This window comes from Sphaerodactylus townsendi, linkage group LG11, assembly GCF_021028975.2.
Source record: "Sphaerodactylus townsendi isolate TG3544 linkage group LG11, MPM_Stown_v2.3, whole genome shotgun sequence".
In the NCBI taxonomy this organism is placed as follows: Eukaryota; Metazoa; Chordata; class Lepidosauria; order Squamata; family Sphaerodactylidae; genus Sphaerodactylus; species Sphaerodactylus townsendi.
In genome coordinates this window covers 50354020-50498198 of record NC_059435.1, presented here as the reverse complement: position 1 = coordinate 50498198, position 144179 = coordinate 50354020, and the positions used below count along the sequence as shown (strand labels likewise).

Genomic DNA, 144179 nt, shown 5'->3' with positions numbered 1-144179 from the left:
CATACAACCAGGAAGGAAGGTGTGTTGTGAATTTTAATAACTACAGCTTAGCTTTCTCGCTACAGAAAAGATCAGCTCACAGTTCTCACAGCAACTGAAACTGCATTTTCTCAGAAACAGGAAACCAATGAGATTCTGTGGCCAACTGACTATACACTGATGCACAGATGGTGTCTCTCTCTTTAACTATTAGCAGCTTGATTGAGTTACCTATAGCCCAGAACACAACTTGATTTAAGAGTGCTAGAGGAGGGAGGTGTTCCTTATACTATCACTGGAACACTTAAAGGAACAGACAGTTACATAGCCCCATTAACTGACCAGAATGGGGGAGGGTAGCCCTTAAAATGACAGTAATTCCCTTGCCAGGAGCTTCCTCTTGTCTGCCCATTACAGACTTTCTTCAAGCTTTTAAAGACATATTTGTTTCAGAAGGCATTCAAATAGATTTTGATGTTATCCCTGGGTTTAGGGAGCACTCCTAAGCAAGTTTACTTAGAAATCTCATTTTATTCAGTTACAAAAGTGTTATTTCTAGGAAAGCATTTTCTGTATTTCAGCCTTGTTTTGTCAATCTCTGTGTTTCACTGCCCGATGCAAGGGCTGAGGCAGACAGGGATGGTGTCATTGATGTGCCACCATGCTGCTTCCAGAGGGTTTCCTGGCAGTGCCAGGAGGCAGTGAACACCAATAACTCCCCAGTTGCTTGTAAGCCCTCCATAGACCGACATGAACTTATGCCCTCGGGCGTAAGTCCGAAGGCTACACCAAAGTATTCCCAGCTCCAAAAGCCGCTGGAAGCAGACTATAGTCAGCTCCATCCCTGGGAATGCTCCTGAAACACCCCCAGCCAGAGGTGGGATCCAACCAGTTCTCACCACTTCTCTAGAAGTGGTTACTAATTTTTTCTGAGTGCCGAGAAGGGGTTACTAAAGCAGCCTCCCTGCCCAATAGGGACTGGAGGTGCGTGTGTGCAGCGGCCTCACTGTTTGAATCCCACCACCATTGGAACCTGGTATTAAAATTTTTGGATCCCACCACTGCCCCCAGCATTCATCTGGATGCCAACACAGCTCAGGGGGCTGGGCTGCCTTCTCAGTCGGGCACCACCAAGGTCCACAGCACCCACCCACATCCCAGTTCGCCCTCACCACCAGCATAAATGCCACTTATGCCAAATTCCATCACTCTCATAGGATTGGGCTGCCCAGGTTTTTTAGATTACATTTTATTTTATGTGCTTTAACTTAATAAGCTGCTATTTTTGTACACAGGAAGGTGGAATGCATGTTAAACATATACATAAGAAATTAATCAGTTACATTATACTTGGAAAATCAAGACTGATTTTTTAAAAAATGACTGAATCAGAGGATCATTTGGAGGCACCATTTCAAATGGGGACAACATTTTTCAGGCCTTCTCTTTGGCATATTAAAGATCAAGGTTTTTTTAAAGCAGCAATATCGTAAGACCATTTATTCCGACTGCTTTCTGGGGCTTTGTAATTATCAAATATGTATCACTCTCGGCTTTTAGCATGCATATCTGGTACAGAGATTAATTCAATTGCTTAAAGTCCCTGGATGCATAGCATTAAAAATTTAATAAGAAATGTAGGAATTTTTGAATAGTAACCACTATGATATGAAACAACACACAATCCAAAGAGTTTATCCCAACATTTTGTTCTAGGCAAATCCTCCTTTCATTTGGCTATAATAGAGCCAAGCATTTCCTTTTGCCATGCACTCCAGTGAAATCCTTCTTAAACTGTAAATAGTAAATTAATGGATAGATAATTGTAGACATGAGAGTTCTAGTTGATGAGCAAAGAGTGGTCAGACAAATTCCCTCTTTAAAATGTATGATTAGTGTTTTGCTAGTAAAAGCATGGAGTTAAATTGAGGAATGTCAATTGCCACTAGAGTGTGCTATTCTTTCACTTGTGCCATGTAAAAATTCAGCTTTCAGGATCATTCCAGTTAACTTATTAGAAGGGTAGACTGGATTGCTGTGAACATAAGAACTAGCCTGCTGGATCAGACCAGGGTCCATCTAGTCCAGCACTCTGCTACTTGCAGTGGCCCACCAGGTGCCTTTGGGAGCTCACATGCAGGATGTGAAAGCAATGGCCTTCCGCTGCTGCTGCTCCTGAGCACCTGGTCTGCTAAGGCATTTGCAATCTGAGATCAAGGAGGATCAAGACTGGTAGCCATAGATCAACTTCTCCTCCATAAATCTGTCCAAGCCCTTTTTAAAACTATCCAGGTTAGTGGCCATCACCACCTCCTGTGGCAGCATATTCCTAACAGAAAAGGTTGTGCACTTTGAAACTGACCAGAAGTATTTAGCCTTCAAAAAGACAAGGGACAGGGAGAAAATTTGCACATTGCTGCAGGAATAATCTTGCTGGTGGTTGTCATGCTTCATAGTTAGCGTTGCCAGCTCCAGATTGGAAAATACCTGGAAATTTTGGGGGTGGCACCTGAAGAGGGCAGGTTTTAGTGAGGGGAAGAACTTCAGTGTGGTATCATCCCATAGAGTCATGCTTCCAAAACAGCCATTTTCTCCAAGTGAACTTATCTCTGTTGCTTGGAGATCAATTGTCACAGCAGGAAATCTCCAGTCATTATCTGGAGGTTGGCAAGCCTATTCATAATTCAGAAGACTACAGCAGGAAGTGTTCATATTCCATGCCCTCCTCTGAGACAACTGATATTTAAAAATAACATGAAGCAAAGGCATAGCGGAGGCAAATGGCGCCTGGGGCAAAATGGCTGCTGAAGGAGTGGCCTGGCGGGGCCAGGTCCAACTGAGGGGGCAGGGGCGTGATTTTCTACCCCCCATGTGATCAAACCGGAGCCCACTCGGGGCATTTTGTCCCTCCCCCTCCCCATGGTAGCTATGCCATTGACATGAAGTTTCTCTTAAATGGGGGCCCAAAGCAGTTCACATTGTTCTTCTATCCTCCATTTTACTTTCACAGCAATCTGTAAGGTAAGTTAGGCCAAGAGGGTGTGCACGGCACAAGGTCACCCAGCAAGCTGTCATGGTAGAGTGGAAATTCAAATCTTGTTCTCCCAGAGGTTATGCAAGAAACAAGAGATACGGGGGAATTCCTAACATTAAAAAATCAAGCACCGCCGTATCTACACTGCTAATAATATCACCAATTACCTATGAAGTGTCAGGTGCTTTGATAATACCGGTGGTCAAGTGAAAAAAGAGCAAAATGCAGTATATTAACAACAATTACAGGAGTGCCATCCGTCGGCTCTGCTTATGCCCAATCTGTGCTGCCCAGTACAGTACACAAATAATATCAATATACAGATAGCCGAACAGTATAGCCTTACAGATGCAAATGCGTCTTATTCAGACTTCATAATTGTCCCCATTGAATGACAGTGTATAAGTTCGAAAGACATACCTTAAAATCAGTAATGCCCAACGAATAGGTGGACAAAAGCCACTCTGTAGACAGGTAATTAATCACAATCTCTTGGTAAGCAAGTCAGGCATTATGTAATACCCGACTTGCTTACCAGGAGATTGTGATTCATCTCTTGCTCCTACCGTTTCCCCGAAAATAAGACAGTGTCTTATATTAATTTTTGCTTCCAAAGATGCGCTATGTCTTATTTTCAGGGGATGTCTTATTTTTCTGTGTTCTGTTCGTTGGGCATGCTTCCAAACAAAAACTTTGCAATGTCTTACTTTCGGAGGATGCCTTATATTTCGCACTTCAGCAAAAACTCTACTACGTCTTATTTTCAGGGGATGTCTTATATTCAGGGAAACAGGGTAATTAATGTGCCAACTGCCAACCAATTATTTTCCTGATAGGAAAATCACAAGTTACTAATATTAAGACTCTCCAGAGTCCAGACTGGATTCTCAAAGAGTAACATGGCTGTTTATCTTGGAGAGTCCATTTTAGCAAAATACTATTAAAGTGTTTCAAAATTGTTATATTTTCCTATAGTTCCCCTTGCCACTTTACTACTTAGTAACTACTATAACTTCTTCTTTTCTCTACTTCTTCAGCACTGTGATTGACAGCTGTCCTATTGTTCATATATCCTGCTTTGGGGCTAGGAGCTGAGCCATGTACATAACAATGTAAAATTGTTTAAAAAGTAAAGTAATATGCAAAAGAACTCACATGAAAAAATGTCAAAGAATAAAAAAGTCTCTAACGATTCTGTAGGAAGAGCTAATTTTACAGTGAGACTCCCTCACCCGTCATAATTCTCTTTGTGGAGAAATTCATACTTTTGCAAAATGGGGTATTCAGTTGCCAATGTCTGTGATATGCAAGAGACAGCACAAATAATTCATAGTTGCAACTTTTTTTTCTTAGTCACGCAAAGGAAGAGTGTCCCTGGAGGCAAAACAATGCAAGAAGGAAGAAAACTTCTTTTTCAGATATTCATGAACGTGAAAGCTGAACTTCTCACCGATCTTTTTGCACCACTAGACTAAATGTTTACGCATTAGTTTTCAGAAGGGTCATTAATGTTGTTCCAAGGATGAATATAATTAACTTGAAAATGTTTGGTAATGACATCCTCATCGGGATGAGATCTGAAGAACATTGTGTAGGAGCAACACTGGCAGTTTCCTCACAAGTCACCTAAAACATTTAAAAAACATTTTAGACCTCCCCAAATAACACAATTTTTGTTCAAACTCACCCAAGGGCGGAGCGAGGGGAAACTGCACTGGGGAATGCATGCGCCTTGTGCCCCTGCCGTGGCACTGCCCTTCTCCTGGGGTGTAGTGGAACACCCCACTTCACCCCAGAATGCCCTGACCATTCCCGCGAACATCCTCTCTGTCAGCAATACAGAATATGTATTATCTCTGACCTGTGCTTTATTGTTGCTGAATTGTGTATTTTTATTTTGTTGTTCTGGTCGTTGACCGTAAATAAATGATTTGGATTGGAATGCCCTGACCACACCCCCACAGCAGCGCATGCCCAGGGCATGCCCCCCCCCACCGGCCCTGTTGGCGCTATGCCACTGCACTCACCTCCTTGAAATGATTCCTGGCCACCATTTTCTGTTTTCCTCTAGTTTTTCCCAGGTCATTGACTACTTGGCGCATCTGTGCTTTGCAGTCTCGTGCTACGCTTCCCTGAGTCTTCTATAGTCGATGCTGTGAAGATTACCCCTTCCCCAAATCACAAAAATACTCTGAAATGCTCCAAAAACAGAGCAAGGTGCTTCTGCAGGCAAGGAATGAGCTCACAAAATGGCACCGATGAGGAAGTACAGGGAAGGTAGAAGGCATGGCTAGGCATTTGGTTAGCCTCCCTGGAAATCCCCCTCTATAGCTACTGGTCTAGAGTCGGGGATTGGGGGGTGGCATTATTTTAAGGCTATTTTTATTGTAGTCTTAATTGTTACATTTTACTTATGATGTTTTTATTGGGTTTTAATTTATGTAAGCCGCCTAGAAATACTAGTACGAGGCGGATTATAAATACTTCTAAATAAATAAAATAAATAAATTAGTCAGCTCTAATTCCCACTTTAGCCTATTTTTAATGGTGCAAGAGGTCTGTTACACATGTGTATTCTCAAACAGTCTAAGTGAGTTCTACTGTTCCTTGTTCTGTACCATTGTTTCAGTGGTTTCCCCACAAATGCCCATCCTAGTTGGAGGCAATGGCAAAGAGTGACATAAAATCCCCCTTTTGATAAAGCCTGGTTAAGATTTTTGCTCTTTCTTTTCTTTGACAATATAGACACCAAGTGGCCCATATGGTAACTGCAACATTATCCTACACTTGTATCAGGGTAAACACAGTGCTGTAAAACTGTGCAATGCATAATGTAAATACTATAATGAGACAAAGCCATTAAAATTGAACTATAGTTAGATACAGAAGGCAGCAACATTGTTTTTGCTTTGTCAAGACTCTGGAGAACTTTCAGCCCCCTGAGTTGCAACTCAGAATACTCGTGACATAGTGTTCTTTTACTATCTGGGGAAATGGAAGAGATTCTGCTTTATGAACAGTGCAGTCATTTGAAGAGTTACTCCAGTCCAAGCAAATTGAAATCAGTGGGTTTAGAGTAAAATACTTCTACCTAGAACTGCATTGTGAGGCATATAATCAGGGGCGTAGTGTTATAAAATGGTGCTTGGGACTTGCCCTGGGTGCTCCCACCCTGCCCCCAGTCCCCTGGCCCCAGTCTCCACATGGAGGTCAGGAGTAGCAATGGCCTGCCTAAACCAGGTTTGGCCCAGCTTTAAAATGCAGACTTCCAGCCTGCAGCTTAGAGCTCAATTCAAGTCTGACTAAGGCCAAGCTAAGACTGAGCCCTGGTGGGCAGCCAGTGACGTAGGTATAGATGATTTATAGGGAGGATTCAGTGATTGAGGGCTTTCCAGCTGTTACATTCCATGCATTGTTTCAAGGAAGCCAGAAATGTAATGGGAGGGGTTTGAACCCGAGAACCCCCACCCCCCTTATCTAAGTCCCTGGGTGGCTGTCACCTCCAGCTTTATACTGTTGTCTCCATAGAACTTGGCGGAAGAGCCAATAATATAAAGCTAGAGGCGACAGCCACCCAGACTCATTCTGATCCCAGCCTTAGCCAGGCTTGAAATGAACTCTAAGGTATAGGCTGGAAGCCTTCAGTTTAATACTGGACTCAAGCCTGGATGAGGTCAGGTTCAAAAGGGCCGATGCTGCTCCCAACTGCCATGTGGATGTCAGGGGTGGGGTGAGCCAGTTGGCCCCACTGTCAACCTCCATGCAGAGATGAGGGGCAATGGAGCAGGCTGGCCCCACTCCCTGTCTCCACATGGAAATTGGGGGCAGGGTGAGTCCCACTCACTGGTGCTGAACTGCACCCCTGCCCCAAACTACTTGGAGTTTAGATTAGGATGCTGTTGCTGGGGTGGGGGAGAGGCCCTGCAGTGATCACAATAAAGTGGCACCTGGGGCTCTAGCCCCCCCTGTCCCCATCTATACCACTGCATACAATGCCTGCCCAAGCCATGGCACTTTTCTCTTAGCATCAAGAAAGATAGGCTGTAGTAGCCTCATTGGCAGTGTGCCCTTACAGATGATTGACCACAGTAAAGGTGAGCTGTTGAGCATGTTCCTGAAGGCCTGATTCCTTTCCCACAGAACTTTCTCTGATCAACTTGTTTCCACTAATAGATCAGCTTCCACATAGCATCTTTGGGCATAAAATTGCACTGCCCATTTCAGTGAATGTCAGCCTTCTTAAAAGGCTATGAATCTCGACCATTGATTTGGTCACACAACCAAAATAACATGACCACACTGAAGTGGATACACATTCATTTTTCAGTGTGATATATAGCTGAGTCAGCTCATTTCAGTTTTTTAAGACACAGCTAAGCCCTTTTGGGTCCCCTTGACGTCTCATGTTCATTGCTCATCTCTCCCATTGAAAGGAAGGGGACTCAGGTTGATATCAGGATTATCATGCAACATACCTTCCTAGCACACAGCTGAGTGGCAGGTTTCTTCTGCAAGCAAAAGCAATATGCCCTGGAGATTTACTTATCTGCTGCTTCTGGTTTGACTGAGGCTGATTTAATTTTTTTCTCTTCTCACTGTCAGAAAGTTCCTGCATAAACTCCTGATAAAAGGAGAATATGACTGCTTTAGTAGGTAGATTCTATGGTACTTTACTGCATTGATGCTCCTCCCTTCCTCAAAACCCACCCTCAGACTCCACCACAAAATCTCCAGATATTTCCCAACACAGAAGGGACAACTCTTTTACCTAAAATCCTTTTAATTTAACTGGGGATGTCAGGAATTGTATCTGGGACCTTCTATGCACCAAACATGTGCTCTGCCTGAGCCACAAACTGTCCCAGATGATTCCAGAGATTCTTTCAGGCATAGTCTTCATATAGGCCCCTTCTGTACATGCAGAATAATGCACTTTCAATCCACTTTCAGAATTGTTTGCAAATGGATTTTGCTATTCCGCATAGTAAAATCCAGCTGCAAAGTGCATTGAAAGTGGATTGAAAGGGCATTATTCAGCATGTGCGGAAGGGGCCATATGGAAACTCACTGAGTTATAGGAAATTGAATATTAACTGTATTCTGACATCACAATAAATCTCTGCAACATGATGTCGTGCTACTCTTATGTGCCCCATCCCTCTTCCCTTTCATCATGAAGTGTGACTGTGGGGTTTTTTTTTTGTTTCAGAAGCTTCCAAAGTGCCACAGTCTGAATGCCCCATAATACCAAGGCTGGGGGTAGGTGCACTAAATGTAAGTAAACCAAACCACACTGCACCTCAGGCTATCAATATTTATGAAAAAACACACGTTTCCTTCCAGAAAATCAAATATAATATTGCTATCTTCAAACATACACAATTATTTCAAAATACAAAATACATCAAAGTATTCCCACAGTACAGATTCTCTAATCTTCAGTAATTTTCACAAAAAGAATACAGGTCAAGGTTTGCATATAAACTCAAAATTACAACAATCTGCTACTCCATAAATTGAGGTGACCACAGTGTCTCTCTAGAATACCTGAATGTTAAAGGTCCAGCAACAGTGCTTGTAAATCATATGAAAATGTCATGCATTTTGAAAGAATTGTGCATATTTGAAGATTGCAATATTATATTTGATTTTGTGGAATGAAACTTCTGTTTTCTCTTAAGTATGGATCGCCTGTGGTGCAGTGGGTTTGGTTTACTATAGTCTGAATGCCAGCACCTGGGCAAACTGGCATTTATTTCCTACTCAGCAACAATTCCAATTTGCGGGGAGAGAAAAAAACACTCTAATTTGTTCAGGTACCTACATTCAACTTGGACATTACAACAATTTGGAGTTTGGTTTAGGGCTTCCGCAACTAGTAAGGCCTCAATCATGCTGGCTGTATGACGGAGATGGAGGAGGTCACAGATGAGCGCAGTACATTTCTCAGTTATGTCTGACATAAACCAATAAATTTGTATGAGGCATGAGAATGCAGATATTTTGATTTGTTTGGGTTTTATGCCCAATATCAAACTTCTCCTTTCATGCAAAACTCTGCCAGAACACACACACCCTTCTGCTTGGGCCTGATTTATTCTCCTGAGCTCCTTCTGAGCTAACAATAGAGGTTTCATTTCCCAAACCTCATGCATCTTTTTTTTTACATGGAAAGTACAGTGCAGAGAACACTAGGTGGTCCCTGTGATTCAGTTTTTGATTTTTAGAAGCATTTTCCTCCAAGCACAATTATGGACGCTTCCACAAGAAAAAAAAAATTCCAATAGGAAGACACCACCCAGAACCACAAAACGAGCTGCAAAAGCAATGAGGGAAACTTTCTCGGCCTTTGAAACCAGAGATTGACGTGGCACTCGCAGCCTCTGAAGTAAAGCAATGTAGTCCTTTGGAAAATTGCTTTAAAAACAATTGGCTTATGGTTTCTCCCCATGTGGGATACACCCTGTAATACTGAGAGGCTGGATAACCAAACTGGAGCTATGAGATGAAAAAGAGAGCTACACATAGAACAGAGGGTTGGGATTTGATTGCTTTTCAAGAGTCAAAGCAGACAGACTTTCAGAAAAGGAATGCCCAGACAGATTAGCTTCTGTGGGCACAGCAACACGCAGTGCAAGGAGCAAAGAGCCAGCTGTAAGAGAATCTGTAAGCTATCTTCTGAGGGTCATCCCAGGGCTTCCAGTGCACAAGGCAACTCCTTGATTTATTTACATTGGCCAATCTTCCCTACCTGTGCAATGCTTTACACAGTGCAAGGGATCCAGGAGTTCAAGCTCACTGTCCCCAGCTCCTTGAAAGTGTTTTCCAGAGTGTACCTGGTTCCCAGGTGAGCAAGCTCAAGACACTACACTCAATTAAGAACCAAAAAGACTAAGGCAATATAAATGTATGGGCTGAATATGTATAAGTTAAAAGCATGAATATATATATATATGGATATTCATATCCTGGCCCAAATGATAGCTAGACATCATTTTATTCTTTGAACAGGAGAGAAAGGCCCATGACTGAATTACCATTTGGGATATGTGTACCTGACCATGGCAGCAAAATACTAAGCAAGAGGCTTTTGTTTTATATCTCTGCCTTTCACCTTGGCCTGTTTTAGAGACTGGGTATATTTTATTTTAATGTCTGGAACCTTTCTGTATGGTGGATTCTGTACAGCACAAATATAATGTCCTCAGGATGTTATAAGTAGCATTTGGGGGAAGAACTTCGCACAGATCTCTTTCCCCAAAATGATGTAGGCCTGTTATATTCTTTTCAACCCGGGTTTTCCAAACATCATTAAACTAGTGACCTTTTTGCAAAATCCTGGGTTGAAAGCGGATACAATAGACAGGAGTCGCTTCATTCGTTCCACCTGCCAGCTGATTCGTCCCTCTCTATTCTACCCTTCCCCTTTTGTGTTTGCCGCCATCCACCATGTCAGGAAGATTCTGTCTGCCCACCATTGTACAAGTTCCCCAAGCATGTTTTCTCCCCATGGCAGCTAGCATGACTGCCATTTCACTCATAGATCTACAGCAACACATGCCTTATTGCCTGGCCATTTTAATTTTGTGTGTTGATCATGTGAAACTACACAGGTGCAGCTAACTGGATTGCGGGACAATCAGCATGACTGCGAGGGTTCATTTCCATATGCCTTTGCAGCTTAGCATGCATTGAAAAAAATTAAAAAGAGAAGGGTTTCTGTGGGAAGGCATGAAAGCAACCTGAATTGTTTCCAGGGGCTCGAATCGCTTCCTGAATGTGTAAATGGCACACATGTGAATGGGAAAAAGGAAAACAGGTTCATTTATAACTACTGCAACTGCTTTTAATATGCTGTGCAGAATCACCTATGTTTAATAACTATATTATTTGACCACTGAAGAAGGCCAGTGGGCCAAAATGCATTTGGCCAGGGTCAGTAATGGTCCTTTGTATTATGTGAGACCATCATTTGGGCCAGGATATGTGTTTTTAAATATACATAAAACAATTGTCCTTACAAGTCCTTTCTAAAATATAATACATATATATTATTTGTTTGTATTTGCTTATATTTACTTATATTTTTCAGATTTATACTTTTAACTGATACATATTCAGCCCAAACATTTATACTGTCTCAACCTTTTTGTCTCTTAGTTCAGTTCATTTTGAGTTAAGTGATCTCCCTTTTCTTCTTTCGTCATGAGAATATACTCTTCACCAGCTCAGAGGCATTCTTTATTACTGATAGTGAAAACAAGTTTCAGAACTAAGTCACATTAGGCTCTGCCAGCTTCTTAGGCTGTGTCCAACTTTAGCAGTTGTCCCTCACTGAACAAACTGTCTTTCACAGGACAGCAACTAATGCCAAAGTATAGGCTGGGTCCAAATCTGTTCCTGAGATGTACTAGAATTCAGCACACAATTTCCCATTCAAGGCATTAGTAAGAAACTCAGGAAACAAATTGAAACCACTAAGAATGGAACATTTTTTGTAGAGGCCATTTTGAGTATTTATACACAAATGTACTTGGATTCCCATTTGAGCTTTTACAACAAGCAGACATGGAGAAATCTATTCACTTAAAGGGAAGCATGATGTAAGATGGCCGGGGGTGGGGCGGGGGACACACAAGACTGACCTTGAATTGCATGGCCTGCTTGGATCTTAATCAAGCAATTATGCCCTGGTGTGCAAAACTGACCGACAAGATAGCATGCACTGCAGGCTTAGAATTAAGGGGTTGGGGTAGAAGGTATCAGATATATACTGGTCCCCCTGATCAGCCTTCTGTAAAACATAATGGCAAATAATTTAGATAGAATTGCTTCTTTTCATTGTCACCAGCTTTTGAGAAGCGGTCTGTTTCTATCCTTGTTCCTGTCACTTTAAAAACTTTTTGCCCATTACACTAAAAAAAGGAGGTCTTAATTAAAACCTCATGGCAGTTCCTCGGCTGCTGGATTCTGACTGGCAAAACCAGAACTATGGTCTGTTAAAGCTATGTGGGTCAGTGGTAAGAGGGGGAGGCTGGAATGGGAGGAGTGAAAAACTGGTAAAAATGGGAATGCTTGGGTTTTTCAGATGCAAAGGAAAATGCTAGTGGCTAAAGTGTGGAGACAGTCAGAGGACTCTGCCAATAACAAATCCACGAGCTGGGAAAAAGACTTGGACAGGGGGATGGGGTGTATTTTTTTTTGTAATATACAAATCCAATGGCCGCTGTCTTAACATTCAGCAAATTCGCTTGCAGTATCTGTCATCCAGGCCTACACCCACTTTCTTTGCAAAAGTTGAAAAATGACACCCGCTCCCCCATCTCCTCAGAGTTCCAGCATTTCCTTTCCTTAAAAGGGATGTGAACTGTACTCCAGCCAACAGATCTGGCTGTAAATATTCTCCCCTCTTCAATGCAGTCTACGTGGCTGAGTCTTTTTCAATGTCAAGATGGCAATGAACTCTTTCCCTAGGATGAAAACTTGTGTGTGAAATATTCACAGCCTCCCCAAGAAAAAAAAGTAAGATAAAGGTGGTTACTCTAGATTGGGGCCACAGACTGACCACTTTTCCCTCGTTCAAGAAGATCTATGCTGCTCTGCACCAGGAGGCCAAGCTTCAAGCCCCTAGTACAGTGGTTCTCAACCTTCCTAATGCCACAACCGTTTAATACAGTTCCTCGTGTTGTGGTGACCCCCAACCCTAACATTTATCCATTTTACTGATGGAGATCACTGATGAAGAGAGTCTTAGGCGACTCCTGTGAAAGGGTTGTTTGATCACCAAAGGGGTCCCAACCCCCAGGTTGAGAACCACTGCCCTAGTAGCTGTGAAATTTTGTCCTTGGGCAAATCAACCCCTCTTAGCTTTCAAGAATAAAAAAAGAATATGTCGTCACTTTCTTTAAGAGTCCCCTACCAACAAAAATGATCCAAACAAATAATCTTTCCCAAAATCATACTGCCTCATATACATACTTAGCACAGTTCAGATTCTTATGTCTTCAGGGATGGTTTACAGCACTTGAAAATTACTTATTCAGATGTTGATGAAAACCTAAGTACGCTGCAGTGCTTGAATTGTGTGACCCATGTTACCTTGTTAGGGTTGCCAACTCCAGCTTGGGAAATTCCTGGAGAGTTGGGAGCAGTGCCAGGGGAGCACAGAGTTTGGAGCAGGGAAGCAGTTTGGCAATTATGTGATGCCACAGAGTAAGAGATTAAATGAGATTCCAGCTTAATAGCATCTGGGTAGGCTGGGATCACCGGCATCTACCCTGAATTCCTCCCTAGTTCCTCACCAAATAATCTATGGAACACCCAGCCTCATGGATTTTGAAAGCAGAAAGTCTAAATCCCAAAACCATGCTATTAGTTTTGAAATTGATAATCGCATTCTCCAGCCCAGGATCTTCACGTTGTTGAACAATTTTGAACTGTTTGTTCTGCACCATCTGCATTATTAAAATTGGTCTCTTTCGTGTATGTACTGGGCAGTGGTGGGATCCAAAATTTTTAGTAACAGGTTCCCATGGTGGTGGGATTCAAACTGTGGCGTAGCACCAATGGGGCTGGGTGGGGCACGACGGGAGCATGGCCAGGCATTCTGGGGGCGGGGCATTCCTGGGCGGGGCTGTGGCAAGGTCCTTGGGTGGGAAACGAATGCACGCAGGCGCAGGCTGCCACGCACACCAGTGCACCTCCTGCTAGACTGCTTCAAGTTCTGCGCACTACTGCTGAGAGAAAGGGCGTAACTAAGGCAAAAATCACCTGGCAAAATCACCAATTAGTAACCCCCTCTCGGCACACACAAATAATTAGTAACCTACTCTCAGGAACCTGTGAGAACCTGCTGGATCCCACCTCTGGTACTGGGATCCCTAACAGTTTAGTGGGAAGTTTCCAAGCAAGGAAGCGGATCTCTGCAGATGGTAGAGAGAGCCCCTGGTTTTGCAAGAAATAAGGGCTGGTAGTCAGAATGACCCTTGCCTCACTGCTGGATCCCAAAAATCACACTGATTTCAAGACTTGTGTATATTAGCAACAATAGTTTGGAGCACAGACAGGACAGAACCACATATAAGTAGAAATTGTCAGGCCATAGTGAACCTAAGAATTAGGCTACAAAGATCCTGCCTCCAGCCTCTGATTTTAAAGAATTATCAGGGGCAGGATTGACTAGACCCCTTCTCTGCTGCCGGTTGATCCACCACATTTTATCACAAGATTCCAAACGTCGATACTGGATTTTAAGAAATCCTTAAGAGACTGTGGACGATATGGAACTTTTGCCTGACTGTATATATCATCCAGTGAGACTGTTAAAAGGCAGCAAGCCTGCCTCTTTCTGAGCAGAGGTCCCACCTTCTCAGATACTTCAACATTTCCCCTTGTTGACAAAAACTAATTGGCAACGGTCATAATACATTTGTGGTGCACTGGCAATGATTTGCTGAAAGGCCTTAAAACTGAGGTGAAACTGTTTCAATATATAGAGGAGCTCTCCTTCCCCTATATAGGCCTCTCAGTTTCATTCCTTCCTTTTCTTTCCTCCCTCCCTCACAGTGAGTCTGTTTTCTCTATTACTTGCTTCCTTGGATTTTCTCACTTTCTTGTTTTTCCCCCCTTTGCATTTCATTCTCTGAGTCGTTTCCCTTATTCCTCTATTAATCTCTCTTCTCTCTCTCTTCTACAGTCTCCTTTAAATATTGTATCTAATTACCATATGAAAATATGAAAATATTACCTCTTACCACATGAAATATGTAGATTAATTGAATGACCTGCTGGCTCCCATAGCTTTTCCTTTCCAACTCATCCACATCTTTTTCTGGCAAGTAGTTGCTGTCAATGCACAGGGGAGTCAGCTTGAGGCCCTGAAGGAGACAACAAATTTGCATGGATTTCACAGAAACAATAATTCTTAAGAAAAACTCAGAATATAGGCAAACAGAGCAGAGGCAGTGGTAAGTTGCTGGCAGTTTAAAGTACTATCAAGTCACAGCCAACTTATGGCAACCTGGTAGGGCTTTCAAGACATTAGATACTCAGTGATGGTTTGCCTGGCTCTGCATTGTGACCCTGGACTTCCTTAATGGTCTTCCATCCAAATACTAACAGGGGCACTGCCAGATTTACCTATAGGCTTGGCAGACTGAAGCCTAGGGCCTCAAAATCTTGGATGTTTTATTTGTGGTGTGGAGAAAGGACCAGTGACTATTCCCAACATGTCACTATAGTGGTTGCTTGGTGACAGGGGAGAAGGAAGAGACTCCATTCTCTCATTGATGAGAAATGGAAAACAAATGCCTTTGTTATGATCAAGTGCAGACATGCTGCCTTTCACCTATGAATAGTAAATAAGGGATATCACTGAAGAGTTTGGGAATGACTTCTGCTGTTGATTGTTCAGAGCTGGACTTTCCCCCCTTCCTGATATGGTTAAGTCCAAAAAATGTGCTGACATCACCACACCGTTTACTATTAATCACTTGATTTCCACATGCTTTTATTCAGCAAATATTATATATCGATTACTGATTGTCAATTTTATTATATTCGTATTCCTGTACCTCAGCTACTACTAGATATATTACTTTTCAGTAGTTGCTGAACATATTTTTTTAATCATAAAGTAGTGAATGGAGTTCAGTACTAAGCAGCTTGAGGTATTCACTACATGCTCATATCTTTTTTCTCATACTATGAAAATGCATCTTTCCTCCAAACACTGAAGGACCTTAATATATTTTACAGGGATCACTGTGCAGCCGCTATTCCTGAATTATAAGAATACCCAGAGGAGAACATGTTAACTGTTTGTAGATATGAGTCTGGTATGACTCAGAATGAGTCCATGTGGCAGATTTTTCCCCTTCATTGTTTTTTGCTTTTTTTAGTCTACTTCAATTTGCCAAAGAAATATCTCTCTCTCTCTCTCTCTCTCTCTCTCTCTCTCTCTCTCATGCATGCACAAACATATCTCTGGTATAGTTTCTTAAGGAAATTGTAGATGGACTACAGCAGCAAATGCTATTCTGAAGGATTACCCACATATACGAATAATAGCTATAAGTGACAATATATTTGTTTGCTTTTTTAGTTAAAATGTTTAACTAGCCATTCAAATCACATTTTAAAATGTATGGACTACAGGTCTTTTCAGATGTTATAGTTAAAAGTACCAGATATTTGGGGCAAATGTGTGAACTGGGGCAATGCATCTATTAAACACTTGTGGAATTTCAGTCTGCATGAATTGTGTTCACCTATACTGAAGCTGTATGCACTTGGTACATACACACAATGCCCCTGTTCATACAACATGGCAACTTTGTATATTGGAAAAGTACACAGGCAGTGCACATTCCCCTTAAGAGCTCCTGGTTCATGTGACTGCAACATCTGAAAGGGTCTTAGGTTGCGGTAGTGGTTCTCTCTTCATTTCATGCTTCTCTAGTTCATACATCCACAGATCAGCCTCATGTGCCAATAGACCGGTGGAGCATAGTGTCTTAAAAATGGAGCAAAAACTGAGAAAGTCCCCAATTCATATCTCCCCTCTGCCACGAACTCACCTTATGACGATGATAGTCAACCAGTCTCAGTCCCCCATCTGCAAGATAAGGATAATAACACTGGCTTACTTCAAAGGGTTGTTATAAAGACTATACCAACCTAATGTATGCCATGTGCTTTGGACACTTGAAAGCACTGTTCAAGTTATTATCAAAACCTGGTCGAAACATTCCGTCCACACAGTGCTTTATCACTCCTCCCCATCTAGTTATTTTCTCTTCATCCCTCATTAAGTTCACAAAGTTTCTGACCTACAGCAGAATCAGAGTTTTTCCAAACTAACTAATGGTGCAGCTTTCCTTATGCTTCATTTCACACTCAACACTTTCTTGATGAACATGAGAAACCAACCATTGGACCAAAAGGTGAAATTTAATTGAACCCTTCCCCATTTAGTGAATGAGTTAAAAGGAACAGGCAAAATGATAGCCTCTTTACCTAAACATGTACTGTGACTATGGTATAGTGTACACTACAATTTAAAAAACTGTAACATTATCATTTTGGTAATTGCCATTTATAGCCTTGTGGGTCTGGTAGAAGTGGTCTGACAGTCTCCATGGGGATTCTGACAGTATCATTTAGTGGACCTTTATTTAGAAGGCAGAATTGACCATAGAGTTGTTCAGTGCAAATGACTGGTACTGTTAGCCATCTTAACTACCCCACCCAACTTTATGTCATTACCAGATGTTACTGAGCCCTTCTGACAACCAGTCAGAACCTTAGTGTAGCTTATTATGAACATGTTCCTTGTATGAATATGTGTATCAATAATTTTAACTTGAATTTAAAAGCAGGAGCTTCTTTGTAATTGGTCTGTTTTAGACTGCATTCCAGCGCCCTCAAAACATTGCTTTTCTATGAGTTAACATTGCTTTTCTATGATTTAGCATGGGAAACTTTACTACAAAAGGGTTCTAGTTTTCACACTTCTTTCCACAGTAGACCCCCCCTCACACACACACACACACGTACCAAATCACAAACTGCTTCTGCAGCTACTTAGAAGCAGTTTACTTTCTGGATTAGCCCAATAGTCAATTTCATCATTCATCCACAACCTGAGAGGATGTGTGCTCTTCTCCTTTCTTCAGGAAGATGTGGCTAAGGAATTATGCTCGAAAGCAGTCTTATGAACAGGAATGCTCCATCACCCATGAATATATTTAAGGCTGTAGGCCACTCTGAGTTCCCACTCGGTGCAGAAATGTGGGGCACAGGTATTCAAATAAATAAATAAACCATCCCACATCAGTCATCCAAAATACGCATCAGCTGCAAAGAGAGGCGGAAGTACAAATGATCCTTGACAAATAAGCAGATTGCATTCCTCAGTCATATTCATAAACCATGCAAATATTATAGTGGCTGCAAATTGCCACTTGTTTGTTGCTTATTACCAAGGCACAAACTGGTCCTTGTGCAAATGCAAAGCTGCTCAACACAGCGCTCAAGATGAATTTTGATAGAACAGATTGAGATGATCTGATCAAGAGACTGCCTTACACGGAAGTGAGCTGGTATAATGTTCCTGTTCATTGTTTTCTCTTTCTCACCATGGCATGTAGTTTCAAAACTTTCCAAATCTATGTAACCTGCATAACAAGATCAGAAACCCTGTTAGTGGGTTCAGACTGGGAGGAAGAACTCCAGGTGATTATGCACTAGCCCTCAGTTTAGTTTCATTTTCCATGCCAACGTTTCCACGCATGCATGAACAGTCCCATTTTTCCAATGTTCTGATTGGCTGCAACTGTGGGGCAGGGAGAGCAGGCAGAAAGGCGGGAAAAATAAACTGGTCTTTTCTCCTGCAGTGTTTGCATGGGAGCAGGATTGGCACAGGGTTTTTCAAAAGAACTGCCAAATCTCGCAGAACAGGCCCGATTTAGGACTGGAAGCCATGCGGAATTCATGGGCAGACCGGGATATTTCACCTCCTCATCCCAGGATACATGGTCTATGCGGAAAACCTCCAGGTTATCTGGAGTTATATTTTCTTGGTTTTAAGTGATGATTTAAATTGTGACTTGTAAGCTGCTGTGAGTCATGAAGAAATAAATAACTAAATAAATAACTAAATAAATAAATACATTGACAGGAGAAGGGGCTTTGACCATTCAATTCTTGCTTAGTTATACTGATTAAAACCAGGGGTAAAACGGGAGGAAAACAAGGAGGAAAAGTGATTAAATTTTTTTAAAATATATCATAATTCTTTTAGGGAAGTAATATTGATTTGTCTGGCTGAGAAAGGAAGACAAGGAGCTTCACTTTCATTGAACTATTTTGAGCAATTTTGCCTTTTCAACTTACTTTTTGTGGTTCTGGACAAATGAAGCAAGACTTTACATTTCAGTGTCTAATAACATGTTCGAAGGTAATGGTTGGTTCCTTGGAATGTGTGTGTGCTTCTACTTCAAACCATAATTAAAGGAACTGCAGAAACTTTGGAACAATCTTTGGAACTCTGAAAATGGAAGCTTAGTTAAAACAAATGGTAGGGTGGAAATTGGAAGAGGAAGTCAGAGAGTCCAAACTGGCAGGTTGTGGCGGTTGGAAACACTATTCTGAAGACACCTTTGTCTGCCCCCAAGAAATGAAATATGCTTCTCCTGAGATTTTAAAGGGCATAAGATACAACGTCAAACAAAAGTTCTGATTGACCGGAATAGTAGGAAAGAAGTTCTGGGCTCTAAATTTCAAAGGCAGTTAGGGAAGTGAATGCCCGAAATTAAAAAGGCATTTAAACTGAATGCCAGAAATTATAGTGTATTTAAATAAAATACCAGACATTGATGTGCATTTAGTATAGGCAATTGCTGCTGTTCAAGTTTCAGGAATTGTAGACACACAAATGTAAGATGTTGGTGATCTCAGTTATGGGAGGAGGAATTAGGTAGGAATTTTCTCAGGACATTTCACCAAGCAATTTATTGAGGATTGTCAGCTCCAGGTTGGGAAATATCTGCAGATTCGGGGGATGAATCCAAGGAGGGCAAGGTTTGGGGAGAGATTTCAGTGGGATATAATAGCATAGAGTCTACCTTGCAGAGTGGCCATTTTCTCCAGAGAAATGTATCTCTGTTGCTTGGTGATCAATTGTAATAGCAGGAGATCTCCAGCCCAATGTTCCCTATAAGCTGTGTAGTCACCATATTGATGCTGCATAGATAAAAATATTGTCACTCATTGAGCAGCCAATCTCTGGTGAGTGTGAAGGGCCACCTGGCTGGGAGAATTCTCACAGGCTGAGGCAACTCAATTCTGCTCAGTGGTTGGTATTGCTTCAGCCAATATCTGGAATTTGGCAACCCTAGATTTATCACAAATGTTCTCAAATGGGGTTGTATGGCAACCCCAGAGGCCTTTCAAGGCAAGATACGTCCAGAAGTTGTTTGCCATTGCCTGCCTCCACATGGGCTGAGAGAGATCTGAGAAAACGGTGTCTGGTCCTAGGTCACCCAGCAGTAGAGTTGTCATTTCTCTGCCAGACCCTTGGCAGGGAAGGAGTGGGTGAGTTGGATCTTACTAAGTTTAAAATGAGGTGTGGGCCTCAACATCTCCTGCATGGTGAAGTCAGTTTTGGAAGCAAGATTATCATGTTGATGGCAATGAGGAAGACACTCTGGTATTTGGCCAAACACTCTATTGTAGAAACTGCTTTTACTTTAGAGTTGTGCCCAAGTATACCAGAGCATCTCCCCTGCTGTCACTTGTGTGATGATATCCCTTCCAGAAGTGATGTCATCATGCAGGACACATTGAGGCCTAGACCTTATTTAAAGCTGGTAAGATGCCCATCAGCCAGCTGGGGGATGCTGGGGGGAAGGGGCCCAAAGTAGGGGATCCTGGCCCCTGGTTGGAGTCTAGCAACCCTACCAGTAGTGTTCATGTGGAGAAGTGGGGAATCAAAACCAGTTCCTCAGATTCAAGTCTGCTGCTCTTAACCACTACACCACACTGGATCTGAACATTTTCATAGTTACATTATTAAAATGCCCTAATAAAATAGTGGTTTTGCTAGTTTTGCAGCAAAAGTAACACTCATACATCATGTTCTAGCATCTATGGAGTCTGTTTTTAGTAATGGAGTATGGAGCTGCTGGACGCCATTTATATTTATATATATTTATATTTATGCTAGTATTTTTATTGTATTTATGAGATTTAGCTTTTACTGTTTTATCGCTGCTTTTAAAGATTTAGCCATTTTATGTTATGTTATGTTTATTGTTGTACACCGCCTGGAGCCCCTCGGGGATAGGGCAGTATAAAAATCTAATTGATGATGATGATGATGATGATGATGATGATGATGATGATGATGATGATGATGATGATGATGATGATGATGATGTGTGGTGTGGTTTTAGCAAAGTAGATCATGGTGGTGCAGAAACCTGACCTGTGGAGAAAGGGGTAACTGCCTAAATTACTTCATGGTTTATATATGAGTGCTATATAGAATCTGGATATTCCTCTGTGTAACTGTAAGCATTTCAAGCAAACTGGGTATCAAATGAATATGAGACAGATCCAGTTCTAAGCAAAGTAGAGTTGCTAACCTCTGATTGGGGTCTGAAATTCTTCTGGAATTATAACAGATTTTCAGACAACAGACATCATTCCCTGGAGAAAATAGCTGTGCTGTAGGGTGGACTGTATGGCATTCTTTCTATCCCACTGGGATCTCTCCTCTCCTCAGTTCCTGCTCTCCTCAGGCTATACCTCAAATCTCCAGGAATTTCCCAGCCTGGAGTTTGCAACTGTAAGTATTGTCACAAAGCAGGAGAAAATCTCAGCATTTAGCTCATTGTCAACAGCATCCTGTTTGCTAATTAACTGTCAGGGATTAGTAGCTTGCTGTCAGGAACTAGTGGCTTACAAAAAAGTCACTAGACCTCTTTTTTTAGCATAGATTCTCTTTTCAATGTTACTTCGCTAGCCTGTTATCTTTCTGTAACAACTAAACAGCAGCAAATGATTCATTTGTTTACCTAAGTAATAACATTACCCAATAGCAGCCAGAGAGAAAAGTTGGGATTCAAATAGTGTACGAGTGAGAGGGGTGGGATTTTTTTCTAAAGCAGTGGGAGGAAAGGAGATGCACAAATCACTGGGATTGGTGTGAGAAGCTACAAATCAGAGGAATTATTTTATTACTTGCATATTCATGTGATGAATCTTCTTTGCAAGGAAGCAGCATTTGATTGGGTCAGGGTTTTTTCTAAAAGGAGAAATTCCATCTTGCTTTAATCACTGTTCAGTGCTAGCCTTCCTTAATGGTTGCCAGCTGCATTCCTTTTATGCTGTTATTTTGGCTAAGGTTCCAGACAAATTTTGGATCTCTTGCACATTAAAAAAAAACCTTTCCTTCGTGCCCTCCTCTCTCTTCTAACAGAAAACAGACTTCACGTTGGTTATATAAGTATGTGATGAGTTGGAGGAATAAAATGGCTACTGTCTTTTTTTCCTCAGAGTTCATGAAGATTTTTTTTCCGTCACAAGAATAGCATGCAAATCCCCTCTAAAATAAAAGTGCAGCTAAATCTGAATTTACAAGCTAACAGTCTTTCTTCATATATCTTCAGTTTTTAATTCACAGTTTCAAAAATGTTAATTTTAATCTTATTTGGTTCTTCTGCACAGCGGAGGATTGCAACAGAGGCAGTTATTATATCTGTAGGTGAGATTCAACAATCCGAGAACAAGATGTGAGAGAATGAAAAAAATTGCTGCTGCAGAGTCTACCCACTTTTCTAGGCTTGATCACAACCTCATTCCCCATCACAGTTCTCCCAAATCCTGCCCTCAAGCCATTGACTGATTATGCACAAGATATTTGCTCCTTGAGGAAGGTGAATGTTTCCCATGGCAAGATTTCTTGTATGGACATATTTCCTCTAGCCCTGCTTTCACTTTCCACTCTCTCCACAGCAAGCAAATCCACTTATGGCATAATTTTAATTTTGTTTCACTGCCAGAGCAGGACAGATTTGCCAGTGGGCACAGCTTTGCCCCAGACCTCTTCCCTCTGCCCGCAGCCAGCCCACTTAGTCTTACCCCTCACTCCCTTGCACTGCTTTGTACAGTTTGCCCTAGCCCTCCTCCTTGTTGCCAACTACTTCCTGCTTCTTGTCCTGCCGTATCATTTCTATTGCCTGTAGCCTTCCCACACCTGCACACCTGCATATCTTTAGATTTTAAAAAAATTAAATAATCATATCAGTAAATCAATACAACAATACTAATACTTTAAACATTAAAAATAATAAGACTAGTTGATCAGTCCAAACTCCCAATTTGCCCCTGCATTTGATCAACAAATTGGGATGTCTCCAGCTTCGTAGTTTTATACACAAGCACTCAGTGATTTCAAACCACACCAGGAAAAGTCCATCGGTCTAGATGCTTGGGTTTACAGGAGATGAAAGATGATGAACCTGGGAAGGTTAGCAAACAGTTGTTCACACTGTCCTTTTGTGATTCTGCAGTTTACACACCACCATTACTTCCCAGCATAAAAGACAATCAGTGTTTGGGCAAAGTGTACAGATGCCGTTTTCAAGACTTTAATTTTTTTTTTGCCTTTTTAATGTTGATATATCTATCAATAGATTGGTAGATTGATATGTCAATTTACTGATAAGATTAAAGATAAAAATTAAATATTATTTTAAAAATTAAAGCATGCATGCACAATAGAGAACTCACAAAAACATCCCCACCCCACCCCCGGACACAAGCAAAAAGCCAGCTGATTGGTATTGTCTGCCCTGCTGCAAACAGGGGAGTGGGTAATAATGCTGAACATGCCCCAAAACAAAGGTAGTTTCTGCACGGGTCAAAAAAGCCGGTAAAAGGATGGTAAAAACAGCATTATAGACGGGGAGTTCACATGGCCGTCATTGCAGAAATGACATTGCAGCGATGCGGCAACACTCCAGTGGGCCCACAATGGTTTATTAGGAAATCACTCACTAAGCATGTCTTTTCAACAATGGCGTTCCGCAGTCGGCATCGTGCGAACAGCACACCAGGAATTGGTGCCACAGAGCTCTTGCACATTAAAAGAGTTCACACTGGCCAATCTTGGCACCGAACGCTTGTGACATCTACTCTGGGGAAAAAAGAATGCTGTTTGCATAGCGCAGCCATGCGAAGCGCCAGGGTTCAGCTGATGCACTACTTGTCTACGGAGCACCCGCCCATGCGAACGCTCCGTTGCTGCAGTGTTGCCAATAACACCAACGGCACAATGCTGTAATTGGCTGTGCAGAAATGGCCAAGGACTTCCTGGCCAAATCTCTTTGAAGTTGCGGGAACTTCGCCATGCACAATCAGCCACAGATTTACAATGGTGGCACAGGGCACAATTTCACTGCATTATACACTTTCCAGGATTCCACAAGCTCTATCCTGTTGCTGAACCATCTTCCCATTCTTTTGGCTACTAAAATTGACTGAGTGTTCATGCAGGTAGAGTGTAAGTATGTTTTAAATCATAGCAGGCTGCCTGGGTGGGAGATGCATTTTCTCAGTCTCCAACCATCATGATTTCCTCAGTGTGAACAGGAATCTTGCAACCCAGTAAAGGCAGATTAGCCAACAGTCTCAAGAGGGGGAAAATGGGAGATGGCCTTGTTTTCCTTGACTCCCGCTCTTTACCATGGTGTAAGAACTTAGAAGGAACCAATTGAAAGTGAAGGCAATTTGTCTTCAGCCTTCCCAACTCTAAGGTGGGAAATTCCTGGAGGTTTGGATGGAGCCTGGGGAGAGCAAAGTATGCAGGATGGGATGAAGCTCAGCAGGGAAGTGATGTCATAGAGCTGTGATGGTGAACCTTTTGGGCTTGGTGAGTCAAAAATTTGAAAAATGCCTGACTTGATTCTGCTGGCCTCTAACCCCCTCAAACAATAGAGACAAATTATTCTGGCGTAAAGTAGCTTCCTCCTTCTTTCTGGTGTAAAGTAGGAGCAGCAGTGGTGAAGTGGTTAATAGCAGGTGTACTCTAATCTGGAGGAACTGGGTTTGATTCCCTGCCGCCTGAGCTATGGAGTCTTATTTGGGGGAATCAGATTAGCCTGTACACTCCCACACATGCCAGCTGGGTGACCTTGTTCTTCTGAGCTCCCTCAGCCCCACCTACTTCACAGGGTGTTTGTTGTGAGGGAGGAAGGGAAATGAGTTTGTAAGCCCCTTTGAGTCTCCTTGCAGAAGAGGAAGGGGAGGGTATAAATCCAACTACTCTTATTTTTTCCCCTTCCTTCTGGCTGTTCTCGCTGAGATTTAACTCCTTCCTCACAGAATCTGAGAAGGAGACTAAAAAAAAATCTTAAATAGGCCTATTCAGACTCCTAAGGTCTATCCCATCTTTTGCCACCCTTTTCCTCTCCTTGACTTTTGCTGTCTAGCTGAGCAGATATATGGGTAGGACTGTTATGTAAATATTGTTTATATATTGATTTTAATGTTTCATAAAATGTTGGTAGATGCCCTGAGCCTGCAAGGGAAAGGGCAGCATATAATATTAATGAAACAAACAAATAAACGTTCAATGTGGCTTACTCCCAGGAAAAGTGTTCTTAGGATCACACAATAAACCTCTCAGTCTTTAGCCCAAAACACTGATGAAAGGGAATCATAGTTAACGGAGGAACATTTTCAGAAACACCAGAAACTTTTGTACTTCCCATAGAATTTCTGGATGAATTGAAGACACTTACTTCAGATATATTTTTGAATATTTCTAGTGCAGCTACAGATAAGATTGATCACAGGCACTTAATATAATTTGTTTACTCTATAGAGGGCCCTCTCTTTCCAGTTATAAGCTTTCATTAGGACAACTTCAGCCTATGAATGGGCAGTTTAGAAGGAAGATAATCAACTCCAGATGTGAGGATTCTGAGGAACTATTACCCTCAGATGTTGAAAAGGCATTCCAGCAGATTGGATTGGGATAGTCTGTAGTGAGCTCAGAGGAGAGCCGATTAGCCAAGCTGTGCTTGTTTCTGTGATCATTTCCCTCATGATGTGTTTCTTCATGAAGACTGCATGGCCCAAGCATGGGTAACCCACATCCCACTCAAATCAGTGTCAAAACTTGCATTGTTTTAATGGGCTCTAATCACAGACAAATGGGATTCCAGGAAACAACTGTTGCCAGAGGAATAAAATCAGTGATAAGGGTGACGAACAGTGAGTTTGCTATTTTAAATCTCATCCATTTTGTTGATCAAGAAAGTCTACTGCAGTCTCTCATCGGCTGCAGAAAACCACAGTTAATGAAAGTCCCGTATGCCTACTGCTAATTACGAGAAGGTTCAAGGTTCTCAAGAAACCCTTGCAAATACCAATTTGAAAAAGCTTAATTAAAGGGGCAGCCAAAATATGGTTCTTCATCTTTACTTACATTCACGGATGGACAAAATACCTGTTGCCATAGGTCTGGATGGAAGAGACCTACCTGAACTTGCCACATTTTTTCTGTAGATGAACTAGGACAGGATGCCATGACAACAGTGAAATCCTATGTGCTTTCCTCAGAATAAGCCCATTAAATACAGTAAGAAATACAATGATCTCATTAGTAATGTGTACAGATACTGACAGATGTAAACCCCCTGCATAGATTTACTGAAGGAATTGTGTGCAGCAAGCCAATAGATAGAGCTGAGGGAACAAGCCCTTAGGTTTTCTGTTCTCATTATTGCAATATGAATTAGCACCATCATTTAGTCCTTATATAACCTTCTAACGAGCTCAGGAGATTTTTAAAAAATGCTGGCACTCCCTGAGACTGGGTATTATTATCCATTTGTTCAAGAGCGCTCTCTCATAGGGTTGGCAACTCTGCGTTGGGAAAATCCTGAATATTTGCAATTACTATTCTCTGATTTCCATTGACAACAAAAATTCTACAAAATAGCTTTGCTGTAAAATATAATAGCCCTTTAAGAAATCACAGTATTATCAGATTGTTCCTTTTGAAGTCTTTCACATCTAGTTATTTTGTGTTTGTGTAAATATATGAAATTAAAAGATTTTCAGAAATTTCTTAGATACCGTTGCTTTGATATGTCTATAAATTGCATCCCTTTCAGAGATGTACTTTCTAAACATTTTAAAGGTTGCAGTTTATTGCACCATGGATCATATATGTAATCTAGTTTCCACAATATTGTCTTGTACTCTTGTGATCTATTTTCTGCATTTCTATGGAATGTCATATCTCACATTGATTTATCTTCACATCGTTTACTAATTCTATAATCCTAATCCTGTTTTATTGTTTATTGAATATTTTGTAATTTACTTTAAGTTTCAGTGAGAAAGGTGGGCTACCACAGATAAAATAAATCAAGTTTCACGAGATATCTTCTCTGTCACAACTATTTCTCCACGTGCCAAATAGTACCCCTCCCCCCAAAAGCCCGTCAAGACTGTTCTAAATAGTGCAATTGAAAATGAGTTGAATAGATCTGGTCTGTGAGGTCCATGTATGCAAGGCTTTTAATATACAGCCTGAGTTCCATCTCCCTGACACGTCATAAGGCGAAAGAAGCCCTTCCAGTCTGGCAGAGTTCCTCCACGAGATGCCTTTCATGTTAGTGTGAGCAAGCACTTCCAAGCCCTTGCGTCTCTCTGTGAATCTGCATATGCGTTCCAGATGAGAAGTTAAACTGCACAGACATGAGAAGAAGCAGATCAGAGTTTGCAGTTAGAAGACTGCCACATACTATGTTTGTACTATGGCAGAGAAAAGGCAAAACCTTTTTAAAAATAATGTAGAAATTTGTGGCTGGTTAAAGATCATCTCCTTTGGAACTTTTTTTGCTTCTGCTCTTGAGTGGTGAGATGTGTGGCTGTTTTCCTGCCTGCTTTCAAAGATCACTTATGCCCGGGTGTGAAACACTTTTACTTGGAAGTAAGGGCAACTGATTGAAATAGATCCTACTTTCAAAACAAATGTTCTAAACACTGGAATCTTTGCATGCTGTTTTATGCTGTTCTACACGTTCCACAGTTATATTTTAGATGTCAAAAATCCTAGCTTTCTTCAGATCTAGAACCTGAAAAAGTACATCTAAGAATTGTTTTTAACTCGTGAACATTCACAGATATACATATGCTTTTCTCATTAGAGAAAGAGATATCTTGGAAAAATCATGTTAAATTTGCAAAGGCAAGAAAATCTAATGGTAGAAAAACTAGGTAGGAAAAAAAATCTGACTCTCCACAATTCACTTCTTAGAATATGAGCTGCTCGGGATGATGTGGAATAAAATTCTTGTTGTGGGGAGCCTTTCCCACAAGCGAGATGAATGTATTCACAGCAGGGAAGGACGTTTAGAATTAAAAGTCCCAGGGAACAAACCAACTTTTTTATTTTTTACAAATAGGCAAAGTACAGAAGGGAGACAAATATTTCACATTATATGACCTATCACAGTAATTCTTTAAGAAAGCAGAAAGAATGTGTTGTATGCATTAGAATAAGAGATAATACAGATAAGTTTTCCAAATGGGAAACTTTTCTGTCTGTTAACTATAAACCTCTTTGAGACAGGGTTGGAGTGCCTGAATCCATGTGTCCTCTGTGATTTTTCTCGGTATGGGAACACTGAAGTTGTTAGAGGTCTTCCCAAACTGAGCAATGCTCAAAAACCTTGGTGCAGTGAGCTGCCACGTGTGTAGCTATCCAGTTCAGAAAAAGGGGAGGCGGAGTTAGTTGGAAGGAATACCTTTAATTTGACAAGCTAGAAAAGAAGTAAGCAGGGCTTGGAATTCCTGATGCCACATCAGCAGAACTAGAATTCTTGCAATGCCAAGATTTTACAACAATGCAGACTAATGTACAGATAAAAAGAACCCTTCTCGTCATAGAAATACCATCTTTTTAACCATTTATGTACAAGATATATCTCAAATATTCAAGCTTTACATATCCCCCCACCACCCATTTGCAGACACACAAAAGTGTCATACTTTACAGTACTAACCTAAGCAGAGTTACATACATCTAAGTGCACTGAAGTTAACTATGTTTAGCATCATGGTGGTGAACCTTTGGCACTCCAGATGTTCATGGACTACAATTCCCATCAGCCCCTGCCAGCAGGCTGATGGGAATTGTAGTCCATAACATCTGGAGTGCCTAGCACTTCAGAGTGAAGGGTGCAATTTGTGCCTTGGAGCCAAGGAGATTGTTCATAAATGGATACCATAAAGAATGTCCTTGAAAGGAACTGCAGTTTGAAAGTGTCAGAACAGTTCCTCAGTATTAAAAAGGATTTCTAGCCCGGCTTATGTAAAATGCATTTATTTTATCACATAATCATTTTCCAGTCCACAACCCAGAAACATACTAATTGAATTGGTCCTAATTTAATTGGTTTCTATGAACAGCCTAATATGAATGCATCTATGTCTAGTATATAAAATTAAATTAATTGTTATAGTATTGTCAGAGATTTAACATTATATGTCTCCAGGTGATCTTGAAATCTGCATTACCACTAAACAGAGTGGCAAGGCATCCATTGAATGAAACATTTGATTTAGACATACGCCCAGCAGAAGTAGCCCTGGGTTACTTCTTTAAGAAAGCAGAAAGAATGTTGTGTATGCATTAAAATAAGAGCTAAGACAGATAAGTTTTCCAAATAGTAAATGTTTCTGTCTGTTTACTATAAACCTCTTTGAGACAGGGTTAGAGTGCCTGAATCCATGGCCCCTTCCGCACACGCAGAATAATGCATTTTCAAGCTACTTTCACAACTGTTTGCAAGTGGTTTTTGCTATTCCGCACAGCTTCAAAGAGCATTGAAAGCAGTTTGAAAGTGCATTATTCTGCATGTGGGGAATTAGGCATGTGTCTTCTGTGATTTTCCTCAATATGGGAACATCTTCTATTCAGATGCCCTCACCTAGTGACCTTGCTATCTTCATTGTTACTCACATGCTAATGGGTGGATCCCACTCAACACATGTAAATCTAGTTTGCTAATTGCACCCTTTACTTGTTAACAGACAATGGTTCTTTCCCCCACTCTGGATACTCCAACAGGTATACATACTCCACTTGCTTTCCTACTATCCTTTGAAGATCCTTTGAAGATGCCAGCCACAGATGCAGGCAAAACATCAGGACAGAATGCTGCTACAACACAGCCATACTGCCCAGAAACCACACAGCACCCCAACACTGAAGTTGTTCTGCATTAAGGAATAATCCTTGATATGAGAATAGAAGGGATTGCAAACATGCCCCTATTCTTATCTATGAAATATTGGAGGATGTGCTGGGTGTGGAGGTCTTTTAAAATGTTTTGCCAATGTTGGCATTCGTTGCCAATGTTGGCATTCGTTGATCAGAATACACAATCTATTTGGAGCTCTATCCTTCTCTGTAGGTCTAAATCTTCTTTCTTCTGGTCTGTAACCTACCAGTGTATTATAATTTGCCTAATTTGTTCCAATTAGAGAACACGGTCTAGTGTACGATTTTAAATCATATTGCTGCAGAGGTTGAATAGCTATTTCCAATAAAATTCTACAGCTGAGTACACAATCTTTCATAGTGAAGCACATCATTAAGAATTGATCAAGCATGATTATGCATGTGTTAAGTACCATGAAGTTACTTTCAACTTATAGCAACCCTATGGATTAATGACCTCCAAAATGTCTATCATGTCTTTCTCAGGTATAGAAAAATGTCTTGCTCAGGTGTAGAAAACTGAGGGCCATGATTTCCTCAATCGAGCCAGTTCATCTCAAAATATAGAGAAATAGAATGATTTCCAATGGGCAAAGATGATAGTAAAGCAGAAAAAGCAGGACTACAGCTGAACATCAAGATAAAAGTAATGACTACTGAGAATTACTCAACTGTAAGGCTGGCAATGAGAAAATTAAAATTGTTCAAGACTTCCTATTCCTTGGCTCCATCAAGAAACCAAAAGGAAAAGTGCAAGCAAGACATCAGAAGGAGATTAACAGCCCCATCCAAGGAAGAGGGGGCAGTGAATCGCACCATGGAGACAAGTTAGGATTTTCCAAGGGCCTGCTTCATTTAGTCAAGCAAGAGTTAACTAGCAAAGTCACATGCCTAGAATCACATGAGCTTTTAGAAAGATCTCTCCTTTCTTCTTTTAGTAAAAGAGGAGAGACAGACACACAGGCACATATAGACTGCACAGATACTCAGACTGAGCACTTGCACAGATAGAGTTTGCTGTTTCTATATTTAGTGTAAATTCATTTGTTGTCTAGTAAAGTTCTACAAAACAACTGAATCGCATCTCTGCCTTATTATTTACTCTGTTATTTCATTGAAATACAACATTGAAATACACCCAGAGGTGGGATCCAACCAGTTCTCATCACTTCTCTAGAAGTGGTTACTAATTTTTTCTGAGTGCCAAGAAGGGGTTACTAAAGCAACCTCCCTGCCCAATAGGGACTGGAGGTGTGTGTGTGCTGCGGCACCACTGTTTAAATCCCACCACCATCGGAACCTGTTATTAAAATTTTTGGATCCCACCACTGAATATAACCTTCATTGAAATACAATGAAATACATTGCTATTTCACTGAAATACAACCTGGGCTACTTACCTCAGCAGAGGGGCAGAAATGCTAGCAAGTGGTTGTTGTTGTACCCCACAGTGCGGGGTTGTGCAGTGGGGGCATGACGGGGGTGATCCTGGGGGTGAAGCCACCCTGGGTTTGCAGCAGTTACACCTTGGCCCCAACTCTCAGACTCTAGGTCCACTGATTCCAATGAAGGGCTCTCTGGTGGCAAGGGTTTTTTCTTTGTTTTTTCCACCCTGTGCCATTGGAAAGCCTTCTTGGGGGTGGCAGGGGGTGGCATTGTCGTACCATGTCCTGCCACCAGGGCTCTAGATGGGGCTGCCCAATGGTAATGGAAACCATGAAGAAGCTATAAAAGATTCTTAAGTGAAAAGATGTGTCACTGGGGACCAAGACCAAGTTAATTGATGCCGTAGTATTCCCTGTTACTATATATGGATTTGAAAATTGGACAGAGAAGAAAGCCGACAAGACAAAAGTAGTTTCCTTTCAAATGTGGTGTTGGATGAGAGTTTCCCATATACTGTGGGTGGCCAAAAAGGCAAATAAATGATCAAATTATATGTAGATCAAATCAAGCCTGAACTGTCCCTAGAAGTTAAAGTGATTAGATTGAGCCTATCATACTTTGGTCACATCATGAGAAGAGAAGACTCACTGGAAAAGACTATAATGCTAGGAAAAAGATGAAAGTAGCAAGAAAAGAGAAATACCCAATATGTCCCCCAGAGAGCTTTACGCTACCTTAATAACAACCTGCTGATGGTTCCTGACCTGAAAAGTATCTGGCTTTTTGGTGCTGGCTTCAGTCTGGTGGGATGCTCTGTCCAACAAGACCAAGGTCCTGTGACATTATCTCAGTTCCACAGGGTCTGCAAGATAGAGGTGTTCTGCCAGACTGGCCTCCCTACTTCTCCTCCCTTTTTTCCTTCTTTTTAATTAAATTAAATTAAAGGAGCAGCAGTGGCATAGGAGGTTAAGAGCTCGTGTATCTAATCTGGAGGAACCGGGTTTGATTACCCGCTCTGCCGTCTGAGCTGTGGAGGCATATCTGGGGAATTCAGATTAGCTTGTGCACTCCCACACACACCAGCTGGGTGACCTTGGGCTAGTCACAGCTTCTTGGAGCTATCTCAGCCCCACCCACCTCACAGGGTGTTTGTTGTGAGGGGGGAAGGGCAAGTAGATTGTAAGCCCCTTTGAGTCTCCTACAGGAGAGAAAGGGGGGATATAAATCCAAACTCCTCCTCCTCCACCTCCTCCTCCTCCTCCTCCTCCTCCTCCTCCTCCTCTTCTTCTTCTTCTTCTTCTTCTTCTTCTTCTTCTTCTTCTTCTTCTTCTTCTTCTTCTTCTACTAAATTGGGGTGGGAGTGGTGGCAGTAAGTCATTCTACCCTTGGTTAAGTGTTTAGAACCATCTGTATTTTTTATTGGATTATCTATTTTATATTATTGTTTTATATGGTATTTTAGGTAATTGTGTTACATGAGTATGATGTGAGCCTCTCTTAGCCTTTTTCAGCTGGAGAAAGTGGGACATTAAATCAAACAACAATAACAATAACAACAACATGAGGTGAATTGACTCAATAAAAAAAGCCATGACAGTCACGTTATGAAACCTGAGCAAGGCAGTTAACAATAGGATACTTTGAAAGACATTAATTAATAGGGTCACCACTTAACACATACACACATACATATCTTGGGGTGGATCTTCCTCATTTCCTGCTGCTTTCAACTTTTCCTAGAGAAAATGGCAGTCTCAGAAGTTGGATTCTTTGGTATTACATTCCCAATGATCCCCCTTCCCTCCCTAGACTCATAGTCACTCTATCCTCCCTGGTCTCTGTCCCAAATCTCCAGGAATTTCCCAAGTCAGTTGGCAACACGACGTTGTTCCATGTATGAGTTCTTTTATAAATAGCCCCAAGATAACTCATAAAACGTGTATAACAGTCCAGGTTATGGTAACTTAATAGAAACGTACAAATGCCAATCGTCATTTGCAGATGGGAATAGTTGGGCCTAGATGCTCTGAGGAAATATCATATATGTTACATCAATATTTGGCTATTTAATTAATATCCCAAGAGGCTGTGGCCAAGGTTTCTGCTTTAAAAAGTAGCTGCTTTGAAAGGGCTGTCATGTAAACAACTCACTTTGGCTGGTCCTGTTTTTTTTGGAAAGACCCAGCCTGTGTGGTGTTTATTTATCTCCAGGTATTTCAGAACTCCATCAAACCTCAAACGAACATGTACTTAAAACCATTAGGAGCCGGGAGGTAAAAAAATTCATTGACAGATTTTTGTCAGGATTGTTGCTCTCATAAAACATTTACTTATTAAAAATCTGCTCTCATTCCCCTGAGAAATTTATCTAATTAATCTAAGCACACCAAAAATATTTTGAATTTTATGTGATGAGTTTGCCTTAAAATAATTTTCTAATAGTGTGTATAATTTGCCCTACTTTGAAAGCTAATATGGCATACTATGCCAGGCATAGTGGTTAGAATGTCAGACTAGTATCTGGGAGATTCAGATTCAAATGTCTTTTCTCCTATGGAAGCTCACAAGATATCCTTGAGCCTAGATTCTCTCTCCCAGTCTTCTGTACTTGGCGTGTGTGTGTGTGTGTGCGCGCGCGTGCGCACGCGTGCACACTGTCTAATCACAACTAATTTTTAGAAATGCATGGAGGGGGTTTCAAGTTATATGCTTAAGCAAAGGTGGTTTGCCATTGCCTTCCTTTGCAAAGTCTCTTCTTCTAGAGAACAAAAGAGAACTTTAAGCCATCAGCAAAGACTTTCAGGAAATAAGTTTCAATCCCTGGAGAAGGTTGTTGCATCTCTGAGGATAGTATGTTTCTTTCAAGACTTTTCTCCTGGTGGTGGTTGATGGTCTAATCTCCTGCTAGTTAACTAAAATGGAATACACTGATTGGATTTTTCTTGATTGATTGTATGTTGATTTGAGCATCACTTGTCCCCATGAAAATGTGGCTCTGCTGATGAGGTATTTCCATTCTACTGTTGCAACTGCAGCTTCTGCCTGTTAGCTTCCAGTGCCATTCAAGGTGCTGTTGTTGATCAATAAAGCCTCAGATGACCTGGAATATGCATATAAAATGACCATTCTCCACTATGAACTAATTAATCCATGTAACTAATAGTGCTATCCTGTACAGAATTATATTCTTCTATGATTATTGACCTCAGTGGACTTGCAAGAGGGTAACTCTGTTCAGGATGGGACCTTTGGAAGGAGCGAGCACAGACACTAATAATCTCAAAGTTGAGGGACTTACAGGATGGAAAGAAAGGGCATATAACTGGAAGGGTATATAACTGGAAGTGCAAGAACTATATCCCTCCGTAGGAATCACCTCACAAGGTCACAGGCAGTGAGCAATATTCAAAAATAGTGAAAAGTCAAATACTTGAGACAACCAACATGGCTTGGGTCATGATAAGCGACCAGATTCAGTCAAATGAAGATCAGGAGAACTTACCTTAAATAGTGCTTGATCACTCAGTGTTATGAGGGAGAGCTGCAAGGGGGAAGAGAAGGAGCTTTTGGTTTCCATCAGTGAAAATGGCAGCAGGGGGGCTTCCCCAATTTTCTCTAACTCTACATATCCTTCCCAGGGTACACAGAGGCAAAGAAAAGGGGCAACAACACCCCACCCCACCCCACCCCCACCCCCATTTCTGTTGAGGTTGAAAATGGAAGTTCCTTCTCCCCCTTGCAATGCTCCCTCACAGCAACGAGTCTACAAAAACTGTTTAAGGTGAATTTCCCAGCAGGTCTTGTTACACACCAGTGACCCCACAAATGATGAGTGTATTGTGTATTCAAGTCCTGAGAAACAACTAGTAACAGGCAAAAAGTTTGCTGTTCCATGGCTGTGTGATAGAAGCTTCCAGAGAATCAGTTTGCAGACTACCTCTGTAAAAGTAAAAATCTTCCCCTGGTAGCATTCACCCGACCTTGTGCTTCCTTTGAATAATGCAGAACAGTTCATATATAGTTCTCCATTAGTTTGCAATCCATGCAGACCTGCTTCTCTTCCACGGGGCAATTGCATCATGTGCCTTCTGACATTTTCTTAGGACCTCCCACCTCTTGACAAAATGTAGAGAAGAGTGTTTAAAAGAGCTTCATTTTTAAAGTCAGCTTGTAAGTCCCTCCTTTTTCTTGAGCAAGAGTATAGCTTAAAGAGATGCGAAACAAGAGGAAAATGTCCCCTAAGCTCTATCTCCAACTTAAAGGCATCTAGCCTTTGTTTTCCTTTTGTATTCAGTCCCACTTCCAAAGAATCAAGCCAGGCATATTCTGCGTACTTAAGAAACAGTGATCAGAATTCCATGACTGGAAGATAAAGCACACTTTTACTTTAAAAGGGGGGGGGGGCTGAGACTCGATTGTGATGTGATCATTCTTTCCATATGGTTTTATTTATAAGTTAAAGCATTTCTTTCAGACCACAGAATTCAGCTGGCAGCTGTTTCTAGGCTAATGAAAAAAGGTCTTGCTCAAATTCCAGCTCTGCCACATGACAAGAAGAACTTGTAGGGCTAAGTAGCATCTGTGAGAGGGGGGGTGTCCCATATTTTCAATTAGCCATCACTTCAGCCACCATATATAGATGTTTAGGATAGGAGAAGTTTTAAAAAATTGTCAGTATTATGAAGTACCATGTGATTATAAAGGGGCCCTGAATGACCAGGAAGAAACCTAGTTCAATCACAGCTCTCATAAATAAGATGACTAAAGATACTGTCTTTCACACTAGTTCACAGCCTGACGCAATCCAGCCCACTTGAAAAGTGCAGTGAGAAAACACCTAAACTTTTTATCTGAAAACAGTTCACCCTTTTTAGGACCTTCCTCTGCAGTGTCAGATTTCATTGGGTGTGGCCATATTAAACTTATGAAACTTCCTCCCTTGACTAGCTACTTCCTTGATGACCTTTAAAAAGGTAGTGTTCATACCAAATCAAATTGGCTGGTCATTTGGCATTATGGCATCATTGCTTACACAGTATGATTCCTGTTTGGCTATGACGTTGTGAGAAAAAACTGTTCTTTTAGAAGGCAAGAAAATGGCACCAAAGCTGCTGCTCGGAAGGACAACAGGCAGCTGGTGAACAGAAGTGACAAAAGCAAAGTAGTGTGAGTATCTTAATAAATGCTTCAGGTCTCCAAACCTTCTTTTCACACCAAAAATGCCTGTAAAGTCCCTGCAAAAATCTGATAACCCTTCAAAACATTTCTATAAATGAAATTAGGATCCAAGAGGAAGAGAAGAGGTTCTGAAGTGATCTAACTATAACTTGTAAGTTTAAAGGAAGCATAGGAACATTCTTGATAGAGGTCCATACAAAGACCAGTCAGTGCATCTGTTTTTGGACGTCACATTCTCCATATGCCCAACATTTGACAAAGTGTTTATTCTGATTTTTTTCCTCCTTTTGTATTCTCTAGACATAGTTTCCTGCTGTAGAAGGATGGAAAAGAAAACATGGTCTCTTGCTATGAACTATTAACGGGCTCTTGCTCTGCTTTGCTCGGTTTAAGTATCTTGCTTAGATTGGCCCACGACTCTGTTTTTTCTGGAAACGTCATTTTGTTCTTGGTCAGCATTCCAAAACCGCAGCACACTGAAAATAAGTTCCTGCACCACTCCATCTGCTTTTTCAGGTTTCCTCTCTAGCTTCTCAGTTCTTCAGACTTGTCTGCTTTACCTGTAGGGAGGAGGGATATTTTTGCTTGCATTTTTTTCTATGTTGATCTTCATTACTGCATTATTAGTTAGATTGAAAAGAAGAATCAACTTGGTATATTTACTGAAAAAGGTTGCTGCAGAAACATTTGCAATCGCTTAAGACTGCATTCCCACAATGTGTGTGTGGGGGGGGGGGGGGGGCTGAAAGTATTTAAAGGACAAAACTGCACAATCAGATATACAGAGAAAAACAAGAAAATTATTTTCTGTTATTTTGGAGCCTGGTTGTACAGGATTGACTGATTTAGAAATGGTCCTTTACCTGTGATTATAGCATAGACTTGAATGAAACGTAGCTGCTCTTGCAATCAAACAGCAGTCCTTAACATCTGTTTCTACTTAAAACTATTGCTCACTTTGGCAGCCATTCAAAAGGCAGCCTTTGCCTACAGTGCTTTGTACTTTTAAAGGGCCAGATCTCATTGTTGGTTTACCAAATATAAATCTGATGCAATTACATGCATTTTAAAGTGACTAGCTGCATTACCTGTGAAAGGTGTAGATATTATGAGCAACTTAGCATCTTTCCAGATGTATTGGTATTTGAACATGTACAATACGGGGCCATTCCATCTATTATTTGGATTCAATCTTTTCCTTTCACAAAATAAAGAATCTTCTGTTGGAGGAAGGAGTTTGTCTTCCAGTGGAAGGAACTTCTTCGGCTGGAGGGAGTAGAAAGGAGGTGTTTCACTCTAGTGACTTCAGCTCATGCATACTGGATGGGAGGGAAAAAAACAAGAAATGCAACTGAGTTCATATGTGTTTATATGTAAGGAATCTGTCTTATATCAAGTCAGGCTAAAACCAACCTTATACTGTCAGCTAAGCACCATCTTAGCTGAATATTGCCTACTCTGGTTGATAGTGGCTTTCCAAGTGCTTGAGTAAAGAAAAGTGTATCCAGTACCTGATGTCTGAGATCTCTTAACTAGACATGTCCAGCATACAAAGCACATACTCCATTACTAAGTCTTTCTGCCTGCACTTCCTGTTTCTTACATAATTCATATTGTTTTGAGTAGAATATGTTATCTCCCAGAGAGGAGTCTTTATAGATTACCAGGAAGATTACAGAGGACAGTGTAATTTTCTCCTTTACTGTACAGGTGCTTCCTGGGTATAGGGAGGTTTATCTCTATCCCCATCTCAGGGTCTAATTTTCCTATCCCTCTCCATCTCCTTCACCTGTCTGCACTATTCCTTTGGGCTTTCAGCCCACTGTTGTCTAGCATCTGGCCAGGTGCATCCTATGTCCACAGTTCCACTTGGTAACTGAGATAGCTGCCTTAAAACTACCAGTTTGACCCAGAATCTTTTGCAGTGTGGGGATGAGATCTTCATTCAGGTGTGCCTCTGCAGCACCCAGTTATTACAAAGGCACTAAACTCTACAGTTTGTAATGATGGATTTGCTGGGGAATTAGCTGGTGTGGGGTCACCATCCTAATGTTGCAGTCCAAGGACAGGTGCATGGATCACAGGAACCTTTTGATTCCAGCCTTTCTCCATGCAGTGAGATGTGTAAGCCATGTCAGATATGTCCTTAGCTTCAGATGACATCCAAGAAATTAGCCAACTATGTGCTTTGAGGAAGGGCAAAAACTCTCCCCTCCCAACCAAGAATTAGCTAGCGGTAATTGCGTGAAAACAGAAGACCCCCTCTCCTTTAAGTATGATTCATGTATAGTATCATTTTGAAAGTCAAACTATGAACCAAAAACTGTATTTCCTATAGCACTAGAAAGTATTTCCATTTAGCAATTAACATGAACATTCCTATTTAGACGTGCATCCACTAAATTGCACATATGTATATTCTCAGCACAGCAGGTCCCAAAGGTCATTAAGAGAAGAAATCAGCTATAAATTTGTAATCAGACCCCCAAGGTATCCTATACACATATCATGATCCTATATTTATAGGGCTGCCAACTTCTAGGTGATAGGTAGAGATCGCCTGCTATTATAACTGATCTCCAGGAGACAGAGTTCACCTGAGAAAATGGCTGCTTTGGAAGGTGGATTCTATGGCTTTATACACCATTGAAGTCCCTCCCCTCCCCAAATCCCGCCCTCCTTACGTTCCACTCCCAAAATCTCTAAGTATAGAGATTTTAAGGCATAGCTTTTAAAGCATGGCTCAGAGGAGTTAAGTAAAATAACTTGGTTTCAAAAAGTGGGGGACATTCTCTACCACCTCTGTCTGTGCTGCTTCCCAATTCCTGGTTTTCTAGCAAGTAAGCTATCACTTCCATTGGGATAAGCAGATAACATTTTGGAGATAATCTGGCCCTTTGGGGATGGGGCGGTATATTAAATTTAATTAATTAATTAATTAATGATGATGATGATGATGATGTTCCAATTCCCTTCATTTCTGTAACTGCAGCTCCCATGATCATCCTGAAGCAGATGGCCAATTTTGAGACTCCTAGTTTTATTTTCTGATGAGTTTATGCATACCACAAATAGACAGAATACATATACTTTTATTATTATAGATGTTGTTTCCACTCTTGAAAACCTCATAAGATCTGGATGCACATTACGTGCACACTTATGTATAGGAAATGCATTATGAGTTCACTGAAGCCGAATACAATATCATGTTGCAAACTTGATTTATAAGCTATAGGATCAATTTGGTGTTTAGAAACATCCACGATCATTTCTAAAACAAGATGGAGCAACAACAACAAGAAGAGTTGGAATTATTCCCCCCCTTTATCTCCTGTAAGGAGACTCAAAGGGGCTTACAAACTCCTTTCCCTTCCCCCCTCACAACAAACACCCTGTGAGGTAGGTGGGGCTGAGAGAGCTCAGAAGAACTGTGACTAGCCCAGGGGTAGGGAACCTGCGGCTCTCCAGATGTTCAGGAACTACAATTCCCATCAGCCCCTACCAGCATGGCCAATTGGCCATGCTGACAGAGGCTGATGGGAATTGTAGTTCCTGAACATCTGGAGAGCCGCAGGTTCCCTACCCCTGGACTAGCCCAAGGTCACCCAGCTGATGTGCATAGGAGTGTACAGGCTAATCTGAATTCCCCAGATAAGCCTCCACAGCTCAGGTGGCAGAGCGGGGAATCAAACCCAGTTCCTCCAGATTAGAGTACACTTGCTGTTAATTACTACGTCACTGCTGCTCAAGCTGGTACAAATTATATCTGTGACGTCCATCACTCTCTACAACTATTCTTGTTCTGACACTCTCAGCCAACCACATGTGCCAGCTAAGAGTGTCATTTCCCAAAAGTCAGAAGATCAAATTTAACAGCATTCAAATGAACTTTTGTGGGGACACAGACCCTCCCCATTTGTTTCATGCATACAAAATTCCACGTTCTTTTAAGAAACAAAAGTCAGTTGCAGAAGTTGGAACCAGCGCTCGAGTTATACTGCAGGTATATTCCACTACAACATTTTGCTTCTGCAGTGCAAACTGCCAATCTTCAATTTTGTGATGAACTTTGTGGGAATACTGTACATTTTTTTTCAAACTCAGTCTTGAAACTTCTTTTCTTTTTAGCTCATGAATGCAAATGATGGATCTTGACAGTCTAAAAGAAAAAAGGAATGGCAAAAAAGTTTCCGCCCTCTTTTCCTTTTTAAAAAACTTTTTTTGCAGTGGTAACAAGAGTGCCACATAGCTGAGCAGTTGGGATGGAGCCAAACCAAAGCTCTGCAAAGCCTGCCCTGAACTCTGCGTAGACGTGGCTCAGCTGAGGAGTCAGTTCACAGGAGGAGATCACATAGAAAAGGAAGTCACAAAGGACTGTGTCATGCACCCTTCAGCTCCTGGGCTGCCATGCCTCATTTAAGTCCACAGCAAAACAAAATTTGGAGTCAATTTTGAAGCTCCTCTAAGATGACTCTAATAAGCCCCATGTCATTTAGAATCAAGGCTTCGGGGATCTTCTTATAATATATGAACTATTAGATCAAGACCACTTTACTGGATATAGGCCCCTTCCGCACATGCAGAATAATGCACTTTCAATCCACTTTCAATGCACTTTGCAGCTGGATTTTACTGTGTGGAATAGCAAAATCCACTTGCCAACAATTGTGAAAGTGGATTAAAAGTGCATCATTCTGCATGTGCGGAAGGGGCAGAGCTTGCAAAGATCTAACTATTATTAATATTATGAAAGGTATTGCATAGCTCCAGAAAGTCAACAGGCGTTTTCATGCTGTCATTGTTTTTCTATGGCCTATTTTTCCTGATTTTGAAGAGCCCTATATGAAATTCCATGCAAGTGGTAGGGATTCTTGCCAGACGCAAACCTTATCATCGATAGCAAAGTGCTCTGAGTCAATAGGAAATTTGTTGTTTCGGCTGCAACAGATTAACATGGCTACCTCACTTGGCAACCTCCAGGTACTTTCTGGAGTTCTCTTGAAATGATAACTCCTCTCCAGACTACAGAGATCAATTCCCCTGGAAAAAATGGCAGCTTTAGAAGTCAGACCATACAACTTTTCTGACTTAACCCTATTCTTTCCCCAAGTGCCACCGTCCTCAAGTTTCTCCCTAAAAATTCCAGGAATCTCCCAACATGGAGTTGGCAGCCTTATCAGTGCCATTATTGCAATTTACCTTCAATGTTGGAACAAAGCAAAAGTTGAATTTGTGTCACCTGTTTCTACCAGATTTTCTCACTGGACCTCCAACTCCAGCTTGGGAATTCCTGCAGATTTTAGGGGTGATGTTTGAAGATGGGAGATGAGGCGAGGGGCAGAGCCATTGAGGGCATCCTCCAAAGCTGCCTTTTCCTCCAAGTGTGCATATTTCTGTAATCTGGAGATTAGTTGTAATTCTGGGAGCACTCCAGCCTCACTGGGTGGTTTGTAACTATTTCCCAACTTTTCCCTTCCTTGGTTGGTGCTTTAACAAGTAAAAACAACCCATTTAGCCATTTAGAGGGTAGACAAAATAATCTGTTCTAAATAATGAACAAAGACTGTTTAATTAAACTTAAAATCCTGGTTGTGAAACAAATGTATATTACACAGAATATGCACCTGGCCTGTGAACACCTTCCCTTGGGCAGGATCCTGACTAGGCAGTTGCTCAGGGTCAGGCTCCAGTCCCTCTCATTTGAGGTAGCCTCAGAAGTGGAGTCCAAGAAAGCCTCCTCACTTCCAGTGCAATGATTCCCCACCTTGATAAAGATTCCAGCACCAGCTTCTTCCCTGGCTATCTTGAATCCCTCCCTTCTTAGAGGGGTTTGCTCCACACAAACCCTCACCATGCCCCAGCCTTCACCCCTGATCCAGTCCATAGCCCTCTCCCTAGGTGCATGATTGGGCCACAATGCTGTCTGTCATCCCCTGCCTCCTCCTCCAACTTGTTTTCCTGCTGAGCCCACCTCTCCACTTTCTTAGGTGCCAAGGTCTGGAGCCTTTGGTGCTCTCCTGTGCCACCCCAGCTGGGCCCAAGGAAGAGGGGGCCAGCCATGCAACCAGGATGCACCACTGCTGCTTTCTTCCTAGCCTTCTCCCCTGAGCCATGGTCAGGTAAACGGCACCTTGGGGTTCAGGGAGTCAGTCCGCTGTTCAGCTGCTTCCTGACCTTCCTGTCACCTGCCGCTGTTGCCTCTCCTGTGCCAGTGCTAGATTACAAACACAAATCATAACATCAAACAGAAAAGCTAACTAGATAAATTCCTCAGACGAATTGTTGAATGAAGGGTGGGCGTAGCTTGTTAGAGATGGGAGTACTCCTCTAAACTAGCCCCTGCTATATTAAAAGTTACGCAATAATAAAATCAGTCTTAAGTTATTAAACATTAAACTGAAGGCATACTAATGCAGGCTAACTAACCCCAATATTTGTTAAGTACAATTCTTTGAATGTTATAAAGTTTTAGCAGTGTTAAGTTCCACTGAGGAAGTTTTTTGATTAAGCAAAATTTTTTATCTAGCTAGTCCTTCTGTTTGGTGCTGCTGTGTACTGTGTTTGTAATTGTAAACACATTAAGTGTTACTTATTTAGGTGTAGCATATTGCCACAAAATTGCGCCAAACTCTCCCATTCCCTGCCACTGAACTTGATCTGCCCCCCCCCCACCATGTTGCCTTCCCCACAACCCCCCCCCCCACACACACAAATCTTTTCCTACTTCAAGCAGTAGCTGGTGGCAACACACTGGGGGCAGGGTTAAGGCTGGGGAGGGCACACTTCTTCCCTGTCCTCAAACCCACCTCCAGTGTGTTGCTGGCTGGTGACACTTGGAGGAGGAAATGGTTTGTTTGGGGAATTGTGGAGGTAGTGGCTTGTTGGAAGCAGTGGGGGGCGGGCGTGGGGAGCTCAATGGCAAGGGTAGTTCAGCCAATGGCTGGGCACAGTGGGAGAGAGGTAGGGACTAAAATGCAACCCTCACGTGAACCAGGTGAATGATACCTGAGTCACATGCCAACCCTCACGTGAACCAGGTGAATGATACCTGAGTCACATGCTCTCTGCATCCCCTCTCCAGTTCCACCAATGTTTGGCATATGGAAACGAACTGGTCACTTTGCTTTGGTTTACTCCAGGACTTTGGTCCCATGTTTATTTTGTAAGCACCAAATGCCCAGGCACATATTCTGTATAATATATATTGTTTTCACAACTAGGGTGATTGGTTAAGTTTCATTAAATTGTCTTCATTTATTGTTTAGATCAGATTTTTTTGTCTAGTCTCTTCACAGCTTAATTGCTTGTTTTTATTTGGCTTTTCCAGCCATGAAGCCTGATTGTTTTTCACCTTGGTGCCTTTAATAGTCATATGATGAGCAGAAATTCAGTGGCTGAATTTTTCCCTATGAAAGCATCCTCATGACAGGAATGTTTCCCCCTGATGAATGTATGTCTATCATTTAGAAATGAAAAGATGGCTGACTTATGGAGATCTTCGTTTTCATGGTAAGATACATTTGGAAGTAGTTTGCCATTGCCTGCCTCTGCATGAGATGAGAGAGTTCGGAGAGAACTGTGACTGGCCCAAGGGGACCCAGCAGGCTTCATGTGGAAGAGTGGGGAATCAAATCTGGTTCTCCAGATTAGAGTCTGCTACTCTTAACCACTGGACCACACACTGGCTCTTATAATGGTACAAAAGTTTTAAATGAAGGCTTTGTTGAGATTTTGCTTTAAATAGATTACCCCTAGATGAATGTCCCCAGAACTAAGACCATAGTTCCAACCTATCCTCTTCCAGCCTTGGAATAACACTGATATATTTAGAGTTTTGAAATGTGTTTGGTTAAAAAAAAAGAGTCAGATGGATTTTGTTGCAATCTAAATAGCTATTATATTGGCCTAAGGGTGTACCTTTCTGTCATGTGTTCATTTTGGAGACTTTCATTTGTATAAAGTTAATTTACCCTTATTGAAATGCTGAAAATAGAAAATGGGAAATTATCTTGTAGTATGGCAGGCTCAGAAAAGTTACTTTTACAACTGCTTCTTTATTTTAGTTATACTTTTCTCCCCCATACAGAATATTGCAGGACACTTCACAGTCTGTTAAACCAGTACTCTGCAGTTTTTCCAGAACTGTCCCACCATGTTGTTAGCCATTGTTTTGATGTTCTTTTTTTTAAAAAAAACACAACTCAGTGAAATAATAAAAGTGTACTGCATTAAAGTAAGTAATCATTATCATACTTTAAACTGTAGGGTTCTGCCTTGATTCAGTCTTTTGTCCACATTTAATTCTACAATTCAGACTGTATAGAGACTTTTGTCGCTTTGGGTTTGGAATAAGGAAGAAGTTTCAAGCCCGGCAGAAGAGGTTTAGAGAGAAGGGGGAAAATACAACAGCAGGAAATCATATGTGGATTTTTATTTTTTAAAAAGATATGTGTCTAAATGCAGCTGGAATGCATCAAGGCAGCCCACAAAGTGGCAGTTTCCAGAGCACAGACAGAATTGAGCACTTAGGAAGCAAAGGAGAAAACATCTACATCACGAAAAGACTTCTATATTTTTGTATATATGGAGGTCTATCTATAGAGATGCTAATGCATAGTTCCATGTTGCAATGATTGTAGAGACTGCCTGTGTTAATTTGATGGCTTGTTAGTTTACAGGAATTGTTAATTGAACTTTTCTCATTGGAATGATGTGATGGAGAGGGCATTTCCTTAATAGACAATCTACTTTACAGTCTGCGTTGTCAGTATGTCAGAAAAGTCACTGGTTCCCCCTTGAATTTGGATAACGAGACAGAATAGGCTGTCCGTCTTGCAGATAGATCTTGTAAGGTTGTCAGCTTCAGGATGGGAGTCTGGAGAAGGTGGAGTTTGGGATAGGGAGGGAGCACAGCTGGAATGCAATGCAATAGAGTCCAGCATCCAAAACTGGCATTTTCTCTAGGAAGTCTGGTTTAAATCATTCTTTATGGATTAGACTCAAAAGTGTTGCCAATGGAGACCAGCAGCTTTCAGTATAGGAATTCTCTTCTGGGATTTCACAGGGTACAATCCTATCCCCTATGATATTAATTAATCCCCTATGTCATTAATTACTTACTAGGTGATTAATGATTAATCACTGCAAAGATTTAAGGGAGAGGCATTAAAATTTAAAGATGCAAAAGATTTGTGCGCAGCATTTTGCATTGTGCACGTCAGTAATCACATTGGTGTCCACTTTGCACTCGCCCCCTCACGCACAGACCCGTAGCAACCTTTTCCAGCTGAGCTATTTTATTGACCATGGAGAGACACTTATTCTTGGTGATAAAGTTATGCACAGAAGCACAAATTGCCCTCCCAGCTTTCATAATCGTCGATGCTACTTGGAAAATGAATTGGCAGCTGGTTTGCTAGGAGTTTTAGGCAGAGCATTTCGCAAGCTAATTTCACGCTGCCATAAGCAACACTCTTCACCATTCATACTACTAACGGCTAATGGTAGCATCTAAGGACCTGGTAATTCCTCTTTCCAAGGGGCCATTTTAACAGTTAAAGGATTAAACAATTAGATCACCACTGACTAACCTTTCCACTCACCACAATGACCACATGACTCCCAACAGCCCTCTGAAATCATGGACTTTAATGCTAGAGGCACACGCAAAAGGCGGCAGATTTCTGTGATGCTAGAAAGGACAGCATCACTAGGCCCCTTCCACACATGCAGAATAATGCACTTTCAGTCCACATTCACAATTGTTTGCAAGTAGATTTTGCAATTCCACACAGTAAAATCCAGCTGAAAATGGATTGAAAATGGATTGAAAGTGAATTATTTTGCATGTGTGGAAGGGGACGCAGGGACTGCAAGCAGAAGAGCACCTTTTTGAAATTTAAACTAAAATATTTGCAAGTGGAAAACTATCACAGGGGTGACATGGTTGATCCCCCCCCCCTCCCCAGGCCAGTTTTTTACTTGCAGAGATTTTTTTTATATGCGAGGAAGCATCTGAAAATGGCACACCGACAACCAACAGCATGGAATGGTACAATCCATTCTACTACCTCATGTTTCTGCCAGAAACAAGGCCAAAAATTATGACTTGTTTTTATGGGTGGGTGCCTAGATGAAGAAATTTCAAAAAGGTACTCTTTTGCTTGCAGTCCCTGGGTTCCCCCCCTTGCAGTCCCAAGGATGACCTGGCAACCAGTGGGAGGGGAGGGGAGGCAGGTATTTATTGCAAGAGGAGTGGCAACCTTCATCGCTGAATGAAGATATAACTTCTGACACAACATGGAAGTGTCAACATCACACTGGGGTGATGATCTCCTACACTTGCCCCAAAAGCCATTGTGCGGTAACAAAGATTATGCACCACCACCATATCTCTTGAATATAAGTCCACCAAATAAATCAGCTAAGTACTAATAATATATTTATAAGGAAATGATTATTCTGTGTGCCATACTTCAAATATATAGCTTTTTCATACATGTCTACTTGTCAAAATTGGAGATGCAAGGCCGGAACCTGGCACACCTCTACTATATCTTACATTTACCACATACTTAATTTCCACTTTTTTTCCACCAGGAACATTTTTTTCAAAGCCTCATGACTATGGCTACACACATTCACAGATGCAAAACCCTCTCAATATTGCTATTCTATGTGACATGTGTCGAAGGGACCCAGGGACTGCAAGCAAAAGAGTACCTTTTTGAAATTTCTTCATCTAGGCACCCACCCATAAAAACATCAGGCTTTGTTCAGTCATGAGACTTGGCAACTCCACCTCCCCTTAATGAACTCAAGCCACTTACTGTAAAATTTCTGGCCTGTCACCAGGAGAAACTATGCCTACCTCTATCAAGGCTCTAAGGAGGTGAGATAGCATGCATCAATAGCATCTCGCTCTGCTACTCCAGAAGTCCTTTATCACACTCTTCTTACCAACATGCCACACTGCAACTAGAGCCCTGCTTGGTGCCCCAGGAATGAAGGGCATAAAGACTCCATAACACTTGCATTTCTTCCATATTCCAAGATCTTAGGCCAAACTAGACATGATGGTATTCATGGGTCTGATCCATGGATGGCACTGCCATTTTAAAGTAATGTAAAAATAATGAAATTGATTCAGCCCCCAGCACAGCATGCTGAGCCCTCTTGGTTCCCCCCCCCCCCACACACACACACACATATACACACCCCATGCATCTTTCTAAGTGCCAAAACTATCACAACCCACCTGTAGCTGTTTCTGTTCTTGAAAAAGCATGCGGAAAGGGAAGGACGTCTCAGCCTGCTGTGGGTGGGCCTGATCGGGATTGCGTCCATTCAGCATTTTTAAACCATTTTAAAACATTGGCAGCATCCATAGATCTGACCCATAGATGCTGCCATGTCTAGTTTTGTCCCTAAAGGCAGCTGACACCTTAGTTGAGCAATGCAATGCTGAGGGCTGCTCCGGCAGCAATGACCAGCCACCAATACAATAGCAGCACTACTGGTAGGCTGTCTCTGGACTTTCTATTGTGTAGGGGGAGCAACATGGGCATTTCTGTCAGACACAGATCCTTTGCAAGCCTGCCTATACCCATTCATCATGAAGTGGCAGCCAATGACATCCCTCTAAGTGGCTACAGCCAACCAGTGTCCATGTTTCCTTCATGCCCAGATAACTTTTTGAGATGTAGCATAGCCAAATTTCCAGCAAACATAAGACAGAGGCTGGGCTTGAACCTGCAGCCTCTGCACCTAAGGTGGGCCAATCTGACAGTTGCAAGGAGGAATGCCCACAGGCATTTGGCATTCCACTGTACCTTTCATATCACCACCAACCATTTGAAGCCAGACAGGGAACATCACAAAAACAAGGGTGGCCCAGTAGAAAGACATGGTGATACCATAGGCCAAGGCCCCTGTTTCAATCCCCTCATGGTGAGCAGTCAGGCAATATGCTGCTCCCTATGTGGATGGGACATTCCAGCTGATGAGCCCTGGGGTTGACATTTTGCCTGGCACACCCTTTTGTACCATATACAAGGAACCACCTCTGCAGTCAACACCCTTTCACCTCAGTCCACTCATCTCCAGCCCACCTTCCCATGTGAGCTGCAGCCAGAATATTGTGTAAATGGAAAGACCATGGAGGGGTGGCCATGTCAGTCTGTTGTAATAACAAATGTCAACACTCTCTTGTTCTGGTAGGAAAGCTGGTTCAATTTCTCCTTTCAATTCTTCTAGGTTCATCTATTGAACCAATATTAGATGTACTCAAGGTTTGGATAAGAGTTTGGATTTATACCCCATCTTTCTCTTCTGTAAGGAGACTCAAGGTGGCTTACAAGCTCCTTTCCCTTCCTCTCCCCACAACAGGCAGCTTGTGAGGTAGGTGAGCCTGAGAAAGTCTCGAAGAACTGTGACTGGCCCAAGGTCACCCAGCAGGAATGTAGGAGTGCAGAAACACATCTGATCTGGTTCACCAGATAAGCCTCTGCCACTCAGGTGGAGGAGTGGGGATTCAAACCCGGTTCTCCAGATTACATCATGCTGGCTCTCATAAACATGGAGAGCTGTCACTTCTGAGCAGGTTTGTCTGAAAGTCAATAGTGAGTTCAATTTTGTCTCACATGCACTAGGCAATGTGCTTCATACAGAGCTTTTTCCAGTAGTCTGTTTGTTGCATGTAGCAGTATGGAGGGAGCAGGGAAATCTGAGTGTCTAGAAATGTAGCTAAAAGCAGCACAGCTAGGCCAGAGTCATCTTTGAAAACATCTGGAATGTGACAACTTAAAGTACTTTCCAGTTTAAGTTATGGACCTGGAAGCAGCTGCAAAGTGTTAATTTACTCCTGCTCAAAAGAAAGGAAAAAAGCAAACTCCCTTGCAAGCTACGACATGCATGCTTTGCTGCATTTCTCTGCAGGCAGATTTTGAAAACTGTATTTAGCCTGATTTTGTGCAGAGTAAAGCCACTGTGTATTCAAGGACAAATTAAACACATCCAGTTGTGTGAAATAAAAAAGTAGCTTCTATGGAAAATCTGGTATCCTTGCACACCTACCGAGGTTTTTCTTTCTTTCTTTAATGAACTTGTGACTAACTCCTCAATTGTAAGACAAAAGATTGACCTTAATTATATTCTATGCAAAGTATATAGGGTAGCACCTTGTTATTATCCACTCCACGTCCAACACATATAAATATGGGAGCACCGTGTTGGATGTAGGATATAACATATAACTGAGGCAAATTAAGCTCATCTTGAGTAGGTGGAGGATGGTCATATTGGGACAAGAATTCCTAATTATAAGTATATGCTGATGGGGTCTGAACTGGCTGTGAATGAGAATGAGAGAGATCTTGAGGATACAACAGAAATCTCAATTAAATTGTCACTTTGGTGTGTGGCTGCAGCTAAAAAGGCAAACTCCATGCTACGAATTATTAGAGAAGGGACAGGAAAAAATGTTAATATTGTAATGCCTCAAGCATAGGCCCACACTCCTAGTAGAAGTTGGATTGTCCCCATGCAAAGACCCACACCCACATCTCTACAGCCCTGATCTGCTCCATCATTTTCCTCCAGGACAGATTGGCCAGGCATCCTGGAGGTTTTGTTGCCTTCCTTTGGGCATAAAGCTTTAGTGCCACTTCATTTGGAATACTCTGTGCAGCCTTCTGGTCACTATGTCTCAAAGAAGAGATTGCAAAACTGGGGAAAGTGCAAAGGAGGGCAATCAAGAAGTTGGAGTGCCATTCATATGAGGAAAGGCTGAAGACTCTGTGACATTTCAGTCTAAAGGGGGAAAGCAGCTAATGGGAACCATGACAGAGGTTTATAAAATTATGGATGAGAACATGGATAGAAGGAGCTTTTTCTCCCTCTCCCATAATACTACAGCTGGATGCACCCAAAGAAACTGTTGGGAAATAAATTCAGGACAGACAAAGGAAAACACTTCTTTACTCAGTGAGTAATTAAACTGTGGAATTCACTCCTAGTAGAGGTTATGATGGCCCCAAGCATAGACAGGTTTAAAAGGGGTTAGGAAGACTCATGGAGAAGAGGTCTATCATCAGGGATGAGCAACAATCAGAGAAGCATCTGTCCAAGAACACTGTGGCAAAGGTCTCCCAGGGAGGGAAAAGATAAAGAGAATGATTCAAAGATTGCTGGGAATTAATGCTGAGGCTGGCATGCAGCAGTACAGCCTTTTCTCTATGTGCATTGCTGCCATTTTATGGACACCTTTCTAATCTGATAGAATGCAGCCGATACCTAATATGTACAATGCAACACTCAGTTTACTCTGAAGTTTAATGGGAGTCTGCGAGGTTCAATGTAGTTTGCTATTTGTGCCTTAAATTAACTATGTGGACCTTTTATTTGTGTGTGTTGCTATAAAAATAGACATTTTGTTTGCTTTGATGTAAGTTCAAGCACCTACTGGGAATCAGAGCAGTGCATCACATGAAACCAAACCCCATGCCATTCACCATGTCATCGAAAATACAGTAGTCCTGACAAGGGTTTATACGGTATTTGGGATTGCTGTGCTCGGAGGCAGGGTTTGCTGGTATTCCAGACCAAGCATTGGTTTTGGAATACAGCAGAAGACAGCTGTAGCTAGTTGGTTCTTCATTGCCAATGAACACTCTCAGACTAACCTACTTCACAGGATTGTTGTGAGAATCAAACAGAGAACTGGAGAATGTTGTAAGCAGAGGTGGGATCCAGCAGGTTCTCACAGGTTCCTGAGAGGAAGTTACTAATTATTTGTGTGTGCCAGTGGTGTTCCTGCCTAGGGACAGGGGGTACCCTATGTCCCCGGGCACCCCCCATTTGGTCACGGGGGGGGGGGCACCAACATTTTAGGGTCGTTTGTGTGTTTTTAAAGTTTTTAAGTGTTTTTCACGTTCCGGCCTGCAGGGGGCGCATTTTAAGGCTAGCGGCACCAAACTTTCAGGGTACCATCCAGAGACTGTCCTGATGATACCACCCAAATTTGGTGATGTTTGGTTCAGGGGAAGCAAAGTTATGGACCCCCAAAGGGGGTGCCCCATCCCCATTGTTTTCAATGGGAGCTAACCTGAGATGGGGGCTACCCATTTGAGGGACCATAACTTTGGTCCCCCTGAACCTAACTTCACCAAACTTGGGTGGCATCATAAGAATAGTTAACAGATGATACCCTGAAATTTTGGTGTCACTAGCTTTAAAAATACACCCCTTCCAGGCACCCCAAGAAATTTGCCCAAGATTCTTGGTTTTGCAGTGACTTTGCTCCATTGTAGCCAATGGGGAATTTCTGAGTGTGTAGGCAGGCTGCACATTTTTGAAGATAGAGGCACCAGACTTTCAGGGTGGCTCCAGGAGGGCCTCCTGGTAATAGCATCCAGGTTTGGAGACCTTTGCTTCTGGGGGTTCAATTTTATGGTCCCCTAAAAGGCTTATTTTGTTTCCCCGCTTCTGCACATGAAAGCCTGTGGGCTGAGTTCTCTCAGAACTCTCTCAACTCCCCCCCCCCCACTCCAGAAGCAAAGCTCACCAAGCTTGGATGCTATTACTCAAGGCCTCTTGGAGCCACCTTGAAAGTCTGGCACCTCTATCTTCAAAAATGTGCAGCCTGCCTACACACTCAGAAATTCCCCAGAATCTGCCAGGCTCTTCAGCAAGTTCTGTGGTGGGAAAAATTACTTTTCCCACCATAGACTTCAATGGGACTTTCTGTTATGCCCAGATGGCTCTGTGGTAGAGGTTTCAACAGGAGGCACTGTGGTAGGGATCTTGCTCTGGGTGGGGGCATTTCCTGTAGCTGCTGGTGTGAGTCTCCTGAAAGGAACCAGCCAAATTTGCTAAAATGTGTGTGGAAGAGGAAAATGCTGTGGGCACCGAGTTGAAGGTGAACCTGATGCCCACAGCATTCGGCCATCACAGGCAAACTTTAGCAAAGTTGGCTGGTTCCTTTCAGGAGACTCACACAAGCAGCCCTGCAGGAAATAAGTGCGGGGGCACTTATTTCCTGCAGGGATGCTTGTGTGAGTCCAGAGAAAGACCACTACCACATAAAATTGGACCCTCAGAAGCAAAGGTCTCTATTACCAGGAGGGTTTCCTGGAGCCACCTTGAAAGTCTGGTGCCTCTATCTTCAAAAATGTGCAGCCTGCCTCAGAAGTTCCTCATTAGCTACAATGGAGCAAAGTCACTGCAAAACAAAGAATCTTGGGCAAATTCCTTGGGGTGCCTGGAAGGGATGTATTTTTAAAGCTAGTGACACCAAAATTTCAGGGTATCATCTGTTAACTATTCTTATGATGCCACCCAAGTTTGGTGAAGTTAGGTTCAGGAGGACCAAAGTTATGGTCCCTCAAATGGGTAGCCCGCATCTCAGGTTAGCTCCCATTGAAAACAATGAGGATGGGGGCATTCCATTTGGGCATCCATAACTTTGCTTCCCGTGAACCAAACATCACCAAACTCGGGTGGTATCATCAGGGCAGTCTCTGGATGATGCCCTGAAATCATGGTGCCATTAGCTTTAAAAATACGCTCCCTGCAGGCCAAACAAACACCAAAAATACCCCCCCAAAAGCCCAAATACCTTGCATTTGCATTTGTTCATATTTGGGCAGGACATAATCAGACAATTTTTGTCCGAATGTGCCCAAATTTGCCCAGATTCCAACCGAATCTGCTATTTGTTTCATCTGAATCTCCAACCATCAAAAGTGATGGTGTTTCAGGGTGGGGGAGAATCCGCTCCCAAACAGCATCACTTTCAATTTTGTTTTAACCGGGGACCCCAGATTCTCCCTTTAAGGTAGATTTAAAAGAAGAATCTGAGCTCCCTAGTTTAAACGCCATTGAAAGTGATGCTGTTTGGGGGTGGATTCCACTGGAGGTGTTTTGTGAGAGATGATGCTGACATTTGTTTGGTAAATGTTTTGCTGGGGGTGATTTGTGAGAGATTTACATGCTTAATACCCACTTGCACTGGCTTGGAGTTGTTTCTCAGGCTAACAACCTACCTCATAGGGTTGTTGTGATTAGGAAATTAGGAAAAGAGTTGGTGGGGAGAGAGCCATGTATGTTTTGCTGGGAGTGGGAGGTGTTTTGTGAGCTGGTACAAAAAATCATTGTTTGGTCATGGTGGGGGAGGGTGGCTGCCGATATGTCGGGCGGGGGGGGGCGCCAAACTCAGGTTTTGTCCCCGGGCACCAGTTTGCCTAGGTACGCCCCTGGTGTGTGCCGAGAGGGGGTTACTAATTGGTGATTTTGCTACGTGATTTTTGCCTTAGTTATGCCCCTCCTCTCAGCAGTAGCATGCAGAACTTGAAGAAGTCTAGCAGGAGGTGCACCGGTGTGCGTGGCAGCCTGCGCCTGTGTGCATTTGTTTCCCACCCAAGGACCGGCGCAGCGGCTGTGTCCTTGCCACACCCCCACCCAGGAATGCCTGGCCACGCCCCCATTGTGCCCCGCCCAGCCCCATTGGCGCTACGCCAGTTTGAATCCCACCACCATGGGAACCTGTTACTAAAATTTTTGGATCCCACCACTGGTTGTAAGCCTCTCTATTCCCCTTTGGGAGAAAGTAGCATATAAATAGCCTATCTGAGGTGTTCAGTGGAGACTGAAAGGGCCCCTGCCCATGCTCAGTAATACTCTTTGCTTCTCATTTTCCAAATCTGAAGGCAGAGCAAACAGATGCTGAAGGAAGCTCAGAAATTGCTGTTCATCTAACTTGTTGCTGCTAGTTGATGTGATGGGGAAGGAATTTATTTGCCTGGGAACAAAAAAAGAGGAGGGGGTGGGTGGGAGGAGCAGAAAAGCGGCAGCCGGCAGCCCCCCCCCACACACACACACACAGAATCTTAGAAGGAAAAGTGGGAGGGGAAGTAAACTTTTTGCTGCTTTGTCTTGGGGAAGGGAAGTCTTTTAAGGAGCACAGCTTATTTGCTAGAGGTGAAGCATCATCCAAGTCACCTCCCTTAAGGTGCCCAAGGAGGGACGAGAAGGAAGAGTCACCCCATGGAAGGCAGCTTGGCAAAGAGGAGTGACCACGTCAGCCACCGCAGAAGAACGGGGGAGGAGGGGTGGCTAGTGGGGAGGGCCAGGGCAGAGAGAGACTGATGACGCCTGACCAGGCTACTGATGCCCAGGAATTCCGGGATGGGGGAAGAGGAACGATGTGGAGACAGAGAGATGAAACCCTCCGCTCTCTTTCCTGGACAGAAGTTCCCTAGAAAACAGGGGAACTGACTTGCAAGGAATGGCATCCTCCAAGCCTGCAGAGATCTTGCTGGACTTTAGCCAGCCCTGGCCTGTGGTCCTTGCAGGAGTTACAGCCTCTATGCAGGCTGGAAGTGGGAGGGGAGGAAGGCAAGCCCTGAGGCCAAGTTGTCTGGACCAGGATCCTTAGTCAGCCTGGACGGGAAATGGGTCCAGTGCCCGGCCTGATTTCTCCCCCTGCTGTCCAATGAAAGCGACCTTGGATTTCTCTGTCCTTGAGGGAGGGGGCCTGAGCGGGTGGCTGGTGGAGAGGTTCAAGTTGAGGCGCTCAGTCTGCAAGTGATGCTGTCCCAGTTCCCTGGCTAAATGGAGTGGACAAGGGTTGGGGTGTAGAGGCCAAGCAAGCCAAGCTGAAGAAGAAAGAAGGGTCAGGGGGTGCCATACCAGGGCACCAAGAGGATGTGGGAGAGGTGGAACTGGAGTGTTCCTGTGTGTGTGTGTGTGTGTGTGTGTGTGTGTGTGTGTGTGTGTGTGTAATGCATGCATGTGCACAAAATTGTCAGTGAGTTTCGGAGACCCTCGTGTGCCTGGTGGCTTCAGCCTCCTCCCAGTGCCACGTCCGGAGGTGCTCCAGTCTGCTGCTGCTGACCCAGGGAACCCCAAGGAGAAAGGTTCCTTGGAGCCACCTTCCTCCACTCCCGACTGCGACCCCCCCCCCCGCCCTTGCTCCAGAGTAATCCCGAGCGAGGGCTCTGGCAAGCATCGGGGTTTGCTTGGGCTGTCCTGGGAGGATCAGAAGCTCCAGGTGCCCGCCGGGCGCTGCCCTCCTTCACCTCGACGGCAGGTCCTGGACAGCTCCCGCTCTGAAAGCCGCCGGCTGTGCCGCCTGCCTGCAAGTCCCAGCGTCTCCCAAGCGGGCAACCCCCAGCAGGCGAGGCCAGCAGCGGGGGAAGGGAGGAAAGGGGGTCCAGACAGCCAGTCATTTTTTCCTCTCTGAAAGTGTCCACGTCCTCAGAAAGAATGGAACCAATTTGACATCCCCGCCCCCCGCCCTCCAGGGTCCCTCCCCCTGCCCCCCCCCCCCATTCTCTGCCTCCATCCCTCCCAGCAGCTACCCCAAATGCTGGGACAGGTTGGAGATAAAGGTCACGTGACCAGCCCTCTTCTCCCCGTGTCCCCCCGCCCGCGCAGTTTGCGGCTCGCCCATTGGACGCGACGCGTTCCACGGCTCCGTCTGCGCGGGGAACCTCCTGCCGTATAAATAGGACCGACGGGGGCTTTATTATTTTAGCATCCCGGGCTTCTGCTAAGTTTGGAGTTAACGCGCCGCCTGGACTGTATGCCTGCGTCCCTTAGGTAATAGCTCTCCACCGACCCAGGGACTCTGAAACACAAGGAGTCTGCATGTCTAGCCGGTAGACATGCTCAGCTTTGTGGATACACGGATTTTGTTGCTGCTCGCAGTAACTTCATGCCTAGCAACAAGTCAATGTAAGTGCCTTCGGGTTGTTTGCAGCCGGGTGGGGAGGGGGGGATCTGCTAAAGAATATTGCTTTCCCCTATTTTTCCCAGCAGGGGAGATACTAGGGAAATTCCAGACCCTTTCAAGCTGGGCATGTTTCCAAGCGTAAGAAAATATATACTGCACGGGTTGCAAATGTGCTGCTCTGGTATGTTAGGGATTTGGGAGTTAGAGGTCTTCAAGGCATCGGATAGAACGAGCAATGAGAGAAAGATTTCATTTCCATCACACACACACACACTCTCTCACAAAAGTGAAGAGTTTAGACTTGTTCAAAACTTCTTGAAACCCCCACCCCACCCCGCTCAGTTGCAGTTAGACTGGCCATAAGCCAAGCAGTCTCCCCCTCCCGCGTATTCCCTCCTATCTTTAAAAAAAGAGGCATTTTAAAACTGAATCCACTACTCTAAAGAAAAACTCAAAAAAGTAACATGAGGGGAAACCATAACAGGGATGCTAATGAGGCTGGTACTGAGTAAACACAGAAATCCGAAATACAGAAACATCGTCTGCTTGGAGAAGTTTTAAAATACTTTTTACAGCCCACTTGTTGGAAGAAGTTCAGGAAACAACAGAGAATCGTAGCTGCTTTGAACCCATCCAACGCATTTTAGGGCGTTGTACCTGATCTTTGTGTGAAGCTGAAGTGTTATGGATGCTCTTCATGCGCCCTCTAGCGGGAAGCAAGAGAAAGCACTGGCGACCCCACGTCGAACATTTGGAGTCTAGAGGGACCGACCAACTCTTATGAAAATGTTATTTATAAGACTGCTAAGTTATTCGTCGCGCCACACTCAAGGAGAGAGAGAGAAGATATTTCTAACGAGCAGATCTCTTGGGATCAGTTATTCAAAATCTTTGCTTTGATGTGACTTGGATCAAAAGAAAGACAGTTTTGAGAAAATGGGAACAAAGGAAAGAAAATATACTTTTTTCTGATTTGGGGGTGGGATAGAGGAAGACAAACCAACTGATAGATCTAATTGATGTCCCGGGAAGCTTTTGGAACCTGATAATCCATAGTGACCCCTTGGGGTGAGGAAGACAGCAAAGTAATCAAGAGTAACATGCAGTATAAATACACCACAGCAACACTCTAATGAGTTTATTACTCTACCAGACTAGATAACATTTGTTGAAATATCTTTAGTCCATTGTGCAGGGGTTTTAAAGACAGTGAGGGAATTATTGAATGTATTGACACTGGTTCATATCCTAGTGTAAGATCAACAGTATTTGAAATTCACAAATATGTTGTGAGGTAAATTATCCTGAAAGAGCAACTTCTCTAAGGCCACCTCCTGAGCTTCATAACTAAGAATGGATTTCAGCCTATTCTTATGTGCAAGCTAATATCTCTAACCGCAGTAGCCATGGTGATACTTTTCTTTTGGCCTAAGAATAACTTTAATGTTGCAGCAACTGAGAGAAAAATTCCTGTGTGTCTCAGTATTTTCCATGATACACACTCAGAAGATGATCACCAAACCTATTTGGTATTTTTAAGCATATGCAAGTTTTAGCTTTCAAACCAGCAGTTCCATATGGCAATAATGCCTAAAATATTTGGTTCCTTTACCCAGGCAAGTTCTGTCCATAAAGAAGCATTTGCAGTACACTTTTTGTGTGTGTGACGAGCTGCTGGACTAGCTGAAGTAGAAATTCTGTTAGGTTTAGTGATTGAACACTAACCAAAAATAATTTAGGAGCATTTTCTTCTTTGTAATTATATTCTTGCATCACTGAATTCATCCTACCTTATGCACCTTTTAAATAGATTTACTTCTCCCTCTGGTGACAAGGGGAAGAATGACAGTTTTCCCAAACCAATAACACAGCGCTACTATAGCACCAGTATCAGTTGGTACTTCCCAAAACATTGATAAACCCCATCCCTAGCAAGTGCCATTTAAAGTGCATTTCTCAAAATGAATACCTATTTATTCAGCCATCTTACGAAAACACAGTCTGGGCATATTTCTTCATATGATGCATCAAGTCACTGAGAATATGCTAAATTAATCATTTCTACCATACCTTGTTTTCTCATTGATATTCTTCTGAGTCAGTATTTTGTTTTATGTGTTGCATGAGCCTTGCTGTTAGTTTTTATTATAATAAATGTATTTGCAAAATTAACAGGGGACTCTTAAAGTTCGTGTCAAACAATCTTGCTAAAAGATCGTTTTGACGCACTTTTGCACTTAAGAAGTAACAGTGAGTAGCAATTCTCTCAGGAGAAGCAGTTTTTCAGATTCGCCACTCAGATGTCTCTGTGGCATAATCATGCCTGTAGGTTCAGGGTATATTTATTCTGCCCCCAAACTGGAGAACGCATTTGGGTAGCAAGGGAATGAGAATATGACTTTTTCTGCTCACCCTTCACTCCTGCTTTGTGCAACTTACAGAAGAGTGAGGGCGAAAGGAAATACTGCATGTATCTCACCTGTGTGAGGCTGGTATTAATATTTTTAGCATGGTCATTTTAAAATCAGGAGAGACAACTTTTCAAACTGGTGGCATAACAGACATGTTGATGACATTGTTGATGACATTTGGACCTACCTCAGTGTTAATCTGAACATTTTCTTGAAACAAGGCCTTCCATGTCATAATACAAATTAATTCTGAAATTCCATTCAGTTCTTAAAAAATAGTCTACCATGCTTTGCCAGGGGCTGCTATCTGAGAAACACAACTCCAAAGTCTCCCTATGTGTGTGTAAAATGCTGTCAAGTCACAGCTGACTTATGGCAACCCAGTAGAGTTTTCAAGGCAAGAAACTAACAGAGATAGTTTTCCACTGCGTCCCCCTGCAAAATGATCCCACTTGGTGGTGTCCCATCCAAGCATTAACCAGGGCTAGGCCTACTACGTGAGACCTGATGAGATCAGGTTTGCCTGAACCATCTAGGTCAGGGCCCAAAGTCTCTCTATTCACATAGTAATAGTCTCACGATTCTCTGGATATGGACTGATGTAGGGATTTGAACTTTATCTACCAGAGCAGCAATTCCTAACCTGGGTTATGCGTACCCCCAGAGGTATCCACCAGAGCAATCAGGGATACATGAAAAAAAGTTATGTAATGGGTTTGCTAAAATGGAGGGACAATGTTAAAAAAATGGGTTGCTGAGGGATACGCAAGTGAAAAAAGTTGGGAACCACTATACTAGAGCAATCCAGTATGCGGCCTTTCACCAGTTTAAATTTTAAGGAAATAAAATATTCAGAAAGGTTGGATGAAAGGCTGATGAATCTGTAAACATTTGCATTCCAAAAGTAATCATATTCAAACAATATTCATATCTGAGCAAATAGTATGTGCAAAAATGACCTGAAAGAATAACCAGACCTCCTTACCGATACGAAAATATGAAAACTAATAAACTCATCTCAGCTTTGAATGCTGATTTTGCCTACCTATGACACTCAGGTGTGTTTTAAGAGGCCAAACTCGCTTGTCCTGATTCAGTTTCAGCGAGTACACCAGGGCTGGGATTTGAAGGGCCATTAAATGAGCGATATTTATTTATAATTATTTAAACTACTTCTATCCTACCTTTCTCCTAAAAAAAGGACACAAAATGGTTGAAAATTTAAAAAAACCCACAAATCATCATTATGATGTCTGTATGCCATCCTTCACTGGAGGTTCCCCTGGTCTTCAGGAGTGGTAGGAAGGGGGTACAAAGATTACAGTGGAAAGGGAGGGGGGGGAACTCAAGTTTGCTTCCGGTTGAACTGTGTATGGCCCTGTGTATGGCCATTTGGATAATGGTAATTTTACACCATTAAATGTAGCCTTTGATTAATGTAGCCTTTGAAATCAAACGAGGTGCTGTTTTCTTTGAGATACCTTTAGAACCTGAAGTGAGTCATCCATCAGCAAACTGCTACAATGTGCCAAACTTAATTACCGGTAGCTTTAAATTCAGTTTTATTTTAGTCCTTCCTACTTTTGGCATTTCAATAATGACAATTGTAACATTTTTAAAAAATATAAAGTGCTCTGTAATTCCCAAATTAATTGTGTGTTTTTTTCCTTCCTCTTGTATTTTCTCCAGATGTGAATGAGGTCAGTACAATCATTTTAAAAATAAAACCAAATGGACAGAATAGACTAAATGCCCAGTTACTAACCAAGGAGTGCATGAGCAAATGTTTATTAAGTATCATGGGGCTGCTTGGAAATGTATCCTCCCCTAGTTTCCTAATGGGCAGTCCTTCTCATACAAAAGCTACCTTCATAGGTGAATGCAAGATTAAGAGGGTCTGGTTCAGCAGCAGAAGCCATACAGCATGCTTAATAGTTTGGGGTATGGATGGCTGCCCTTTTAACGCCAGGAGTCAGAATACTACCATTGCATTAGAGGACGCATGAATGAGTTCTGGTAGGACTATTTTATTTTATTTCAATTGCACAATGTAGTAAATACTAACTTAAATTAGTTTTCTGTACTAAATATACATTTCTTCCAACTAATTTACCTAACAAACTTGGTTAACGCTAGCACACAAAATGAAATATTGATAACTTTAGTTGTTTCCCTCTAACTTTATATCTGTTCCTTTCCAGGCAACGGAAGGACGGAAGGTGAGGAATTATTCAAAGATTCTTAGCTAACAATTTGGAAGCTATCGGGGCAATCCTTAACAGGTCTACTCAGAGACCTTCATTTTAGTTCATGGGGCTTCATCCTAGGAAAGCATTTTTTAGGATTGCAAATGTCGTTTCCTAGGTAACATCTAGCATCCTAAAGAAGAACTAAGTAGACTGGAATAGGTGAATGTCTTAAATAAAAAAGAAAAAAGTTAAACCCTGTTGGAAGTAAACCCCATTACTTTTTATGAACTTTCTTGGGCTCACAGCTAAGCACATGTGAAGCCTATTTTATTTTTCATCTTCATAGAAGAAGTAGCTTCTACTAAGCTCAGTGCTATGCCTGTTTATTCAAGAAGTAATTTCTGCTCATTTCAGGAAAGCATGCTCCAAAGGGACTGTGAAAAGATATTGTAGAATTAGTTGAAAGTACAGTTTATGGAATGTTTATGGGTTTCGCCTGTGTTTAGACATGTGATATATTGATTAACGTGTGTTGAAATACATGAAATTTGAAACCAACATTTACAGGAGAGGAATAAGACCTAAACATTCTTCTTCAAAGTCTGTCTGAGATCAAATGGGATCAAACAGTGATGCAAACTTCTAGCATACTGAGGAATTTTCTAAAGCATGTACAGCCTTGCTTTAGAGCATAATCGTGTAATAGATTGATGCTAGATACTTAATGATGAGCTAATCAGTAGTAAGTTTTAAAAATTATTTAATTTAGTTGAGCAAACTACCAGTAGATTAAGAACCGTTTGCTGTCCTTTCTTGTTGCACTATTCTATAAGGAAACTATTGTTTATGCCTTTCATTTACACCTATAAGTACAATGTTTTGGCAGATTTTCATTAACAGACAGTTCTCGCAGTGTCTGCTGGTTTATGTGCTTAAATTATTAGCTTAAAAGATTAATCCACAACTGATGCATTTCTTTTTGTTTTCAGGGCCCCAGAGGAGACAAAGGGCCACCGGGAGAAAGGGTAAAGAATCAGGATTCTGCTGACTTTTAACTTCTCCCGTTCAGCCACTGCTAGATAACTGGGAAAATCCTGTTGGTTATGTACACAGTATAGAGGGAAAAATATCAATTTTATGAACGTTATGAATCATCACCTATCTACACTTATGGGGAAGGATATGGCTGCTTGTTCCATGTTCTCTCTCTCTCTCTCTCTCTCATTTTCTGAGGTAATTCAGATTAATGAGGTTATGCTGTACTCTGTTTGACTAAACACATTTATTTGGGATATTCACATGTGCATGGTTTGTGGAAAGTCAGTGAAGTCAGAGAAGATATGTGTTTTTAAATTAGATCAGAATGTGGACCAAAAACCTAATCGTTTATCCGTTTTGAAATGGGAGGATATCTGTCTTCCCAAGTCCCACTGAAGTGCCTGGATTTGATTACACAGGGGGTCTGCAATCTGCGGCTCTCCAGATGTTCATAGACTACAATTCCCATCAGCCCCAATTGGCCATGCTGGCAGGGGCTGATGGGATTTGTAGTCCATGAACATCTGGAGAGCCGCAGGTTGCAGACCCCTGGATTACACCTAACAGGCCTTTGCCCTGACCTGGATAACCCCAGGCTAGCCTGATGTCATCAGATCTCAGAAGTTAAACAGGGTCGGCCCTGGTTAGCCCTTGGGCTAGTCACAGTTTTCTGGAGCTCTCTCAGCCCCACCTACCTCACAGGGTGTTTGTTGTGAGCGGGGAGGGGCAAGGAGATTGTAAGCCCCTTTGAGTCTCCTACAGGAGAGAAAGGGGGGATATAAATCCAAACTCTTCTTCTCTTCTTAGTATTTGGATGGGCAACCTCAAAGGAATACCAGGGCCATGACATGGAGGCAGGCAATAGCAAACCACTTCTTCCCTTGAAAATCCAGTGGGGTCACTATAAGTCCGCTGTGACTTGAGAACACCAAAAAAAATCCCACACACACACAAAAAAGGGCTTCCAGTATACATTCATATAGCTCAGTCATGAAATATATTGACTGAGAAGAATGTTCTATTCCAGGGGTAGGGAACCTGCGGCTCTCCAGATGTTCAGGAACTACAATTCCCACCAGCCCCTGCCAGCATGGCCAATTTGCCATGCTGATAGGGGCTGATGGGAATTGTAGTTCCTGAACATCTGGAGAGCCGCAGGTTCCCTACCCCTGTTCTATTCATTACAGTGTAATCAGTAGAGGGCCATAGCTTCTTGATGTGGATGGCAAGGCATGCTCTTGTGTCACTTAGGCCCCTTCCGCACATACACAATAATGCACTTTCAATGCACTTTGCAGCTGGATTTTACTGTGCGGAATAGCAAAATCCACTTGCAAACAACTGTGGAAGTAGATTGAAAGTACATTATTCTGCATGTGTGGAACGGGTCTTAGTTTGACTGGCTTGCTTTACTGACAATTTGTTGATGTAACCATCCAGCTAATTATCTGTGTAACATCTGGTAGATTCAACAACCGTGTGGCGGAAGCAGTTTGCAAGTTCATTGTGGCATGACTATGAATTCAGGAATGGTGACTTCAAATGGTTTCCAACGTTCTCTTTCTAATACTCCCCAAACCTTTTCTTGCTGCATTCACCTAAATTCAGCACTATCTTTTCTGTACTAATCTTAGACTTCCCTTCAGATTGCTTCACAAATCTCCCCTTCGGTGATTTCTCCAAATATTTTGTCTGGCCAGGTGAAGAACACATATTTTCACTCTTGCTGGTTTGGCAAAGAGGCAATGTGATACAACTTCCCTTCCTTCATGTGATATTCTATAGGATTGTCTCTTGTGTGTTTCAGTAAAATAGGGAAACAGACAATGCTTGGATTTTGATTTGACAGGATCAGCTATTGTGTATGGGGCTTCTAACACAGAGGACTAAGAATACAAGTCATAAATCAGGCCTTGAAGACATAGTTGTTGACAGTACCAAACCTAAAAAGGGTTATGCCCTTCTAAGTCTTCAGTGGACTTCAAAAGGTACAATTCTTTTTAGAATTGTGCTGTACATACAACTTCGCAAGTATTTTCAACAAGTATGTGAAGCAACTGAAGTGAATGAATGTTTTCTGCCACTTTATAATATCAGTGCATATTTCAGGGAATCTAGAGACCATTGCTCTTTACAGCATCTAAGTGCAATGGCAGTAGTACATGTATCACCACAAAGCATGTAAAGCGGCTCTAAGGTGTTTAAAAATATATTACTGAAGGTTGTGGTTTTAAGGTAGCCCTTAAGACTCCATCCTTGCCCCTCCATTTGGTAACCTGGATTGAAAACTGCTGTTTGACATTTAGTGAAAAACAGAACTGTTTGTAAACCAGGTGTTCCACAAATATATACCACCTGTTGTCTATGGTCCAAGCAGGTGGTATAAATAATTTGTCAAGATTTGATAAGTTGCCTTTAACACAGCATGTCACAAGTTGTTTATAGGCCTAATTTAGAAACAATTTAGTAACCTGAAATGGTCTATGCCAGTGGTGGCGAACCTTTGGCACTCCAGATGTTATGGACTACAATTCCCATCAGCCCCTGCCAGCATGGTCAATTGGCCATGCTGGTAGGAGCTGATAGGAATTGTAGTCCATAACATCTGGAGTGCCAAAGGTTCGCCACCATGGGTCTATGCTCTATAACAGTGATGGCGAACCTATGGCACGCGTGCCAAGGGTGGCACTCAGAGCACTCTCTGTGGGCACGTGAGCACAGAGTTCGTCATTTAGGGGAAGCGGAAAATCACCCCCCACACACACACACACACATATCTAGACTGGCTTTGCTTCCAAGGGTTGTGATTCACCCATTCAAAGTGTTACACGGTTGCTTCACCAAGCTTACTCCCAAGTAATGCGTGCCTTGGAGCAAACTGTTTTTTTCTAAATTAAAACCTCAGTATTCAGGTTAAATTGCCATGTTGGGCACTTCGCGATAAATAAGTGGGTTTTGGGTTGCAATTTCGGCACTTGGTCTCGAAAAGGTTCACCATCACTGCTCTATAAAATGTGTAGGGATCCTTTCCCCCAACAGATATACTCACTGGAAAAGTCACTGCAGATCCAGGTGCATTCTGGGCCAGCCAGAAAGAGCTGCATTTGCAACTTGCCTAGAATGTACCTCATTCCTGGAATTAGAATAGACAGTTAGTATGTGACTGCCTTTCATCAACCATAAAATTCTGATGATGTGAATGCAATTCAGGAATCCACCCATATCAGAATATTTGTTGTGCCTAATACATGGGCATCTGTTAACAACTAAAGGGATTTTAATCATTGTGATTTCTTGAAATATGAATATGCACCTAGTTAAGTAATTCTGATGTTGATTATAGTATTAAACACAGGACTAACTATTCAATAGTTCACAATGGGTTTGAAAGCCAAATTGACTTGCATTCTGTTGATGTATACAAAGTTGTAGCAAAGGAAGCTACTAGAAATCTTGGGACGGGGAATGCATAGATTCTTTGTATGAGGCAAATTGTTATGTTCATTATCTAATTTATATAAAATATTACTGGAATTGAGCATGTCTGCTTTGCAATTAACGGAGCCACAGCAGTTTTATGCAATAATTTATTTTCATAGCCCAGTTCAATACAACCATATTTAGTCCTCCCCTCCCTGGTTCTTAAATCATAGTTTGTTACTACTGTACATTTGTTTTAAATACCCACTGTCCAAAAGACAACACTCAATTTTGCCTTTGTATCACCTTAAGTGTCAAAAGTTAATACAAGTTACATGCGTTTTGCATAATTTTGGGGGTCAGAACCTGCTGACTAGGAAAGTTCCTGCATTATTTCAGGGAGTTCCCCAGGGTTCTGGGAACAGACAAGAGTTTCCCAGGGTTCTGGGAACCTTTCTTTGTATTACAGCTAGGATTTGCCAAATTTGGGTTGAAAAATTTATGGAGATTTGGGCGTAGATCTTGGGGATGGCAGGGGTTTTGGGGAAGGAGAGACCACAGTGGGGTAGAATGCCATGCAACCTACCTCCAAAGCAGCCATTTTCCCCAGGGAAACTGGTTTCAGTAGTCTACAGATCAGTTGATGTTCCAGGAGAACTCTAGGCCGCATTTGGGGATTGGCAATCCTAATTGCTTCCCTCTCTAGTGGCACCTGTTCTAGCCATTTGTAAAACACTTTTGGATCCTTATTCTCTTTCACATGTCAATTCTGTATTGAAGTTTTAAAAATATTTAAAAAGAAAATGCATATCCTCACAAAACTGTACTGTGGTCTTCCTCCTTCTCCAAATTCTGTGATTTCCCATGAATAACTTAGAAAATGTAAATGGTTCTAGCTTTCAAACATGGTCATGTTACCTGGTATTATTCAATACCAGCTTACATTTCTTAATAATAAACTACTTAAAATGTCCTGGCTATTTCCATTTTTTACTGACTATTGTAAATTTTTTCCCATAGGGTCCTCAAGGCATACCAGGTAGAGATGGTGAAGATGGTCCACGAGGCCCCCCAGGTCCCCCTGGTCCTCCCGGTCTTGGAGGAGTAAGTCATCTAAGGTTTATTTATTGAAATTGTTTGGTGGTGCATTGTAACATAAATAGCTTAGCACTCTTTTAAAAAGGGACAAACTTCCTATTCCATGAGCATATCACCTCAGATCTATTCTCCAACTGTGATTGTTGCCTATACAAAGATGCAAAGATTTCCAGAGTTATGTACAGTAAAGGGATACTGTTTTCTTTTTAAATTCTTTTCCTTCATTCTGTACATATTCCTTTGTTTTGTACATTCTGTACTCAAAAGCTGTTCTTGTATTCAAGAGTTAATTAATTGAGTTCATATGAAAAACTTGGCCACAAAGTCATTTACACTGTTTTGCTGGTGACATTGTACAACACCTTCTGAATATGAAAGAGGGCTATACATTTAACACATTCTTCTCTGCAGAATTCTTACTTGCAGTCACAAAAGTCTTGAGAGACAATTCTGTTACTTCTGCAGTCCCTGATTCATTTTCATGGGATAAATTTCTAGCTTGATTTTTTCCAGATTGTCTCGCGATCGTTAAGTTCATACAAATTGCAAAAGAAACATAAATTAAAATCAATAAATAGATAATATTCTATAAAAGTAGCTAAGCTAATATTATCTAAAGTACTGAACCATGTTACTTGCACTTTCTTGAAAAGGATATCAGGTTACTAATATACTCACTAGACTGGGAGATGAGGCCCGATGAAGTCAATTGAATCTATTCCTGATAGTAAACTTGTTTGAAATGAGGCTGCAAGCAGAAACACTGAAATTAAAGTCAGTACGAATCAGAAAAGTTAATTTGGTATAATCCTAGTGCCCCATTTTACACATTATGCTGGTTAATCAAAATAATCAACATGTGATTTACATTGCCATCCTAAGCAGAATTCCACCTGTCTGAGTCCATGGAAGTCAGTGTGCTTAGAAGGTGAATAATTCTGTTCAGGAAGTGACGTAGGTATAGACTTTTTATGGGGTGGGTTCGGTGACTGAGGGCTTTCTGGCTGTTTCATTCCATTAATTGTTTCAAGCAAGCCAGACATGCAATGGGAAGGGTTTGAACCCGATAACCCCTCCCCCCTTATCTACATCCCTGGGGCACTGCTAAATGCCTGTAACCTGGACTAGAAAGACTGGTCATCTTTCTAGAAGGATTACTGCTCTGTGTTTTAGCAAGCATACAATGGAAATATAAAACCAGGTGATATCTGAATCAACCATTATCTAAAGCTATTTTCTGATCATCCATGAGATAAGATTTAAACAGTAAACAGTTAATAGATCTTTTCAGAAGCTTCTTCTAGATATCTGCAAAACTTTGCTTTAATATCTTGTAGTTATAAACCACACCTGGAAAAGTCTAGAATACTAATTGTATATTCCCAGTATAGTGAAATTATTTTTGTGCTATGATATTTATTTTCCTTGAATCAGCTTGTGCAGCTAACCTTTTAGGCGGATTCCGCATGGGCCAAAAACACCGGTGTGAAAACGGTGTAAAATGGTTTAAAACAGTGTAAAAAGGTTTACACCGTTTTCACACCACTGTTTTTTGGCTCATGTGGAATCCGCCTTAATGTCACTCCAAGCTTTCACCATTGGTAAAAACCAAGTCCCATACTTTTTTTCAAACCAAAAGGCTTAGATTTATTATGACAACAGGCATTTTGGGATAATTAAAATTAGCGACCCAGAAACAATAACTGTGTCTTCGGTGTACCTTATTTAAATGCTAAAGAAGTTCTTTTGTATTAAAATAATTTCTCCTTTCTATTTTCTATAGAACTTTGCTGCTCAATATGACCAGTCTAAATCAGCTGACGTTGGCCAAGGACCAATGGTAAGGAAGTATTTTCTTTCTGAACTCATGCAGATTACATGGGGAATTTTTACTTGATATCTTAAGCATATCACTCACTGAAGGTATTGCTTGGTACAATCCTGCCTCTGGCAGTGGCAAACAGAGATGAAGATATGGCTACCTTAGTGCATGCTTATACACCCACACCCAAAGAAATTGGGAGACCCAACGTGTATTACCATCAGTGGCAACTGCCACCCCCGCTCACTCCCCGAGTGGTGTGTTATGTGCTGTTGCCTCTATAGAATGGCATGGTCAGTTTCCATGTGTCAGTCCAGGCTAAGCTTGTCATCTCCTGCATACCAGTGTGGATAGAGCTGGAACTGACTGTTCTTCCAGTCCTGTTGTGGAATAGGTGAGAATATTCCTTGCAAAGAGTTGGTTTGTACCGGGGATCACTTGCAGGCTGAATGTCAGTAGCTGAGAGTAGGACTGTAAATCTCCAGGTGGTTTCTAGAGATCTCCCACCATTACAAGTGATCTTGGTGACAGAGGAGAAAATGGCTGCTTTGGAAGATGAACTTTATGGCATTATACCTCATTAAATTACCTCCCTAAACCGCATCCTCCTCAAACTCCACCCCCCAACATCTCCAAATATTTCCCAATCCAGAGCTGAAAAACCCTAGCCCAGAGGGAGACAGGTCATTCAAGGTTTCCTGTAGCTGGCACATCCTCCACATTTCAAGACTCAAAAGGTTTCCACATAAAAAAATAAGAAGACCCCAGCTGGATCAAGCTAGCAGTCCATCTTGTCTAGAAGCCTATTCACAGAGTGGCTAACCAGTTGCCTGAAGAGCCAACAAGGCATAGAAGCCAAGACCTTCTCCCCAATGTTGCCTTCTAGTACTGATATTCAGAGTTTACCATCTCTGAAAGTGGAAGTTACTTTTAGTCCTAATGATCTAATATGCGTAGCTGGCCCATCCTCACTGTACATAAGGCATAAACTGGCGGACAGAAAACCCACTTCTAACAAGGACTACCAAATGCATATTTATACATCCATATTGTCTGTTCATAACATGGAAAGCCTAAAGTATTTCTTATAGTCTGCAGACCTAAGCAGTCTGTAACTGGAAGTATACCCAGTGCGTTTGAATAAAGCTGATTAGAAACACAGTAACAGTGGCTGTGGCGATGGAAAGTGCCATCAAGTCACAGCTTATGGCAACCCCATAAGGTTTTCAAGGCAAGAAACGTTCAGAGATGGTTTGCCTTTGCCTGCCTCTGCATGGGCTGAGAGAGTTCAAAGAGAACTGTGACTTCCCAAAGGTCACCTAGTAGGCTTTATGAGAGCCCACTGCTCTTAACCACTGTACCACACTGACTCTCTGAGGTTGTATTGCAGCACAGATCACACTTGCTAACTCTTGCTGCCATTTGGCATAAAATATTAGCAATATTGTTTTATTTATTTAATGCATTTACATGCTGCTTTTCTCCCCAACGGGGACCCAAAGCAATTTATGTAGTTCTCTCCACCACCATTTTATAAAGTTTCAAACCTGTATGATACCTACTATCCCTGTTAAGGTTTCCATAAAATCAGGCCTGTTTAATTAACCATACCTTGAAACAATGTGAAGTAGCTTAAAAAGATCCCATTCCAGGTTATTTGGAGGGGAACCCCCCCCCCCCCACCAAATTCCTGCTAAGCCTTAAAGCAACCAGCTAATCCCATTTCACTGACCAGGGAGGGAAGAGTGGGGAGCTCAACACCAAAAGCATGGCAACAAGGTGAGATGGCTTTGAAGAGCCCTCTATCCTTTCATCTCTGTTGGTCTGGGTCCATAAAGCAGCCATTTTTCTCCACTCCTTTTAATATTGGTTATCCTCCAAGCTCTTAGGGGATGGACGTCAAAAGCCTCTCCTGCTTCAATCAAGATTCAGAAGTAGGGTAAAGAAGCATGACTGACTTATGCTTCTAGACCAGTGGTGACGAACCTATGACACTCCAGATGTTCATGGACTACAATTCCCATCAGCCGCTGCCAGCATGGCCAATTGGCCAATTGGCCATGCTGGCAGGGGCTGATGGGAATTGTAGTCCATGAACCTCTGGTGTGCATTGGTTCACCACCACGGTTCTAGACCAACATTTCTCAACCAGTGAGTTTGAACCCAAAAGTGGGTCACATTGCCTATGAAAGTGGTCGTAGGCTTTTTCAGTTTAATTAATGTGTGCACGTTCTGCTTTGGTAAGTGGGTTACCTCATCAAGTAAATTTGGACCTGTGGGTCACCAAAATAGTTGGGAAGCCCTGTTCTAGACAATGCCCAACTGGTTCACTCACTGTTTTTGTAATGCTAAATTATTTTTCTTATGTTACAAAGAGACACATAGTCTAGGAGTCAGGAAATGGCAGGAAAAATTGCACTACCTTTTTGACAGAAAGGTTGGACCTGGCTGTGGAATGAATGAACTGGAGATAAGAGCCCAAGACGTAGCATTATCAAAATACTTAAGAGTAAAGGGCAGGTATCCTCTCAGTCTGTTCAGCAAAGTTGGAGAACTTCCTCAGCCTCGACAGCCTTCCCCCTCGTAGAAGTGGGTCTTCTTCCAGTGGAACAGCTACTTCTGTTGGAGGAATGCTTCATAGGCTAGAGAAAGACTTCAAACTCTTGAGCAGGTACAAGCCAAGGGGAACCCACTGAAAAGCTTGCCATGTAGTTCCCACAGCTGCCTAGAGAGACAGTTTACCTGGAACTTTTAACTACATGGATAAACTCAGCATGACCACACATTTCCTTCTTTACTACATCATGCACTTAGCTTTGAGCAGTCACTCCTAGTCATCTCAGCCTACTTTTCTGTGTATTGCCTTTCCTATGTTGCCAAAATGGGAGGCCACAGTTTTCTCTCACTTTCGGTTACGCTTGATTTTGCGGTAGAAAATCCTTTATGTTGGAACTCAGGAGGACAGGAGCTAGCACAAGTGAGTGCAGTTCTGTTGCATGTTGTTATAGTCATCCCATTCTTATCATGCAGTACATATCCAGCACAGGGCTAACATTAAGCAGAGAGTAAAATACCGCTAGATTTGTGTTTTATGTTGCGGCCATCTTAGGTGCAACCTATCCTCCGGTGACCAACTAAGTAGATGTACTAAGAATCTTACTGAAGTCTATGCAATGAAGCTATTCCAGCAAAGATTTATTTGGAGTTCTTCTGATTACTAGTCTTGCAAGAAACAGTTTTAAAGAGCATCTTGATTCAAAGGTAGTTTTGTTTCCAGGATGATAGAAAAATATTCAAAGAATGATGTTTGCATGCAGAGAGGTTAAAGAGATTGTTTTTAAACTCTGTGCCCAAAGAAACAAAAACATACAAAATTGAATCCTAAAGCTGGTAAGAATGTGAAGTTATTTGCTATTAAAGTCAGCATGAATATAATATTGGCTGTTAACCATAGACAAAATACTGGTAACTTGATTCTCAGAGCGATGATCTCCCTGCACCGTCTTGGGTCTAACAACCTGTTGCAGTGATGTCCCAGAACCAAAGTTCCATCCACTTCAATGGATGAGGAATCTCTGCTAGAAAGACATTGCAGGAAAAGGAGTTCTGTGTGTGTACTGGAGTTCTCATTCTCACAAGCAACCTTTCAGTCAGGGTGAACAGCGATAGTTCTGTGCTGAATACCGTGTTTCCCTGAAAAAAAAGACAGGGTCTTATATTAATTTTTGCTCCAAAAGATGTGTTAGGGCTTATTTTCAGGGGATGTCTTATTTTTTTCCATGATTTTGCACCACCACCACCACCCCACATTAGATTAGCTGCACTAGGAAATCTGTAACTATGGCTTATTTTTGGAGTAGGGATTATATTTTAAGCATCCTCCAAAAATCACGCTAGGGCTTATTTTTGGGATTGGTCTTCTTTTCGGGGAAATAGGGTACATATTTTTCATGTATCAGACATTTGATGGCTAGGTAATGTCTGTGGGATTGTTTTTGTCATGTGGTTTGAAGATTGCAGACTAGGCAGGAAGCTGTTGGTGTTCTTTCATCAGAATCGTTTCCTACCATTCATTGATATTTTCACTGGCAGCAGTCTTATTTAAATGACTGGGACTTGGCTGTACAAGAACACTCTTGCCCATTTAATTTGGTGGGGCTAACATGGTAGAATGTGCTGGTGTATATTGGTATTATGAAACCTAATCTGCTGATCATTCATTTGTTTTTGCACTGGCACAGAGGCTGATCCAGTATGGGCCAAAAACAGCAGTGTGAAAACAGTATAACCCCTTTTTCACTGTTTTAAACCCTTTTGCACCATTTTCACACTGCTGTTTTTGGCCCATGTGGAATCAGCCAGAGATATTTTAGCTCTGGAGCATAACAATAGGGGAAAGAGTGAGAGAGGGACTATGTTGGATCTCCTATCTCCTTGTTTTCACCCCCACCCGAGGATTTTAAGGTAAAAAGTAGGGTCTTGCTGGAGACATAGGCTTTGTTCTGTTTTTCCAATCTTTGTGAATCAATTTTCCACTGGGGAACTCAGTACTATGACCATCCTCATCTTCCATATAAAGCTGCCTCGATATAAAGGAAAGGCAGGGTAAAAATATTTCAATAAATAAATGTTGTGTTTAAAAAGCCAGAAATAGAAACTTGCACTTGCTGGGGCAAAGGATTTAACTGAGGATACAGCTATTTTCAAGCAAAAGTAGATAGTTGAAACTACAGTAGAATGAGTGTTAAATTATGTTGATTGCAATTGTTAATCTTCTAAGGATATACAAAACTATCTGCTTACTTATTTAGGGCACAAGCCATTCTTTCCTCTATCCAATTCATAAGAGAAAATCAATAAGGTTGCCAAGTGGCTATAAAAACATGTTATGGGCAAGTGACCTGAATTTTTGTATCACAGCCCAAAATTTGCCTGTAAATCAGAAGCAATATTTTTTTTCCAGTGCTTGTTTAGCAAAGAGGCAAATTCTTCTCACTTCACCACCCAAAGTCATTCTAAAACTAGCCTGGCAAACGATGCATGCCCTGTAGGGATTCCGCAGATGTTAGCTGCCCCAGCAATGATTGTTATGCAAGAAAAGTTCCACCTTCCACACCTGTGCACTTCCACCACCTGAGTAAACAGAAAGCTTTTAGTTTTACCTTAACTGTTAATATATGTTATCTAGAATGGCCTCAAAACAAAGGCCACTGACAGAAACACTACTTGAGTTTCTGCACAACACAAAAAGGACATCCATGGGATGTCTTAAAAAGAAGTGGGTTCTGATGTGCTTTCCAGACAGCAAAGGCATCAGAGGTGAAAAGAGGCAGTTTTTCACTGACAGTTTTGCTCTCTAGTGAGTTCCACCCTTAGCTTGCACCTGACATTTTGTGTGCAGCTGAATGGATTTTCCCTGCTGCAATATCCTGGAGGTTGGCCCAGAACGTTTGCTCTGCAAGGTCTTCTGAGCAGTTAAGATTCTCATATTTGTGTATTCATAGCTACAGAGATAGCTCACTGAATATATTTTTTTTTAAAAAAATATGAAAACTATACTTTGCCAGAATTGGCCGGACCAGGAGAGTACAATTATGTACTTTTGGGGCGGAAAAGGCACCTAGCATTGGAGCCTACAGAGCAAATATCCTGGGGCAATCTTCAGTAAATGGCAGCAGGGAGAGTCTCTCCAACCGCACGCAAAATATCAGGGGCAAGCTGAGGGTAAAACTGACCAGAGAGCAAAATGGTCAGGCAGGGAAAATAAGATGCCTCCTGTTCTCTGCATTCTACACAGCCAGACAGGAGACATCTTGCAGGTGGCTTAGGGGGGAAAGGTACACTTTGAAAAGAGGCCTTGATTTAAAATAAGGCGTCCTGAAGACTTCTTGGGAAGAAAGTTGTGTGGAATGCCTTCCCAGGTCACCTTTTTTAACGTTCCCAGGATATCTTATTTAGGCTGTGCAAAATGGACCTTTCTATGTTATCTTAAAAGTTACAATACGCATAGTTGTCCTTGTGGGGAAGTAGTTGTTTTAGTATGATTTTTGAAGGCAAACCCTCACATACTATAAAAGGCTTGGGAGCAAGGCATCTGAAAGACCACCTATGCTTGTATTTATTTAATTTTAATTTAATTTTATTAAACTTTTATGCCACCCATCTCCTTGTGGACTCAGGGCGGCTCACAACATATAAAATTTACAATATGAACTCATGTGGGCATTAAGATCATCCTTGGGGATCAGGTCCACCTGAAGTGAGCTGACTGACTTTGTTAGGGTCTCCTCTGCGAAGGTGTATCATCAGGAGGGCTTCTTTTCTGGATCCAGTGAACTGGTGCTCATTCTGATGACTTTTAGGCACCAGGCATAGACTTTGCTATTATTTATCCAGGCATTTGATGGAGCTGTTTAGAGCAATGACCATGGTTTTGCTGCAGTATTTTTTTAACTTGCCAGGGGTTATGAAGTTTGATTGTTATTTAATAAACCCTGGTTAGCAGATACAACAGTAATATTTCAAACAAATACTTCAGAATAGTATATTATACTGCCTTACATTGGGTCGAATCTAGTCCATTTTGACACTGCATTTCACTCAGTTCCACTTCCGTCTCATTCCACCTGGCTTTTGTCCATGCAGATCCCATGATTTCCAGCATGGCCTTTTTGGTTGATCATTTCTTCATTTCTCACCAGTGGAAAAGCTGATTGGATCCAACTCATTGGCTGCTGGAAAGATTATAGATACATTACAACTTATATTATGCTATTATTTTAGACTAATCCAATCTCTGGCTTTTTGCTTCCATGTTTACTAGGTGACTGTAGAAATATAGGCAACTAATTTAACTTATGTCAACCTCAACAACATTATTATTGCTGTTGTTATATTAATGTATCTGTGGGTCAGTATCACCATTTGCTTAAACTGAGTGATGCTGGCAATAATGCTGAATTATTATCTAGTGTTCTAACTGGATTTTTCCCTATATCTTTTTCCAGGGACTTATGGGACCCAGGGGCCCTCCTGGAGTATCTGGACCCCCTGTAAGTATATTCTGATCACAGCCATTGGTGATAATTTATACATCTGTACTCTATACATCAAGCATCACTTATAAATTAAGCCTAAAACCAATACCCCTACCTGTGAAAGAGATATATACTCCCAGCAAAACCAGTTCATCTTCTGCAGTGGTTAGCAGGCCACCAGGCTCTATGGTTACCAACCTCCAGGTGGTGGCTGAAGATCTCCTGAGATCACAACTAATCTCGATGACAGAGATCAGTTCACCTGGAGAAAATAACCACTTTCGAAGGTGTACTCAGTGGCCTGCCATACTGAAGTCCCTCTCCTCAATAAACCCTCCACCACTTAAATATCCAGGAATTTTCCAACTGGCATGTCTATCCCAAGAACTGGACCTGGCATACCATATCTTTGAACCTGTTAGCATGGTGGGAAAGTAAATCTCCTCCTCTTATCCCCCACCCCTTCTGTTGTACCCTATTCTCAAACTTATCTTAATTAAATCATGCTAAGAGGTGGCAAAGTACACAGGGAATCTTCCTGATATTTCTCCATGTTTCCACTGGTTATTTATTTTGGGCTTTTGTCTGGTTGGAAGTACCCTATATGTAGTTGCATCATATCCTAGGTCTCCAGGGTTTCCCCATTGGCTGTCTGAATACTTGATCTTGACTCTGTCTTCTTGGTACCATTTTGTGTTCAAATCCTTTCTCCATATACTTCCATCTATGAAAGAATGCCCACCATTTTAATATGGATTTTTTTTCATCCTCTGTAGGGTCCCGCAGGCCCAGTAGGGCATCCTGGTGAACCTGGTGAACCCGGTCAAACAGTAAGTAAAAATGTTCCATAACATGATAATGACTGGATTTTTGAAATTCCATCCATAATAACCATAAGAAACACAGCCATTATCACAGTTGCCCCAAGGGGCTGCAGTGTGAAATTCTACCTCTTACTTTCAGCAAGGGTTGTGAAGGATACCTCCTTCTGTTGGTTCAGCTGGCTAAGCACTGAACTTTTTTCTTATGTATCTGCAAGTTTCACTGTTGTCTATTTTATTTTATAACCTTCAAAAAGTGACACAAAATGTTTTCAGTAAATAAACATAACCTTTGTGCTGAAGGGTAGATTGTAGTACTGAAGTCTAAGCTCTGCTCATGAGTTGAGTTTAGTCCCAATGGAAGTCAGTTGCAGGTACCTGTCTCAAGGCTGACTTAACCTTCCATCCTTCTGAAGTTGGTAAAATGAGTACCCAACTTATTGGGGATAAAGTATAGATGACTGGGGAAGGCAGTGGCAAACCACCTTGTAAACATAGTCTGCCTAGTAAATGTTGTGATGTGACATCACCCCATGGGTCAGTAATGACCCAGTGCTTGCACAAGGGATTACCTTTTACTTTGCTTTTATAAAGACCAACAGGCAGGTTCTCAAAGCTTGGAAGCACTGAACTCTAGATAGAATCCTGATTTGGCCAAGATGACTAGTACAGATTTCATTCAAAGAAGCTAGAACAGCTTGCATTTATTGTTTTATTTAAAATTAAATTCTTACTCTTCATTGCTAGGGTCCACAAGGTGCTCGTGGTCCAACTGGTCCTCCTGGAAAGCCCGGAGATGATGTAAGTATTTCTGAAAAAATTCAGTAGGAGCCATCCTCTAAGTCAAACATCAGCTTTCAGCATTCATTGTACTCCTCTCTGTCTCTTCTTCATACAATTTCTGCATTTCTGTGTATTCAGACTTCTAATTCTACAACTGTTGGAATGTTTCTTGTGGCCCGTGGACATTTTATTACTCGCTGAATGTCACAGTGGCATTTATTCTAATATGCAATATGCAGTGTGTCTTATACTGAGTAAGCCACTGGCCTGTCTATCTCAGTATTGTCTGCTTGGATAAAGAGTACCTTCTAATGATTTCAGAGGTTTTCCAAACCCCAATTATAGCTGGCAACTCTGAACTTATGCTTGATCTTATGCTTGGGAAGCAGGCAGACTCTGAGCTGTTGCCTTTCCCACTTGGGAACTTAAGAAGTATCATAATCCTGTGTACTCAAAAAGTAAATCACACTGAGTTCAATGGAACTTACCTCTAAGTGGGATGCATATTAAGTGCAAACTTAATCTTTCCTACATAAGTTTTAATCTTTAACACAAAACTGCTTTAAAATGTGTCTGTGATCTCCTCTTAAAGAAAAAGAATACCCTGCATATGGGAACATGATATATTTATTGTTTGATATATATATTGTTCCACTGAAAATGAAGAGAGAAAGTAAATTTGTTTCCCCTTTATTTAAGGGCAATCCTGGCAGACCTGGCAGACCTGGTGAGAGAGGTGCTGGTGGCACTCAGGTGAGTGTTATCTTTGCTGTAGTCTTCAGAATCCACTAGATAAATCTGGCTGTGACTATGAGAAAAGGGAAACAATCTCTTCTGCTGTTCTTTAGGGATAGATTTACTGTAAAGACATATTTGCATGTTGTGTTATTGATCCCCCATATTCCAGTAATTTATGCTAGAGTTCAGCAACTTGCCCCAAGAGCAAATAGGGTCTCCTGAGAAAATTCTATGGGGAATCCCAGTTGCTAGCCCAAGCCAAGGGAAAGAAGCCATGGCTTAATGGGATTAATGGGGGTGGCAATAGCCGGGCTCTGTCCCTTCTCATGACCCTTCTTCAGAACTGCCCTTTAAGCAAATCAGTTGTTACTCAAGAATTATGGGTAAGCAAACTGTAGCATCAGCACAAGGTTGTCTAACTTATGTATGCAGCATTTCATAGAATGTTTTAAGTCACCTTGAGAACCTTGCAGGGGAAGCATAGGATATGAAGTATACATTCTTTACTGTATTGTGAATGTTTGCATTCAGAATCTGTATGTGTAGAGACTGGTTTGTTGCAATCACTTGCTCTGGAGGAAAGTGTGGTTGATTTCAGCAGAAGTTAATTTTGGGGGAAATGAGCTTAGCCAGTCCCCAACCTTTTGGAGCCTAACGCTGCTCTCCACAGGAGGCAGGGCCCAACCCAAATGGCTTCCATAGGAGGTGGAGTCAAATGGAATCCCTCCCTTCTCCCAAGAAGACAGCAAGCCCAAAGGGGGAATGAAATCCCTTTCATTTGCCTTACACAAACTTTCAGTCATGCCAACCACTTTCAGAAAAGCTCAGTGGGCACCAAGAGAAGTACTGCTGAGCACCTTGGCATCTATGGGCACCACACTGGAGAACCCTGAGCTTAGCATTGTAGTCTGAGGGCATTTCCATGTGTGAAGTTTAAATTACACACTGGCTGATCTTGTGGAAAAGAAAGGCATCTACAGTTATCCCTCCCACATGCATCACGTGTCGGCACAAGAAATTGTGGGATTTTGGGAAAAGTTTTGTGGAAGCCGCAGATGACACACGAAGACCAGCAGATGACACAGAAAAGATTTGGAAACTCAGAAATGCACAAAATATATGTATAATATTGTATATCAACATATTTTATCTAATACCATAAATATACACAAATTCTTGTTTAAAGTTAAAAGAAAAGAAAAAAATCAGGCCCTTTCCGCATGGGGCCAAAAACAGCGGCCCAGGGACAGAAAAACACCGGTCCCTGGGCAGCTGTTTGCACAGGCAGCACAGCTGCAATGCAGCAGCACCATACTGTGCGGCCCCAGGCGGTGCAAAGGCGCCACTTTCCACCTCCCTTCCCAAGGGAGGTTTTTGGAAAGCGCCGCCTTCCCATCAGCATGGTGAAGACGCCGCTTTCCCGTCCCCCCCCCCACTCACCTCGTCCTCCAGCGTCGGTCTGGAGGGCTGCTGAGACCCGCCCATGCTGCCCTCCAACCCCTGGAGGTCGTAGGGCAGCGTGGGCAGGTTCCTGCAGCCCTCCAGATTGACGCTGGAGGACGAGGCGAGTGAAGGGGGATGCAGAAGAGGCGGCCTTTTCTGTGCCGGCCTCTGCGAGGGCCGCTCACATGCCTCGTGCAAATGGCCCCCTCCCCTCCACCGGCATAATTTCTGCCGGTGGAGAGGTGCCCTTTCTGCCGTGCGGAAAGGGCCTTAGTTCCTGGTACAAGGGAAGGCCAAAAAAATGTCCATGGCATTCGAGATCCGGGGGGGGGGGGGGGCACATCCCTAATCCCAGCAATGTAAAAGAGATAACAATATAAAGGAAAAAAACATTCTGTACTATTCACTGCATTAGAAAGGATGAAGCATAATATATGCAAATGGCCGACAGAAGCTATGGCTCATGGGTTGCAAAAATTGTCAATGTGTTGCATTTTGGGACGATTGGATTCCAGATTTCAACATTATATTCTACATTCTATCCTGATGTATAGAATTAACAGCTCTTACTAGTGTCACATAAGATTTTTTTTCTTTCCCTTTTAAGGGTGCTCGTGGCTTTCCTGGAACACCTGGTCTCCCTGGTTTCAAAGGAATAAGGGTGAGTATTTGAGAAATGAATACAATGATGATGATGATGATGATGATGATGATGAAGGAGACTGATGGTGCCATTCTAAGCCAATTTACACTCTTCCAAATCCATTAACACAGTGGTTCTCAACCTTCCTAATGCCACAACCTTTTAATACAGTTCCTCATGTTGTGGTGACCCCCAACCCTAACATTTATCCATTTTACAGATGGAGAACACTGATGCAGAGAGTCTTAGGCGACCCCTGTGTCAAGGTCATTCAACCCCCAAAGGGGTCCCAACCCCCAGGTTGAGAACCACTGCATTAACGTCTATATATTTAGAAGCGTGCAACTGCAAACAATTGGCACTGTAAAAGTCAATAGCATAGTCCATACACACTACTGTGTCACTATTTTGTATAGCTGTTTATCTCAGACAAAACAAGCTAACCATTCGCCACAGATGGCAATGAAGAAAGCTGCTACCGACATCCTTTTAGTCTCTTAATTCTGTCAAAATTAATTCACCCTACGCTGTGTAAGAGTGGAATATTTTAAGGAAAAGAGATCTTCCCTAAATCCCAGATGCATCTACAATACATCAGTGCATATCCACGATTAGTATAGCAAACTGCAATTCTAATTGCAGGCAGAGAACTATCATCTATAGCATTTCTGCACAAAGTGGAAAAACCATCTATCAAATTTGTCGGAGGTCATTACCCTTTATCATCACCCTCTTCCCATTTTACTGCAGCCTTCCATGATTAAACTTCAAAGGTATTTAATTGTTAATTGACTTGGGCCATGCCATTTTTCCTTCCATGAGCATAGACTGCATGAGGCTTTTTGAATATGGATTTTATAGGAATTGGACATGAACCACATTGTAGGGCATGTCTTCGCCAGCCTTTTGGTGGCTATAATAGAAAGACTGAATAGATTATTATGGTGGAATCAGGGTTGGTCCTTATCCATAATGGACACCTGCTACCTAAGCTGTATGTGACTGCAGGACCAGCAGGATGACTGTACAGAGCTATACTAGTGCTGGGTTTCAGCTATCACTTGTCAGCTCAAAGGACATTGCCTGAATGCTTTCATTTGAAGTGGATAATGGTTTCCGGGATTGCTAAACTGCAACCTGTTGTGGCTAGAAACAGATACTGAATGTGACGGTTGCCTACATTTTGTTGTGGAAGTTGTTATGGAACACCTTACGTGGGGTTCCTATGACATTAGCATCATTGCAAGGTATCTCATATGTCCTTTCCTTGCCTACCTGCACCACTTTAAATAACCCTTCAGTTGCAAAAAATATTTCCTCAGGTTTTCTCTTGGACTTCTGTTTGTCTGGTGCTCTTAAAATCCCTGGCAGTATAATATTAAACAGAGTGATGTCCTTCTAAGTCCATTATTCAAGACTGCACCGTAAAATATGCACACTATTCCCCTCTCACCCCCCAAACCCTACGTTGTGGTTGTTGAAAAGTTCCCAACCTCCAGGTGGGGGCTGGAGATCTCTTGGAATTGCAACTGATCTCCAGACTGTTTAAATCATGTATTTGTTTATTTATAACATTTATGTAACATCTCCAGGAGAAAATGGCTGCTTTGGTAGATGGACTGCATAGCATTCTACCCTGTTGAGGTCCCTCTTTTTCTTAATTTCCACTCTCCCAGGCTCCATCCTTAAATCTCCTGGTATTTCTGAACCCAGAGTTGGCAACCCTAGGCTACAAGTCATCACCTCCGTTCAATATGAGAATTTGTGTGTGCGTTTAAAATGTTGTTGGTTTATAGGAAGAGCTTAACAATAAATATTTCTTCATTCATTATAGGGACATAATGGTTTGGATGGGCGCAAAGGAGAACCTGGTGCTCCTGGTAACAAGGTAGGCCTTACTGACAATTCAAGTGATTTGTGTCATTTTTTCATTGGCACTCAACCTCCATTCCTAGTACTATGTTTATGTGTTTTAAATTATAGTTTAATTTCATGATTCCTAGAGCACTGTGACATCACTTCCGTTGTGACATCATAATTAACAAGTTCTCTAAGTAAAGCCAGTTTGTGCCAAGAGTGGACCAAGAGTGGATTCAATCCTAAACCTCAAGACAAATTCACCAAAAAATAGTGAAACCTTTTGGTCTAAATTCTAGCACTGAATCTGTTTGCAATAAACAAGCCAAACAGAATTATCACAATTTCTGATTGGAATTTCAGCACTCAAATCTGGTAATACAAAAAAGGTCTTACTCATGGAATCTTTGGTTTCGCTAATCCCCCAATCAACCTTCCCTCCCTCCCTCCTCAAATGCCCTGTGCATCCTATGGCATGGGACCCAGTGTGAATGCCTTTTCTGTTCCATTGTACTAAAAAACAATATTTCATAACAAGTACCTTTAAAATAAAGCTACAGAAAATACAACAATATATATTTTACCTTGTGCTGGAGGAACATTTAAGGACAATTTGTCCAACTTAAATGGCTCTTATGTTTGGAGGCAGGGTTGCCAGCCAGTGGTTGGGAACTAGGAGGTGCCATCAATACTATGGCATTAGTCATTTCTGGGGAAAACCTGGAAGTGATGTCACAATGCTCTAGGAATCATGAAACCATAGAGTTTCTGGTGCATCCTAGAATGGAATGATATCACTTCTGAGTTTTCCCTGGAAGTGATGTAACACTGTCATGCCAACAGCAGTTTTTACATTTATTTTTCTGCCAGCTGATGGAGTGGCAGTGGGCTGCAGGGGTTGCCAGCAGGAGACCTAGCAACCCTAGTTGGAGGAAGAGCCAGTTGGAGAAAGGCTTTTTAGGCTTTAGGAAGACTTCAAAATTTGTTCAGTGGACTGGTTGGATACAGGCCAGCATTTCAGCTGCCAAATCCCTGTCTCTACTGTTGGCTTATCCCAAGCCCACCATTGTCTGTACAAATATTAAATACTGTTATCTTTCACTCTGCTGGCTGTTCAATGGCACACAAGCAAATACATATATTGCACATTGGGAAAATATTATCAGGCCTTTCCTTAGTTGCTATGAACGGAAGTAAGGAATTACTCTTGAGTTTATTCACTGATCTGATTTATTCAAAGTAAAATGTTATCTGTTTATCTGTAAAACTGAACTGAATAATTTGTTGGGTGTTTTGCTTCATTTCAATGGAAAAACAATCTGAAAACATATTAAATTCATATTATTTGTTATTCACAGGGTGAACCTGGTGCTGCTGGAGAAAATGGTACCCCCGGACAAGCTGTAAGTAATATCCAAAATATCAGATGTATAATGTGCAAAATACTAGATTAAAATGAAAAAGTCTGCTACTTGCTGTGATTAGACTTGTAGAGAACTTCAGCCAGATGAATATACCTCATTTAAACTCCCTCCATTGTTATGGTCATTCCAGTCATCAAAATGAGTGACTTCCATAAAGCATGCGATCTCTTGCAGTGCTTGCTCAGTATAATGCATCCTTTAATAGACTGTCATTGGTCCTTTCTGCCCAACAGAAATAAAATGTCTTGAGGATGTTCAAAAAAGGGTTTTTTAGGAGGAACTCTGCACAGCTTTCCCCCCCAAACATCCTCAGGATGTTTTATTTCAGTTCAACACAGGTTTTTTTTTAAAAAAAAAAACACTAAACTCGTGGTCTTTTCCCCCAAGTCAGCTAAAAGTCTTTCCCTGCTTGCTGTGCAGTGTTCAGGAAACAGTTTATTTCTCCCACCCGATCTGTAAGTTCATAGGTCCCTTCTGCCCATGCAGAATAGTGCATTTTCAATCCACTTTCACAATTGTTTGCAAGCGGATTTTGCTATTTCACACAGTTAAATCCAGCTGCAAAGTGCATTGAAAGTGGATTAAAAGTGCAACATTCTGCATTTGCGGAAGGGGTCTTAGTTTCACTTTCTCCCACTGGCCATTTTCTGAGGCTTGAATCATCCATGCAGCCCACCATTTGCGGAAGTTGCCTTGCGACATTTGATTTCTGAAGAAATCAAAGCTGGGCCTCTTGTCAGTGAATTAAGTACATGGATCAACTCAATCCTGCGGATTCCAGCAATATATAGTTTTCCTGTTTTTCTTAAATTTTCAAGGAGGTGTTTCAAAGCCACAAGTACACAATATGAGAATCAGTTCATATCAGCCCTCACAAATGTGCATGCAAATTCTGTTGAGTTCAGTTAAAATTATGCATGAATAACTTGGCTCAGCATTACAGCCTGCTCCACGAAAAGTGAGAAGAGATTGATTGCAAATTATATTACACCTGTGATATACACCCGTGTGCACTGCGATATATTGAGAAACCATTTCTATCTGCTTTGCTTTTAGGGTGCTCGTGGTCTCCCCGGTGAAAGGGGAAGAGTTGGTGCTCCTGGATCAGTTGTAAGTGATACCCAACCTGGATGACCATTTTATTTGAATTTATCTTTCATTTCTGTTTCATTCTTTAATTCCATGTGAGGAATTCAAAACAGCATTTGTTTTCTTTAGGGTGCTCGTGGCAGTGATGGAAGTGTTGGTCCTGCTGGCCCTGCTGTAAGTCAGACTTCAATGTTACATAATTTATCAATCTGTCTGAAATTCATCCAAGTGATGGGAGAACTAGTTGAATCTGCTCTCCCCCCCCCCCCCCGAATCTATTTCACAGTAAGGGATGTTTAAAAATAAAAATAAAAACCTGTCACTTGCAGGTATTTGCTCAAGGGCCAAAACATTGCACTTCAGGAGCTCTGCAGACTGTTCATTGCATTTCTTAGATATACACCTTAGAATGTAAAGTGTAAACAAAACACAAAAAGTATAAAGTGTAAACAAAACACACCTGAAAACGTTTGTCAGGCAGGTATATTTATCAGAAAGCCAGCTCTGGTTATGTTCCCTGACAAATGAATTCTCAGTTGTCAGCCTGTTAGAGAATTTTGATATATAATCTGGGCAACCCCATTGAGATGTGGGGGGGGGGGGGGCAACTGCTCACAGGAAGTTGTGCAGGGCTGCACCGACCCATTTCCCCTTTTAGACGCGTAAGTCCATTTGGTCCCATGGAGGGCTTTCCAGCAATGGGGAGGGTTTGTGTTTTTTCCTTCTTCCCTGTACCTCTGGAAAGCCAATTGGAGGCAGCGCAGCACCACCTATGTTGCGCCGCCTCCGCCTGCCATGGCAATTTGGGTTGTCAGATACCAGTAGCCTGTGGTTTCAATGTAGAAATTGGAATGTTCCAGTATTCCAAAATTTGTGTTAAAATTGTGATTATTCATTGATTCAAATAAGCCTGTTCTGATTTCTCTATTTATCCCACCAGACTACCTATAACTATAGATCTCTAAGTCTTTCTCTCCCCATCTGTCTTCACCTTGCAGGGTCCCATTGGTGGTGCTGGACCTTCTGGATTCCCTGGTGCTCCTGGTCCCAAGGTATGGACATCTTTAACAGTAGGGCAGCAATCTGAAAGGTATCCTCAAACTGAGAATGTTCTGCAAAGTGTCCACAAATTTATTTTAAAGAATACTTTCAAACATGGCAGTATGTTAGTTATATACTTCCAGAATAATCCTAGGAGCAGCAGTAGTGTAGTGGTTAAGAGCAGGTGTACTCTAATCTGGAGGAACCGGGTTTGATTCCCCACTGTTCCACTTGAGCTGTGGAGGCTTATCTGGGGAATTCAGATTAGCTGGTGCAACATACGCCAGCTGGGTGACCTTGGGCTAGTCACAGTTCTTCTGAGCTCTCTCAGCCCCACCTACCTCACAGGGTGGGGGCGGGGATGGAAAGGAGATTGTCAGCCCCTTTGGGTCTCCTTACAGGAGAGAAGGGGGAGATATAAATCCAACTCTTGTTCTTCTTCTAAATTATAGTCTTCTGAACCCATTTACTCCAATGGACTTAGAGGACTGTAACTCTGCTTAGGATTGCACTGTTTGAAAGCTGCTTCAGAAGCTAAGCAGGGTTAGGCATGGATAGGATATTTGGATAGGAGACCTTCAAGGAACACCAGAGTCATGACATGGAGGCAGGCAATGCCAAAGCATATTTGAACATCTCTTGCCTTAAAAACTCTACAGGGTTACCATAAGTCAGCTGTAACATGGCGGTACAAAAAAAAAGGACATGGGAGATGCTATATTATATCAGACCAGTGGTTCATGTAGTCCAGCATTCTGTTTCACATTATGGCAAATGGATCATAGGAGCCAAGGCCTTACCCTGATGTTGCCTGCTAGTACTAGTATTCTGAAGTTTACTGTCTCTAGTCATGGAATTTCTAAATGTGGAACTCCCAATGAACCCATACTTTATTTGTCTAATCCCCTTTGATAGCTGATTGGAGGATTTAAAAGGTTTGAAGGAGCAATGCGGCCTTGTGCTGGCGCACTTACCCTGGTGGAGGTAGCAGATACAGTGGCAGCCATTCATCCCTCAGCCCCATGCTGCAAAATCTGGAAATCTGGGCTGCAGCAGGACTTCACTGGCATCCCAATCAGAAACCAGCATGGGGTTGGTGGGCAGGCCAGGATTTTCCCAGGGGTTTAGGGCCAGGAGCACTGTTTCCCTGCCCTTGGACTTGTGCCACCCTTTTGGTGGCATAAGTCCTGTAAGTCCTATGGGGCTTTCCAGTGGTAGGAATGGGGTTAATTAGCCCCCATGTCATCATTGATTAAAGGTATACTTTATTTTCTCCATCTTGAGCCTCTTCCACACCAGCATTATTAGAACCCCAAACTGTAGTACTGGAGAGGAAGAAAACATTCTCCTTGATCACTTTTTCCATGCATAATTTTATAAAGTTTTGTCATCATCATCAAATACCAGTTATTAAGAAGCCATCTTTGGATAAGAGGAGTATTGTCCTATGTCCAATCTTACCATTCTGGGCAAGGTGATTCAGTAGGTTGTGGCAGAGCAACAGCAACCATTTCTGGGTAAAAGATTTCTCTCTGACCCTTTGCAGTCTTGTTCCAGACCTTGGTGGATGATGTCCAGATACTGTTGGTTAAGGACAGTTCATTGCTACTAACATTGCTAGACCTATCAGCAGCATCTGATATGGTCAACCATGATGCTGCGATTGTTTTTTGGGACAAAAGGGACAGTCTTCCTTTTTGTGTGTGTGTTATCCTTACTGACAAGAAGCAAAGCATTTCCACAGCAGAGACAGAATCAGCAAGTTTGGACCTGATGTGTGTGGTGGCCCAAAGATCTGTTTTATCCCCAATGATTTTCAATCTGTATTTAAAAATCTTTAGCTGAGATCATCAGTTGGGATGCAGCCTATTCGCACCTATTCGGTAGAACCAGTTACTAAAATTTTCCTCAGTTCGGAGAACCGGTTATTAATGATTAACTCCACTAGGGACAAGGGGGTAATCTCTGTCTCGTCAAGTGGGGGATGCAAAATCGCCCCCTGCGGCCCCCCTGCCCCCCATGGCACCTCCCCCCCACGTGTGTATGAACTGTATGAAATAAGACAATATATAGTAATTCTATTTTTTTGTTCATTGGTATAAAGGTTGGGAAAGTATTATAGGTAAAGATTTTTCATTTTATTTTTTCCCTTGAAATTTATATTGGAAAGAGAGGAGTTTAAACTACTCGTTTAGATTAAAGATTTTGGATCTCTCCCTCTGTTAGTTTTCTTTCAAGTGGAATAGATAAAGTAGTTATAGGAATCTGAAGGGGAAGTACAAAGTAGGGAGGGAGGGAAATATGAAAAGGAGGGAGGCAATATAGGATTTTTTTAGTTGGGGGGGTTGAGAGAGATAGACAATTAGATATGTTTGTAATATGCTAACAATTATAAAAAGTTTTTGGTTTCTCTCCTTACTTATGTTATTATTTAAAATCAATCAATATAATTATATAAAAAAGAAATAATACACTACCTTTCGGTGAATTGCTTTTTTAATACTTTAAACAGTTATTATTTGAATCTAGAGGCAGGGCGAAGGGGAACTGCACCTGGGGCACGCGCGCCCTGCATCCTTGCCACAGCCCCGCCCAGTAATGCCAGTACCGCCCCTGTCGTGCCCCACCCAGTCCCATTGGTGCTACGCCACTGTTTGAATCCCACCAACATCGGAACCTGTTACTAAAATTTTTGAATCCCACCACTGGTTGTCACCAATATGATGATGATACTCAGCTTCCAGAAGCAACTGTTCTGAGCTAGGATGCTGATACTGTTTTCAAGTAGTTGAGGATAAGCAAACTGAAGCTTAATCCAGGCAAGAAGTTGATGCTAGTTGGAAATGCAGAGTGCCTAGCTGGTGTTACTCTACCTGTCTTAGATGGAGTTAAGTTTTCTAAAATAACTCAAGCTAACATTCTCTAGGTTTACTTTGACCTAACTTTGTTGGTGGATTACCAGGTTGGTTCTGTTGCTAGGAGCATGTTCTTTTAGTTACAACTAGCTCATATGCTGGACCCTTATTTAGATTTGACTGACCTATTCACACTGATCCATGTTGCCATAACTTCCATATTAGACTGCTGTAAAGTGCTGCACATGAGGCTACCTTTGAAGTAGGGTTGCCAGGTAGCCCTTGACAACTGGGGGGCGGGGCGGGACAGGGGAGCAGGGCTGGGGGAGTAGGGGAGACTTCACCAGCAGCGAACTGAGGCCTAGCCCCCATGTCATTAACAATGAGTCTACATCACTTCCGGCACTCATCAGAAATGATGTCGTCATGTCACTGATGATGTGGAGATGCTCTGATATTTGGGGGAGAAAACTGAGGTAGAAGCCATTTTACAATAGAGTTCTTGCCCAAATACCGGAGTGTCGTCATGTTGTCAGCAATGTGATGATGTCACTTCCAGTGAGCACTGTCTACTTTGAAAACCGTTCTGAAGCTTCAGTTGTTACAAAATGCAGCAGCAAGTCTCCTGTCTAGGATCAACTGTAATTCAGTGCTAAGTAAACTGTAGTTACCTATCTGATTCCACGCCAAATTCAAAGTGCTGGTTATCATCTTGAAACCTATTCATAGTCTAGGGTCCTCATACTTCTTAAAACACATCTCCCAGTATTGCACAGTGTGCCAGTTAAGCTCCTCAAAGTAACTTTTTCCTGGTGGTTTACTCAGTTTGGATTTGGCAACAGTTAGGTCATGATCTTTCTGTATGATAGGTCCATTCATCTGGAATGGCCTACCAGAGTGCATGTGGAGATGATCTTCATTTGCTGCATTCAGGAAGCTGATTAAGGCTTTTTTATTCAAGGAGTCACTGTGGGAATCGTAAACCGTTTTGGAGGATTTAACTTCATTTAAGCTGCGTTCATTGGTTTTTAACTGTGTATATTAACCATGTATTAGTTTATATAGTTGCTTGTCATTGGTGATTTTTTAATGACCTGGCAGCTTTTAATGTTTTGTTAGCTGCTATGAGTCTGTAAAGATAAGGAGTGGTATACTTAAAAAAATAAGAGTTTGGATTTATGCCCCCCTCCCCATTTCTCTCCTGTAAGGATACTCAAAGGGGCTTACAAACTACCTTCCCTTCCTCTCCCCACAACAGACACCTTGTGGGGTAGGTAGGGCTGAGAGAGTTCCAAAGAACTGTGACTAGCCCAAGGTCACCCACATGAATGTAGGAGTGGGGAAACAAATTAAGTTCACCACATAAGAGTCTGCCTCTCAGGTGGAGGAGCGAGGAATCAAGCCCGGTTCTCCAGATTAGTTCTACCTGCTCTTAACCTTACAACATCGGCTACTTATTTAAATAATTATGTCTTCACCTTTGTAGTCTGTTAAACTGATAAGCCTTTCCTCATAGAAAAGGTACTCCAACTGGTTAAGCAGTCTCCTGTACTTTTTCCAGTTCTTTAGCTTTTTTGGAAGGGGAGTTATACCTTGTTTGATAACAGAGTCTTCAAATGTTTGACATTCTTTAAAGACTTACAACCCCATCCTGAGGATATTTATTCAGAATCCACCTCACCCCCTTGATTGGGCTATCAGGGATTGTATCTGGCCCATCATATGCAGTGTGTCTCATCACCTAACTTTTGATGCTGAGAACTGTTCTATAAAATTAGACTAGAGTGGTGTTGGTAATTTAGGCGATGTGGGAGGAGGGCAACATCAGTTGGCTTGTGCTTGAAGACTGATGCCTAAAATCCTTTTTCAAACAGGGCGAAATTGGATCTGCGGGTAGCCCAGGCCCAAGTGGCCCTGCTGGTCCACGTGGTGAAATTGGTCTGCCTGGCGCTTCTGGTCCTGTTGGCCCCCCAGTAAGTAAAACCGGCCTGTATAACCATTGCAGTTTCCAAATATGAACTCTAGTGATAACTAGAATTAAACATCTTTTGATTTCCTTTTTAGGGTAACCCTGGTAACCCTGGCATTAATGGTGCTAAAGGTGCAGCTGTAAGTATGCATACATTGAACTGAATCATTTTATACCTCATGTTTCCATTCATGCTACAGAGAAGGTTTTCATGTGTTCTTTTCTTTTGTTTTTCTTTCTGCATAGGGTCTTCCCGGTGTAGCTGGTGCTCCTGGCCTGCCAGGTGGCCGTGGTATCCCTGGCCCAGCTGGCGCATCTGGACCTTCTGGTGCTAGAGGACTTGCTGTAAGTTATGTCAGACTTTATAGTGGCTTCATAGCGGCTTACACATACATAATGGCAATATGGTATGATTAGTCTAACAGCAAACATACTTCCTTATAGCTGTTCTCAAGCAATATCTAAAGAAAGGACCTGCCGCTTCTGTGCATTACAGCACCTTGGCATCCCCTGACGCAAGACTTCCTAATTACCTACTACTCTTCCCCTTCCATTCATTGGCATCTTTGCCCCATTCTTAATATTTGGCCCACAATGAAGCAGTGACTGATAATGGTAGTGTGTAGGATTATGTGCTCAGATTGAGTAACATTTTTGACATGCATCTTTAATGTCTACCAGGGATAGTAATGGCCTCACATATTTATTATTATTTAACACTATCTTTCAGTGCTCAACAGCAGACTTGTAAGATAGTCTTATTATTTTTTACTCTATGCTTATTCTCCTACCCATCGTAGTACATTTGGCAATTTTTATTTGAGTTTTTAGGATATGTAGGATGGCTCTACCCACCAAGTGCATCATCCAGGTTCTGTTGACCTGATAATTCTAGGTTTTTGGCTAGGTTATTTGCTGCTCGTATTCTTCATTTCTTAGAGAATGTGACTACTTGGAAGATAAAATGCAAGGGAATCTTTCTTGTTTTGGCTTTAGGGTGAACCTGGACCTTCTGGACCCAAGGGAGAAACCGGTAACAAGGGTGAACCTGTAAGTATTGTAGCACTTAATTAACAGATTACTAGTATGAAAGCATTTTCCGTCTAGTAACCAGTTAATCAAGTCAGTGATTGTTTTGCTCTCTTTACGCAGGGTGCTGCTGGCCCAGCTGGCCCAGCTGGTCCAAGTGGTGAGGAAGGCAAGAGAGGTAACAATGGTGAATCTGGATCTTCTGGTCCACCTGGTCCAGCGGGTTTAAGAGTAAGTTCCTTTACATAGTGCAAAAATAGCAAGAGAAAATGTCAGAGGAATACATGAAATTATTATTTTGACACCTACCAATCCTTGATCGGCACTTTCTGCACTCCCACAGATTAACCACAGCAACAGGAGGGAAACCATGCTTTTATATGTATAGGTCCTGGAGTTCCAGTGAAGGGATTCCGTTTAACAGGGCTAGCAAAAAAGCAGTGCCTGAAGATGCTGGAGAGATCGTTGTGGTACCCAGTACTGGGCTAAATAAAACATTAGACTGATTTAATTATAAGACAGCTTCTAACTTCTAGAAGAACTAGCCTGCTACATTTCATCTCCATAGTAAGCTGGTCAGTTGGTTTGAACTATTCCAGTCTTCTATTCTAAGGAATACCCAGACAACAAACAAATAAAATGCAACTTCCATAAAAACAGCAATGTCATAAGATCAACTGTGATGAAGATAGTTTCAGTGGGCAGCCCTACTGGTCTGCAGTAGAACAGCTGGATTCAGCAGCAGCTTAAAGACCAACAAGGTGCCACTGGACTGGAATTTAGCTATAAAAGCAAAGTACATCCAACATCTGGAAATATTGTCAATTTAGTTAATTTAATTCTTTTAAAAAAAAACTGTTTAGCTGAAACGTTTTTAGCCCTATATCAGCCTTAGTCACAACCATGGCACAATGGCTCTCCCATAATACTACACTCAAAAGACATTTGTATGACAATCTCGGAATGTAGCCTTAATAGTGTCAAAGCTGCCATAGGTTATTTCTCACTTGATTCCTTTGGTAGATTGTCATTTGCTTGGAGCCTCCCCTAGAATAGATAAACACAAAATTAAGATTTAGATGCAGTGCTTAACTAAGAATGATATCTGGCCAAATTGGCTCAAGACTTAGGATGTTTCCAGATTAGTCCATATTCAGCGGTTTAATGCATCTTCTGATCAGTCAAGCTCTCTAGGATGCTTCAACCTAGCTAGTTCCCACAGTTAACAGATAGTAACACAGGGCCAGTATGGTTCAGTGCAAATGGTTTGCTTTTCAAACTGAGAATACTCTTGAGGAAATGATATCTGTCATTCCACAGAGGACTTCCTGTTTTCTCCATTATGGTATTCTCCAATTGGCCATGCTGGTAGGGGCTGATGGGAATTGCAGTCCATAACATCTGGAGTGCCAAAGGTTTGCCACCACTGGTCTACATAGTACCCACCAGACAGATGTTAATTCAACTTCTCTTCAATTATCTGACTGAGGTCTAAGTACAAATTCTGTTTTAAAAGGGAAAACAAAAGGAAATTTTAGAATGCAAATCTTATCATCTACATTAAAAGATATTTACTATCAAGTGTAGAACTAATTGTCAAGCATTGTTCTTTAAATCCTTAGTTGTAGCCAGCCTGTACTTTGCCCTTGGTCTGAAAAACTTTTGATTTCTAACCAGATTTTTGTTTCTTTCTTCTGTTTTATATAGGGTGTCCCTGGATCTCGTGGTCTCCCTGGACCTGATGGCAGAGCTGGTGTTATGGTAAGATGACTTTTTGAATTGTATAATGAATAGTTGAGTTTGTTGAGGGGCAGTAAACAGAAGCCAGAGGGATGTGGACATTATTTCTAGTTTTGTTTGCTCCAAACTGAGCTTGATGTGCTTCTTTCTTTCTTGTAGGGTGCTGCTGGTAATCGTGGTGCTGCTGGCCCTGGTGGTGCTCGAGGCCCCAGTGGTGATACAGGTCGCCCTGGTGAACCTGGTCTCATGGGTGCAAGAGTAAGTATGGATGGTGATGTGGCTTTGCAAGGGAACAACATCCATGTCAATGGGTGAAAAACTACATAAACATTAGAGAAAGCTTGTTTGCTGAAATTAGATGGCTTTTAAAAATGAGCCACTTACCAAATGCACTGTAGATTAAAAGACATCTGTAGATTAAAATATTGTTAACCATACTTCAGTGGCACTTCATGAGATCAGAACAGCTCTTCTTCACTCAGAGGCAAAATATGGATCTTATATTTTCCATTTATAGAAGTGAAACCAAGGCATCAAACTCATGTGTGCTTGCGTCCATTTACATACCATTAAGCTCATTGGAGGAATTTACTTCCCAGTAAACTTCTATACTATTGGTAGATAGCAGCACACTCTTTTACTTGAATTTTGTTCAGATATTTCTGTGAGACAGATAGAAGCAGAGAATTAAGTTTGTGTTCTATTCTTACAAAAGCTCCCCAAAATCATATTAAAATGAAACCTCCGTGCTTTTCAGGGTCTTCCTGGTCAGTCTGGAAGCCCAGGTCCTGCTGGCAAAGAAGGTCCTCTTGTAAGTATTCTATACTTTATTCTGCAAAGATACCTGCTTAAAAAAGCACCTTTTAGCTAGCTTTCCTATTTTTATAGATAAGTTCCACAGCTATGTTCAATGTACTAAGCAGTGATCATTTGCATTATGTTGTACTGGGCAGTCATCCCATGACATTTGCCCTTTTCACACAATACAAATAAAATGTTTTAAGGCATAAAAATAAAACGTTTCCCACAGGAGTTCCACACAGTTTTCCCCAAAAAAACATTTCAGAAATGTTTTATTTCTGCCTCAGACCATTTTATATGCATACACAAAACAAACAATCTTTTTTTCCTAACATTTTTAAAAAAACTTTAAAAAAACTTTAAAAAAACTTTTCCTGCTTGCTGTATGGAGATTGGGAAATACATGGTTTTGAAGCTCTCACTTTCATTTCTCTACGACCCCCACTTTCTGCCACTTCAGTGATTCTCTGTGCTGTCTGCCATTAGCCGATGTTTCCTGCAGACATTTTCTCACCTAGCATCACAGCTGCCCACCATTTCCGTCATTGCTGTGCACTAATAAATCAATTTTTCTCTGCTGATTATGCAAACATATCATTTTTTTCTGTCTTGTGTGAGGTAGATTAGATGCTATGTAGACATGACATAAAAATCAGCAAGGTATTGTGTTTCAAGTCATCATAGCTTAGAAGAAACATCTGCATGTTTTTTAAAAAAAGTTTTCAGCTGAAACGCTTAATTTTTCTGTGCTATGCAGACAAAAACCAAGAAAATGATTCTTTTTGAAACATTTGCAAATCAGTTGGTAAACTTTTAAATACTCTGGGTGGAAAAAGCCTTAGGCGGATTCTGCATGGGCCAAAAACAGCAATATGAAAATGGTGTAAAATGGTTTAAAACAGTGTAAAAGGGTTTACACTGTTTTCACACTGTTTTCACACTGCTGTTTTTGGCCCATGCAGAATCAGCCCTGGTTTAGACCAGGAAATTGTCATTTTCCCACAGGGACCCATGACTGATCCAGAGCTGGATCACTGTAACAAATCTGGATCACTGTAACATAATTTACATGGAGCTGCCCTTGAAACTCTTCCAGAAGCTTTAACTGGAACAAAATGCCGTGACATACTTACTGATGGGTGTTGATCACCAGTTACACCTCTGCTGCGACTCTTTTGTAGTGTACACCTATTTGTTTCCAGGCTCAGTTAAATAGTTATTACCTAGGTTGCCCATTAGAATTTTGGTCACATGCACTTGAAAGACTGGTCTTTCTGCTTGAATCCTGTTGAAGTCCAGCTCACCTTCATATTCAGGCCAAAGTGGTGAGATCTCACCTTCCTGTGCTTGCTTTCCTCACTGGAATGAACTACCAGAGCAAATTTGTAGAGCCCATCTCTTCATTTAAATTTTACAGAGGCAATCCTTGAGTCTTGGGAGTAGGGGCTGTTAATTTGGTGGTGATGCTAACAGTGATACAGTTCTGTTTTGATTTTTTTTTCAGCTTCAGTGATGGTCAGTTTTAATTTTGATAACTGTTGTGTGTTCTGGTTATAATTTGGTTTATGTGGTAAGCTGCCTCAGACATTGCAGAATGTGAGGTACAAATGAGCAGGTAAATAAATACAGTACAACTCATTGCCAAATATTCATTCCACTTGATGAACTGATGAACCAATGTTAGACTGAAACTTCAATTATCTGGTAATCTTTTACCCTAGGGTTTACCTGGTCCTGATGGTCGACCTGGACCAGTTGGTCCAGCTGGCCCAAGAGGTGAACCCGGCATCATAGGATTCCCAGGTCCAAAAGGTCCAAATGTAAGTAGAATGGAGCTTTGCAGTGTCATTATTTAATTATGAGGTAATTTAAATAGTGCCTGTGTCTCTTTAGCATCTGAATAATGAGGATGAGATCACCACAACAATAATGTAATGTCACAGCCTATGACATTTGCCTGATGCGAAAGACAATTAATCTAGTCCTTTGTTAGCACAAGAAGCTTTGGGGCATAGTTGTCAATCGCACATGTGTGGTCATTTCATGCATCATAAAAAGAATGGCTGCTGTGCGGCAGAATCCGTGAGGCATACACATGTGTTCATGAAGAGTTTGGATTCACTTTCAATGCAGCAACTCGTTTGAGTACAGACTGCTTTTAAAGTTATGGTAACTCATTTCCTGGTTAGGACCACTGGTTAGGACCAGGGAGGCTGTGGACTCTACTTCCCTGAAGCTCTTTAGAGCCAGGTTGTTCAGGCATCTCCTTGGAGAAAATTAGATAGTTTGAATTACAGTTCTCTAGTCCCCTTCCATTTTTACATTTCTATATCTTCATGGTTGTATGGAGTGTGACTGAAGCCTACGGCATGTAAAAGAATGGAGATACATAGGCTGAAATAAAATACTTGAGAAATATCTACAGTTTGCTTTGATCTGGTGACATCTTCTAATCCCCTCCCTTCTATCCTAGGGTGAACCTGGCAAGCCTGGTGACAGAGGCCACGTTGGTCTTGCTGGCCCTCGGGTATGTGCTATTTTATATCCTGAATGAAGCCCCTTAACTAGGAGGATGAGATTTACAAAGATATAGTCAACTATCTAAGAGAAGCAAATGCAAATTGTATAAAGACTTCTGACTTGAGTCAGGTATATTCCTAAGTGTGGATGTGGAATGGTATAGTATAGTCAGATCATGTCAGAAGCTGAGCTGGGTTTGTACTTATATGGAAGACCATCAAGCAAAACTACAGAGAAAGACATAGGCAAACCACTTCTGCTTAATGACTTGCCATGAAACAACTCTGGCAGGGATCCCCAACTTTATTGAGCCTGTGAGCACATGTGGAATTCTGACACAGCACAGCTCGTACAGCAACAAAATGGCTGCAATGGAATGGCTACTACAGGAGGCAGAGCCAGCCACAAAATGATTACCACATCTTAATTTCATTAGCACTGTATAGATCCTTCTGCTATAGTGGCAGCTGTTGCCAAAGCAACATTTTAAAAAATCAGCACTGCCAATAAAATCTCCAATAATCAATCAGAAGTGGGCAAAAAACCTACCTGCCCTCACCCACTTCTTGAAATACTGGGTGGGCACCACAGAAGGTGTCAGTGGGTGCCATGTCACCCATGGGCACAATGTTTGGGATCTCTGCTCCATAGGGTCATTATGTCAACTCAACTTGGCAGCACTTTACACACACACACATTCCTAGGTTCCTGCTCAATGGTCAGTAGTTAATATTGTGCACTGTCTTTGATGAGACAATGGAAACCAATGGATTTCCCCAGAGAACAGGTTTTCTAAAAATAAAGCAATTGTGAGATTCTGGTTATGTCAGTATCAGAGCCAAACTATCACTGCAGTGAGGCTCCATAAAAATGAGCTCTTGCATGGAGGAAGCTGTATGTAACTATGCTAGCATGATCCTCAATGGGATAATGGTTTTTCTACCTTCCTACAGCATACCTGCAGGCTCCCCCCAAAACATAAAGAGACTGTCCAGAGTAGCATTCAACATGGGTGCAGGTGAAGCAGAACACTTGAAATTCCACTTGTGCAAATGGGCGTGCTTTCTGCTCCTACTCAGACACAACTGGACCTAGCTGTAGCTTCTAATCAGGGGCATACCTAGAGAAAATGGCACCCAAGGCAAGCACTGAACTTGTCCCCCTCCACCCCTTGTAGCTTGCAAAGCTGGACAGCAGAGCTGGCTGAACTCAAGCAGTGCTTGTGAGAGCCCATTATGCTGCATCGCCTACTCAGCAGTAGGACAGGAGGGCAGATCAGAGGTAGCACTGCCACAGTGTCCCCTTCTTGCGACAGGCTGGCACCAGCAAAGGCTTCTGCCTGCAAAGGCTTCTGCCCTCAGGCCTGGTGCGAGCCATAGTCTGCAATCAACCTCAACTTCACATTACTGAGGGAGGTGGTGAGTTGGGAGCCGTAGTCCCCAAAGCGGGGGCACCAAGCAGAAGGTCACAACAGCGAGACGGGGTCTTCCCTCCAAGTCACTGAGGCAAAAAGAAGGAAGGGGGGAGGTGGGTGGGCTGAAGCCCTTCCTGCTGATAGCCCTGAGGGAACTGGCAGGCCAGCGTTCGGGTAGACTGCTGGGGCTGGCTGTGTGCTGACTCTGTGGCTGGTGGGTGGGGCTGATCTCCTTGGGGGAAGGGGAGGGAATGGCAGCCAATGCACTCCGCTCCCACACACACACATGACACATGACACAAGGACCATGTTCCCATGGCTGCATTGAACCTGTGCCATCCCTGGCTTCTGAGCAGCGGGCAGTGCTAGGCAGATTGAAAAGACGAGAAGGAAATGAGTCCACCTGGGCAGGGGCTTGAGGGGTGTTTCTGTAACAGGCTTAGGCAGTCACTCCCCTCTCCCCCTGCCCCTTAGGAGATCTTCCCTGCCCTCGATTTGCATCCTGACATCTCTCCAAAAGTACTGCACCTTTATGCTTTGATAGGGAGAGGCAGAGGAGGGCAGCAGATCTCAGAAGCACCTTCACTTGTCCTGTCTGCTGGAGTGCCTGGTTTGCAGAAGGTAGCAGGGAGGCATCCATCAGGTGGCACCAGGAGACAGCCAGTGCACAAGATGGGCATATGCATGCCCACATCTCTTGCCTAGCTGCTAAGTCCCTTTGCCCACCTAACACGAGGGCCTTCCTGGCCTGCTGGGGGGATGTGTGGGGAGGGCAGGTGGCCAAAATGCACTGCCATATGACCCATGTGGTCCCCCATTGTTCCCCCCCAAGATACGCCATTGCTTCTCATTCATTAAATAATTGTCTTCAGCAATTTTTGGCTATTTGATCTTTAAAATGGGGAAAAGTATTGTGTACATTTCCTTTTGTAATTAAATTTCTTTTATTCTAGGGTGCTCCTGGTCCTGATGGAAACAATGGAGCCCAAGGACCATCTGGTGTAATTGTAAGTACAACATCTCTCGCACGATCTGTTAACCATTAAAGCAAACATGGAGTTTCATCACCTGGAATTGTTGCCCATTCATTTCTATGGATGGTGTGATTATGATATACATTTGTTTGAGTAGTTCTGCATGGGAACAGTTGCCTTTTTCATTATGTACTGTAGAATTTCCTGCATTAATTACAAAAATTCTAACTTGCTCCTGCTTCAAATTTAGTAGATACTTACCTTTGTTTTATTGCTTCTAGGGTAATGTTGGCTCCAAAGGTGAAACTGGTCCAGCTGGTGCCCCTGGCTTCCAAGTAAGTGACAGATAAACAACTAATAAAATATGGTGATTCTTCCTAGAATCCAGTATTAAGGTGCAAACTAAAGACTCTGTAGTTGCAGATCTTTGTTTGGAACAATGGCAAGATGCTTTATATTGTATAGTCCAGCAAATAGAAATTATCTTCTGCTCCATACATTCTACTACATGAACCTTTAATTATCTGGCTGGCAAATGAGCTAATGCAATTATAACATTGGCTAAACCTGAGTTTTAGAGCTAAGGTTCTCATGCTTCGGAAATTTAGATTAGAGCAAGACTTTACCGATCAAGTTTTGTAAAGTTATCTGAAACCCTTTTTACAGGATGTATTTGACAGTGGAACTGTGCTCATCCCCCAGTCCAATTCTGTCTAGACCTGATAACATGTAATTACATCCTCCTCAGGAGGTCACAGATTTATGACCTCGTGTGCACTGAATTCTGTGAAAATAGGCACCATATTATGAAGATTAGCTGGGAGTACATAGAAGGGTGTATTCACATTGAATTACTTTGCATTAAATATAAATATATTTAGATCTGTGATTAATGTGCAAGTGACCTAATTAAGTAACAGCTTTCTTAAGAAACTGGAATTCTTGTATGTCTTGTAGAGGGGATGAACAGTTTCACAAACTCTATTAATTCTTATGTATAGTTAAACAAAAACAGTTTGACATGAAACCAGGCTTTCTTTGATCTGAGATTCTCTAGCATATTTCCAATAAAGTGAAACAAAACCAATACGGATCTAAAATAGGAATGAGGGGGGCTGTTTTCTAATCAAGAACAAGGAGGTTTGGCCAAAGAGTAGTGACACGATGAACACCCTTGAATTTAATGTACTTTGAATCAAGTATGTAATTCGTAATACAACCCCTCCGCTTTAAACTACCATCCTGATGAAGCTGCTTCTTTATTCCAACCAATGTCGACTCATTTGCTGATTTTTTAAAAGCATGAAATAATGTGATATGTTTCTCTTCATCTGTTTATGCCTTTTCATTTAGGGTCTCCCAGGTCCTTCAGGTCCAGCCGGTGAGCCTGGCAAACCAGGAGAGAGAGTAAGTGGTAACAGCACTTATTTGTAATAGGAGAGAATCTCAGCCTCATGGTGGTGGCAGCCAGATTTTGTGTTGGGCAACAGGGAGATAGAATAGTTGTTCCTCTGCATATGTACTGGCTGTACGAGAGATTCTGCTTTGCTGTCTATGTTAGCATGCCAGAGAAAACAGCAGGTTGTGGTAGGAAGTACTTTTTAAAAGAGACTCTAAGGGTAAGGCATAGTGCTCTCTGGTTTCCTATGGGGTTGAGGGACAGACTGAACAGCAGTACTAAATAGTAGTATGTTTCCTCACTTTTCCTACTGTAATAATTGGACGTGCTGCGAAATATCACAACTCCACCATTCTGACTCATGAAATTCCCATTTCTCCTTGTGTGACTCAAACCTATAGGTTTTTATTATTTGACTTTTGCTGTATTCTTGTGGTGAATTTTCTCAATAAAATGAACATATTTTCAACATTACTTTGCATCCATTGCCAATAAATGGTGGAACAGTAGCTTAAAAATGGCACAAAAAGAGAAAAAAATGGGAATGAATGTCAACAATGGAAATGCATGGTATGAGGGCTAATAATGACATCTGAGAATTTAAGGGGGTGGGAAACAGGCCTATTGGTACAACCTCAGATCATCAAAAAATCCTATGGACGGTGATGGAAACACGCTACTGTCTTAGAAGCCCAGGATGCCCAGTAGAGGAGAAGTGAAAATAATGGACTGTATCTTCCCAGTGTTGGTCATGCCAACAGTTGATAGAGTTACCAACCACAAAATGGGGCTCGGAGTTCTCTTAGAATCATAAGTGATCTCTAGTCTATAGAAAACTGTTTTCCTGGAGAAACAATACTTTGAACAGTGAACCACCAAATCCTGTTCAGTTCCTTTCCTTCCCAGACTCCAACTTCCTCAAACACTATAGCAAATCTCTGGGAATTTCCCAAGGTGGAGTTGGCAATGCTAGCTATACAAGCAGTTTCACATCTTCTAAATATAGATGGTGTGCAATATGAGAAAGAGGCTTCTTAATTTTAAGAATGGCCTTTGAAATGTGACTATTTCAAATTTCTAGTTGCCTAAAGTACTAGGTTCTTGTTTTGCTGTATCACTGAAGGTATACAACACTGAATGCCTTAAAGATATGGATGGATGGATGGATGGATGGATGGATGGATGGATGGATGGATGGATGGATGGATGGATGGATGGATGGATGGATGGATGGATGGATGGATGGATGGATGGATGGATGGATGGATGGATGGATGGATGGATGGATGGATGGATGGATGGATGGATGGATGGATGGATGGATGGATGGATGGATGGATGGATGGATGGATGGATGGATGGATGGATGGATGGATGGATGGATGGATGGATGGATGGATGGATGCTTATTTAATTGTTATTTGAGGAGCTCAGGGCAGTATATGCACTTTCCCTCCCTCTTGACTATTATCTTCACAAGAGCCCTGTGAAGTTTAGTTAGGCTAAAGAAGATTGACTGGCACAAAGTCAAATGACTAGCTTCATGGCTAAATAGGAATTTGAACCTGAATCTCTCCTGTCCCAACACTTCAACCCCTATACTACATAGATGTCTTCTGACACAGAATCCAGGTTCTTTTTCATAAGATTAACATTTGAACATATGTACCATATATTTTTATGATATCCTTGTACTGATGCAGGAAATACAAAGCTAGATGGTAATTCCCTTGGGAAGAAGTCTGGGCCTCTCATTCTGTTGCATCATAGCTTGTAGTTCAAAGTGTACCTAGTATTTTAATTCAGTCTTACTGAACCAGAATATTCTTAGTTGATCATAAGAGGAATTCTTTAAAAAGGATAATTGTGTAAAGTTAAACTTAATAATTCTTTCTTTTGCACATAGGGTCTTCACGGAGAATTTGGGCTCCCTGGTCCTGCTGGTGTGAGAGTAAGTTGATTTCACTATGTTTGCAAGTCTTCAAGTAAGATTATTGTCAACAGACTGGTTTACACATCCATGTTCATCAGTTGAATAGGCTGCACACCTAGTTACTGGGCACCTGATAACTGGCAGCTGAATGTGTGAATTGATTCCACTGAAAAACATTGTATTGGAGGCAATATGAACGTTCTGGGTTGAATCCAAAAGGGAGCAGAGGGATTCTCTTGACCACCATGAAGGTTGTGTTTAGAATCATGGGACTGGTGTGGACAAGATCACATGAGGCAGGGGCTGCAGTAAGGAGGGGGATCAGAGGAGATCAAGAAGAAAAATTGGAAGGATCCACCCTTCTGTCCTTGGTTTTAGGTGGCCCATTCACACACAGGTAATTACTTGATGTCATCAAATGATGAACATGCTTATGTAATCCAGATTAGGAATCACAATATCTTTTCTAACTTTTGTACGTTATAAATTTGACTATATTCCCAGTTTATACAAATTCATAAAGCTTAAGAACTGCTCAATTACTACAGAGGCTTTAACAGTCCAGCATGAGAACAGAGGTCTGCTCAGATATTATGTCCGTGTAAACTGCACATATCAACGGCACATGATTCCTATGATTCACCTGACATTCACAGTGTTTTGTATGAATTGAGCCACATACATGGCAAATCCACACATTGCTATTTCACATGAAATGAGAATTGCATATATTGGTTCTCAGTTTGTGGGAGCTGATGTGCAGTTGGTGGGTTTCCAGTTTGTGCCCGTGTAATATCTGAAGAAGCTTAGGGCATATCCTTAAATCTACATGACACCAGGTCCTGCAGTTTCTTATTCAATTCTGAAGGGCCTATAAGACAGAGATTTTCCACCTGGCTTTTGGTTGTGGCCACTCATTGACACAGTTCCATCTTGCCGGTTTCCTGACAATTTACCATCAGTCATTCACCATCTACTTCTACTATGTGTTTGATTACATCTTACCCTGGGGGGAGTTTTTATAGGCTGAAATGATTCATTTAGTACCATCAGAATTTGGATTGGACTTTAATGTTATTTTATACATGGTTTTATGATGTGTAAGTTGCTTGAGCCTGGCTATGATTGGGGATGAGTGGGATATTATTATTATTATTATTTGTATTTGTATTTGTATTTGTATTTATAAACCGCCCTCCCCCGGAGGGCTCATATAAGTATAATAAAATATTTTTTTAAAAATGACATAAAATAGCTATGTATTTTATGTGAGCTAAATAGTGGGTAGCACTTGCTAATTGTACTACTAGCATCTTTCAACTTCAGTATCACGCATGCAGCTTCCACACCCTAACACAGTAAACCTTCTGGACTGTTTTGAAATGCACATCAATCTGTTTCCTGCAGGGGGAACGAGGCCCTCCAGGTGAAAGTGGTGCTGTTGGTCCATCAGGTTCCATTGGAAACCGTGGCCCAGCTGGTCCACCAGGCCCTGATGGTAACAAGGTAAGGCAGAAAATTTTTTTGCTTTTCAGAGGTCCTGGGGAAGGCAATGTGTCCTACTTGGTGTGAATACTTATGGGAATGTTGATGACAAAATCTCACATGAGATTCTGAAATACTGGGAGATTTGAATAGTATACATTTGCGACTCTACATTCTTGCATTTCCAAGTGTAAGTGTGGAAATTACCCATATAATTAGTCAAATGTTATATCAGTCATATTTGATAGATTTTGGTTGGGTTTTATTGCAAAGCTCTGGTTGTCAGAGAAGTGCTCTTGCTGGAGATCACATATATGATTCTCAGAGTTCAGTTTTGGCACCCACACAAACAGACATTTGTCACCTTTCCATCAGAATGGCAGCTCCATGACTGCTCCCAGGATTTGATTTAGAAGCTTGGTGTTTTGAGAGGAAAATTGGGGAGGCTGCTTTTTGTCAAAGGGAGCTTGGAATATGCAGCTTGTCATGTGTCTTTCAGGATCACAGTCTATATGATTTACTTTGCTTCCACCTGTTGGCACAGTACGTGTTCATCCAGGATGCATTTGAGATGGCACGCTATAAGAGGGGGGCTGCAATTTTAATCCTGGGAGAAAGTGCCATTGCCCAAGCCATTTTGGAAGTCCTGTGCATGTATTTTCTTCTCATGCAAATACATCTCTGGAGACAACAAAACACAAGCATTCAGGAAGCAAGGAAACTAACAGTCCAATCTAGAGGCAACTGGGGACAGTGTTGATGCCAAACCACCATGCCATTTCTGAGGGCTCCTGGGTGGCATGAGGAGGCAGCAAAAGAAAAAAGGAAAACCCCAGCTACCTGACAGCCCTCCACAGCCTTTCAGATGGCATAAGTCCAAGGGGGTACACTGAGGAAAGCCTGGTGGAAGCTGATTGGCTCCACCCCTGGGAATGCTCCTAGCCCACCCCCAGCTGCACCAACAGCCAGGTTTAGGCTGGTACAGCTCTGAGGCCTCAGCCTACTTTTGGGACAGATGCCATCAGGCTGTGCAGCACCTGCCTGCTGCCCTCTTTGCCCCCTCCATTGGCACATTTGCCACTGGCACCTGTGAATGGGCACCTGCATTGGTACAAGCTTGCCTCAATTTTCCAACTCCCTTCGCACCTCTGTCTGGCATTTTTAGGAGAAGGCAGTGAGATAACTCAAAGGCATGTGGAAGGAGGATCAAAAGAATGGCCATAATAGAGCCAATGTAGTTATTACTCCCATTAGGGTTGCCAACCTCCAGGTGGGACCTGGAGTTCTTCCAGAATTACAATTGATCTCTGCGCTGCAGTGTCTAGGATTACCAGAAACCACAGATTGTTCCATTAGAGCATAAAACAGTTTAACCCTGGATTAATTTAGAATGGTCAGCAGACATCCTCCAAATTCATCTACTAAAGTTAGACATATTCTGAGACTGCCTTCCACTATTTCTACATGCATGATTAATTAATAGATCTTTCAAAAGATACAAGATGAGAAACTGCATGAGGCACTACCATCAGTTCTTTAAAGAATGTTGAGAAACACTGCACATTGCAGGAAGAAACCCTGACAAACAGATGAAATAAGCAGGTGGTAGGCAGAATAACAGAATATAACATGTACCTTAAAGAATTACTGTTTCCTTTCCCCTCACTTGTTCGTTCCACTAGGGTGAACCTGGTGCTGCAGGTGCTGGGGGTGCCCCAGGCCCATCCGGTCCTAGTGGAATCCCAGGAGAAAGAGGCATTGCTGGTGGTCCAGGAGGCAAAGGTGAAAAGGTAAGACCACAAAGGTGGGGGGGAGTCTGAATTCAATAAGTATGCAACAATTGTTTAAGGAAACAGATGACCCTGACGTATTTCACTCACCAGATCTTCCTAAAGAGATAAACATTGATAATAATAATCTTTTAAAAGGGCCTCCAGTTAAAACAAGAGCAATATTTTTTTACTCACTGTCTGCTTTTGGCATGAGGTATATCTGTGCAATGCATTTACCATCTGCAAGATGAACAGAGATCAGCAGCCTCAAGTTTGTGTTAAACTGTTTTTATTCATGGTGTAGATGTAGGAAAAACTAAAAGCAGGTGATATGTCCTTACACTGAGTTATACTGGTCTATCAAGGTCAGTATTGCTAACTGACTGACAGTGACTGTCCAAGATAGCAGGCAGAAATATTTCACATCATCTACTGTCTGGTTCTTTTAACTGTCTGGTCTTTTTGCCACAACTGAATCTAGAACCTTTGCTTACAAAGTTGATACAGTGCCCTTGAGCCATGAGTGCTAAAATTCCATAAGTGTCTGTCTAAGAACACAGAATGAGGCATTAGAATTTTGGACAGTACCAGAATTCAGCTTATTGAGGGAGTCCATATTTCTTTAAGTTCCCTACTTAAAAAAAATAAAATAATGACTGAAACTCTGCATGTAGTAAACCAACACAAGTAGAGATGTTTAGCTTAATCTCAGTCTGGTTTATTACATGCAGGGGTATTATGTTTGGTTTCCTAACAGGAAGGAATATTTCATATACAACCACTACCTGTCTGAAGAGGTATATTCTCATATTCAAATACCTTATTCTACAACACTCACATATATAAATTTTCTTGAAGAGAACCAGAAAGCTGCTTTTGGAATTTTACAGGGGAAATAGCCCAGGTGGTCATCCACTGAGTGGTAACCTCCATTGCCCTAGACATAGTTGTAAAGGAAAGGGAGGGAGAGAAATGGTCCTGTTAAAAGTAAAGATAAGAAAACAATTTCCTCTTTTATTTTAAACAGTGTTATATGTCCAGTCAAAAAGCAGACTTGAAGTTCTTTCCCTTGTCCATGTGTTTATAAGTAGTCTTGAGAATTCAGGCTGAATGAATGCTCTTGTTCAAGGGTCACCCAGAGAGCTTTATGGCTGCTCACTATAGTCCCCTCAAAGTCAGCAGTACTGCACCAAAACAGATTGTTAAATGGACTTGCATAAAACCAGCCATGAATGTTACACGTGTGGGTGCAGTTTACACTTCATCTGTTTTCAGCTTGTGTTGGTGTTTCATGCAACTGTGGTGCAGAGGAAGAGCAAACGTGGGCTATTGCACTAGCATCAGGCCATGCACACAAAAAAAAGAATGTTGTTGGCATATGTTTCACCCATAGTATCTTTTGTATACACAGAGAGGCGTTTGGTCGGGCTTTGGAGATTAGATCAATAGGTTCAAGCAAAAGAATGTGAAGAGTCCAGTATTGATGTGTCCAGGTATATAGAGCTCAGCCCAGAAACAGCTACATTCTACACAATACACAATGATTTATAATCATCCACATATAATTCAGCACATGATAATTGATTATATGTTTAGGATAACATATGATTATTGCAGATAATTTCTATATCATTCACCATATTTTATGTGCTTGTGAAGAATGTATTCAATGCAGTAATGTATGTAAGAACATAAGAACATAAGAACAAGCCAGCTGGATCAGACCAAAGTCCATCTAGTCCAGCACTCTGCTACTCGCAGTGGCCCACCAGGTGCCTTCGGGAGCTCACATGTAGGATGTGCACCTTTGCTTACAAAGTTGATACAGTGCCCTTGAGCCATGAGTGCTAAAATTCCATAATTGTCTCTCTAAGAACACAGAATGAGGCATTAAAATTTTGGACTGTACCAGAATTCAGCCTATTGAGGGAGTCATGTACATGCATTGGGAAGGCTTCATTTTCCTACAGATAAGAACCTTATGTGTAGAGTGATTAACAATCTGGACCCTGGGTAATAATTCAGATGTGGAATGAATCATAAGATTCTTGTGAAAAGAGGGACCATTGAAGGAATGTCAGATGAAATTAAAAAATCTTCACTTCCTAATGGAAGACACTGATTTTAAAAAGGACATACAAATTGTCACTTGTAAAGGATATAGAGTTCCAAAGTTTTGAGTTCCACAACTGAGAAGGCCCTCTCTACCCACATGATCTCAGAAGGTGAGAGCACCAAAGCAGGGTCTTGGAAGATGACCATAGTGGTCAGGTAGGTTTATTATTAAGCTCATATGACCAAAGGTCTTGAGCATAAACTTATATAATAAAGATAACACAACATGCAACATTATACAATCATAGGTTAGTGTGGTAGTTGGTGGTCCTTTTGCTTATGCTCGTGCCAAACCCCACAGGGATTATTAAAAGCAGGCCAAGGACAAAAAAACAAAGACAAAAACACTTGAAGTGGTACCCAAAGACAAGTGCTTTACCATAACCCTCTAAGTTCCAGTTGTGTTTCTCATTTCAGATACTTTAGACACCGTTGCAACAGGAAGCATGCATCCTCCAGTTAGATGCAATCATAATCCATGTTGTTTTCTCTTTGATTTCAGGGCCCAACGGGATTCAGAGGTGAACCTGGAGCAACAGGAAGAGATGGTGCACGTGTAAGCATGCTTCCTACATTACATAGAATCATAGAGTTGAAAGGCACCACTAGTGTCATCTAGTCGAGCCCCACATAGAAAGAGTCAAGCTTATACTTCTTTAATAACCAGGACATGAAAGCAAAACAATGACACTGAGGTTGCAACAAACAATCTATCTTAACCCTCAAAGACATAACATAAATGAGAATACTTAGATTTTAATTTTCTGAATCAAAAAAACAATTGATTTTTCCCCCTCACAGTAGGACTATACATAATTACCTGATTTCTAAAGTTAAACTATATCAACGCGTCTTCAAAAATACCTCACATTAGAATAAATATCATTTTTATTTCATCCAGAGACCTGCTAGCTTCTAAAACTGAAAACCTGAAATAATACAAAACTTGTTCAATATTAACTTGATAATTTGTGCAATTACCTTCATGTGAAAGTACTTTTCATATAAGATTAGGAAGAAAATCCGCATCACAATATATGACTTTTCTTGATCTCCAGGGTCCTCCTGGTGCAGTCGGTGCCCCAGGTCCTGCTGGAGCTGCTGGTGAAAGGGTAAGTACACCAGTCTTTTCTAATTATAATATCCACAAAGTAGAAAACTTGTATCCATAGAAAGCAACATGCACAGATTGATGGTCACATTCCTAGGGTATTGGGGGCAACTGGGCATTATGCAAAAATGACTGCCTGCTGTACACTATGAACCTTTTCAAACCGATTTAATAAGACAACTCACTTAATGGAATTCAGTCCCTGAGTCCAGCCGTTTCTTCTTTTCAGTGTCGTCACTGTCATCATTTGATAGTTCCTACAATACTCTTTAGGATTCACAAAACTGTCAAGTAATTATTATCCATCATCTGTGAGATGGAACATTAATAGTTCCGTTTTACAAATAGGGATCTGAATGACTTGCTCAAGGCAACAGAAAGAGCCGAAGGCTTATCATAGACTTGAAACCCAGTTTTCCCTTGTCCTGCCCAAACCGACTAGCCTTATTGTTCTTCTATATCCTCGGTATCATTTGTATATAACAAAACTCCCACAGGTTCTATTGCCTCACCAGGAAATGAGAGAGAAATTAAATCAGAATGAATTATTTAGCATCATAATACACAATATCAGAGTCGTGACAGTAATGGCTTGTTATGAGGGCAACCTGTCCTTTTAGACAGACAGACAGACAGACAGACAGACAGACAGACAGACAGACAGACAGACAGACAGACAGACAGACAGACAGACAGACAGACAGACAGACAGACAGACCGAACCTTGGCAGAAAAAAATGATTTGGCTTTCTATAGGTTGTGCCCAGTCTTTTCAAATTGTGAAGATGCACATATCTACAATACATAAGAAAAGAAAGAGAACACTTTAAAATTACCTTTCAAGAGAATTACCTTTACAGCCTAATCCAAAGGGGTGGCAGAGCAGCAACCAGGGATGGCACCATGACAGTGTACCCATGCCACCTCCCGTGTGGTTTCAGATGGCAATGAAGGGAAAAAATTAAACCTGACCACCTGAAAAATCCCATTGGGAAAACCAGCTTCCACCACACTTTTTGGTTGCTGGTGTAGGGGCTTTTCCTGGGCTGAAAGTTGGCTCTGCCTCCCAGAACGCCCCTTGGAACCCCGGCACAGCCTCCTGCAGTGTAGGAGTGATGGCACTGAGGAATATTTCCTGGTTCCTGCTTCACAGTGTGGCACTGGCATCCATGCCACTTTGCATAGCACTGGTGGCATGGATGGTGGTACAACTCTTCCGCTGCTTCCAATGCAGCTCCCCCCCCCCCTTTGGATTTCCCAGTTAAATTGATTGGATGGTGTCATATTCTCCATTCTTCTTTTTTTAACTTTATGGAATATTTATTGGCTTTTGTTTAGAATCTGACCAATTGCAATGTTCTCCATACCAAAAAACTGGATAGAAAGACTTTGGGGGATTTTTTTTTTCCAACTGAGAACATAAGATGAACCCTTCTGGATCAGATCAACAGTCCATGTAGTCCACCAGCTAATTTTATATTGTGACCAACCAGTTACCTCCGAGGACCAACAAACAGGACAGAGACTAAGACTTTCTCCTGATGTTACTTACTAGTATTCAGAGATTTTCTGCCTTTGAATATGGAGGTTCCCTTTAGATACCAGGGCTAATAGTCATGGATGATCCTCTCCTCCGTGAATCTGGCCAACCCCATTTTCAAGCAATGCCTGCTTGTTTCCATCATTTCATTTCATTTCTTAATCTTCAATACTGCCACTCCCCTTGTGGACTCAGGGTGGTTAAGAACAGAATATCGCACAATATAAAACCAATGTATAATATCTAATATCACTCAGTATAAAACAAATTCATAATATAAAACCAATGTGCAGTATCTAAAACAGTTCTAAAATTTTACAAGCAATTTACAAAAATTTAGTAAAGATGACAACATAATTTATAAAATTTTAGCTAAAGATGGCAACATAATTTACCAAAAATGACAAGTTTGGGTACAAGTTTGGGAAAACTGTGTCGATCTAAACCAGATCAAGGAACCACCAGTAACATAAACCACAGTGAGGAGGAAAGTAAGATAAAGTACGTTAGAATAAATAAAATAACATGACATCAGGTAAAAATGAGATAAAGGAAAATGGCATGAAGTAAAACAAAGAAGGGAAGGCCCAAAGACGATAAACACTGATGCCTCACATATGCCTGATGGAACAACTCTGTCTTGCAGGCCCTGCAGAACTGCAAAAGGTCCCACAGGGCCTTGATCTCATTCAACAGAACTTTCCATCAGGTTGGGGCCAGGGCCTAAAAGTACTGGCCCAGGTTGAGGCAAGCCGAATTTCTTTTGAGCCAGAGACCAAAAGCAAATTTTCATTTAAATTTCGTCAGGGGATATAGTGGAAGAGACGGTCCTGTGATTACATTGGCCCCAGACTTTTTGGGCTTTGTATGTTATCAACTGTATCAACCATCATTGAATTCGACAACTCACTTACTAAATGCACTTACCTTGTTTTATTGTACTGTACATGAAGATAGTTTCTCTTATTTCGGTTGATTTGTCTATACATCTGTTCTATGCACATTCTGTTCTGAGCTTCATCCGTTGATCACAGAGAGATTGCCAAGGGCGTTCATGTAGAGGGTCTTTGGTCCCTCCTGATTTGATTTTAGGATGGATAATTCTGTGTGCTAATCATGCTGCTCAATTGTTTATTTTAGGGTGAAGCTGGTCCCGCTGGTCAAGCCGGCCCTGCTGGTCCTCGTGGAATATCTGTAAGTACTGGAGTCATGCCTTTTCATAGCGAAATAGCCCATTCTGTGAACCACTGGGATGGAGTGGTGGTTTGCCTTGGCATTAAATGTGTTGTTCTCCTACTGTAGGGTGAACGTGGTGAGACTGGCCCTGCTGGTCCTCCTGGATTTGCTGGCCCTCCTGTAAGTATTAAGGAAGATATTGGTTTCCTCTAAGGTTGCATTGGTTTGTGTTAAAGTTTATTTTGAGCATTATTTTTTCTTTACTTTTCAAAGGGTGCAGCTGGTCAGACTGGTGCTAAAGGCGAAAGAGGCCAGAGAGGTCCCAAAGGTGATGTAGGCCCTCAGGGTGCCGTCGGTGCTGCTGGTAATGCTGGCCCTGCTGTAAGTAAATGGAATTTCACATTAAACTAAGCTCATCTTTTATCACTCTGCATTTTTCAGCTAGCCACTCCCTTATAGCTATAATTTCAAGAAATGCAAGCATGATATAAATGTCTCAATCTTATGTGACTCAAAAGTTTTAATGCAGAACTAAAATTAAACTCACTTGCATGGTGTCATGAGTCTGACTCAGACAGTGGGGAACACATCGTTGGCTAAAAAAGCCAACCACTGAACAGCAGAAAAAATAAAAGGGCATTAAACAAAATACTTAAGAGTTAAACCACAAATATTTTATTCAGCCTCCACAAGGGGTTTATATATAAATATTATTGGAACTAGTGGTTTGTTTGTTTGTTTGTTTGTTTGTTTGTTTGTTTAATATACCGCCCTCCCCCTGAGGGCTCAGGGTGGTTAACAACAAATTTAAAACATACATTAAAACATAATTTAAACATTGATATACATAAAACAGAGCCCATTAACAAATGCAGATGGCGTCTGCCTCCCCTCCCCTCCCCCATCCTCATGCCCACGGGAGGCCAGATGGCATGGTAGATGTATTTTAACCGGGCTGGCCAAAAGCCTGGCGGAACAGGTCTGTCTTGCAGGCCCTGCAGAAAGTCTGCAAGTCCTGCAGGGCCCTGATATCCTCAGGGAGCCTGTTCCACCAGGTAGGGGCCAGGGCTGAGAAAGCCCTGGCCCTCGTAGAGGCCAGCCTGATCATTTTTGGGCCAGGGACCATGAGTAGGTCCTCCTCTGAGGGGCCTAACGGGGCAATATGGGAAGAGGCAGTCCCTCAGGTATGCAGGTCTGAGGCCGTGAACAGCATTAAAGGTCAAAACCAACACTTTAAACATAATCCAGAACTCAATTGGCAGCTAGTGCAGATGGTCTGGGATCGGCATAATCCGATCCCTGCTCGAGCTGCCTGTAAGCAGCCTGCTTGCCACATTCTGAATGAGTTTTAATTTCCGGATCATGTCTAAAGGCAAGCCCGTGTAGAGCGAGTTACAGTAGTCTAACCTGAAGGTGACCGTTGCATGGATCGCAGTTGCTAGATCAGGACAGGAGGAGTATTTATTTCTTGATTAGGTATGTATACATTTCCAGAGCATCTTTAATTCCATCTGATATAAAAATTCTTTCTGTTGGCATATCGCCAATGATGATCAGATATTATCATAAATAAATTCAGTTTAATGAACTAGTAATGATATGATGTCTAGTATAACAGTAGTAATTGAATAGTCCTAGTTATTCATACATCACCTTATAACAGTGGTGGCGAACCTTTGGCACCCCAGATGTTATGGACTACAATTCCCATCAGTCTCTTCCAGCATGGCCAATTGGCCATGTTGGAAGGGGCTGATGGGAATTGTAGTCCATAACATCTGGAGTGCCAAAGGTTCGCTACCACAGCCTTATAAGAATGAAGCACCTTTCTAAAAGAAAGTTTTATCAGAATTGTGGTTCGCCATTCAACTCCCCTCCCCCCGAATGTGATCAATAACTGCCGCCACAAATTGGAAGCTGTACACGAGGCCCCTCTGGCAACGTGATGCTTTGAAAACAAAGAACAGTCCAGTGGGTCTAGTGGTATTTCTACTCCTGTATTTTCTACCAGCCTATAGAGACTTGCTGTGGAATCAAACTGTTCTTTCACTGCTGGTACTGCTGTGATAAGGTCACTCCTTCGAAGAAAGCTGTTTAACTTTCATAAGAGAACGTACCTTAATCAGGCCATTGTTAGCATATAGAGCTTGATCCTTTTTTCTAAGAAGTCAGTGGCCTAACTTTCATTTATTGCAATTTGTTATCAGCATTGAGAGGCTTTGGAATATTTTGCTTTTTAAATCTTTCCCCCTTTCTCTCCTTGAAAATAGGGTCCAGTCGGTCCTTCAGGTCCTGCTGGAGGTCGTGGAGATGGTGGTCCACCTGTAAGTTTAACATCTTATATTTTCCCAACTGTATTGGGTTTCTTATCCTACTGAATCTTTGTTGATTTCTTGCTTTCCTTTTTTTCCCCTGTCACAGGGTGTTACTGGTTTTCCTGGTGCCGCTGGTAGAGTTGGACCTCCAGGCCCTTCAGTAAGTAGTCACTGAGCACTTCCTCTAAATCTAAGATAGGTTTCAGAAAGGTTAGCTTCTTCCAATCTTAGATTCTTCTTTCCAAGGAATTACTCTAGATAATTACATTCAAACTGTGTTTTGGAAAACTTGGAGGTTACCTTCAACTCCAGGTTACCTTCAACTCCAGGTTCTTCAGTGGGAAGACTCAGCTTTCCCAAAAGAGAGCCTTGAAAGCTTCTGGCTGCTATTGTTGTTTTCCTTCTTTGTTTAGCCACACAGAGGCCCCTTCCGCGCACGCAGAATAATGCATTTTCAAACTACTTTCACAACTGTTTGCAAGTGGATTTTGCTATTCCGCACAGCTTCAAAGAGCATTGAAAGCAGTTTGAAAGTGCATTATTTTGCATGTGCGGGATGAGCCAGAGTGTAGGGTATGTTGGTGGGCACATTTTCATTCACATGTGGCAACTGTTGGAATCAACATTTCTGACCAGAACCCTTCATTAAAAAAAATGATGAAAAATACCTGGAAGAAATGCCAACAACCCTTTTCTTCACTACAAGCAGTGCTGGGATGGACTGATTTGGAATTCAAGTAATGTTAGGGAGATGAGATATTTGCCCCTTAGCCCCTCCACTGAGCTGCTTTTCTGCCTATAGAATTCAAGGCACATTTATTTATCTTGCGAGCATACATTTGGAAACCCCTGTGGGAGAAAGTATGGGAAATAGCCAAGGAGGGAAGAACTTCAGAGGGATGGACAGAAGCAAGGCGCAATTAAGCATCGCTTCCTAATGCTGCTTTTGTAAATTAAACCCCCTCCCGATGCTACTTTGCAGAAAAGAAGTAGCAGACTGTTATGTTTCTCATGCATATGTGTATAATGTATTATTTCCCCACTGAGTTTGAGCTCTACAGCATGCTCCAGAATCACATGCGGGATTTCCAAGGAAGAGGTGCAGGGGTTCTTCTGCAAACAAGAACATATAGGAAACTGTTCTGTAGAAAATTTGAAAAATCATAGCTGTAGATTAATGCAATGAGAAAATTACATTAGGAAGGGCTGTGTGTTTTTCAGTCCAAAACGTAGCCCTGTTATTTCTGTGAGGAATGCTAAAAAAATCAATCTGATGAGGTCATTAGAGTGATCCAGGGAATAATGGCATTAAAAGTGGTTTGTCCTTCCTAAACTTTCAACACCGGAGCTCTTGGGATGTCTTTGAAATAGGAGAACAATTGTTGACTAAGCCTCACCCAGTCACCCAGTTTGCATTCCGAACATCTTTAAAGACTTGCTATCAAACTCTTCTTAAACATGTTTCCTTTATTTTTTCCCCTTAACTGACTGCCTGTACTCAAGTTGTCCCTTTAGTTTTCAAGTATGTTTGACAGCAGCAGTGCTTTGGGGGAAAATATTGCCATGATCAGCAGTGGCGTAGGAGGTTAAGAGCTCATGTATCTAATCTGGAGGAACCGGGTTTGATTCCCAGCTCTGCCACCTAAGCTGTGGAGGCTTATCTGGGGAATTCAGATTAGCCTGTGCACTCCCACACACACCAGCTGGGTGACCTTGGGCTAGTCACAGGTCTTCGGAGCTCTCTCAGCCCCACCCACCTCACAGGGTGTTTGTTGTGAGGGGGGAAGGGCAAGGAGATTGTAAACCCCTTTGAGTCTCCTGCAGGAGAGAAAGGGGGGATATAAATCCAAACTCTTCTCTTCATCACAGGCAATAATATTAACGGAATGATCATTTTGGCCCTCTACAAATTGGATCAAAGGCCTTTCTTACATACATTTCATAGTTCCTTAGTACTTGACTGTTATGCAGTCCTGTCTGAAAATTTATGACAAATCTATGACATTGAGCTGGATGGGACTCACTTCCAAGTCAGTGTGTACAGGATTGTGGTGTAAATCAACTAATTCTTTTCAATCGTTTTGAGGAAGCTTGTTAGGAGCAATCACTCCTACTTAGCTAAAATACTTTTTACTTAGTGCTTTTGTCAATTCTATTGTTTTGGTTTTAATGTTTCATTCATCACACAGCAGCAAAGTAATTGTGTAATTGCATTCATATTTTATTCCTAGGGTATCACTGGCCCACCTGGTCCTCCTGGTCCATCTGGCAAGGAAGGTATAAGAGGCCCACGTGGTGACTCTGGACCAGTTGGCCGTGCTGGAGAACCTGGCCCTGTTGGACCTCCTGGTTTCACTGGAGAGAAAGGCCCAAGTGGAGAAGGTGGCGCTGCTGTAAGTTATTCAGAATAATTTCTCTTTCCTCAATGTCAAGTTTGTGGCCAATCCTATGGGAGGAGATGAATACCACTGTGGAGGTGGCATAGGCCCCCGCTGGTGGATTTGCACTCCCTGGGGGCACTTATCCAGGCAGTACCAGCAGACTGATACTTCAGCCCTCCAGGATGTCTGGACATGGTGCTGGGTGCCGCATCAGCACTCTTACAGCACCACAAGCCCCCTCAGCGTAGTGGGGATGTGGCAGAGGTGTGCCCAGGAGTGGAGCCTACATTAGTTGGCTTCCATACTGGGTTTGCAGCCAGCTACATCATGGCTTAGGGTTAGGACATACACCCTGTGGAGATGGCAGTGCAGCGCAGCAGTGGTGCCGTCTCCGGCAGCCTGGTGCTGTGGACTGGGCTGCCTCAGTGCCTCCCTAAGCAGAGTTAGCACCCTTCTAAGCAGAGGCAGAGCAAGGGAAAACTGTGTCCCTGCCGCGGCGGCACCCACCCCAGAATGGCTCCGCCTGGGGCATCACATCCCTCCATCCCATGGACGCTACACCATTGCTTCTAAGCACATTGCATTCAGTGGATGTAGACAGCTGTAACTCTGCTTAGAAGGGTACTGTTAATGTATTCACTAGGCATTGTCATAAACCTAGGCATCAGTTAACTCATCACATGAAGCATGTAAGAACATCTGTCCTTTTGAGTACAAGCAGACATAATTAAATGCATAAATGTTTAGATCTCTTATAAAATTGGGAACACAAGCAGAAAAATAAAATGCTGTGAGTCCTCTAAGTCCTCTGCAAATTTTACTAATGAGTAATAGTTCATCCTGCACATAAGGTCTGCTAGTCATAATGGGACTGCTCAGAGCACAACATACAACACAGTTCTATTTATTTATATTTCTAGTCCAAACAGTATCTAAGATGCAAAAAATGGCTCAGCACATTCATTTCAACATGGATATTGGCTGTGTCAGAATTTGGCCTTTTTAATTGACAGATCATAAAGAACTCCAACATATACAACCAATGAAGATAACATCACTGATATTCTTGTTTAGGAGTCATGTGCTTACATAAATAATTATTCTCACAGAGATAGTAGATATGTAGAACATTTAGCATCGCTACATGAATTGCCACTTTTCTTACAGCCCAATCCAGAGCAGTAGCGTAACGAGGCAAACTGGAGCCCTGGGCAGAACTTGAGTTTGATCCCTTTGGGAGTCCACAACTTTGGACTTTCTGTACCAAACCTCACCAAACCTGGGTGATAGCATCAGGAGGGTCTCCCAAAACATCCCTGAAATTTTGGTGCCGCTAGCCTAAAAACTGCACCCCTTGCAGGCCAAAAACGGAAAACCCATTAAAATACCAAAAACCCCACAAATGAGCCCTGCATTTTTGGCGCCCACCACAAGGGGGCGCCCTGAGAAACTGCCCCCTTTGCCCAATGGGCATTACACCCCTGATCCAGAGCTGTCGGGCATGCAGGGACGGGACTGCTCCAATGCTGCCCTGCCCTGCTCCCTCCAAAACCTTAAAAAACCCACAAACCTTTAAATCCCCAGTAGGGGAAAGTGGAGATACATCACGGAAAACGTGGTGTATCTCCAAAATCAGGTCTACTGATGCAAGGATTCTAAAGGGCAGTGGAAGCTGATTAAAGTTGGCTCTACCCCTGGAAATACCCCCACCATGCCCCTGCCATGCCAACACAGTTGGTGGTGGCACAGAAGTGCTGGCATATTTGCCCTCCACCAGGGTAAGTGTTCCGGGGAAGGCAAATCTGCTTATATGAACCCACACCGCCTGCAGAGGGAGATTCATTCCCCCCCCCCCCAACCCCAATTGGACTGACTGTCTGTTCATACTCAGCTTATATTAGTAGCACAAATTACTTTTTGGATCATAACTATGTTTCTTACCATAAACCCATTGTAAACATTTATCCCAACTATGTTCAGGTATGTGCAAACAGACGAAGTAGTAAGCAGCAAAGCATTTTGCTGTGACAGATCGAACTGGCATACCAACCCTCAGGCTAAGGAGGAATTTTAAACAGGGATATTTAATAGATCTCATTCTGCCTTAAGTAATATTTTGTAGGTAGAAACATCCAAGCTTAAGAAACATCAAAGTTATTAGGTTTTGTTAGTATTCTTAGTTTCCTACCCTATCTTATTCCTTAGTAGGATTTTTTCACATATTTCTATTACTATTTGATAGCCTAGACTTGTGACTCACCAAGTCAACTTCTTTTGCAGTTTTTAGGCCCAAGGCCTTTTATCCTCTAGGAGCATTATTATGGGGGATATTTTTCAGTAAAAATAATCACAAAAAGTAAAAATGAAATTGTTATAGCATGAGTACGTATTCACAGGCACAAGTCTGCATAAATTCGAAATGTACTTGTCTGTAAATAGGATTTTGGGAAAAAATGTACTTTGTTCTCTTCTTATGCAGGGTCCTCCTGGTTCTCCAGGTCCTCAGGGTCTTCTCGGATCTGTTGGTAATCTTGGTTTGCCCGGCTCTAGAGGAGAACGTGGTCTCCCAGGTGTCGCTGGAGCAGTGGTGAGTCCGTTTGCTGAATTTTCATATAGGTGACAAATATGGCACATAGTGACATCAGTGTTCAGATCTGGTTTTGTTGAGAAACAGGTGGCTGTAATGCCAGTTTGCTCATATGGCTTACAAGGCAGTTGAAAAGCCTCCCCTTTCATAAACCAAAGCCCTATTAGTGAATGCAGTTTAGAGATCCGTTGTTTGTATGTGTAAGTTCAGTGGCTAGGTCCATAGCTGAATGCATTTCTAGCCCACTTTTCAAGATGAAAATGCACCGTAAAATGTAGAACAGTTTCATTGCCCAGTCAGTTTTTTAAATTTATTTTTATTTTATTTATTCATTTTTTCGATTTATAGACCACCCCATCCCCAAGGGGGATGTGTGGTTTTGCTGGTAATAGAAGTGCAGTACAACAACCAAAAAAGTGTCCAGGGTTTGAGTCCAGATCTTCTGATCTGAGGCTTGATTCTACAGGTCAGTGCATTGTGGCAGTACCTTTTGTGATGTCACACTCAGTTTCCTGTCTTGGTGGAAAACTCAGCTGGGATTCTCAGGTTGGTTGTTCCCAGTGCTTGCCAGACTAGAGAGTGATTTGTATCATTTTGACAGGTCATGTGCTAAGTGTTCCCTGAAGGAAGGGAAGTGATTGGATCAGCTATTGGGTGGCAACTGAGTCATAGCCCATCCTGGTACCCTCACTTTATTGCATACTGGAAAGTTGCACACATTCCATGTTTCAGCTGGAAGCATTCTGATCAGGAACCCCGTTGTTTCGATGCTCTGTACCAACATCCAGTTCTAACTATTGACAGTCAGTAAAAGTTGGACAGTCAGTTAAATAGCAAAATGGACTTCGTTGACAAAGTACTTTTGCTTCATAGCATGTGAACTCCAATGAAATGTATCTCGACTGTTGTTTTCTAGGGTGAACCTGGACCTGTTGGAGTTTCTGGTCCCCCTGGTGCCCGTGGCCCCTCTGGTCCCATTGGTTCCCCAGGTGTGAGTGGTAGTCCTGGTGAAGCTGGACGTGATGTAAGTAAATATTCATTTGAATATTTTGTAAACAACATTTAGTTTTTGGTCATGGTAATTATTGAGAGGAGGGGTCATAATCAGAATATGTTTTGAGTGAAAGCTAAAATATCCAGCAATGGGATATAAAGCAGTGGGAGATGGATTGACTCTGTGAAAGAAGCTGCAGCCCTCATTCTGGAAGACCTGAGCAAGGCTGTTAACAATAGGATGCTTTGGAGGACATTAATTCATAGAGTTGCCGTAAGTCTGAAGTGACTTGACAGAAGATCATACACACAAAGGCTGCTTTACATGGTTTTTTTCATGTTAAGATAATGTTTGAGATAGATTTTGAATTTAGTCGAATGATTCTGGGTTGAGTAAATGAGATCAAGGGTGTGAAGTGTTTTGAATAGGACTAGGAAATAATTTACAATGTTATGCACTTTAAGATCTGTTGCTTTCAGTGGAAGAGAGTTAAGCACATGCTTCACATTTCCATTGAAATCAGAGGAGTTTTGAAGAAAGGATTCATTATTGGTGGAATCTGAGAAATATTGGGAGGTAAAGAATCATTTCATATCAAGCAACCTTTACCAGTTCTGCAGACCTCAAAATTCAGGTTCATTTACTGTACAAAGGATGCAATCTAGACTTAAGTAATCCATCTTCCTCTGATTATAGTCAGTGAAAGAAATGAATGTAAGCAGTTCTTTCAAATGGAAGTTGCCATGACAAGTATGAACACTTTTCAGTGGGGAAAATGTTTGTGTATATCTAAGAGTGCAATCTAAAAGGGGAATGGAGCCTTGGAAGTAGTGGGGAGTTGTACTAACATAGGTGCCCTGTCGGTTGACATGAGGGGCAAATATACCAATGGAGGGGCTGCTATGGTGGTGGCAGGGCACTATGTAACTATGTGGCCCCTGAACATGGAAGCTGCCACATGTGCTGGTACAGGTGGGGGTGGTCTGGGGTTGTTCATGGAGGTTTCACAGGGCTTTCAGCCCAAGAATGCACCCTACGCTGCCCAGGAATTTATAGCATGGTTTAGTGTGGCATAACCCACTGAAAGGCAATAAATGTTTTCAGGTCATCTCCCTACAGTATCTGAAACCCCTTAGGAGGCAGTGCAGCTGCACCACAGCAGCTCTATCTCGAGCTACCATGAATCTATCCCCCTTCCTTTCGATTGGGCTGCAAGAGCCCTACGTTGGATTTAATGGGTACAATTGTGTGAATTAAATGTGGTTGTAATAAGAGGAAGAGTGCAGTAAACAGTGGTCTCGTCTTTGTCATCTATTGTAGATTTTTGTCAGGCATGAGCATTTACCAGACAGAGAAGACAAAATCTTTTCTCATCAATTACAAGCCTCACTCAGTATGTTCACCATCAAAACACTGTAGACTTTTTCATCACAATTTTTAAAAATAAAGCAATTGGTATAACACTGTTCAGATATTTAAAATTTAGGTGGCTTCTGGCTAGAGCTGCATTATATCATCTCTGTGGAGATATCATGAGGTGTAACTGCCTAACTATCTCCTTTTGGAAGCATGAAAATAGGGAGCAATACTTATTTGTGCTTCCTGTTCCCTTTCATAGCTGAACATTAAAAACTGAAAGAAGCTGACATCATTATAAAATGCTTATACGTATGTATAGGCACAATGCATTTTAAAAATTGGTATGTTTTTACAGTGCCTCAGTCCCATGACCCGTATAGAATAATGTTTGCTCAAATAAGCCTTGGAGATGTCACAAACTAGTTTCAGGTCTAAGGAAAATTGCCCAAGGATCTAAGGAAATTGCCCAAGCAACAAAATGTTGACTGGTCTATTCACTGCTCACTTAATATCTGATGGTCCTTCCTGTCACTTTCTTCCCATTCTACCATACAGCTACAGTTTGTTCATGGTTCATTATACCTGTCACAGGACTTGGTATATTTGAGAAGTCAGATGATGAATGTACTATTATACTGCACCTAGCCACTGTCTACTGTTTAATACTTGTAATTCAGAGTAAAATTACCATGTAATTCCACTGTAAAATTACAGTGGAAGTGAGAAATATTATAAATTATTTTCTGGCCCAGATTTAGATCTTTTTCTGTGGTCTGAAGGGAAGGGAAGCTGTAGTAGTGTTTCACATTCAGTAAAGAACAGTGTTTAAAATACCTGTGTGATATTAATTCTCTCTTCTTTACAGGGAAATCCTGGTAGCGATGGACCTCCAGGTCGTGACGGAGCTCCTGGTTACAAGGTAATCAGGCCCTTAAAGCAAAAATCAGTCTGTTGTTATCAAAAGCCATTCTTCTGTGTACTTATCTATATTGTCTGTTTTCCTCCACCACTCTTCTTTGTAGGGTGAACGTGGTGGTCCTGGAAGCAGCGGGCCTGCTGGAGCTCTTGGCGCTCCTGGGCCCCATGGTGCTGTCGGTCCTGCTGGCAGACCTGGAAACCGTGGTGAAAGCGTATGTGATCTAAACTTTTTCCTTTAAGTAATACTACATTACCTTCACCTAAGGTAGCCATAGAAATGATCAGGGCTAGACTAAAGTTCTTCAAAGCCATATATGCGTCAGACTTGCACTCTCTATAACTTGTGCTGAAAATGGGCAAATTTATGTTTAGCTGTGATTATTTATTCGGCTGCCCTGACCAGGATGGCCAAAGCTAGCCGGATCTCATCAAAATTCAGAAACTAATCAGGGTCAGGTCTGGTTATTACTTGGATGGGAGACCTCCAAAGAATACCAGGGTTGCTTATGCAGAGGAAGGCAATGGCAAACCACTTTTGTTAGTCTCTTGTCTTGAAAACGCTATTGAGTTGCCAAGTCAGCTGCAACTTATACACACATTTATTGGACTACAATTTAACTTAATTTATTGATTGTAATTATTTATTGAGCTGTGTTGATAGAGCTGAGAGCCAGGAAACTCATTGAGATAGGGTGAGATGTTCATGGTAATTATAATCATCTGGGGCTACATGCAATGTCTCATCCACACATTCATTCATTTATGCGCTACTTTTCTTCCCAATTGTGACCCAAAGCAGATGGGGGGAGGGCAGTGGAGACTGACTGGTCCAATGTCACCCAACAATTTTTCATAGAAGAGTTGAGGATTGGGATCTAGATTTCCCACTGTTTTCCAGGTACTAGTCCAACACTGTAACATTACATGAGCTTTCTTATCTTTCTACATTGGGTTCCAAGGTAGACAAATGCAGACATACACAAAAAAATTCTTATTGCCCATTTATCCTCTTCAGCTGTCCACATGAATCTTCTACACTGCAAAAAAATCTGTTGTCTTGCAGACAAGAAGGGAGCAGACATAGGTTTTCTGATCCCACACCCATGAAAACAGTGCTTTCTGGAAACACAGTTTGCTATTGACAGCTTTGGATGTTACATAATGTGACAGAACAGTTCTTTTCCTTTCAATGTAATATGCACCTTTGCCATGGAACTGTCACATCTCTTACCCTGTCCCCATGATGACATACCCACGTTCTCATATGCAGGGATTAATTGTACTTGTTATTCTTGTTGTATTAGAGTCTGAAGCTGCACGCAGATCTTTTTTACCCTGGGCAAGTAAAGGCATTTTGTTAGTATAATGAGAAATCAATGATGTCTGAGTGTGTTTGTGTTGTTGTTTCAGGGCCCTGTCGGTCAGGTTGGTTCTGTTGGCCCAGCTGGAGCAAGAGGACCTGCTGTAAGTCTGGGGAAGGAGGGAGGATGCAGGGTTGCTAGCTCTGGGTTGGGAATACCTGGAGATTTTGGGGGTGGAGCCTGAGAAGGGTGTGGTTGGGGAGGGGGAGGGATTCCAGTGGCGTATAATGCTATAGAGGCCACCTTCCAAAGCAGCCATTATCTCCAGGTGAACTGATTTCCGTCGCCTGGAGATCTCCAGCATCCACCTAGAGCAGTTATGGACTACAATTCCCATCAGCCCCTGCCAGCATGGCCATGGCCATGCTGGCAGGGGCTGATGGGAATTGTAGTCCATAACATCTGGAGTGCCAAAGGTTCGCCACCACGGACCTAGAGCTTGGCCTCCATAGTGGGAGGGTTTCTGTTCTACGGCAAGAATGGGGACAAGAATGGGAGCAGGGGTATCAGGATTAGTCAGAAGGGTGGGTGGGTCATAACAAAATAATTGGCTGAGTCAGGTTGTGAAGGGTTGGGTCCTTTCCCTTCACTTGAAGGATTTTGAATCAGTGAGGGCACAGGTGGGGACTCATGGGCCCTTTGCTTATATAGTTGCTTGTGTGCAGTGAGAACTTTTAAGAGGCAGAGGTAGAGCATGTCAAAAACCTATTTATTTTTCAAATGCAGGCTCATGAAATTGTGCCATCTGCCCTGTGACTTGAGATTGTAGAAGGATATAAGTAAACTAAATGGAAAAACAGATATTCCTAAGTGAGGACCTCTCCTGTGGGGGCACCACAGGCTAAACATGAAAATGGTGCCCGCTAAAATTTATGAAACAGAACATGTTTCTGAATGAAGACAGTCCTCATTGGACATGTAAACACTAAAAAGAGGATCAGAATGAACTCTAAGCTGAGGAATGTATGAAACTTCTCAATCTTAATGTTTCCTGTGTTTTATTTTTCCTCAGGGCCCACAAGGTGCACGGGGTGAGAAAGGCCTTCCTGGTGACAAGGGACCCAGGGGCTTGCCTGGACTTAAAGGACACAACGGACTCCAGGGGCTGCCCGGCATTGCTGTAAGTGAACAACACAACTAAACTGCTGAGAAATCATGACACATAGATAAACAAAAAGATAATTTCCCATATAATTGGTCACAGGATCCAACAGCCTTTCTGGTTTGACAGCTACTAAGTGGGTATCTTCGTGAATGTATTGATCATACTTTTATCCTGAACTTCTTCCAAAAGGTTCAGGGTAAGTTACGTAGCTTTCCTTCCTCAGCCTCACAACCACTCTGTATGGCAGGATGGGCTGAGAGAAAATGGCTGCCCTGATATAATCCAATTAACTTCAAAGCAGAGTGGAGACTTGAATTTGGCTCTCTCAGCCCCTATTCTAACTCTCTGAGGTTCCTTTTTCATAAAATTGTCTTTTAATATTATAACTCAGTAGAATATGTCCATGTGCTCAATAGTTAATTTGTAAAATCAGAGATGTTATTGCTTCTTTCCACCTGAAAATCGAATCTTCTGGCCCGGAGGGTCTACCATTTGATCACAGGCACATACTGCAGGGAAGCAGCAAGTGAAGGCAAACTGTAAGCAGGCTGATACCTACAGCAGAGTTTGTGGAGGGCAAGCCCTTTTAAAAATATCTGCTTCACTTGCTTTAAAAAAACCCCAAAGCCTCTAATCCATTTACTTGTGGGAATTAGGAAAAGTGTGACACCATAAGCTACCCAGTCACTTACTAAATTCTTCCTCACCCTCAAGTTCAATAAACGCAAAGGCACTTCAATAACTAGCAAGCATCGGTCCTTATTTTTAAATGTTATTTAAAAGTACATTGAATTTATACAATATTAAACAACTTAAAAAGCATATATATTATGAGACCTGTAATGATCCCCTGGATTTTCTTCAAGGGTCCACCCCCATCCCCTTAAACTGCCCTTGACAACAAAAAGTCTGCCTCCAGGCATGGTGGTAAGGAAAATATACTTTATACTCTGAAGCTTTATACTCTGAGGTACTTTTTCTGAGGTACTTCATATTTCTTGTGCCTGAGACACAATTTTGTCATATTAAAAGCAGGTTTTAAAACTAAATTCTTGGTCAAACTATAATCAAGATTATCCCGCCCCCCCCCCCCAAAAAAAAAAAAAACTTCTCATAAGAATGCACCAGTTCCCCTAGATTAAATATTCTGACTTTGAAACTGGCGGTAGGGGAAGAGGTCATATCACTGTTTCTACTATTGCTTCTGTTTTTCCCCCTCTTTCTCACTCGCTCTCTTTTATAGGGTCATCATGGAGAACAAGGTTCCCCTGGTCTTCCTGGTCCTGCTGGCCCAAGGGTATGTCAGTTTAGCTAAATGCTTTCAATTTGTGTAAGATACTAAACATCAAAATGTTTGCAATTGTATGTGATTACTAGAGAGGTTAGGCTTGCCCCCTGCCATTCCCCACCACTTCTAAATAGAGTGATAGGAAGGGCAACAGGAGGAGGTAATTTGGGTTTTTGCCAATGTACATCACTTCTAGGGCAAAACTGCAAGTGTTATCATTGTGTTACTGTAATGTTCTGAGGCAAAGCCAATTACAGCATTGTGTCGTCGGTGTCATTGGCAACGCTGCAGTCACGGAGCGTTCGCATGGGCAGGCATTCCGTGGACAGGTAGCGCATTTGCTGAACCGCAGCACTTTGCATGGCTGTGCTTTGCAAAAGGAATTCTTCTTTTCCCAGAGTAGACGTCACGGGCATTCAGCACTAAGATTGGCCAGTGTGGGCCGCCATTGTGGGGGGTGGGCTCTGTGGCACCAATTCCTGGCAGGCACTTCACACAACACTGGCTGCAGAGCACCGTTGTTGAAAAGACTCGCTCGTTGAGCGATTTTCGAATGCACCATTGTGGGGCCACTGGAGCATTGCTGCATTGCTGCAGCATCATTTCTGCTGCTGCAGCAGCCGTGCGAACTCCCTGCCCATAATGCTGTTTTTACCGTCATTTTACTGGCTTTTTTTGGCCCATGCAGAAACGGCCTGAGATTCACCCAAAACCTAGCATTTGGGCAAATGCTACAGCATCATCCCAATGCAACTATGTTACTGTTGGTTTTATGCCAGAAGTGATGCTGCACTTTGGTGCAATGCTAAATTGGTTGTTCCCACACATATACACAAGCACATACACCTTTCCTGCTGATTACAGTTATATAGACTGACACATTCACATGGGAGGAACAATCAGTCTAGAAAATCCTACTGTGTTTTAAAATGTCCCTTTCAGAATTCTGCAAACTATCAGGGACTTCAGCAGGCTTATTCTTATCCCAGTCCTTCCCCCTCTTTGATTAATATGCAGCTACTTTCAACGTCCCATCCCTTCAGGAGTCTGTTTAGTCCTCATCAGCCACTTTACTAGGAGATGTATCCATGCACATGTGCATGTATGTTTAAACTTAATTATTAGTATACTAAGTTTTTTCTTCCATCTGTTTTAGGGTCCTCCTGGTCCTCACGGACCTTCTGGAAAAGATGGTCGCAATGGAATTTCCGGACCTGTTGGACCTGCTGGTGTGCGTGGTTCTCAAGGTAGCCCTGGACCTTCTGTAAGTATGAGTTTGCATCCTAAAGATACAAACTGAACTGTCAGTTTTAATACTGTATGTTTAATTCTGAGGAAGTGTATTTTATTATATGTTGGACATCAAAAGTTATTCCTTGTATATGTCTGTCTATCCACCTACTATCCAAGGTGCGTTCTACTAATCACAAAATTATACCAGACACTCTTCTTTAGGTGATGCAGAGCTGGTTTCATTACATACAGTCACCAGTTTAAAACACATTTAATTGGAAGTACCCCTGTTGATTTCAGTGGAGCATAACTTCAGTCACATCCTTCCCCCAATTTAAAAACACATAAAAGATGACTTGGGATTTATACTCCACTTTTCTTAACTGCAAGGAGTCTCAAGCAACTTACAAATTCCTTCCCTTCCTCTCCCCACAACAGATACCTTGTGAGGTAGGTGGGTTTGAGAGAGTTCTGAGAAAACTGTGATTAGCCCAAGGTCACCCAGAGAGTTTTATGAGTAGGAGAGGGGAAACAAATCCAGTTCACCAGATTAGAGTCCACTGCTCATGTGGAGGAGTGAGGAATCAAATCCAGTTCTCAGATTAGAGTCCACCACTGTAAACCACTACACCAAACTGGATCTTGTGGTGTAAGTCTGTTTAAGATCACATCAAACAGATACCATTCTAATTTTCTCCACTATAATCAAATCATCAGTGTGAAGCCAAATAAAAATATATTATGTCCATATTGGCTGCAGGAATGCATAAGCATGTGCATGCAGGGGCGGAGCTGTGCCCAGGGCACGTGCACGCCCTGTGCCTCTGCTACAGCACCACCTGCTTGCCCTGAAATGCACCGGCCACACCCCCGCACCGGCACGTGCCCAGGGTGTTGTGCCCCCTTCCCCCCCCCCATTGGTGCTACACCACTGTGTAAATGGCATTTTCATGCATCAGAGTGTCCTAAGCAAAATGAGGTCCTGCTCATTACAATGGGCCTCATTTCCAATGCAATCCAACTGGTTTGGAGCGGTTATCACTTTGTGTGAGACTGCACTTAGGGTTATTGCATAAAAGCAATTTTTCATGAAATTGTAGATTCTGTCCTGTGCTACGTTTCAATAGATTAGGAGAAAATCTAAACTAAGCCGAATAACATGGCTGTCATTTGACGACTAGAATAAGTTTTCATATCAAACAAGCTGAGGGCCTACCCAGAATTGCAGGGGGCAAGATTTTGAAAATTCCACTTTATGCCCATAAAATCTGTCTCCCTTGCTCCAGCATTGTGTGACCTCTTAAGGCCTTAAACAGCTGATTTTCCACTCCCCTCTTTTTTTCTGTAGTTGACTTTAACTTTTTGTTAGGTGCCCTCAACATTCTGTCCTTCTAAAATATTTTCAGTCCTCACAAGGATGGTTTCAAGGGTGGGAGAGTTCTTTTTCTCTTCTGGTCAACTGCTAAAACATATTTTCCTGCATACCATATATGTAGAGATCTCTACTTTGTCTGTTGGTTGTGCTATTATGATTCTTTCATCAACACAGACACCAACCACTCTACTGTTAGATATGATTTGTTTAAATTATGTTAATACTCATGTTCAATAAAATAAAGACTTTATCTCTGCATTTAACACCTATCATCTTGCCCCAACCATAGCTAGCATGGACCACTTCTACACTGGGCATTTCAGTCAGTATTTGCTATTTCCCTTGCTTTTGTTAAGGGTAGATATATGAATTACGGACCTTGCACGTAAGCAGTGAGAACTATATTTAAACAAATGCCTACTCAGTTTCTTCCAACTTTTCCCAACTCATATGTTTAGGGTCCACCAGGTCCTCCTGGTCATCCTGGCCCACCTGGTGTCAATGGTGGTGGATATGAAGTTGGCTTTGATGCAGAGTATTTCCGGGCTGATCAACCTTCCCTCAGACCTAAGGACTATGAAGTTGATGCAACTCTGAAAACACTGAACAACCAAATTGAGACTCTCCTTACCCCTGAAGGCTCAAAAAAAAATCCAGCTCGCACCTGCCGCGACTTAAGACTCAGCCATCCAGAATGGTCCAGTGGTAAGTTAGTGTTAAATGCTTCACTGACAACTCACTGGTTATATACACTGTTCGTTATGGGTCCTGGTAGGCTCTAGCAGTTTGTTCATGTTAATACCATAAAATTCCACAAATCCAAGTGGTCAGTGGAAGCTAATTGTTCAGTCCAAGCTGGGGTGAATGAAGACACACCCACATGGTTGTTATTTCTGCCCAAGGCAAGCCCCTTCACAGCTACAAGAAGATAAACAAATCCTACTATCTGTTATGATCAGGGATGGGGTTAACCTATGGCAACAGGGACAACTGGTCTGGACACCACATGGGGCAGGCTTCACCACCTGTATCCCAGCTCTCCTGACAGAGGGGAACAGCCAAGTCAGCAGTCACAGCTCTTGTACCTGCTCCATTTGGGGCTCAGGCATCCAGCTTCTGGAGGTGACACCAGCACCTACCCACATTGCAGAGGGTGAGGGTCACCCTTTGCTTGACACTGGTGATGGAAGATCAGTGTGGTTATGGGTCCAGTAGGGGATGGCAGTGATGGAAGGTCAGTGTGGTGAGGGGTCCAGATTTTTTCCTCAGGATCACTGCCCCAGAATTACTGCCCCGGCACTGGCCCCAGAACCACCTCTGTCACTTATGGACCAAAATGGCTCTGAATCATTTATTATGTTTTCATTTGTTAGCTGCTTTGGTAACCCTTATGAGGGCAGAAAGGTGAGGCATAGATTTTATTAAATAAATTCATATAACTATTAAAATATGAGCACATGCCGCCTTCAGTGTTCCCCATTCCTTTTCTGCAGCCATTCCCATCTTGAGGAAAGGGCTTCCTGAGGAATTGAGCAGGGCAATCTCTTGAATGGTATTTAGCAGGTGGTCTAAGGCCATTCTTTTGGCAAGGACTTTAAATGGGATTTAAGCAGCTTGCATTTTCTTGAGAAAGAAAGAATGGATTTTGTGGTATTTCATATGCATGTAACGTGCAGAATTGTAAACAACCTTGAGCTCTGAGGGAAAGACAAGTATAAATATTGTAATATTTAATTAATTAAGCTAAAGCCATCCTTTCTATTGCTTTAAAAAATGTAGGCTTCTACTGGATTGATCCTAATCAAGGCTGCATCATGGATGCCATTAGAGTGTACTGTGATTTCTCTACTGGTGAGACCTGTATCCATGCTAATCCAGAAAGCATCCCAACTAAGAACTGGTACACAAGCAAAAAACCTGCAGAAAAGAAGCACATATGGTTTGGAGAAATTATCAATGGCGGTACTCAGGTGAGTGGCCCTATATAGATTCTGATGAATTTTTGCCCCATATAAGTAATTCCAAAAAAATATAACTCTGCTGTAATTATTTCTTGTTCTGAAATGATGATCCCGATATCTTCCCCACTGCATCACTTTCACATACAGTCTCTCATTAGCTCATGCACTGAAGTCACTGACAATATTCATGTGAATTTAATGCCGGGATTCTCCCTTTCTCTATTTTTTTAGTTTGAATACAATGAGGAAGGTGTGAGTACCAAGGACATGGCCACCCAACTTGCTTTCATGCGGCTGCTGGCTAATCACGCCTCCCAGAATATCACTTACCACTGCAAGAACAGCATTGCCTACATGGATGCAGAAACAGGAAACCTTAAGAAGGCAGTGATGTTGCAGGGATCCAACGATGTCGAACTACGAGCTGAAGGCAGCAGCAGATTCACTTTCAACGTTCTTGAGGACGGCTGCTCTGTGAGTACCATCTCCTTGCCTCATTAAACATCTTTGAATATTGCTGTCCACCTCTACAGCTAAATTACTAAAGTTTATGGGTCACAGATTCATTTACTGTATGGAAAGTGTCTAAAGAACCTCTTTGAATGGTATTAAAATCCCTCACTATTCTAACGGCACATTCCCTGCAGTTATCAGAAGGCTCAGTCACAAGAAAAAGTTAACCTGGAGCAACCTCCGAATTATTATCATTGCACTTGGGAAATATTTATTCCTATGTGTTAGTCAATCTATAGCAATCTGTAGCAATTCCAGAATAATTAGTTAACCCTTAGCTCAGTTTCACTGTTTATAGGGCAGTCATGTTTGCTTCCTAGCTGCAACTGTTTATTAAGTGAAGTCAGACTTGTGTCTCCAAAAGCGGAGAACAGACAATAAGACCTCGTTGACAAACCAAAACGGGATGTCCCACCTCTTTTTATGCTTCTGTTTTTGGGTGCAAAAATGCAAGAAATAGGCTAAAATGGAAACGGTATCATACCATGTTTCCCTGAAAATAAGACAGTGTCTTATATTAATTTTTGCCCCCAAAGATGCTCTATGTCTTATTTTCAGGGGATGATTTATTTTTCCTGGTGTTCTATTCGCCGGGCATGCTTCCAAACAAAAACTTTGCTATGTCTTACTTTAGGGAAAGGCCTTATATTTAACACTTCAGCAAAACCTCTACTATGTCTTATTTTCAGGGGATGTCTTATTTTCGGGGAAACAGGGTAGTATGGGTATGGTAACTGCAGGCATAGCTGCAAGAGCCAGGCCATGAATATGTGTGACTGGAGATATGGGAAGCCAATGGCTTCCACAGACTGGGTGATGAGAGGGGTACAGGAGGGTGACAAGAACGGTAAATGAAGCGGGACGCTTATTACAATTCCAGTAATAGTCATCACTGTACACTTCCACAGCTGTTCTAACAACTTGCTATTATTTTCCAGACAAAGACCAACGAATGGGGCAAAACAATTATTGAATACAGAACAAATAAGCCATCTCGCTTGCCCATCCTGGACATTGCACCTTTGGACATTGGTGGTGCTGACCAAGAATTCGGTGTGGACATTGGCCCAGTCTGTTTCAAATGAACAAACTCAAACTAACTTAAAATGACCAAAAAAAAAATTCTTCCTTTGCCATTTCCTTTTTTTTTATACTGAAAGCTGACTCCTCCCATTTCTTCTGTTCATCTACTTGCTTAAACTCTGGGCGAAAGAGAAAAGAGAAGGATTTAAGGAACGTTGTGCAATGCAATTTAATACAGCCCCCAAAAGGAATCGGAAGTCTTTTCAAGATTTTTTAACATCTTATTGTGGAAAATGTCAGCCTTTGTGTAAAAAAAGCAAAAACAAAAAAAACAAACCAAATAAAAAATCCTGAAAGTTTGCACCACTTGTGGCCTTTGAATATCTTCCACAGAGGAAGTTTAAAACCACAACTTCCAAAAAGGTTTGAACTACCTCATACACTTCAAGCTGAGTGTGATCCACATCCTAATAAAACTATCTGAGGTGCTTTTGATCCCATTCATAATCAAAAGGTGCTGATTTCAATATTGCAACATATATTGCCAATACTTGAACTTTAATGGTGCTAGCGTCCTTTGAAAAACCACTTTTCTGTATTAAGTTGTATTGTTTCTTTGGAATTTGTCTCAAAATAAAGCCAGAACGTCCCATCTCAGCCCCCCCAGACTAAGCATGTGGATCATTTCTACCCCACCCCATTTTCATCCTCCTCTTTAACGTCAGGTGTTCATGCTTCTCAATTTCATTTTCATCTTCTACAAAGGGCAAAAAAAGAATCAACGTTTCTCAAAAAAATGTACCTATTTTGTATATGTGAGATGTTTAAATAAATTGTGAAAAATTGAAATAAAGCATGTCCAGTGTTCCAAAAGAAACCACTGAATGAGTAAAGTTCCTTACTTCAGTGCCTCTAAAGGTATTTCTGCACCTGATGTTTCCTTTCTGATTCTTACCTGTTGAAACAAAAAAGTGGCAAGATCCAAATGTGCCTCGCAACAGCCTGTATTTTAATTTTTCTGAGTAATCTGAGGGCTAAATTTGCAAAGATCATACTTCTTGGCGGTTAATTGGTTACACTTGATTAACAGTTTACTGAACAATAACTAATAGCTTTGGGAAAGACTGTGTTTACAAAGCCGGTGACTGCCTTGTTTTCATAAATTCTCTCATTGTACAGAGCAGCTCCCAGTCCAATCCCATCAGTCATTTTCAAAAAAGAATAAGCCTTTTCTCATTCAAAAATTAATTTGTTTTATCAGACTTCATGTTGTACCATCTGCGTCAGTATGCATATTGTGTCTCAGCTCATTTATATTGATTTTTTATGTTTCTGTTTAATCGGGTGAATTCGCTGCTCTTGTTTTTTTTCTGAACTAATTTACCAAACAAAACAGGCTTAACAGGAAATAAATTCCACTGACTTCTGTGAAAAGTTACTTGCCAAGCTAGGTGGCTTAATGGGGCTGTGCTGATCCTTTAACAGAGGCTTTATGGTGTTACCATGCCATTATAAGCTTGGCTTGCCTAGTTCCACGTGTTAAAAAGGGATACAACTCCTCAGTCTGCAAGACCTGGACAAGGATGTTAACAACAGGAGGTTTACAAAGACATGAATTCATAGGGTCATTAATTCATAGACCTTAATTCATAGCAACTTAGCAGCTCTTTACATACATAAAGGGATAGGACATGTTTTCTCCAGGCCTGGTGGTGACCCTAATAAATGGCCAGCTGAACTAGACTCCACCACCTGGTTTAGCATTGCAGCCCAACCAATTAAAGGGGAAATGTATATGGAAGACATGCATGGTATGGTCCTCTTGGGATGGTACTACTCCAGAATGCAGCTAGGGGATGCCATCTTTGAATGCTTCAGGAGAAGCATTCCCTGCTCATTAAAGACCAGCATATCAAAGAAAACGATCCTAATCGAACTTTTTCTCTGACACGCTGTGTGTGTGTTTGTGTGTCTGTATTCAGGAAGTTTATAAAGGAAGGAGCATTCAAATGCATGTTCATATGTAGCCTGAAGTGATATTACATGCCTAGAAAAGTATAACATATACTTCTCCTGAACATGTAACTTGGCTCTTATTAGCCTCAGTAGTCTAGCTCCAAAACAAAGGATGGATTCACACTTGTGAATTATGTCATCTCACAATCAATGCTTAACTGGAAGACTGTATTGTGACTAGGTCATTTTGGGGTACTGTGTGTAATAAGAAAGTCAGAAGAAGTCTCTCCTCATACCTCTGTAGGCTGTTGGGGAACTTTTTCTGACTAGTCAAATAAAGGAGTTTTGAAGTCTACCAAAATCATTTTTCTTGAATCCTTCGTTTTGGTACCCTACAAACTCTCCATCCTATGTCATTATGTATCCTACAGACCCAAACTTGTACTATTGGTGATGAAGGAGCCATATGACTGCTGAACTTGTTTCCAAGCTCATTCTCCAGGAGTTTTGCCGCAAAATATAGTTGCTGGGATCTCTTTAGAATAGGGAAACAGCAACCAAAGCAATCCACTAAAAGGACTGTGACCATCATTGGTCTGGCTTGGCTTTGTTGGTTTGCTACCAAGAGAGTTAATCATAGACCAAGACTGGCTACAATCTAAATAACACTTTCCCAGGAGTAAGCCCCACTGATTAAAAAGGGAACTTAATTCCACATAAACCCACTTAGGCTTGCTCCCCACACCATTTTTTAACATTTTCACAATTTGGTGTTGTAAAATGCTGTCAAGTCACAGCCAATTTAAGGTTTCCAAGGTAAGAGATGAACAGAGGTGGATTCCCATTGCATGTCTCAGTCTAGCAATCCTGGACTTCCTGATGGTCTCCCAGCCAAATACTACCCAGGGCTAAGGCAGGGCTAGCTGGGGCCATCCGGGTCAGAGCTGGCACAGTTTAGGGATCTAAAATTCATCAGGCTCAGAACTAAAGAACTACCAGATCAATACTTGCCCTTTTATCAAGCCATCTGTAATATACAACTGTAATATACAACTACTGTAATATACAACGGCAGCAAACTACAGTTTTTGCTTCATTGTTTAAAAGTGAAGGATGATAGAATCAGCAAATCAAATTAAGGTAATGCACCATCCCCTGACTGGTATCTGGCTGGAAAAGGGAACTGGTTGTTAAAACAAGCGACCTGACCAAGCAAGGAAAGTCAGAACTGCATGTATAGTTGATGCTCATCTGCATAGCTGCTTTCCAGTTAACTTGATAGAGGCATCTGAAGTAGATGGGCAAGGGTGACCCACCTAGGGTCTCTTGTTCCAAACAACAAAGCACAGCTACAACAGAAATCAGTTCCTATGCTTTTCAAATTATAATGACATGCTAAAAAAAAAAGTCTGGGAGACAAAGAAAGGCATTTTTCACAAAGTGCAAAGCACAATTTTTACAGATCGTATATTAAGAAAATTCAATTCAATTAAATCCCATATTTGCCATAAAACTTGCTACCCAAATAGGTAAAACTCTACAAAATGCATTTGTTCAAATAGAAATCTAAACAAATATTGGCATTCATTTGTAGTTCACAATCAAGTTTGTAATTGCTGCACCTTTCCATCCGACTTGACAAGCACCCAAACATCTCCAGTTACAAAAAAAGAGTTTTTAGAAGAGTTTCTGTGTTTTGATGGAGTGGGTATCAGCAACTGATGTGATTAACTGGTGCTTATTACACTGGCTACCTGCTAAAAAAGGAACATAATTGTATTTGAAGCATGAATAATCACTCTCATATTTTTATTCTGTCTTCCCTCCAAGGAGATCAGGGTGGAATACTAAGTTCTTACTCATGCCCTTTCACCTCACAGAAGCCTGTGAGGTATGTCGGGGTGTGCACCAATCTTTTTTTCAATATTTTTGGATTTGTGTTTAATATATCTGATTTTTGTAATCCAAAAAACAAAGCCAAATCCCATACCAATATGGAGTTTTCCAGGTTTTTTTTTTCAATATCTGAAATTTTTTCGGTCAATCGAACCCTATTGGAAATCTTTACGGGGCTCGGGGTGGATTCGTCAGTTAAGGTAAAGGCACCAATACTGCAGTGCAGCTGCAAATGATTCTCCTTAAAAGAATCCCCAAGTTTGGTGAAGATTGGGTCATATGGCCATAAAATTGGACCCCTCAGCCCAATCTTCACCAAACTTGGGGATTCTTTTAAGAAGATGCACGAACAGCTGCAGTGCAAATTTGGTGCCTCTACCTTTAAAAAAAACCACGCCTCTCATGAACCCTGCAAAGTTACCCCCAAGAGTGCAATGTTGCTGAAAAAATTTCCTACCATTAAGAGAATGATGGGAAAATATGTCTCAGCTAGATTCTCTGATTCAAAATTTTATGGGTCCAAATTTTTTCCTCCATTTTTTTCCACTGGAGGAAAGAAGGGGGGGGGCAAATCCCCATCTATATATATAAAAAGCTAACAGTGGCTTTGTTAGTCATGCTCTAACGCTGAAACAGCTGGACGGATCACCCCCAAATTTTCACATGACATTCCTCCCTGTTCTGGGCAGGTAATTGGACCTTCAAATCGCTGAAAGTCCATACCTGAGCCAGATAAAACATCTTTTTCATGGTGCACCAGGCCATGAAGCTGGCCGTGTTTAACTGTTACCCTTAGAATGTTCGTGCAGCATGTCTGTGGCCTGAGGGCTTGGTATGAGGGCTTTGAATGTTCGCGCAGATGGGCAGAGATAAGCAGTTAAAACAGTAAATAGGTAATACTGTTAGGTAATACGAGTGGAAGTGAAACACATACACACTTTACCGTGTGAGACGTCGGGTGGGGTCCCCCCCACACACACAGGTAACTTTCATTCTCTGTGCCTTACCCACTTCTACCACACAACACACACACTCTCATACACATCCCGCTCATCCTCACACACCTCACTCTGCCCTCCCTCACATCCAACTATCACTTACCCACTTCCTCACCCATATTCGCCACAGCTTTCTTTTACTAAAAGCGAGTTTGCCTTTTTCTTCTAAGAAAATCCGTGGGGTGGGGGGGTGAACCAACACTACTGGCTCCGCTTCTTTTGTACGTGGCCCTTTAAGAACCCAGGGAGCTGGCCTCGATTTGAACACCTCACCATCCTGCCTCTGCTGCCTGACTGGGATAGCCTCCTTGCCCCAGTTCTGCCTTCCCCAAGCCAGGACTGTGCGTGTCAACCAGCCTCATGGACAGCGGGATTCGCACTCTGGACAGTTCCGTTGTGGAAAGGAAAGGGTTACCTTATACTAAAAAAACAAGACACCACCATATAACAATGTGAATTGAAAAGAGAAAGAGGGATTCCATTTCACCACCCCAAAAGGCTATGCTGTGGATCATTGGACCTGCATGGACATCTGTGTGGGTTGCGGACTGTGATGAGAAGGACAATTGCCACAGCAACGGGGGCCGTGCCCCACTAGTACCAATATAAGTTTCTTTCAACTTTTTTCAAATATCACCATAAAATTGGACCCTCTGACCCAATATTCATCAAACTTGGGGATTCTTGTAAGGAGAATCACTTCTAGCTACACTGCAAATTTAGTGGCTCTATCTCTAAAAACCACCACACACACACACACACACACACACACACACACAAGCTGTGCAAAGTTAACAGATTTGAAAAAACCAGAAAAATCTGGAAAAAATCAGTTTTTTTCTGGCTTTGCCTTTTCAGCTGCATTAAAAAAACAGTGCCACTTTTTCAGCCATAAAACAAAAAAGCAGATAAAAACAGAAACAGCTTTTTTCAGTGGTTTTCAGCATATGTGAATGCACACACCATGAGCTAGGTTAGGCTGAGACATGGAAAGATCACCCAGTGGAACAATGGGCACTGTCTCTGTCAGCCAAACTTGCTCCACAGGATTGCTGTGAGGATAAAATAGAAGTAAATAATTTAAGCTACCCTGAGCAGGAAAGGTGCAATTAAAAGTCCACTAAATAATCTTTGTTCTGGCAAAGTTCCTGTGTATTTAACAACTTCGTGACAAATATGAAATCAATAAAATGAAATTCCTTCCAACTCCTTCCTTCCAGCAGTAGAAAAAGTTTCACTTGTTAAATATCTCTTTGTTCCTTGACCAGACTTTTCTATAAGTCATGTCTCCATTTTTCAAAAGATAAAACAGCAACAGTGAAAAACTGTCAGTGCAGTCCTAAATAGTCACACCCAATGGTGGGATTCAGCAGGTTTGCACCACTTCAGTACAACCGGTTGTTAAAATGGTGCTTGTAATCAACCAGTTGTTAAATTATTTGAATTCCACCACCGGAACCAGTTGTTAAATTATTTGAATTCCACCACTGGTCACATCCTTGTAAACTCATTGACTATTATATTTTACTAAAGAACATTACAGTTCCATAAAACTCAGCAGACATTACCTATTTCTAAATTTGCCAGAAAAAAACAATGACCATTTTGCTTCAGACACCATAGCATTTGTGATTTTTAAAAATTTACTATGAAAATTGTGAGTATAATTCTAATGCAATTCTCTACAAATATTAACTAATTCTCCAAATCTCCTCTCTAGGTTTATTTAATTCTCTCTCATCTTTGACTTTTCTTGGAAATAAGTAGCTACTTATGATGCTTTAAAAAAAATACATATACAAAGAAATGGAATGTGACAGATGTGTGGCTACAGACTGCCATCTGCTGTTTTGAAGAGGGATTGCTACCATAAAAGTTATCTGATATTGTGTGGGGTTTCTTTTTTATCACAAGTTACATCCCCTTGAAGGGAATCTCTCTTTTCAGCTGAGGACATAGATAAAAATGTATTGTCGAAGGCTTTCATGGCTGGAATCACTAGGGTGCTGTGTGGTTTCCGGGCTGTATGGCCATGTTCTAGCAGCATTCTCTCCTCTGAAGATGCCAGCCACAGATGCAAGCGAAACGTCAGGAGAAAATGCTGCTAGAACACGGCCGTACAGCCCGGAAACCACACAGCACCACATAGATAAAAATGTTACATGTGGGATAATTGAGAAACAATATTGAGCTCCCACAATACTTGAACTGTTGGTTGGTACACATAATTATCAGAGTTTAGAAGATACTAATAAAGTTCCAGATACTAATGAGTGTTTTATATAAAGGTTTTATAGCTTAAAGGGTAGGGTAACATGGAGAAAAACAACCCTACACTTCATTGTTACATATTTACAGTTGTCTCAACACATGGCTATCTCAACTAATGGGAACAAAGAAAACAGGTTAACTTTATAACTTCTAGTACAAGTGCATATAGACATGTAAGCAATAGCTGTTCAAACTAGCCTATAGCTAATCAACAGGTCAGCTTATCAGAATGTGACTGTAACATCCTGTTTACACACAAACAGATAGTTAACACTTTCATGACTGGTTGTGACAGACATTTGCAAATACAAACATGAATCTATTTTCCCAGTCAGATCCTACAATACAACTGAAAAACCTTCTAGATGTGCAAGATGTGAGTACTGAAGACTCTTCAAAGACCAATAAAATTTACAGGCTATAAGCTTTTGAGAGTCAAAGCTCCTTTCATTGGATTTTGGACCCAAATCTTGCTCTTCTACTACAGACCAACATACCCAACTGAAGCTACCTTCTAGATACATCATTCTAAAATTCCATACTAATGATTTCAGCAGTGTCCTATGAGCTGTCTCAGGATATTCAGCAACAATGGTGGCTCACGGCTTGAACAAAATGCCCCAATGGCTAGGCACAGGTTTCTGGCACCCTCTATCACTACTTAAAGAATGGGACTAACTGTACCATGGACTGTAGATTTCACAGGAGTTTCAAGCCAATCCACCCAGAAACTGGCGTTCCTCGCATTGGGCAAAGTGGGCAGTTGCCCAGGGCACCCCCTTGTGGTGGGCGCCAAAAATGCAGGTTCGTTTGTGGGATTCTTTTTTGTATTTTCAGTGTTTTTTCTGTTTTTGGCCTGCAGGGGGCACAGTTTTTAGGCTAGCAGCCCCAAAATTTCAGGGATGTTTTGGGAGACTCTCCTGATGCTAACACCCTGAACCAAACTTCACCAAACCTGGGTGGTATCATCAGGAGAGTCTCTTACTGATACAACCCAGGTTTTGTGAAGTTTGGTCGTGGGGATCCAAAGCTATGAACTCCCAAAGGGGGTGCCCCCATCACTTTTGAGGGGCCATAACTTTGGCCCACATGAACCAAACATCAACAAACCTGGGTGGTATAATTAATAGAGTCTCCTAAAGATACCCTGAAAGTTTGGTGCTGCTAGCTCAGGGGTAGGGAACCTGCGGCTCTCCAGATGTTCAGGAACTACAATTCCCAACAGCCCCTACCAGCATGGCCAATTGGCCATGCTGACAGAGGCTGATGGGAATTGTAGTTCTTGAACATCTGGAGAGCCGCAGGTTCCCTACCCCTGTGCTAGCTTAACAATTACACCCCTGACAGCAAATTTCCCCAGATTTTCCTTTTAAATCCCCCCCCCCCTTTTTGGCATGGCTTTAAAAGGAGAATCTGAGTTTAAGTTTAAACATTGAAAGTGATGCTGTTTCAGGGTGGGGGAGAATCAACCCCCAAATAGCATCACTTTCAATGTTGTTTAAACTGGGGACCCCAGATTCTCCCTTTAAGGTGGATTTAAAAGGAGAATCTGGGCTCCCTAGTTTAAACATCATTGAAAATGATGCTGTTTGGGGGTGGATTCCAGCATCACTTGTTTAAACTAGGGAGCCCAGATTCTCGTTTTAAATCCACCTTAAAGGGAGAATCTGGGGTTCCCAGTTTAAATAACATTGAAATTGATGCTGTTTCCCCCAATTGTGGGGACTGGATACAACACCATAAAATGTTTTCATAGCAGTAATAAAACATTTTGAAAGCATTTTGAAAATGTTTTCCAAAAATTATTTCTGCTGTGTGGCATGGCCCATTTCTGTGTTCAGATTTGTGACTTGGGGCATGTTCTATAATGTGATGGTGACTTTGAAATGACCTGGTGGAAAAAAATCATTGTTTGGTCATGGTGGGAGAGGGTGACCGCCCATGGGGAGAGCATCAAACTCAGGTTTTGCCCAGGGCTCCAGTTTGCCTAGGTACGCCACTGTCCGAAAGAGGCCCCATTGGGCTATCAGGTGGCATCAGCAGGCTCATTATGTGATTGAGCCAATAAATTACAAAAAATAGCAGGTATCACCTGTCATAGATAAAAATCCTTCCCTTTCTTTTCTGCAGGCTAAACAATGCTTAGTAGTTCACTGTCTTTTCTCTTGGGACATGTTTTCCAGATCTCCAACTATCATTATGGTATTCCTTGGAACCTGTTTCAATGAACTGTACAAATCACTATGACAAAGCACTTAATGTCTCTTGAAGCAACTATTTGAAAATGTGTAATTCAAAAAAGAGTGCTGGAATGTAAAACTACATTCAACTTCCAATCAACATCATTTCAGGCAAGTCTCTACAAATTCCACCTCAGTTTACAAATGACAGATCTTTGCTAAACTTCTGATGCCAGAAGGCTCTAATTTTATGTTTTCATACAATCCCAAGAAGACACCACACACCCAATTTCATAGGTTTCAAGTGGTACCAATCACTTCTCGTTATAGCAATTCCTGCAACAGAAAAATCTATAATAAAGAAAAATATTTTGGATTATTATACTCTGGTGGTGCTGAATCATGTTCAGTTTTAATATGCTTGGCCAGAATACAAGAAAGCTTACATAAGTGAGGGTGAGGTGGATGATCGTTCCATTTCTAGGATAAAAACACTCTCTCTGGCTTTCACATGTTCAAGACTATCATTAGTCTCAGTAAAAAGAAATCTGTGTAATACTTTTATATTCAAATGCACAAAGTGTTGTTCAGTAAAATGGGACACAAACAATACACCAAATTTTTCAGAAAGCAATCCAAGTGAAACTAAAAGAATACATTCTAATAGGCTTTGGCTGAATTATTTTTGCTTTTAACTTTTTGCTGGTCTAACGGTGTTTATTGTTATGGTTTTATTACATTTTATTGCATAATGTCTTTTTAGCTTTTTTTGTTATAATTCACTTTGAGAATTTTACTGAAAAGTGGGGCTGGGGTTTCAGAATAAAATGAAACACAAGACAACGGCCTGACCTGAAGCCCAGTTGTAATAGCTTCCTTGCTGCTCACTAGCTAAAAAATGGGCCTACAGAATTTTACAGCCTATGCTGACAGTCATTCAAGACCACCTGCTGCTGCAGTGACATTTTATCTGCTTGGTGATCTTGTCCCCAAATGAAATATTCATCAGCTACTTGTTGGTACTAATTATAATTTATTCCTCTTTTTTTCACCTTAAAACATGCCTTTATTAAACAAAATTGTTGGATTGGGCAGATATAAATACAGTGACCTATAGGTATTTGTAACAGTCCAATTTAATAATTCAGCAAATAGGTTCCTGTTCTAAGGCAAACAACAACAACAACAACAACCTCTTCCTACCTCTATAAAAAGGTGATATGTACACATATATAGTTCACAGTGTTTTAAGCCATATATATATATATATACACATATAGTAGCCTGCACAAAGGGTGGAGGACGTTACATAAACTCATCTTAGCTAATGAAACTGATGGGGCCTGTACTATTGAGTTTGCTGAAAGTCTGATAAACAGAAAGGTAATTTAAAGGGCACCGAGAAACGAAACTCAGAGCAGCCTGACATTGGCCTTGAGTTGAAAGAAATGGGGCCCCACCAAGGAGCTAAGAAATTAGCTAGCAAGATGTTCACAAAATAGATAAGGATTAGCAGAAGACTTGATTGCTATAGAAACTTTGTACATGAGGTGTTTTTAGACTCAAGTTACATTAAAAATATGAGATGGAAAGGTGTGGTAAGAGGTGGGATAAGATGGCCAGGTCTGTACGTTTACTTGACTCAACCCAATGAGCAAGAAGCGGGGAGGTATGTTTTTGTAACTATAAATTATGTTACACAGGCGGCAGCGCTTCGAACCTCCTCCCTGTTGCTAACATAGGAGAGTTCCCTCTTCTGGGCAGAATTGAAACAATAAAACTCTGAACACTGAAGAAGCTTATGGATGGTTATTTCTGAGTAACCGGACAGAGCTTTAGCTCTAAGCACAGGGCCCTGCCCTGTGCCTAACAAAGGGAACAATAGTTGCTAACTAGACTAGCATCTCTTGGCAGCACCTAATCAGATAACAAGGCAAGAATCTAGCAGGTGCAACATAGGACAAGAGCTTCCAAGCAGCTTGTGAGCGTCCTCAAGAGAAACTAATGGAAACTGATGCAATCTGAGAAAGCAGCCGTTTAAATGTTTCCAAAAGAATTACCATAATAGCTGAATGGAATGTGAGCAATTCTGTCTACAAACTGGGTTTGCAAAATGGCCATATAATCCAGGATGTGGCAAAAGTTTCATGAGGAGCATATTGCACAAATCATAGTCACGTGCACATCTAATCTACAGCAATCAAACAGATGGCTTAAGTAACCCACATGCAGTAAGACCGAATGACAACCCAGCCCATTAAGATTGGCAAACAGACATGCCAACTAGATAGGGGGAAATATCCTATCCCTTCAGTATACTGGGAGAGGAAGTTGAAGCTTTTCATAGCATGAAGTTAAACAGTGTTACCTGATCCTCACTTGCAAATCAAGCTGTTGTCAAGGGACTGCTAGAGGAACCATTTTTAAAGTTGACAATCCATGCAAGGTTAATGTTTGGATGTGCCTTCTGATGATGCAAGAAGCTATAAAATGGCAGTATAAAGTGCCATCGAGTTGCAGCCAACTTACAGTGACCCCAACAAGAGGCTTTTGAGGCAAGTGAGAAGCAGAGGTGGTTTGTCATGACCTTCCACTGCACAGACTTGCTTGGTGGTTACCTTTCTAAGTACTGGTCCAGCTTAGCTTCCAAGATAAGGCTAGACATTCAGATTTTAAAGAGTTAGGCCTGAGTTCCACCTCTGTTCTGCCTGGGACATCATGCGCCCCCACCCCGTGGGCACTACGCCACTGATAAAACAGTGGCTACTACAAGCAAGTGGCCACTACAAGCAAGAAAGAGCTCTAGCGTATCTTTGTGTGCCTTTCCCTGGGATATCCTCAATCTCCTATAAAATAGTAAGGGCAAGTTTTTTTTCATTTTTTATTTGCTTTTGAATTGGGGAGAGGGGGAACAGAACAAGGTAGGCACTTGGATTCAAGTGGAGAACCCCACAACAAAGAAGGTCCAAGAAGTTACGGATGAATATACAATTCTACTTCAATCTTTGTGTAGCAAAGAGTATATAGTTGGTGTTCTGCTGGTAAAGAAAGTGTGCATGTTGTGGAGGATAAGGCATAAAAGGGTTGACCATGGCCAGACACACTTAAGCAACCTAAACCCCAGCATGAAGGCCCTTGCCTCAAGGGTTTACCTGGCCCCTCAGGCAGAGAACCAGCACTGAAACTGGAGCAAAGTGGCCCTGTTACATACCAGTTCCTCAGACAACGTACCTGTGCCAAGGGTTACCTACAACTATTTACAATTCTTCCACAATAGCCACAACTTATTCTACTATTACCTGAAAGAAATCATATTATATTTTCTAATCAGCCTTTAAGTGTATTAAAACACAGGAGTCACAAGCATCACAAGCAACAGCGCTGCAAAAACAAGAACCCCAGTAGAGCTTCTGGTGTAAACGATCACCCAACCAGCTAATAACAATTAAAACCATTTAATGGTTTAGTGGCAACCTCCTTGCGTAGCAAGCCATGACCGTGTGAATGTAAGTCGGGTCACAACATCCACCTCTGTTTCCTTTCTGTCCACATAACAGTAACAGAGAAAGATACAATTTAAATGAAGGTGGAAAGAGGTGATACAACAGCTTGTCACCGTCTGAAGGAGCAGAGCCGAGGAGCTTCCTCCAACACCTGCCA

At 41.9% G+C, this 144179-nt stretch overlaps 1 protein-coding gene across 1 annotated transcript; it reads left to right on the top strand.

Annotated features, from left to right (window-relative positions):
* The first annotated feature begins 55837 nt into the window (after positions 1-55837).
* COL1A2 (collagen type I alpha 2 chain) lies at positions 55838-132095 on the top strand. Its single transcript, XM_048511157.1, has 52 exons — positions 55838-56120; positions 60219-60229; positions 60731-60748; positions 61708-61743; positions 66197-66280; positions 68058-68114; positions 75104-75148; positions 75910-75963; positions 76702-76755; positions 77437-77490; positions 79526-79579; positions 81396-81449; positions 82777-82821; positions 83899-83952; positions 84061-84105; positions 84930-84983; positions 89702-89800; positions 89892-89936; positions 90043-90141; positions 90793-90846; positions 90949-91056; positions 92533-92586; positions 92725-92823; positions 93323-93376; positions 95088-95186; positions 95840-95893; positions 98254-98307; positions 98556-98609; positions 99628-99681; positions 101580-101624; positions 103014-103112; positions 104774-104881; positions 107481-107534; positions 108037-108090; positions 110770-110823; positions 110932-110985; positions 111079-111186; positions 113076-113129; positions 113227-113280; positions 115352-115513; positions 117981-118088; positions 119005-119112; positions 121307-121360; positions 121464-121571; positions 122770-122823; positions 123733-123840; positions 125069-125122; positions 126270-126377; positions 128180-128426; positions 129501-129691; positions 129914-130156; positions 131134-132095. The coding sequence occupies exons 1-52, from the start codon at positions 56051-56053 to the stop codon at positions 131278-131280; spliced, it is 4092 nt and encodes a 1363-aa protein (XP_048367114.1). The 5' UTR covers positions 55838-56050; the 3' UTR covers positions 131281-132095.
* Positions 132096-144179: the final 12084 nt, after the last annotated feature.

Excerpts from the sequence above, each read along its gene's own strand:
- COL1A2 (XM_048511157.1), top strand. The coding sequence starts at position 56,051 with ATGCTCAGCTTTGTGGATACACGGATTTTGTTGCTGCTCGCAGTAACT. Across the intron at positions 110,986-111,078 it reads CTGGATTTGCTGGCCCTCCT|GGTGCAGCTGGTCAGACTGG; the intron begins GTAAGTATTAAG and ends TACTTTTCAAAG. Across the intron at positions 125,123-126,269 it reads CTGGTCCTGCTGGCCCAAGG|GGTCCTCCTGGTCCTCACGG; the intron begins GTATGTCAGTTT and ends CATCTGTTTTAG.